At 47.0% G+C, this 106,727-nt stretch overlaps 4 protein-coding genes across 11 annotated transcripts; 1 reads left to right on the top strand and 3 right to left on the bottom strand.

The window, feature by feature from the left end:
• Positions 1–16,812: 16,812 nt before the first annotated feature.
• Positions 16,813–30,317, bottom strand: LOC128122881 (fatty acid hydroxylase domain-containing protein 2-like). Its single transcript, XM_052758692.1, has 8 exons — positions 30,274–30,317; positions 27,294–27,385; positions 27,096–27,199; positions 25,037–25,158; positions 20,807–21,012; positions 20,294–20,399; positions 19,847–20,013; positions 16,813–18,664 (listed from the first exon to the last, which is right to left on the bottom strand). The coding sequence occupies exons 1-8, from the start codon at positions 30,307–30,309 to the stop codon at positions 18,466–18,468; spliced, it is 1,032 nt and encodes a 343-aa protein (XP_052614652.1). The 5' UTR covers positions 30,310–30,317; the 3' UTR covers positions 16,813–18,465.
• A 6,616-nt stretch (positions 30,318–36,933) lies between these two features.
• On the bottom strand, positions 36,934–49,697 carry LOC128122718 (fatty acid hydroxylase domain-containing protein 2-like). The gene is made up of 8 exons (XM_052758403.1): positions 49,628–49,697; positions 46,636–46,727; positions 46,438–46,541; positions 44,379–44,500; positions 40,051–40,256; positions 39,538–39,643; positions 39,091–39,257; positions 36,934–38,081 (listed from the first exon to the last, which is right to left on the bottom strand). Exons 1-8 carry the CDS (start codon positions 49,673–49,675, stop codon positions 37,883–37,885), a joined length of 1,044 nt encoding a protein of 347 aa, XP_052614363.1. The 5' UTR covers positions 49,676–49,697; the 3' UTR covers positions 36,934–37,882.
• A 6,209-nt stretch (positions 49,698–55,906) lies between these two features.
• Positions 55,907–90,885, bottom strand: LOC128122197 (fatty acid hydroxylase domain-containing protein 2-like). 7 transcript variants are annotated; one of them, XM_052757552.1, is made up of 10 exons: positions 90,198–90,879; positions 89,876–89,958; positions 68,952–68,999; positions 66,084–66,213; positions 65,885–65,988; positions 63,369–63,490; positions 59,025–59,230; positions 58,512–58,617; positions 58,065–58,231; positions 55,907–57,055 (listed from the first exon to the last, which is right to left on the bottom strand). In XM_052757552.1, the coding sequence occupies exons 4-10, from the start codon at positions 66,152–66,154 to the stop codon at positions 56,857–56,859; spliced, it is 975 nt and encodes a 324-aa protein (XP_052613512.1). In that variant the 5' UTR covers positions 66,155–66,213; positions 68,952–68,999; positions 89,876–89,958; positions 90,198–90,879; the 3' UTR covers positions 55,907–56,856. The 7 variants fall into 7 exon arrangements, with proteins under 7 accessions (XP_052613512.1, XP_052613511.1, XP_052613509.1 ...); XM_052757551.1 differs by having other exon boundaries at positions 66,084–66,210; XM_052757549.1 differs by having other exon boundaries at positions 66,084–66,175; positions 90,198–90,878.
• A 207-nt stretch (positions 90,886–91,092) lies between these two features.
• Cnot8 (CCR4-NOT transcription complex subunit 8) lies at positions 91,093–105,916 on the top strand. 2 transcript variants are annotated; one of them, XM_052757558.1, is made up of 8 exons: positions 91,093–91,246; positions 92,924–93,005; positions 97,101–97,303; positions 98,927–99,120; positions 101,103–101,264; positions 101,969–102,113; positions 102,926–103,036; positions 104,742–105,916. In XM_052757558.1, exons 3-8 carry the CDS (start codon positions 97,187–97,189, stop codon positions 104,889–104,891), a joined length of 879 nt encoding a protein of 292 aa, XP_052613518.1. In that variant the 5' UTR covers positions 91,093–91,246; positions 92,924–93,005; positions 97,101–97,186; the 3' UTR covers positions 104,892–105,916. The 2 variants fall into 2 exon arrangements, with proteins under 2 accessions (XP_052613518.1, XP_052613517.1); XM_052757557.1 differs by lacking the exon at positions 92,924–93,005.
• Positions 105,917–106,727: the final 811 nt, after the last annotated feature.

Below are 106,727 nucleotides of genomic sequence, written 5' to 3'. Positions count from 1 at the left end.
CACTCCACGTTCAATGAGAGATCCTGCTTCAAAAATTAAGGTGAAGCCGGGTGGTGGTGGCACCAGCCTTTAATCCCAACACTCTGGAGGCAGAGACAGGTGGATCTTTGTGAGTTCTAGGCCAGCCTGGGCTACAGAGTGAGTTCCCGGGAAGGCACAAAGCTTCACAAAGAAACCCTGTCTGTAGGGGTTGGGGATTTAGCTCAGTGGTAGAGTGATTGCCTAGCAAGTGAAAAGCCCTGGGTTCGGTCCCCAGCTCCAACAACAACAACAACAAAACAACCTGTCTCGAAAAACCAAAAAAAAAAAAAAAAAAAAAAAAGAAAAGAAAATTAATGTGGATAGTCTGGCATGGTGGTGTATGCCTTTAATTTTTAGTTACAGTGTTGGGAGGCAGCCAGGCTACATAGTATTAATGAGGTGAAGAGCGATTGAGGAAGATACCCAACTTCAACTGTGGACTACATACACACACACACACACACACACACACACACACACAACTTCAACTGTGGACTACATACACACACACACACACACACACACAACATCAACTGTGGACTACACACATACACACACACACACACACACACACACACACACACACGCACACACACACACACACACACACACACACACACACACACACACACACACTTGCAGACACACAGAAACTGTCACTGAAAACTAAACTAGGTAGCAATTTCTCTTTGTCTCTGGTAGGCTCTCCCAGCATGGTCTGATTCACAAGGCCAGCAGACCAGCCCAGAGGAATAGGTCACCATCATCCCAGGGCCCACCCTGTTGTTGCCTGGGGCCATACCCAGCTTCAGGGATTTAGGTCTCCTAGCCCAAGGTGGGACAAGGGGGTTGGATTTAAATGCTTGGATTTAAAGGCTCCCTCAGGGGAGGGGGTGAGAAGGCACAGTGTCAACAGCACAGACACGGGGAGTCCATTGAAAGGAAATAATAAACTCAGATTTTTAATAACAAAGTAGGCCTTATGTACCCTCCTCCCAGCGCCCAGTCTGTGTTGTCATTCCTCATTGGCTGGGCATGATCAGGAACTCTGACAGCTCCTGTTGCTAGGCCCTCAGGCAGACTCCAAGTTGGCTCTTAAGGAGTACATTGTGTGCATGCCTTGGCTACTGGTCTGAGCCAATTTCCTGACCCTATGGGCCTGTCCTACTACAGGGAAGGATCCTAGACCTATGGAAATGAGGATGCTTGGTGTTGTGTAGGCTCCTGGGCTTGTTTATCCCCTGCCCCTTGGGGAGCTCTTTCCTGGAGGTGCCAGGCAGGGATGAGGGAGATGGTACTAGGACCCGACAGGGTCATATCTATACCACAGGGAAGCCTTGGGGACCCTTTTCAGTGAACACTCCAGGACTGAAGCCTTGGTCCAAACCTGAGGTAGATGCATCTGGCCATTACATCAGTAGCTGGCTTAGAAAGGGATTGTGAAGCATAATCTTTTGAGGCAAGGCTTTAGTAGCCCAAGCCAGCATTAAACTCGACTTGGAACTTCCTCCTGCCTTCATCACCCATGTGCTGGGATTACAGGCAGAAGCCTCCACCCCTAGTTGTACAGTGCTGCGGTCAAACCCAAGGAAAATCCCACTTTTAGCCTCTTGTTTCCTCTGAATCTTGGAATTAAATTAAATACTCTATTGCACTTCTTTTCATTATTTTAGATTTATTTTATATGCACAGGTGTTTTCCTACATCTGTAGTCTCTGCATCAAATGCCTCCAATGCACTTCTTTTTATAACATTTTGTTTCATGTGTCTGTGCACCATGCACTGCCTCTGTTGCTCCTCCTGAGATCTTTTTCTCTAACATAATCTCCTGTATGAAAAGTGACTTAGGAGCCAGGCATGGTGGCTCCCGAAACTCAGAAGGGAGGCTCACTGTAAGATCAAGGGGCTGCAGAGACAGATGGCTGTGACGGCCAGATCAGCCTCCTGGACCCTCGTGGTGGGAGGAGAGAATGGACTTCCAGAAGTTGACTTTTGCACTCCACATGTGCGCGATGACACACATAGCATATGCTGCTTGCACAGAGGCCTAGTGTGTTTCCCAGCACCCAATCGGGTGGATCAGAACTGCTTGTAGCTCCAGAGCTAAAGGACCTGACACCTTCTTTACCGCCACAGGCACACACACACACACACACACACACACACACACACACACACACACATTTCCAAATACACATAAATAAAGTCTTTTAAAACGACAGCAAAATACGCCTCCACCACAAAGAGAGAAATACGTTGGGTAAGTTGTAGGTGGTTATGACCACACTTGAAACAATAAATTACAGCATTTCACTTCATGTTATAAGAATGGCTATGGCTTTTTTTTTTTTCTTGATTTTTTTCCCCCGAGACAGGGTTTCTCTGTGTAGCCCTGGCTGTCCTAGAATTAGAACTGTAGACCAGGCTGGCCTTGAACTCACAGAAATCCACCTGCCTCTGCCTCCCCAGTGCTGGGATTAAAAGCCCGTGCTACCACTCTGCCCCCTGCCCCCAGCTTCCACGCTTATTTTTCCTTTTTTTCTTTTGCTGTATGGTCTCGTGTGTCAGCGGCCTGACTGTGGTGACTGAGGATGGCCTTGAAGTTCTGAGTCTCCTGCCTCCAACCTCCCCTGGGCTTGGATAAGTGCGTGTACCAAGCCTAGCAAGCATCTCTTATCTGAAGATAACAAGTGTTGGCAAAGACCAGGAAGAAGGGACCCTTAGTACAATCTCAGTGGGACTGGAGCCATTGTTGAAATGAGTACAGAGATTTCTCGGACATTAAAAATGGAACTAGCGTGGTGGCACATGCCTTTAATCCCAGCACTCGGGAGGCAGAGCCAGGCGGATCTCAGTGAGTTCGAGGCCAGCCTGGGCTACCAAGTGAGTCCCAGGAAAGGCGCAAAGCTACGCAGGGAGACCCTGTCTCGAAAAAAAAAAAAAAAAAAAAAAACAACAACAAAAAAAGAGTGGAACTAGCCAGACATACGGCTCTTGGGCATACTGTGGAGAGGCCCCAAAACAGCTTGACCACACAGCTGCCATGACAGGCTTAGAGGCCTACACACAGCTTCTGTGACAGGCTTATTGGTAGGCAACACCAGAATCCAGGAGAAGATATGAGCTGACCCCACCCAGGGATCCACCCAGGGATGAGGAAGTACCTAACATCCCAAACATTCCAACGATTAGATAAGGTGGCCAGATTTCCCTGGGTCTAGCTAACACCTATTTTTGTTTTACAGATACCCCTAGACAAATGTCAGCCAATCAGGGTCCTGAACCCTGGTAATCCCCTCACCCTAACTTCTGCTATGACAAAAACTCTACCCCGCCTGAGCTCGGGGCTCTCTGCTCTTACCTCTGCTTCAGACACACAGAGAGACCAAGCTCAGAGCTTGAAGGTAATAAAGGCTCTTTGGTGTTACATGTGGGAATCAGTCTCCATGGTGGTCTTTAAGGGATCTTCAGGATCTGGATATAACACATACACCCAAAGGACTCTATACCCTATGTCTTCCTTGTTCTGTTGTTGTGAGGAGACACCATGACCAAGGTGACTTTTAGAGTAAAATACTTGCTTACAGTTCCAGAGGGTTAGGTCAGAAGGAGGGAGCCTGGCCAAAGGCAGGCAAGCATGGTGCTGGACAAGTAGCTGAGAGTTCACATCAGATCTTCAAGTTTCCCACCCCCAGTGACACATCTCCTTCAACAAGGCCATACCTCATAATCCTTCCCAAACTGTTCCACTAACTGGGGACCAAGCATTCAAACATATGGGCCTACAGGGGCCATTCTCATTCAAACCACCAAGGCCTACCATAGAGATGCTTGCACACCCATGTTCATTGCTACTCTAGTCACAACACCTAGGACACGGAGTCAGCTTAGTTGTCCATCAGCAGATGAATGGATAATGAAAATGTGGTACCTGTACATGATGGAATTTTGTTGAGCCAAAAAGAAAAATGAAATTATGAAGTTTGCAGGAAAATGGATGAATTTGGAAAGGATTATACTGTGAGATAATCCAGTCTCAGACAAAAACTGCATGTTCTCTACCAGATGCTGCTCATAACTTTTAATGTTGGTATGTGTGTGTGTGTGTGTGAGAGAGAGAGAGGGGGGGGATAGGCTATAGAACTAGATAGAACACCATAGCTAAAATTGGGGACACAAAAACACAGACCATTAGAAGGAGAAAGGTAGCTATGAGGGTACAAGAGAGCAAAAGCAGTGGGAAGAGCGGGAGAAAAGAAGGAAAAACAGCAAGGTTTAGTTTTAATGAAACTAACACTCTGTATGCTAAGAAAAAATAAAAAGGGCAGGGCAGTGGTGGCAGATGTCTTTAATCCCAACACTCAGGAGTCACAGACAGGAAGATCTCTGTGAGTTCAAGGCCAACCTGGTCTACAGAGTGAGATCCAGGACATGCTCCAAAGTTACACAGAGAAACCCTCTCTTGAAAAACCAAATAAAAAGGAACTATCCAAAAAAGAAGGAGCCATGAGCTACCAGCCAAGTGTGGAGGGCATGTCCTTCATCCTAGGTCTTTGGAACTCATAGGTGTTGGTTAAACGGCGGCCATGCTGACGGAGGAGAGTGCTGGGTGTATCGGTGACAGAAGAGTCACGAGCCATGGTTACCTTTCTAGAGCTTTATTGGGAGAGAAAGGGAGAGAGAGGGAGAGGGGGAGGGGGAGGGGGAGGGAGAGAGGGAGAGAGAGAGAGAGAGAGAGAGAGAGAGAGAGACCGCGCGGAGGGTGGCAGAGTACGGAAGGAGAGAGTGTGGAAAAGAGAGAGCACAGAGAAAGCACCCCTGCGTTTTAGTCTGGGACGCCGTCGCAGGCTGGTGACATAATTAAGCACATAATCCTTACAACCCAGACTTTCGCTTATTATAAAAAAAAAAGCAGGTAGATGGGAATAGGGGCGTCGTTCCTCTCAAAAACTGCTTCCAGCTGACTATTGGACATCGGTTGGCTCTTGGAGGAATGGGGAAGGGGAGTCTTCCGAGGTAGACAGGCGTTGTGGGATGCTGTCTGTCATCCCTTGTTCTGGAGACATGTATCCCTCTTGGCTGTGACTGGGAACCTTCTGTCTGACAAGATCCTGGTGACACAGAAAAAAGCTTAGAGAGAAAAGAATCATCATTATTTTATGTTGGCATTTATCTGAGGTAGATCCGGCCTGTCCAGATGGATTTTGAAACATGTTAAGCTTTAACAGAGACAGATTATTTTAAAGCACCTGTTTCCTTTACTAGTTTGGCATCCAGGAGACAGGTGATCAATTGTTAAAAGCATCTCACAGTAATAGATGTTTACATTAAAGTCTTTTTTGTAGTGCCCAGACACTTTTGAGTCTGGGGTGTAAATACCTTTTAGCTGTTACAGTTTCTTATTTGATGATCTTTGGACTCTAGTTCTGTGGTGGTCCTGTACCATTAGCTGAACAGTGAGATAGAACAGGGAACTGGGAAGAGAAAAGCTTGTGGTGCACGAGAACTTACTTTTTTTTAAAATTAGGGACAAGGCAAAGATCAGGACCCTGTCTGTATGCACGTGAGAAACACAGGCAGTGGATCTGGAGTGAGACAATGAACTCTTATCTTAGCTGGAAATCTTTTTTCATTAAGTAACTCTGAAAGTGCAATTAAATCTGGTGAGGTGGGAAAGGCTGTCCTCTGTACCCGACAATAGAGAAAGGAGAGGTGACATCCCAAAACTCCCAGGACTGAGTCAGTGGCTCTGGTGTCCAGAAGGAAAGAAACAGATCGCTTCCCTACTTCGTTCTGGGTTCCCTGCCATGTCTGTAGCCAAGCCTAGGTCTGCTGGAGGTCTTAGCTTGATGTACCCAAGCGTCTTGGTGCCTGGGGGCAGTCAGCTGACTCTGTCTTTCTAGGCGGCACTTTTAACAAGGCTGTCGATGGCCTGCCAGGGCATTCGCTATCCCGTGGCCTTTTTCCTCACCTAAAACAGGGACCCAACAGCTTTTGGGAGTGAGCAAGTGCCAGCACTTGGCAATTTTGTTTTTGGGCTTTTATCTCTTCCCTGGCACACCTTAAATGCCACAGATGACTCTTTTGCCTGTGGGGTCAGGAGCCTTGCTCTCCAGATGCTTAAGTTTTAGTCGGGGAGGTCTGGGGAACAAGAGACAGATTTTACTCCGTGTACTGAATTTTTTTTTCTCCTGATGATTGATGGCTTAAGGACAGCTTTTGGAAGATCTGCCAGGAGGCAGACTATAAACCGATCCTTTTGGAAGACTTGTCTGAGGCTATAAGTTGATTTTTGGTTTAAGAGCCATCCTGACTACTGTAAATTGTTTGTATGGCTCTTAGCTGCTACCAGACCCATCTGTGCTTCTCAAGGCAGTTTGAGAATGAGTAGGTAGAGTTAAGGTGAGTTAGGCTAAGAGTCATAGAAGCCGCCCAAGCCCGCCCATTTGAGCCCACCCACTGCTGGCGGAAGTCAGACAGAAAAGGTTGCACGTGGCAGACGCAGAAGTGGGGAGGGAGAAGGGTTTAGAGCTTTAGCAGAAAGCTTGGGGATAAAGTAACTCTTTTATTTGCCCGTTCGCTGGCAGAAGTTCCCGTGACGGTGTTATGTGGCCAGATTTATGGGTACCATGAAGCTGTTATATGGCCAGATTTAATTGGTACATGCCCCTATCCGCCAATGTAAGTGGTAAATGTATCTGCCCCTTTGTCCCATGGCTGTAGCCAAGAGAAAAATAAAAAATTAAAATAACAAACCAGGATTAAACTCCAATCTCGGGCGACCCCGAGAGTGAAGAGAGATCTAAGAATCAGCTCAAGTTCGCCATCCTCTTCGTCAAGGGATGGGAAGGGCTGCGGCTGTGCTGCAGTTAGTCCACGGTGGTCCCAAGACAGCATTTACCCCCTTGTCAGGAGTGAAAATGTGCCTGCTGTTGTCAGCACAGCCGGAGGACAACCCCCGGGGGGTCCGTCGCAAAGAATATAGCTCAGACTACAGCTGTGAGAACGACGGACTCACTGTGGTGAAGAATCATGGCGGTAGCAGTAGTGGTATCTGTGTGTGGGTCCAGCGGAGGCAAGGGACACGCGTGGACTCACTGTCTCTCGGTCTTGCTGGATGGGGGAGGAGGTGGCAAGCGGCAGCAGTCACAGCAGGTCCTCAGTGGTCTATCTGAGTCATGGCACCAGATGTTGGTTAAGTGGTGGTGCTTGTGGCTGGTTGCCGCCTGCGGCAGCCATGCCAACAGAGGAGAGTGCTGATGTATCGGTGATGGAAGAGTTGAGCCATGGTTACCTTTTTAGAGCTTTATTGGGAGAGAAAGGGAGAGAGGGAAAGGGAGAGGGAGAGAGGAAAAGAGAGAGAGGGAGAGAGGAAAAGAGAGAGAGGGAGAGAGGGAGAGAGAGAGAGAGAGAGCGCAGAGGGGGGAGAGTATGGAAGGAGAGAGTGCAGAAAAGAGAGAGCACGCCCACTTTTTAGGCTGGGACGCTGTCGCAGGCTGGTGATGTAATTAAGGACATAATCCTTACAACAGGTAGGTACCAGGTTAACCAATGAGTATATCTAATGATTTTAGGGCCCTGAGATGTCTACACTCTCATGTCCACTGAATCACCGCTTGCAATTGCTGAGATATGGAGTAACTGCCAATATAGTGGTGCACATCTGGAATCCCAGCGACCTGAACCATCCTCCTTGGGTAATTTAGCAACACCTTGCCTCATAACAAATAAATAATTAATTAAAGAGGGTGGCTAGAGAGATGGCTCAGTGGTTAAAGTACTTGTGGCACAATCATGAGTGTAGATGTAATTCTGAACGGTCTTATTAAATAAGAAACACAGAGCCAAATGCAGAGTTAAAATCCCAGAGATCAGAGAGCAGTAGCCAAGAGCTAAAACCCAAGTTCTTACCACCTGGGTGCCACTGCCGTCCTTCCCCTGAGAAAGAGACCTACTTCCTGTGTGTCTGTATTTTTTATTGTCTTTCTGTTTTGCCTTCTCATTGGTTCTAAACACAACCACATGACCTCCCCATCACTGCCTGTCTATACAGACCTCCAGGTCTCTATGGTTGGTATTGAGATTAAAGACATGTGTCACCAAGCTGGCTATGTCCTTGAACACACAGACTCTGCCTGCCATGTGATTGGGATTAAGGGCGTGTGCTACTACTGCCAGACTTCTGCTATGGCTTGCTATTAGCTCTGACCCCCAGGCAACTTTATTTATTAACATACAAATAAAGTCACATTTCAGCACAGATAAAATATCACCATATTTCCCCTTTCTATTCTAATAAAAAGAAAAAAAGGAAGTTATAACTAATATAAGAAAAACTATATACAAAAAGTACAATAACTATATATAGTATATACAAACAATAAATACCTAAACAATGTCTAGTCCTTTTGCATTTGACAAATTCAGAGAAAATAATTCCATCATCTATCCTATTTTGGTAAGTCAAAAATGTACCTGATTCACTTTCTATCCTAACTTATATTACTTACAGAACTATCTTATAATGTCTTTCAAATTCATATACTTACACCTCTGTAGTGAGTCTTTTTTTCTAAAATTCTTAACAAGAAAAATTATAACTATCTAATCTTCAACTCCCTCAGAGACCTAAGAAGGAAATAATATTACCTAAAAAAATAAAAACAGGAAGTGCATGCAAGCAGCTTCCATAAAAGTTGTGAGTTGACAGAAACAGCCAGCTGCCTGGACAGTCACCCGAGGTTTCTCCACAATATTGGGGCATCATCTTTAGCCTATAGGCTCAGCGTATCTGACAGACTCATTTGTGAAGTAGAATGTACACAAGGCCAACAGTTCAACCTCACATTTGGTGAGAGTAGTCCATGTACCAGAAACACCTGAAATCCACTAGTGTCCTGTCACAATTCAGGATTTTAAATTCTGGAAATTGTTGATTTTTTTTTTTATTCAGCTGTCCATTTTTCTTGGCTCATGTGTGTGGCTTCATCTCGGCATCCCGTTCTTCTCCACATCCCATTCTTCTCAGCTTGTGGGTGGCTTCAACTCTTTTATCAAATGCCAGTCTACCATTGAGAGGTTAGACTCTGTCAGCTTAGTTACTCTTCAAGAATAACTGTTTCAGCTGCTGTTCCACTGCACATCAGAAGCCATCAGCCCACTGCCAGTTCAGCTACTTTCAAAGAAAAGGGCATTGTACGTTTTCCAGATTGCAAAGGCCACTTCAGGGTGGTGCCATATTGTCCTGGCCTCAGAAGATGCCTTTTGTTAAAACCGCAACCACACTTGTCTTGGCAAGAATTGGTAGTCCTTTGTTTCGTGTCCTGTCTGTCCCTTTTGTCCTGTTTGTCAGCAGTCGATTCGAGGATACTTTGTTGTCCAGTGGCTAACTTTTGCCACAATGAAAGTTAACTCCATATGCAGTTTCTTCAATGCCCATATTTTCTCTGAAGTAGATTGGCATTGCCAGGAGCCGACATGTCTCATAGTCATAAAAAAAGAAAAATTTTCTAAGTTATTAAAACATTTTAAATGCCATATTCTGTAGATCTCTGAAGGGTTTGAAGATGACCTGTCTATCTAAAATATATCTGCTCGATCTTGAAAACATACTTAATATGACTACAAGTTCAATGGTAATGTCTAAATACTAACTTCCATTTCTTTATATCCTAATATTTGGTAATAATAACATTCAAGGACTAGCAAATTGCATTACATTGTTAAATGAACAGTATAAGTACAATATCTTGAACAAGATTAGAAATATATGTATAGCATTTTCTAACAATATTAATCTTAATATATATAATTTGTATACAATATACAAAAACCCAATCCAATGTAAAGTATTTAAAACTAATAATTGTCTTTTAAAAGTAGATTCAATAATCTATCTTTTTATCTATATTGTATCTATATTTTCTCTTTATTTTTTTGAGTAGATTCAATAATCCACCCTTTATTCTATCATTTCCATATATCCTTTTTTTTTTTTTTAACAAGAACCTTACATCTAATCTCCTTTGCTTAGCCCTTTTCCTAACCCTTAACAACAACTTGTAACCAACTCTGCTAAACAATGAAAATTATCCCAGACCCAAAACCCATTTAAAAAAACACCAAAAAACCACCCGCCCCACACCACCTCTTTGGGAATGTGGGCATCTTATTCTTAAAATTGCTGCCTGCTGGAGATGGGTGAAGGTATCTTTATTCTGAAAAGAAAAATTTTGGGTTAATTTTCAAATTCTAGGAAAGCTAATCTACCTTTGTTGTCCAGTCTGTGCTTAATGCCAAAGTTCAGGGCTTATCTCAAGTCCTTATTCAAGTAGTCTTTGAAAGTGGATTATCTCAGCTAGCCATCTCAAAATTGCTCTGAGCAGTTTGTAGTCCAAAGCTGATCTGTAGATGATGTTTGTCAGCTTAGTGATATTATTATTGTCCTCGTGGAATTATTGTTGTTGTGGGGACCCATCTTCTTCCTGGAAACTTCAAATTTGATGTTAGGCCTGGCCATGATTTCCTGCAGAAAACTGATAAAGACTCAAACACAACGACATGTATAGGCAGCTAATTGAAGCCTTTTTTCTAGAATTAGTTAGTAGTCTATATGATCATTAATATCTTTTTTTTCTTTCTTTTTTTTTTTTTTTGGTTTTTCGAGACAGGGTTTCTCTGTGTAGCTTTGCGCCTTTTCTGGAACTCACTTGATAGCCCAGGCTGGCCTTGAACTCACAGAAATCCGCCTGGCTCTGCCTCCCGAGTGCTGGGATTAAAGGCGTGCGCCACCACTGCCCGGCCAACCATTAATATCTTAACAAAGTTTAAAATATATATATATATATATATATATATATATATATATATATATATAAATCTTGTAAATTTTGATATAAAATTCATACTTTAAGGAAAGTTTAAAGAATAAGAATTGAATCAAAGAATGAGATTATTAGTAATAGAATAGTCCCTAAGTTATTGGTTTTGGTTTTTGTTTCTGTTTTTTCTCCTGTCCCATATCAGAAGATGGCTCTTTCTTCTGGCATGATACAGGAGTTTGCATTTTCCTTTTAACAACATGCTTGAGTTTAAAGAAGGAGAGAGCCAGGCCGGGCGGTGGTGGCGCACGCCTTTAATCCCAGCACTCGGGAGGCAGAGCCAGGCGGATCTCTGTGAGTTCGAGGCCAGCCTGGACTACCAAGTGAGTTCCAGGAAAGGCGCAAAGCTACACAGAGAAACCCTGTCTCGAAAAACCAAAAAAAAAAAAAAAGAAGGAGAGAGCCATTCTCCAACTCCAAAGCCAGCTTTAAATTTTAATTGAACTGGGACTACAAGAAGACCAATAGTGTTAAATGTCTTTAGAGAAGAGCAGAAACAAACATTTAGGAAGACTTATGAAGTTTTACAGATGATATACCAATAGGCCATTTTACTCTTTTTCTTGGGACATTTTTTTCTAGATGATTTGTCCTTTTTCTTCAGATGTCTCATTTGTCCAATGTTCTTCAGATTCCTTAGCCTTCATTCTCCTAAAAGACAAAAACAAAAACCTTTCCCCAAGACTAACTTTGGGGAGGTTCCCTTTTGGCAAGTTATATCTGATTAAATGAAAAGGCATGTGTTAATGGTATGTTAGTTTAAATTGGATAGTCATGCTGGTTGATGAACTATCACCTCCTCTAATTAAGAGGTCTTTCTTGTTCAAATTGAACCTTTATCAATTTTGATGGTATCCACAGCTTATCTTTTCCTGTAGAAACAAAAGCAAAATCTCGTCCCCAACAAAGCACATATCCTGGTTTCCATTCTGAGGTCAGCACATCCTTAAAGTATATAAGCTGATTTAACTCTGTAGTTTTTTCTATTATCCAATGTCTCTCTACAGCTGTTGTTCCTTTCTCATTAGCATTGAGAAAATTCAAAGTTTTTCAAAATTCATTATGCAGTCTATTTCTGGGGGGTTTTGTTACCCCTTTCTATTTATTTAGCATATCCTTTAGAGTTCTGTTTGATCTTTCTATAACTGCTTGGCCTGTAGGATTATGTGGTATGCCTGTAATATGCTTTATATTGTAATAAGCAAAAAACTGTTTCATTTTAACAGAGACATATGCTGGAGCATTGTCAGTTTTAATTTGTGCAGGTATACCCATGATGGCCATAACTGCTAGCAAATGAGTGATTATAGAATCAGCTTTTTCAGAACTCAAAGCAGTTGCCCAATGAAATCCTGAATAAGTATCGATGGTATGGTGTACATATTTCAGTTTTCCAAATTCTGCAAAGTGAAACACACCCATCTGCCAGATTTCATTCCTCTGAGTACCCTTTGGGTTACATCCTGCTGGTAATGGCATCTGATTGTAAAAGGAACAAGTAGGACATTTCCTTACAATTTCCTTGGCTTGTTGCCAGGTTATGGAAAAATCCTTTTTTAAAACTCTACTATTGACATGATGTTTTTTTATGAAATTCTGAGGCCTCCAGCACATTTCCTATCAATAATTTATCAATCTCATCATTACCTTGTGCTAGAGTGCCTGGCAGACCCATATGGGATCAGATGTGAGGTATATATAAAGGATGACTCTTATTCCTGATTATGTCTTGTAACTGAATAAATAGTGAAGTTAATTCTGACTCATCAGGGATAAATTTTGCAGTCTCAATATGTAATACCACTCTTTCAGCATACTGAGAGTCAGTAACTATGTTGAGAGGTTCTGAAAAATCCATTAATACTAACAGAATAGCATACAATTCTGATTTTTGAACTGAATTATAAGGACTTTGAACCACTTTACTTAAATTTTCTGATTTGTAACCTGCCTTTCCTTGATGGTTTGCATCTGTATAAAATGTATGAACTCCAGATATGAGTTTTTCCCATACAATTTGAGGCAAAATCCAATCAGCTCTCTTTATAAGATCAATTCTATCACTTTTGGGATATTTGCTGTTAATTTCTCCCAAAAAATTACTGCAAGCTCTTTGCCAAGGTTCACTTTCTGCCCATAATTTTTCAAAGTCCTCCTTAGTTAAAGGAATGACAATTTCTGTTGGGTCTATTCCTGCTAATTGACGAAGTCTCAATTTTCCTTTCAAAATCAAGTCAGAGATGTTTTCAACGTAAGTTTTTAATTTTTTAAAAAGATTTATTTATTCATTATGTATGGTGTTCTGCTTGCAGAGTATGCCTGCAGGCCAGAAGAGAGCACCAGATCTCATTATAGATGGTTGTGAGTCACCATGTGGGTGCTGGGAATTGAACTCAGGACCTCTGTAAGAGCAGCCAGTGCTCTTAACCTCTGAGCCATCTCTTCAGTCCCCCAAGTTTTTAATTTTTTATTCAATTTATTTGGTAAAAATATCCATTCCAATATAATATCTTCGCTCTGCATTAAAATTCCTGTAGGAGAATGCCTAAAGTGTAAAATAACAAAAATGTAATCCAGCTTTGGATCAATACGATCCACGTGTCCTTCATGTACTTTCTTTTCTACCAAGGCCAATTCTTTCTCAGCTTCAGGTGATAATTCTCTTGGACTATTTAAGTCCTTGTCACCTTCTAAGGTTTTGAACAAGTTATTCAGTTCATCGTTTTTTTACCCCAACAATAGTTCGTAGATGAGAAATGTCTCCAAATAATCTTTAAAAGTCATTAAGAGTCTGTAATCAATCTCTCCTAATTTGTACCTTTTGGGGTCCAATTTTTTATAGACCTATTTTATATCCTAAATAATTAAGAGAATCTCCTCTTTGTATCTTTTCAGGAGCAATTTGTAATCCCCAACAAGGCAAAATTTTCTGTATTTCTTCAAACATTCTTTCTAAAGTATCTGCATTTGAGTCAGCTAGTAGAATATCATCCATATAATGATAAATTATAGATTTAGGAATTTTTTTACATATCACTTCCAATGGCTGTTGTATAAAATATTGGCACAGGGTTGGACTATTCAACATTCCCTGTGGGAGGACCCTCCATTGATATCTCTTAACCGGTTGAGAATTATTCTAAGTAGGCACCATGAAGGCAAATCTTTCTCTGTCTTTTTTTTTGTAAGGGTATTGAAAAGAAACAGTCTTTTAAATCAATGACTTTAAGAGGCCATCCTTTAGGTAATAGAGTAAGCAAAGGAATTCTGGACTATAGAGAGCCAATTGGCTGAATTACTTTGTTAATTGCTCTAAGGTCTGTTACCATTCTCCATTTACCAGATTTCTTCTTAATAACAAATACAGGAGAATTCCAAGGGCTGGTTGATTCTTCAATATGCTGAGCATTTAACTGCTCTTCTACCAGCTCTTCTAAAGCCTGGAGTTTCTCTGTTGTTAAAGACCATTGCTAAACCCATACAGGCTTGTCTGTTAACCATTTTAAAGGTAGAGCTGTTGGTGTCTTTGGAAGATCATCAGTTGTTGTGCCCTATCCTTGTACAATCTGGATGGCTGGTGACCACTCATTAGAATAATACCTTCTAATATTTCTCTCAGAAACATGTGCTAGTTTATGATTTGTTTCTGAGGATGGAGGGATGTTAATCTGAGTGTTCCATTGTTGCAACAGGTGTTGACCCCACAGGTTCATAGCTATGTTAGCCACATATGGTTTTAATTTTCTTCTCTGTCCTTCTGGACCTATACATTCGAGCCATCTTGCACTCTGTTTCACTTGAGATAATGTTCCAATTCCTAACAGCTGAACATTTACCTCCTGAAGAGGCCAAGTTAGATGCCAAAATTCTGGTGCAAGTATGGTCACATCAGCACCTGTGTCTACCAGACCAGACAACAAAACACCATTTATTTTTATTGTTAGTTTTGGTCTTTGTTCATTTATAGAAGTTTGCCAAAAAAATTTCTTTATGGTTTCTCCTGAATTTTCTGTTCTCTCTGTCTCAGCTGTTTCATCATCCCGAGCAGCCTGATTTATTCCAATAGGCATTTGGTTATTTAATTGTTCTGAGTAGGGGTTTCTTCTATGACTGCAGGAAAGGTCTGAACTGGATTTGCTGTGGGGGCCTGCCTGAGGCCCATCTCAGAGTTTCCCAACAGAGACAAAGGATTACTTTGTCTGTCCCTTGTTGATCTACATTCATTGGTCCAATGTTTACCCTTACCACAACTTTTGCATACTCCAGAAGGAAGAGGAATTCTGTTGCCATTGTTCCTTGAAGAAACATTGTTTCTAGGAATGCCCTGTTTACAGTCCCTTTTCAAATGTCCTTGCTTTCCACATCCAAAATATCTGACAATCCTCAAACCTCTTGAAATTGCTTCTCTTATCCACATGTCATCATGGCCATGAGACTCAACATTAAACGTGTCTCTAATCCAATCTTCCAAGGAAGAAGATCTTGTCTTTAATGGCCTGATTATTCTCTTGCATGCTGCATTCAAGTTCTCAAAAGCCAAAGATTTGATTATTATCTGGCTAGCTTCTGAGTTTGGGACCATTCTAATTACTGCTGAAGTCAGTCTTTGTAAGAAATCAGTGAAGGATTATTTTGGGCCCTGTATAACTTTTATGAATGACTCAGTTTTCTTTCTTCCTTCCTCAATTCTGTCCCATGCATTCAAGGCTGCCATTCGACATAGAATTAGGATTTGGTTATCATATAAACATTGTCTTTGTATTTCAGCATATTGGTCTTCTCCAACAAGGTGATCCTCAGAGATTTGCACACCTCTAGCCCTCCACTGATTTTTCTGTTTTTAGCTTCATCTCTGAACCACATACGCCACTGCAGCTGTGCCCCGGGTTCCAGGACAGCATTTACCGGCTCTCTCCAGTCCTGAGGTCTAATCTTATTACAAGTTGACCCGGACTTTAACATTTGCTTTACAAGTGGGGAATGTATGTAATAAGATACTATTGCCTCCTTAAATCTTCTTAAATCTAACATTTCAATTGGAGTCCAATTATTTTATGCATTCATTTGACCAGGTAGCTGCTGTACAGTTACCGGATAAATGAAGGGTGATTGTTTGAAAACAGGCTTTCTTTCTGTAACCTTATAGTCCAATCCTGTAATAATTTCACCGTTAAATTCTTCTGTCTGAATCTGAATTTCTCTATAATTAATTTTAACAGGTTTTTCTAAAGCTTTTATCTTGGCACTTAATTTGACTATCTTTTTAAATAGTAAAATAAGGATAAGGAAAGTAATAATGTGCATAATTGGTGTAATGTACATCCCATCATCATTAATCTTCTCATATAGTTGTTCCATTTTCAGATTGCCTAAAATTTCATCAAAGTCCAATTTTTATTCTAATGTACACATAATACCCATTTTTTAATTTTTTCTCTTTTAAGTAGTTTTTCCCTTTAAAATATCTGATATCTTAATTGATATCAACTCTGAGTAGAACAGTAGAAATCTGAGGGAATTTCAAAACAGCTACCTAGAGTCTGAGATGGGAATCCAGAGAGAGAGAGAGAGAGCGAGAGAGGAGAGGAGAGGAGAGAGAGAGAGAGAGAGAGAGAGAGAGAGAGAGAGAGAGAGCATAGCAACGTATTCTGGCTAAAAGCTTAAATCCAGCCACAAGCTCCTGCTTGAGCTGAGTCGAGCCTGGGCTCAGGCTTCCTTAAACTCCCACCTCGAGAGTTGCCGGCCGGGCCTGGGGCCTGTGAACTCTGGCCGAGTCAGTCAGACCAGGCGCCAGGCAGAGCCAGGCAGAGCCGGCCGAGTCTGTGGTTTTTAATGAATTCTTGCCATGTGGGCGCCAAATGTAGATGTAATTCTGAACAGTCTTATTAAATAAGAAACCAGGAGTCAAATGCAGAGTTAAAAGCCCAGAGATCAGAGAGCAGTAGCCAAGAACTGAGACCACCTTCTTACCACCTTCTGCCACTACCATTCTTCCCTGAGAAAGAGACCTACTTCCTGTGTGTCTGTATTTTTTATTGACTTTCTGTTCTGCTTTCTCATTGGTTCTAAACTCAACCACATGATCTCCTTATAACTGTCTGTCTATATAGACTTCCAGGTCTCTATGGTTGGTATTGAGATTAAAGGCCTGTATCTCCATGCTGGCTATGTCCTTGAACACACAGACTCTGCCTGCCATGTGATTGGGATTAAGGGCATGTGCTACCAGTGCCAGACTTCTGCTAATTGGCTTGCTATTAGCTCTGACCACCAGGCAACTTTACTTATTAACATACAAATAAAATTACATTTTAGCACGAATAAAATATCACCATACATGAGAACTGGAGTTTTAATCCCAGAACCATATAGTGAGCCAGGTGTCCTACAAACATCTGTAACTCCAACTACAAGGATACTGGTGTCTTCTGATCTCTGCAGGAGTGCACAGATACACACACATGCATTTTGTCTGAGTGTGTGCCCTAGAGGGTGGACACACACACACACACACACACACACACACACACACACACACAGGCACACCTTTTTGACAGTTTAGAATATCTAGATGATGAGCAGCTGAAACACTCAGGATGACACATAGAGACCAAATCCTCTCATCCCAGGTAGCTCCTCTGACAGCCTGCCCAGATGGCGACCACTGCAGCCAGTGTGGCTGTGGGCTCATGATGAGGTGACAGGCACACCCACACCAGGGGGCTTCAGTGGGGGTGGTAATGCTGAGCCCACAAAGCCTGACATCCCTTACCAGGGAGCCTGGCTGGCAGAGCAGCAATCTGCAAGGTCTTGTGTTTTTGAAATCAGTGTCTGGAGTGTGCAAAGCTGGGGTCACCCTATGGTGTTTCAAATGCTTAATTTTTGTTTTATTTTGTTATTGTTTTTCGAGACAAAGTTTCTCTGTGTAGCTTTGTGCCTTTCCTGGAACTCACTTTGTAGACCAGGCTGGCCTCGAACTCACAGAGATCCACATGCCTCTGCCTCCCGAGGGCTGGGATTAAAATCATGCACGTCATACCGAGAAAATCTTGTGGCCTGTCATTGTTTCTTCTGAAGGGTTTGTATCTTTGGAGGGCAAAAGTCACCCAGGCTTTCTTGGTAGGAAGCAGGGACCACATCTAGCATGTCAACACATGTGGCCTGTGACTACCACAGGGTGCCCTGGCTATGGGTGTGAAAGAAGTGTGTGGAGCCAGGAAGCCTCCAGTCCCACTATCACCCCATTCTCCGTATCCAACCTAGGCCTCAGGGGAGCTAGCTCTTTGGGGTATTGGAGCCGAGGACCAAGGCTTCCCCCAGGCTCTCAGTGACTTTTCTCCATTGGATGGCCTCCAGCCCAAATAGCTAGTTCTTCTTTCCTAAGTCAACTCCTGGTCCTAACGAACATGAGAAGTAGTTTGAGAGAAGCCCAGATCATACCATGGCCTTGTCCCGACAGGAAGCATGCATTCCCTTTACCCTAATGGTACAGTCCTCAGAGTATGGTGGCCAAAGGAGGCAAGTTGTTAAGGGCGGCATGGCCCCCAGGCAGTCTCCACACCTCCTACTTGTGAGGAAACACTCTGGATGGTCCAAGCAGACTACTACTCTCCATCTTCTTTGGAGGATCAGGGATGCTCTCTGAAAGTGGGGTGAAGCCCAGCAGGAGGACATGTCTCTCGTAGGCCTTGGTCTGCTTAAACATGATGTCAGTCCCATGCAGGTGATCCAGCACCCCCAGCACCCCATAGCACTGGTTGAACCTGAAGGATGGAAGAGAATGTCTCAGCTGAACCTGGTGGGAAGCTGTGGTTCTCCCTGGGTCCCAGCCCTCCTTCCCATGCTTAGCATCACCGTGCTGCCCGGCTATAACAGCATCCTGGAGCATTGGAAGTATTCCCTTTGAGGGTGGTCTAAGGTTTTTGTTAAAGTTGAGAGCCACTGTGTGATTATGAACTGGAGTATTGAACCCTGGGCCTTTCATATCGTGGGCAAGTGCCTGCCTGCCCTCTTCTGGGTACTGCGCATGACTACATGCACAGAGACCAGAGTGTGGGGCATTGATGTTCTCCACTGACCTTACCTCTCTTTACCTTGTTCTTCCTGAACCTGGAGTTCACCTCTTCACCAAATCCACTGACCTGGGTTCACCAAATCCCCAGCTATCCTGACTCCTCAGTGCTAGGGCTGTAGGTATGCACAGGACCAAAGCAGACATGTGGTGGGTGCTGAGATACCTCACTATAGAGACCCACGGTTGAGTCCTGGGATTAAAGGCCTGCCACCACGCCCTTCACACCTCTTTTTTTTTTTTTTTTTTTTTGGTTTTTCGAGACAGGGTTTCTCTGTGTAGCTTTGCGCCTTTCCTGGATCTCGCTTTGGAGACCAGGATGGCCTCGAACTCACAGAGATCCGCCTGGCTCTGCCTCCCGAGTGCTGGGATTAAAGGCGTGCGCCACCACCGCCCAGCCACACCTCTTTTCTTTGAGGGTGGAGTGGTTCAAGACAAGGGATGAGGCCTATTTTTGGTGTGGAAACTTTAATCCCACCACTTGGGAGACAGAGGCAGGAGGATCTCTGAGTTTGAGGCCAGCCTGGTCTACATGAGAAGTAGGATAGCAAGGACTACATGGAAAACCCTGTCTCAAAACCAAGGAAAGAGCCCACATTGCATAAAAGTGCCAAATTTTTATGCACACAGGTTCCAGGAGATGATTCAAGGCTCATGAGAGATTCAGCAGGCACAGAACCCAAATAATGTTTCCAAATAATTCCAAACTGCAGGAAGGACCTGGTGTCAAAGGGAAAGGAAAAAAGATGGAGGTGGCCCTACCTAGTTATCATCTTCCCTGTACCCAGGTGTCCCCCTGACTGGCTGACATTCAGATGGAGACTCCACTGTCTGCAGACACTTGGGTCTTGCAACAAGGGTGCTGTTGGCTTACTTGAGGTGGTGGTAGTCGTGGAACTCAGGTGAGGGCAGGAAAGGCAGGTGGTAGCCACAGTGGGAGATAGTGGTGATGATGAGGGCCAAGGACAACCACACAGTGATGGAGGACAGGTGAGAGCCCATTGCTAGAGGACCCACCATAACTGGCAACATGTTGGAAACCTGTAAGAGAGAGGATGATTCCAGGAGATGGAGGGACCCAGCTGGGTGTTCACTCTGCCCTGAGTGGTGCGGCAGGGAGACCTTGGCTTGTAACTTAGGACACTCAACTCAGCTTCACCTTCCTCTGGAGCAGAGTCAGTGTATAGAAGGTTGGGGAGAATAATGTAACACACACTGGGCACCTGGAATAGCTAAGAGATGGCAGCTTTTCAGTGGGAAGAAAGATTACAAGGGCAGAGAACCACCAGCCTCCATTCTGAGCTCCAGGGGCTGTATTTACCACGTGTTCAATAGGGTGGGCATAGAGTGAGATCACACCAATGGGTGCTGTCCATTCATGATGTTTCTTGTGAATTTTCTTGTACAACGTTGGGTGGTGAAGGAGCCTGGAAAGATAATTGATAGTTGGTAATTGCCAACCTGCCCTTTGCCTCCATCCTGAGCAGATCATCAGAAAGCAAAGGTGGGAATGAGGTCCACATCTGAGGAGCTGGCATCTACTCCTTGCCCTCCTCTAGTCTGACTGTGGACGATAAGGCAGGCTTATGTTGCCTGGTAACCCCAGTGGTGAAGGAAACTGATGCCATAAAGGACTCTCCGGAAGTGGATGGGAACTGACCCGGTCTCCCAAGCAGGGCAACTCTTCCTTCACTTAGCATCATGTCAGTTGGAGATTAAGTTGTGTCTCAGGCAATTATGGGTGTGGGGCCTGAGGACAGAGACATTCAGTGGCCTCTGCTGACCAGGGAGCTGTCCCAGGGTGAATCCAGCTGTGTGTATGTAGAGAACTCACCGATGTGAGTAGTAGAACAAGATTTCCCCCATGAGGGTGAAAAGGGCCAGCTCCACGAGGAACCAGTGGAAGGTGGGCAGGTCTCGGCAGCAGGGGTCTCCCCTCCACTTGAAGAAAGGGTAGAAGATGACCAGCATGGGAAGAGAGATCATAGTCTGGTTGAAAACAGCTGTGCGGATAGACTGACGCAGCTTCACGGGGTCCACCTGCCGGGAGACAGAAGGAATGGAGAAAGGGGACATGTGAAGTAGGTCTCTACCTGACCTGCTCAGGGTGGGCTTTTGGGAGTGATTGGGATAGTCCACAGTGTGGCGTTGGCCATGGTGAGCTGTATAGTCCTTGCCTGTCCTGGAGAATTCCTCACCAGAGCATAAGTCCTGTGGGTCAGGGTCTGCCACTACTGAGTTCTGGCCTACAGAACACCCAGTGCTCTACAAGGACAATGAAGCAAATACCAGTTAAACACATAGGAACAGATAAGCAGTGATGATTGGCTTAGCCATCTTGATGAAGGATTTCAGAAGAGGTCTCTGACCTCAGAGCAGGCTAGACTGTCCTAGCCACATAAAGGGAACAAGGCATCTGGATGGGTGTGAGGCCAGCATGGGCAGGTCCTCCATCTTAGCTCTACTTGTGGCCAATCCAGAGATGCTGAAAAACTGGTCCCATAAATAAAGGCTAAGTGGTCACTTTGCATTACCTAAGAACTGTCAGCCTCCACCCAGTGCCCTGGTGGCTACAGGATGCCCCCTGGGTATCTGAGAATTAGGACTAGAGAAACAGGATGGAGGAGTCAGCAGAAAGAGACTAGAAACAATAGGAGTCACCCAGTGTCTCAAACTTGTAACAGTTTAGGAAAAAGTTACAGAGTAAATGGTTGAATCTGAAATGGTGTGTGGATGAGTCTCCTATATTTTTCCTACATTTCTCGATGTTTACAACTTCCTTACTATTAAATGCTGGAAAAAAGACAGCCAAGAGGAGGGTCAGACACTGCATAGCCCGTTCTGAGAGGACATGGACAGTTCTGAGAAGTGCATAGACAGCTCTGAGAAGACAGTGTAGACCGCTCTGAGAAGTGCATAGAGGATTCTGAGACAGTGTAGACAGCTCTGAGAAGGTGCACAGAGGACTCTGAGACAGTGTAGACAGCTCTGAGAAGTGCATAGAGGATTCTGAGACAGTGTAGACCGCTCTGAGAAAGTGCATAGAGGATTCTGAGACAGTGTAGACCGCTCTGAGAAGGTGCATAGAGGACTCTGAGAAAGTGTAGACATCTCTGAGAAGGTGCATAGAGGACTCTGAGACAGTGTAGATGCTCTGAGAAGATGCACAGAGGACTCTGAGACAGTGTAGACAGCTTGAGTGCATAGTTGACTCTGTAGAGAGTTGTGCTTCATGGGAAGCATAACAGGAGGCGGTGTGGACTTGGGTTAAGTGGGGCAGGGGCTGGTTTTGGATTTGGAAATAGTCTTGGCTGCTGGAGAGATGACTGAGTACCAGCACTGGCTGTTTTTACAGAGCACCCAGTGAGATTCCCAGCATGCATATGGTGGCTCCTTACTGTCACTCTGGTATCTTCTTGTGGACTCTGGGTGCCCCATATGTGTGGTACACAGACATACATGCAGACAAAGCACCCACACACATTTTTTAATGTATTGAAACAGTCTCATGTAGGGAAAGCTGCTCTTGAACTCCTGATCTCTCCTCCTACCTCCCTCTCGATGCCACCATTCCAGCTCTGTGCCATCACACCCAGCCAAGGTTTGTGTTTTACTTTTTAGAGATGGGAAAAGTAAAGCATTTACGTGACAATTCAAAGAGAAATTAGCTGGGTTTTGAAAGAGACAGAATAGTAAGAAAGAGGGAAGCATGCAGAGTCATTTCCTGGATCAAAAAGGACAGGAGCCAGGAGACTGGCAGGCACAAGCCAGAACACAGCATGAGACCCAGTGCTGTTGGAGCTGGTTATGGGGCTTTCATTCCCTTGGTGCAGCAGGAGCCAGGTTAGGAAGGAGAGAATGGGAGAGTGTCTGTGTGGGCAGGCTAGGATGCTAGGAATGCCTGCCGCCATCAGCTCCCACTGCAGCCTGTTCCTAGGATCCTTCAAAAGTCAGCACCTCCCACAGCTAGCCAGGGACTAGATGGTCCCAAGCTCCTTCCTGATGTGTCCTCAGAAAGTCTGAAGCACAGGTGTGCTGCCCTGGAGTTTCATGGGTTGAGCTCTGCCTCTGCGGCCTGGAAAGCTGAAACTTGAACAGGTCCCTCACCTCTAGACCTTGGCCTCTGGGAGAAGCCCCCACACTGCCTACTGCTCTCTAGTCACTGCATACAGAAAGGTTTCCAGGTGGCACATGATATCTAGAGCTGTAGACTGCTGAGGATCTGTAGGAGCCCTGGAGCTGGAAAGGCCCAGGGTAGGGCTGGGACATGGCTTAGTGGGTAGAGGGCCTTCTTGGTGTCCTTGAGCCCTGGGATTGATCCTCAGTATCATAACATACTGAGGTGGAGGAAGGAAGATAGGAGTTCAAGGTCATCCTCAACTATATAGGAAGGTGGAGGCCGGCTGGGCCCAATGAGACCCTGTTTGGGTTGGGAGAAGGGAAGAAAGAGGATGTTCTAGTCTATGTCATGTGATACCCAGGGTCCATGACAAAGCTTCATCTGAAACATGACAGCCCCCACAGTGCTCAGCCTGAAGATGAAGGCATTTAGTCATGGTGGCTGCTCAGAGACAGAAGGTCTGCAGATGAAAGGGTCTTACAGGCCAAATACTGACACAAGGGCTTCCAGGCTGTTCTGCCAGGGGGAGCTGGAGGGGCCTCCCAGCTCTCTGGCGGCTGTCCTCTCAGGAGGGGACCATTTCACAGGGCTCCACCAGGACTCCTTTCCACCCTACTGCCTTCAGGGTCAGGCTGGGCAGACTCCTTGAGAGCAGAGGTGACTCATTGGGCACCTGGGCAGGTTAACAGCCAATTGCCAGGAGAGTTGGGTGGGGCTGAGGGAACAGCTTGTTTTCCTAATCAACCTCTGCAGGGTTGTGTAAGGGAAGATTGTCTGCAGGTTGTCAGAGCAGCAGGCAGGCAGGGCCAGACTGCAGTGTGGTGATTCAGCCCCTACAGTGAGCAAGTGCAGCTGCTAAGAAGCTGGAGCTGTTCCTGCCTTCCTGTGGTTATCTTGACAGCTCACTCTGCTGGCTGCCTTGGATGATGGTGGTGCATGCCTTTGATATCAGCACCTGGGAGGCAGAGGCAGGCTGATCTCTGTGAGTTCAAGGCCACACTGGTCTACATAGTGAGTTCCAGGACAGGCAGAACTACATAGAGAGATCCTGTCTTAACAAAAAAATAAATAAGGATTTGCTAACATGACTACCTCATTCATCCACGGTCTGCACCACCATCTGCCACAGTGAAGTTTCCTCCCTTGGGGCAGTGGATGTCTGGTTTCAGATCCATGGTCCCTGTGCCATGGGTAAAGTGCTGCTGGTGTCTCTGAGACAGCCCAGGCCAGGCTGAGGCAGTCATTTCTTTCCCTAATACGCTAAGCACAGTGTCATGAGGCATCCTGTGCTGGGAACAACAAGACCAGGACATTGGTGTAGACTGGTGACTGGCTGAGTGGCCTTTTCATTTTGTTTTTTTTACTGGTGTGTGTGTGTGTGTGTGTGTGTGTGTGTGTGTGTGTGTGTGTGTGTGTGTGTGTGTATAGGTGTCTCTGTGCCCTGATGAGCACCTGAAGGTCAGAATAAATGAAGTTTTTCTTCTTCCTCTGTGTGGGTTCCAGGGATCAAACTCAGGTCTTCGGGCTTGGCAGCAGATGACCTTACTTGCTGAACCATCTCACTGGCCTTTTCTTTTAGACAGGGTCTCATGTAGCCCTAGGTACATTCAGACTTCTCATGTAGTCAAGGATGACCTTAAACTTCTAATCTTCCTGCCTCCACTTCCCTGAATACTTGGATTATAGCTGCACACCCTTACATGGCATATGTGCTTTGGGGGTGGAACCCAGGGCTTCTTTCAGGTTAGACAAGCACTCTACCAACCAAGCACACACACACACACACACACACACACACACACACACACACACACACACACACACACACTCACACACACGCTCCCTTCTCTCTTAGCTGGATTCAGGTCACCTGGAAGGTAAGTCATCTTCTTGCCCTGACTCTGGTCCCTGCATCCCCAGACTAACAGCCGCAGTGACACTCACCGGCTCATTCTTGCCCAGTTGGATGCGGTAACAGGAGATGAAGGTGGGTTTTCCTGTGGTGTCCACCACCAGCAGGAGGCCATTGAAGCCCCAGAAGCAGAGCCCAGGCACCAGGGCAGCACCTGAGGCAGAGAGCAGAGGGTCCTAGAGCAGCCCTGGGTACAACAGTAGCTCACTAGGAAGTGACTGAACACCTGCATGGATCTGTCCCTGCCTGGTGGCACACTGCTTGTGTCCTAGCCATGGAATCTGGAAAAGTCACTAAATGTCCGTGTTTGTTCTGTCTTGTCTGTCTGTCAGTCTGACTATGTGTGTTCACCCCTCCCCTGTGTGTGTGTTTGTGACAGGGTCTCTCTGTGTAGTCCAGGCTGGCCTTGAACTCATTTCACCCCTGGCTTGGCCTCTCAAATGCTGGCATTAAAGGTGTGTCTCACCACACCTGGGGTTTTGGGTTTTGTTTTGTTTTGTTTGACTTGTTTAGAGGCAGGGTCTCACTCTGTCCTAGGCTGCTCTGAAACTCACTGTATAGTCCAGACAGACCCCAAACTCATGGCAATCCTCCGGCCTCATCTGCCTGCTGGGATAAGTGTTGCTGCTGTACCCTCTAAGCACAGTTACTGATGACATTTCATTTTGCTCTGAGCAGTGTTCCTTATGGATGGTGAAACAGTTTGCCTGCCTGGTCTATTATTCCCAGTGCTGACACTCCATAAATATTTTAGAAGTGGGACCTTGGTGGTGCAGGCCTTTAATCCCAGGACTTGGGAGGCAGAAGCAGGCAGATATGTGTGAGTTTGAGGCCAGACTCGTCTACATAGTTAGGTTCAGTACAGCCAGGGCTACACAGAGAAACCTTGTCTGGAAAAATCAAAATAAAATAAAAATCACAAGAATACCTGGGGGATAGAGAGACATGGCTCAACAATTAAGATCACTGGCTGCTTTTCCAGAGGACCCAGGTACAATTCACAGCACCCACATCGTGGCTCCCAACCATTTGCAACTCCAAGGAAAACCAATACCCTCCTCTGACCTCCCAGCTCATATATGAGCATGGTGCATAGACTCAAGCATACACACAAACACATACAGGAAATAAATTGTAATTTTAATCACAGGAAACATTTAGAGTAGCCTAATGCTCTGTGAGTAGGAGATGACCTAAGAGTCCTTCACATGACAGAACAGAGCTGCCACTTTGAAATATTAAGCCCTTGCTCACGGGGCAGTTGGCTACAAGTTTTCAGCAAAAACCTTGGTTAAAAACAGCAGGTTGGGCAGGTAGTGGAGCATGCTGTAATCCTAACAGTCAAGAAGCAGAGGCAGGAGGATATCTGTGAGTGAAAGTACAGCCTGGTCTATAATCTGAATTCCAGGACAGCCATGACTACATAATGAGACCCTGTCTCAAAAAACACAACAAGCAGGGCAGTGGTGGGGCACGCCTTTAATCCCAGCACTCGGGAGGCAGAGCCAGGAAGATCTCTGTGAGTTCGAGGCCAGCCTGGTCTCCAAAGTGAGTTCCAGGAAAGGCACAAATCTACACAGAGAAACCCTGTCTCGAAAAACCAAAAAAAAAAAAAAAAAAAAAAAAACAAAACACAACAAGGTCAAGTAGTGGTGGCTACAAGTCTAATCCAGCACTAAGGAGGCAGAACCACTAGGATCTCTGTGAGTTCAAACCAGCCTGGTCTCCAGAGAGAGAGCCAGGACAGGTGCCAAAACTACACAGTGAAACCCTGTCTTGAAAAAAACCAACACCAAAAACAAATAACCCAACAAGAAGCAGCAGATTGAAGCCACAAACAGGTAAAGGCATTTGCAGCAAGCTTGACACCTGAGTTCAGTTCCCAGTACCACATGGTAGAAGGCAAGAACCAACTTCTGCAATTGTCCTCTGACCTCCACATGCGTGCTCTGGCATGCTCATGCCTCCTTCATAGGCACATGAAATAAATATAATAATGATAATAAAACGACAACAACAAATGATAATGAACTAGTATGGGGAAAGAACAAGTGTGGAGTCCAACACACAGCCCTCAACTTGCATCCTCACCTATAAGGAACAGCATCCACTCGTTGCCTTCAAATGTAGACAGCAGTTTCTCCCACTGGGTCTGCCAAAAGTAGCCAGAAGCACCCCAAAACCTCTGAAGATGCCTTGGAGAGAAAAGCATTTACATGGTTGCGAGCAGATGGGGAAGCCAGTTCTTTCATGCCCTGCCTCCACCCCAAAGATGTGGGGCATGCTTACCATGTGACTGAGTTCCAGAAGGCTACAGACAAGAGCAGCCCAGAGCCCAGGATGAGAGCTGTCCTCCTCATGGAGCCCCAGATGTGTCCTTCCTGCAGGAGGTGAGGGTGTCAGGCCGATCAGGCTCCTGCTGGGAGCAGGTGGATGACCTTTCCCTGTCTGTGGAAGGTCCTTCCCTACCAAGGGCTCTTGGCTGTGTCTGGGTGTGTTTGTGAAAACCAGGACTCTAGACTGGGGGAGGGAAGAGGATTGCTCCAACTTCAAGATACTGTTGAGCAATGTTGCCGCCCAGATCTGGATGGAAAAGGCATTGAACAGCTGTGCCATGTGTATGTCATCAGACCTCATGGCAAAGGTAAGGAGCCACTCAGTGTGTCCTGGAGTCTCCTTTTCAATGGTCACAATTACAGGCAGGTATGGTGGCACACAACTGTAATCCCAGCTCTTGGGAGGTGGGCACAGGGAGATGAAGAATTCAGTGTCGGCCTGGCCTGCTTGAAACCCTGTCTCCAATTGTTCACTGACAACCACTGGATTATGGCCCTTACACAATGTCCAAAACATTCTAAACTAGAGGTCATAGAAGGCATGAAGACCAAGTAGCAGGGTCCCAGGCCTCTCCCAGTGTCACACCCACATCCCTTGTACTGTAGACATGGATGACAAATGTCACAGCACACTCTTCCTCAGCCTGCTGTGCTCTGCTTATAGTCCTTCAGAGGACATAATTAGCAGGGCAGTGGTGGAGCACGCCTTTACATCCAGCACTTGGGAGGCAGAGGCAGGTGGATCTCTGAGTTGGAGGCCAGCCTGGTCTACAAAGTGAGTTCCAGGACATCCAGGGCTACACAGAGACACCCTGTCTCAAAAAACAACAAACACATAGGACATACTGGATGTAGGGTCTCTATGATGTGGACACCAGGTCTCACTCCAGCTAATGACTAGGACAGACACGGAACTTTCACGGAGCTGACCTGAGAGGACACTACTTTCTTCCAGACTCAAGACCCGAGGGCCATATGGTTTCATGGGTCCATTCCCAGAAACCTGAATCTTCAAGTCAGCTCTCAGCCCTGTCTATTCTACTCTCCATCCAAAGATAAAAAGTCCTTTTCACAGCCAGTGAAGGTACACGTTAGGGCACAGCCTCAGGAATGCACTCTCTCGTCTCTCCTTTCCTACTCTGAAGTCTCTTTCTCTACCTGCCCTCTGTCTAGATTGGATTGCCCCAGACCAATCACAACTTGTACTGTGTGTGTGTGTGTGTGTGTGTGTGTGTGTGTGTGTGTGTGTGTGTGTGCGTGCGCACATGCCAGATGCCATCCCTGGGTGTTGATCCTCAGGCCTGCCCACCTTGTCTTTTGCAACAGAATCTCTAACTGGGACCTGAAGTTCACTGATGAGGCTTGGTTGGCTGGCCAGCAAGCCCAAGGTCTCAGGCTGTGTTTTCCTCCCCAGGGCTGGGATTACAAGTACATACTGTGGTACCCTGCCTTTACATCCCTTCTGGGGATTGAACTCGGTTCCTCATGCTTACATGCAAGTACCTTAATGACCAAATCATCTCCCCAGCCCAAGAACTTCTTCTCTGACACAAATCACTCTAACTTTGACAAGCTTTTTGGGCTGTCCCAGTGAATCCCTTTTAGTGTTCTGAGGACAATTCAGCGACTTTCTGGACTGTTACAGGATTTTTTATTTGTTTGTTTGTTTGTATGGGTTTTTGTGTTTTTTTGTTACTGTTTTTGTTTTTGAGACTTGGTCTCACTGTGTTGTCGTAGAACTCCTTATGTGAACCAGGCTGGCCTTGAACTTACAGAGATCTGCCTGCTTGCCTGCTTCTGCTTCACAAGTGCTGAGATTAAAGGTATGGTCACAGTTGGGGATTTTTTTTGTTTCTTTTTTTGTTTGTTTTAGTTTTTAATTTTTGAAACATTTTCTCTGTGTAGCTCTGGCTGTCCTGGAACTTGCTCTGCAGATCAGGCTGATCTCAAACTCACAGAGATCTGCCTGCCTCTGCTTTCTTAGTGCTACAATTAAAGGCATTCACCAGCACTGCCCAGTCAGTTTGGGGATTCTAAAGCTCTTGGATTCAATAAACTGCATTAGTCAATGAAAAGTTGAATTTCAGAGCTGGGTCTGGTGGTACACGCTCAGACACATAGAATAAAATAAATCCTGTTTTAAAATTACAAAAAAAATAAAAAGAAAGGGTGAATTTCATCTACAGGATTGCTCAGGAGGGTTTCCTGAGCTCTGCAGCAGGCCAGATAAAGAACAATGGTCCCCTTGGAGTGCAGGGACATGCAGTGTAGAGCTGAGCTGGGTCAAAGGATGTCCCTCCACCTCTCAGTGCATGGCAGCTTTATTGTCTCTACAGCAGTTGAAGAAATGACCAGTTCCAAAGCTCAGGGCTGAGACAGAGAGAAGAGGGTCAGTGTAAAAGGTTATGAACTTTCCAGCTCTCTCTCTCTCTCTCTCTCTCTCTCTCTCTCTCTCTCTCTCTCTCTCTCACACACACACACACACACACACACACACACACACACAGAGATAGAGAGAGATGAGATGAGAGAGAGAGAGAGAGAGAGAGAAAGAGAGAGAGAGAGAGAGAGAGAGAGAGAGAGAGAGAGAGAGAGAGAGAGAGAGAAGCAAGTACATTGTGTAGTCATAAAGGGGTTTGGATCCTGGTGCTCTGTGCCTGGTCACTAAAATGAAAATATCACCTTGGAGCAGCCACCCCTGAAGCCTTGGACTGTATAGAAAACATAAAAGAGCCAGGGACTGGTGGCACACATCTTTCATCCTCACACTCAGGAGCCAGAGGCTGGTGCATTTCTGATTTTGAGGCCAACCTGGTCTACATAGAAATTCCAGGACAGCCAGGACTATGTAGAGAGCAAAAGGGAACAGGAGACTATGGAGCCCCCAGGGAGGAGCTACCCTTAACCAGCACAGTGGGAGAGCAGGTGCTTACCTGGTTGGACTTCCCATGATGTCTTGGGCTTTCCATGTCTCCTCTCATCTGGAAGACAAAGCACAGGTTTTGGAGTCCCTGCCACATGCCGCTGGGGAGGGGACAGTGAAGGAGGACAAGGCTGGCACCAGACAAACTGATCCTAAAACTTATACTGGGGAAATGAACAGTAAAGAGCTAAGAAAATGCCAGAAAGAAAGAGCGTTGGGAGGGGCAAAGACAAGGACTGTGACTCTTCCAACACTGAAGGCAGAGCTTCATACAAAACTGACTGGGGGCTGGAGAGATGGCTCAGCAGTTGAGAGCCCTGGTTGCTCTTGTGAGGACCCAGGTTCTGTTCCTAACACCCACAGGATGGTTCAAAACCATCTGTAACTCCAGTTCCAGGAGATCTGATGCCCTCTTTGGCCTCCTTAGGCATCAGGCATGTATGTGGTACATATACTTACATGCAGGCAAAGCAATCATACACTTACATCCTTAAAAAAGATTATGTGCAGGTGTTTTTGTGTGTTGTGGGTATTGCACATGAGGGCAGGTCCCTGTGAAGCCTGAAGAGGGCATCTCACAGAGTGACTGGAGGTGGGGCTACAGGTCATTGTGAGACAATGAATGTGACTTCTGGGGCCTGAACTGGGTCCTCTGAAGGTGAGGAACACTCTTATTGACTGAGCCATTTCTCCAGCGCTGCCCTTTCCCTTTTCTGTACTTCTTGGTTGTTTTATTCTATTTAATTAGGAGTGTACATGAGTTCTTCTCAATTGTTGACTTTTGTGTCAACAGTTCTCTGGGAGGAGTTGGCCTGGGGACAGCTGGCACATGCTGAGAGCCCTCGGGGTCTAGTGCCTGCCTTGATTTGCCCCTGGCCTAGCTAGTGAATAGCCTGTTTGTTTTATGACAGAGCTTTAATAAGTTCATGGTAAGATACTCAGTTTCACTACCTTTAAGAGACAATGAGCTGTCACCTCACACTGGTTAGGGACAGCTGCTGTAAAAAATGCAACACAGGGCTGTGGGGGTGGCTTAGTGATGAAGCTGGTGTGCAGCATTCAGGAATTTCAGGGTTCCAACCCCAACAGCAGACAGAATGATGCAAGAGTTCCTGTATTCCCAGCACTCAGCAGTCAGGAGGATAGGAGTTCAGAGTAAGGAAGTTTAATGGGATCCAGGTGTAGTGGGACACAGTTGTCATCTCAATGCTGGGGTGTCAAGGACAAAGGGACCCCTGGGCTCATTGGCTAGCCAGTCAGGCTAGCTGAATCAGAACACTCCATGTTCAGTGAGAGATCCTGCTTCAAAAGTTAAGGTGGATAGTCTGGCATGGTGGTGTATGCTTTTAATTTTTAGTTACAGTGTTGGGAGGCAGCCAGGCTACATAGTATTAATGAGGTGAAGAGTGATTGAGGAAGATACCCAACTTCAACTGTGGACTACACACACACACACACACACACACACACACACACACACACACACACACAACTTCAACTGTGGACTACATACACACACACACACACACACACACACACACAACATCAACTGTGGACTACACACACACACACACACACACACAAAACTTCAACTGTGGACTACACACACACACACACACACACACACACACAACTTCAACTGTGGACTACACACACACACACACATACACACACACACACACAACTTCAACTGTGGACTACATACACACACACACAACATCAACTGTGGACTACACACACACACACACACACACACACACAACTTCAACTGTGGACTACATACACACACACACACACACACACACACACAACATCAACTGTGGACTACACACACACACACACACACACACACACACAACTTCAACTGTGGACTACACACACACACACACACACACACACAACTTCAACTGTGGACTACACACACACACACACACACACACACACACACACACACACTTGCAGACACACAGAAACTGTCACTGAAAACTAGGTAGCAATTTCTCTTTGTCTCTGGTAGGCACTCCCAGCATGGTCTGATTCACAAGGCCAGCAGACCAGCCCAGAGGAATAGGTCACCATCATCCCAGGGCCCACCCTGTTGTTGCCTGGGGCCATACCCAGCTTCAGGGATTTAGGTCTCCTAGCCCAAGGTGGGACAAGGGGAAGGATCCTAGACCTATGGAAATGAGGATGCTTGGTGTTGTGTAGTCTCCTGGGCCTGTTTATCCCCTGCCCCTTGGGGAGCTCTTTCCTGGAGGTGCCAGGCAGGGATGAGGGAGATGGTACTAGGACCCGACAGGGTCATATCTATACCACAGGGAAGCCTTGGGGACCCTTTTCAGTGAACACTCCAGGACTGAAGCCTTGGTCCAAACCTGAGGTAGATGCATCTGGCCATTACATCAGTAGCTGGCTTAGAAAGGGATTGTGAAGCATAATCTTTTGAGGCAAGGCTTTAGTAGCTCAAGCCAGCATTAAACTCGACTTGGAACTTCCTCCTGCCTTCATCACCCATGTGCTGGGATTACAGGCAGAAGCCTCCACCCCTAGTTGTACAGTCTGGGGTCAAACCCAGGGTATCATGCATGCTAGGTGAGCACTCTCCATCTGAACCATAACCCAGGCCCAGGCACTCTCTTTTAAATCACTGCTTGCTCTTTTTGCCTTGTTGACCAGAGAAGGCTCTGTGATTCCACCCTGGTCTGTTCCATGTCCCCAAGTGAACAGGGAGATCAGAGAAACTCCCTTCACACCCACCAGGACTCTGAGTAAGGTAAGTCCTTCCCAGATCCATAGTTTGCTTGCTGTCTGGGGATCTGAAAAAGTATGGTGCATGAATCCCAGGGAGGCAGGAGTGTGGGGACTTTAGTCTGAGCCTGTTGACCATCTTGTTGGTGACAAGGAGCCAAACGTCCAAACAAGCACTTCAGGTTGGTGGATGGGGGTATCCAGAAGTCTGTAGAATGGCTGCTGTCAGCATAGCCCTAGCTCATGGTTTTCTCTCTGGTGCTGTCAGGCAGTACCAGGTGACCATCATGGTCAGGCTGGCCCTCTCACTTGGGAGCAGGCAGGAGGTATTTCTGGAGTGTTTGTTCCTAAGCGTCCAGAACTCTTGCTGCAGCACCACACAGGGAACCTCCCTTACAAGTCAGAGTCTTCTCCCTGCAGCCTTCCCATCTCATCAGCACCACTGTCTTCACCAAGAGCCTGTGAGATGTGGCCTTTGACCTTCCAGAGTTCGTCCACACCTTCTAGAAGCTTTTGTGAAGCACTCACTGTGGACAGCACTGTGGCAAATTCTGGAGGTATGAACCTGAAGGTTCAGATGTATAAGTCCATACTTTCCAAAATCACCTTCAGAAGAACCAAGCTAGAAGTCTGGTGATGCACACCTGTCATCCCAGCCCTTGAGAGTCTGAAGGTCAGTGTCAAGGACAGTCTGGTCTCCATGGTGAATTCCATGCCAGCCTGGATACATAGTAAAATGCTGTCTCAAAAAATTAAACACTGGGGCTGGAGAAATGGCTGAGCTGTTCTGAGAGTTTGTTGGCACAGGGAACTTAACTCCAGCTCCAGAGGGTCCAGTGCCCTCTTCTGATTGTTCCTACACCTGCGTACATCCATACCCACATACAAACAAGTAATTAAAAGTAAAAACAAATCTTTTGTTGTTGTTGTTGTTTTTGAGACAGGGTTTCTCTGTGTAGCTTTGGAACCTGTCCTGGAACTTGCTCTGTAGACCAGGTTGGCCAAGAACTCACAGAGATCTGCCTACCTGTGCATCCCGAGTGCTGAGATTAAAGGTGTGTACCAACACCGCCCAGCAAAAACAAGTCTTTTAAAAACAATGATGATTTAATAAAGGACTTAAAGAATAGGTACCTGTGCTAAGAAAGTGCTGAGGAGAACAGAAGTCTTCAAATGCCCAGGGTTCTTTCTGCCCTTAGGTATAAGTCTCCAAGTTTTATTTTTTAATGAAACTAACACTGTGTATGCTAAGAAAAGTAAAAAGGGGCAGTGGTGACAGACATCTTTAATCCCAGCACTCAGGAGACACAGGCAGGCAGATCTCTGTGAGTTTGACGTTAGCCTGGTGTACTGAGGGAGTTCAGGACAGGCTCCAAAGTAACACAGAGAAACCCTGTCTCGAAAAAACAAATAAAAAGGAACTATCCAAAAAAGAAGAAGGAGCTATGAGGTACCAACCAGGTGTGGAGGGCATGTCCTTAATCCCAGGTCTTTGGAACTCACAGGTATATACCAGGGTTAACCGATGAGTATAGCTAATGATCTTAGGGCCCTGATATATCTATACTCTCATGTCTACTGAATCACTGCTTATAATTACTGAGAAATGGAGTAACTGCCAATATAGTGGTGCACATCTGGAATCCCAGCGACCTGAATCATCCTCCTTGGATAATTTAGCAACACCTTGCCTCATAACAAATAAATAATTAATTAAAGAGGGTGGCTGGAGAGATTGCTCAGTGGTTCAGAGTACTTGTGGCACAATCATGAGGACTGGAGTTTTTTTTGTTGTTGTTGTTGTTTTGTTTAGTTTGGTTTGGTTTTTCAAGACAGGGTTTCTTTGTAGCTTTGGAGCCTGTCCTGGATTAGCTCTATAGACCAGGCTAGCCTCGAACTCACAGAGATCCACCTGGCTCTGCCTCCTGAGTGCTGGGATTAAAGGCATGCGCCACCACCGCCCAGTGAGGACTGGAGTTTTAATCCCAGAACCCATATAGTGAGCCAGGTGTCCCACAAACATCTGTAACTCCAGCTCCAAGGACTCTGATGCCTTCTGGTCTCTGCAGGAGTGCACAGTTGCACACAACTGCACTTTTGTCTAAGTGCATGCCCTAGAGGGCTGACGGGGACACACACACACACACACACACACAGGCACACCTTTTTGACAGTTTAGAATATCTAGATGATGAGCAGCTGAAACACTCAGGATGACACATAGAGACCAAATCCTCTCATCCCAGGTAGCTCCTCTGACAGCCTGCCCAGATGGCGACCACTGCAGCCAGTGTGGCTGTGGGCTCATGATGAGGTGACAGGCACACCCACACCAGGGGGCTTCAGTGGGGGTGGTAATGCTGAACCCACAAAGCCTGACATCCCTTACCAGGGAGCCTGGCTGGCAGAGCAGCAATCTGCAAGGTCTTGTGTTTTTGAAATCAGTGTCTGGAGTGTGCCCAGAGCTGGGGTCACCCTATGGTGTTTCAAGGGGGTGCTGAGGCAGTGTAGACTTTCAAATGCTTGCTTAACCTGACCAGGAACTGAAACATTCTTTCACACTGAAGAACTGGAAAGTAAGCTCTGATGAGCAGGTTACTTTATGGTAAGAACCTGACTGGTAGTGGAAGTGTGAAGAAAACTAACCCTCATTATTAACAAGTCTTTGCATCAGTGGCCATGGAAGGCAGTGCCCACTGTGGGGCAGGGGTCACTGAGATTTGTAGAGCTGGGCTGTCCAAGTGTCTGGCTTCCTGAGCCAGCTGTGTGGTGTTTTATATGTGAGTTAATTAAAATAAAGTGCTTTTATTCTAGAAAAAACAATGCTTTTTTAAATAAGGGAGGTGTGGGGTATAGCTTAATAATAGCACATTTCCCCTGCATATGAGGGCCTGAGTTTACTCTCTACTCTAACACTCACAAGGAAGGGAGGGAGGAAGGAAAACTTAAGTGTTCATCAACAGTGAATGGACAAGTCAAAATTGAGGTCAGCCATACAAAGAATGACAAGGAGAATCCTATCATTTTTTTTTTTAAGAATTATTTATTATACATACAGTGTTCTGCCTGCATGTGTCCCTGCAGGCCAGAAGAGGGCACCAGATCTCATTACAGATGGTTGTGAGCCACCATGTGGTTGCTGGGAATTGAACTCAGCACCTCTGGAAGAGCAGTCAGTGCTCTTAACCACTGAGCCATCTCTCTAGCCTGAAAATCCTATCATTTTTAGTAAGATGGATGGAATGAACTGGAGACCATTATGTTTAGTTAAAAAAAAAATAAGCCAAACAGAAAGATGAGCACCTGGGTCTCTCAGCGATGGAATCTATCATAGTTGATACCATCATTTGAGAGGATGGTGGCTCTGAGACTGTGGGAAAATGTCCAGGGTAGAGGTCCTCACAGATTCTATGTTACAGAGAGGTAGAAGCAGACTCTCTGGGGGTGCTGTTGGTTCATTGAGACCCCAAACCTGGACCTGTGACAGCCATAGTCATTTAAAGGGCAGAACTAAGTTCTGGGAGCAGGTCCTGCAGGAAGTGTGGGATGAGGAAGTGCAGAGATTGGACTCTGCTCTGGACACACTCACAGGACAAAGTGTAAGACTGTCCTTGCCAATCCCAGCACTAGGGAGGCAGAGCCAGGCAATTTTTTGTGAGTTTGAGGCCAGCCTGGTCTACAGACACCAAACTGCACAGAGAAACCTGGTCTCCAAAATAACTATATTAAAAAAAAAAAAAAAAAAAAGACTATCCTCTGGTGTGGGAAGGCCTTGGGGCTGTGAATGGTGGAGTTTATCCACTTCCCTGTTATTTCCTGAGAACCTCTGCTGTGTTTGTCTAGGCTGCCTCTGAACTGGGCCTAAATCCCACCGCCCAAGCCCCCAGCAGCTGGGACTATAGTGCAAACCGCTGTACCAAGCTGTGTTAAGAAAAGGATTTTATTTAAGCCACAATAGGGAGTCTTGACTAACCCTTCAACTGAAAATGTAAGCTCAGCACAGTTGTGCTGAGATTTAGCAAATGGTAGTGGAGACAGCCTTCCAGATCCAACCTAGTTGCCAAGTTCTTGGGATCCCAGGCTTCCTAAGCATGCGCTGCCAGGGTGGGGTTCTAGAACACTGGACTAGAAAAGCTCACTGCTACCTAACCTACTCCCTGACATGTTTACTGCTGATTAGCCGTTTAAAGGAAGATGGGACTGCCTTTGGGCCCTGTTTTCTGAGGCTCATTGTTGGGGGAGGAGATTATTTTGGGTTTAGAGAGCACTGACCTGGGTCTTCCCCCACACCAGTTCAGCCCCAATAACAACAGGCGAAGGCACAGGGGCTGGGGTGCGCGTCATACTGAGCAACTCTTGTGGCCTGTCATTGTTTCTTCTGAAGGATTTGTATCTTTGGAGGGCAAAAGTCACCCAGGCTTTCTTGGTAGGAAGCAGGGACCACATCTAGCATGTCAACACATGTGGCCTGTGACTACCACAGGGTGCCCTGGCTATGGGTGTGAAAGAAGTTTGTGGAGCCAGGAAGCCTCCAGTCCCACTATCACCCCATTCTCCGTATCCAACCTAGGCCTCAGGGGAGCTAGCTCTTTGGGGTATTGGAGCCGAGGACCAAGGATTTCCCCAGGCTCTCAGTGACTTTTCTCCATTGGATGGCCTCCAGCCCAAATAGCTAGTTCTTCTTTCCTAAGTCAACTCCTGGTCCTAACGAACATGAGAAGTAGTTTGAGAGAAGCCCAGATCATACCATGGCCTTGTCCCGGCAGGAAGCTTGCATTCCTTTTACCCTAATGGTACAGTCCTCAGAGTATGGTGGCCAAAGGAGGCAAGTTGTTAAGGGCGGCATGGCCCCCAGGCAGTCTCCACACCTCCTACTTGTGAGGAAACACTCTGGATGGTCCAAGCAGACTACTACTCTCCATCTTCTTTGGAGGATCAGGGATGCTCTCTGAAAGTGGGGTGAAGCCCAGCAGGAGGACATGTCTCTCGTAGGCCTTGGTCTGCTTAAACATGATGTCAGTCCCATGCAGGTGATCCAGCACCCCCAGCACCCCATAGCACTGGTTGAACCTGAAGGATGGAAGAGAATGTCTCAGCTGAACCTGGTGGGAAGCTGTGGTTCTCCCTGGGTCCCAGCCCTCCTTCCCATGCTTAGCATCACCGTGCTGCCCGGCTATAACAGCATCCTGGAGCATTGGAAGTATTCCCTTTGAGGGTGGTCTAGGGTTTTTGTTAAAGTTGAGAGCCACTGTGTGATTATGAACTGGAGGGTTGAACCCTGGGCCTTTCATATCGTAGGCAAGTGCCTGCCTGCCCTCTTCTGGGTACTGTGCATGTCTACATGCACAGACACCAGAGTGTGGGGCATTGATGTCCTCCACTGACCTTACCTCTCTTTACCTTGTTCTTCCTGAACCTGAGTTCACCTCTTCACCAAATCTACTGACCTGGGTTCACCAAATCCCCAGCTATCCTCCTGTCTCCTCAATGCTAGGGCTGTAGGTATGCACAGGACCAAAGCAGACATGTGGTGGATGTTGAGATACCTCACTATAGAGACCCACTGGCTGAGTCCTGGTATTAAAGGCCTGCCACCACGCCCTTCATACCTCTTTTCTTTGAGGGTGGAGTGGTTCAAGACAAGGGATGAGGCCTATTTTTGGTGTGGAAACTTTAATCCCACCACTTGGGAGACAGAGGCAGGAGGATCTCTGAGTTTGAGGCCAGCCTGGTCTACATGAGAAGTAGGATAGCAAGGACTACATGGAAAACCCTGTCTCAAAACCAAGGAAAGAGCCCACATTGCATAAAAGTGCCAAATTTTTATGCACACAGGTTCCAGGAGATGATTCAAGGCTCATGAGAGATTCAGCAGGCACAGAACCCAAATAATGTTTCCAAATAATTCCAAACTGCAGGAAGGACCTGGTGTCAAAGGGAAAGGAAAAAAGATGGAGGTGGCCCTACCTAGTTATCATCTTCCCTGTACCCAGGTGTCCCCCTGACTGGCTGACATTCAGATGGAGACTCCACTGTCTGCAGACACTTGGGTCTTGCAACAAGGGTGCTGTTGGCTTACTTGAGGTGGTGGTAGTCGTGGAACTCAGGTGAGGGCAGGAAAGGCAGGTGGTAGCCACAGTGGGAGATAGTGGTGATGATGAGGGCCAAGGACAACCACACAGTGATGGAGGACAGGTGAGAGCCCATTGCTAGAGGACCCACCATAACTGGCAACATGTTGGAAACCTGTAAGAGAGAGGATGATTCCAGGAGATGGAGGGAACCAGCTGGGTGTTCACTCTGCCCTGAGTGGTGCTGCACGGAGACCTTGGCTTGTAACTTAGGACACTCAACTCAGCTTCACCTTCCTCTGGAGCAGAGTCAGTGTGTAGAAGGTTGGGGAGAATAATGTAACACACACTGGGCACCTGGAATAGCTAAGAGATGGCAGCTTTTCAGTGGGAAGAAAAATGACAAGGGCAGAGAACCACCAGCCTCCATTCTGAGCTCCAGGGGCTGTATTTACCACGTGTTCAATAGGGTGGGCATAGACTGAAATCACACCAATGGGTGCTGTCCATTCATGATGTTTCTTGTGAATTTTCTTGTACAACGTTGGGTGGTGAAGGAGCCTGGAAAGATAATTGATAGTTGGTAATTGCCAACCTGCCCTTTGCCTCCATCCTGAGCAGATCATCAGAAAGCAAAGGTGGGAATGAGGTCCACATCTGAGGAGCTGGCATCTACTCCTTGCCCTCTTCTAGTCTGACTGTGGACGATAAGGCGGGCTTATGTTGCCTGGTAACCCCAGTGGTGAAGGAAACTGATGCCATAAAGGACTCTCCGGAAGTGGATGGGAACTGACCCGGTCTCCCAAGCAGGGCAACTCTTCCTTCACTTAGCATCATGTCAGTTGGAGATTAAGTTGTGTCTCAGGCAATTATGGGTGTGGGGCCTGAGGACAGAGACATTCAGTGGCCTCTGCTGACCAGGGAGCTGTCCCAGGGTGAATCCAGCTGTGTGCGTGTAGAGAACTCACCGGTGTGAGTAGTAGAACAGGATTTCCTCCACGAGGGTGAAAAGGGCCAGCTCCACGAGGAACCAGTGGAAGGTGGGCAGGTCTCGGCAGAAGGGGTCTCCCCTCCACTTGAAGAAAGGGTAGAAGATGACCAGCATGGGAAGAGAGATCATAGTCTGGTTGAAAACAGCTGTGCGGATAGACTGACGCAGCTTCACGGGGTCCACCTGCCAGGAGACAGAAGGAATGGAGAAAGGGGACATGTGAAGTAGGTCTCTACCTGACCTGCTCAGGGTGGGCTTCTGGGAGTGACTGGGGTAGTCCACAGCCTGGGGCTGGCCATGGTGAGCTGTACAGTCCTTGTCTGTCCTCGAGAGTGTCCTACAGAGCATAGGTTCTGTGTGCCAGGGTCTGCCACTACTGAGTTCTGGCCTACAGAACACCCAGTGCTCTACAAGGACTGTGAAACACCAGTTAAACACATAGGAACAGATAAGCAGTGATGATTGGCTTAGCCATCTTGATGAAGGATTTCAGAAGAGGTCTCTGACCTCAAGGCACACTAGACTGTTCTAGCCACATACAGGGAACAAGGCATCTGGATGGGTGTGAGGCCAGCATGGGCAGGTCCCCAATCTCAGCTCCCTCTGTGGCCAATCCAGAGATGCTGAACAGATGACACACTGGTCTCAGGAGAAAAGGCTAAGTGGTCACTTTGCATTGCCTAAGAACTGTCAGCCTCCACCCAGTGCCCTGGTGGCTGCAGGATACCCCTGGGTATCTGAGAATTAGGACTAGAGAAACAGGATGGAGGAGTCTGCAGAAAGAGACTAGAAACAATAGGAGTCACCCAGTGTCTCAAACTTGTAACAGTTTAGGAAAAAGTTATAGAGTAAATGGTTGAATCTGAAATTAGTGTGTGGATGAGTCTCCTATATTTTTCCTACATTTCTCGCTGTTTACAACTTCCTTACTATTAAATGCTGGGAAAAAGACAGCCAAGAGGAAGGTCAGAGACTGCATAGCCCGTTCTGAGAGGACATGGACAGTTCTGAGAATGGCATAGACACCTCTGAGAACACAGTGTAGACCGCTCTGAGAAGTGCATAGAGGATTCTGAGACAGTGAAAACCGCTCTGAGAAGGTGCATAGAGGATTCTGAGACAGTGTAGACAGCTCTGAGAAGGTTCATAGAGGACTCTGAGACAGTGTAGACAGCTCTGAGAAGGTGCATAGAGGACTCTGAGACAGTGTAGACATCTCTGAGAAGGTGCACACAGGACTCTGAGACACTGTAGACAGCTTGAGTGCATAGTTGTCTCTGTAGAGAGCTGTGCCTCATGGAAAGCATAACAGGAGGCGGTGTGGACTTGGGTTAAGTGGGGCCAGGGGCTGGTTTTGGATTTGGAAATAGTCTTGGCTGCTGGAGAGATGACTCAGTGGTTATGAGCACAGGCTGTTTTTACAGAGCACCCAGTGAGATTCCCAGCATGCATATGGTGGCTCCTTACTGTCACTCTGGTATCTTCTTGTGGACTCTGGGTGCCCCATATGTGTGGTACACAGACATACATGCAGACAAAGCACCCACACACATTTTTTAATGTATTGAAACAGTCTCATGTAGGGAAAGCTGCTCTTGAACTCCTGATCTCTCCTCCTACCTCCCTCTCAGATGCCACCATTCCAGCTGTGTGCCATCACACCCAGCCAAGGTTTGTGTTTTACTTTTTTTTTTTTTAAAGATTTATTTGTTTATTATGTATACAGTATTCTGCCTACATGTAGGCTTGCAGGCCAGAAGAGGGCACCAGATCTCATTACGGATGGTTATGAGCCACCATGTGGTTGCTGGGAATTGAACTCAGGACCTCTGGAAGAACAGTCAGAGCTCCTAACCTCTGAGCCATCTCTCCAGCCCCCTGTGTTTTACTTTTTAGAGATGGCAAAAGTAAAGCATTTACGTGACAATTCAAAGAGAAATTAGCTGGGTTTTGAAAGAGACAGAATAGTAAGAAAGAGGGAAGCATGCAGAGTCATTTCCTGGATCAAAAAGGACAGGAGCCAGGAGACTGGCAGGCACAAGCCAGAACACAGCATGAGACCCAGTGCTGTTGGAGCTGGTTATGGGGCTTTCATTCCCTTGGTGCAGCAGGAGCCAGGTTAGGAAGGAGGAGATGGGAGAGTGTCTGTGTGGGCAGGCTAGGATGCTAGGAATGCCTGCTGCCATCAGCTCCCACTGCAGCCTGTTCCTAGGATCCTTCAAAAGTCAGCACCTCCCACAGTTAGCCAGGGACTAGATGGTCCCAAGCTCCTTCCTGATGTGTCCTCAGAAAGTCTGAAGCACAGGTGTGCTGGCCTTGGAGTTTCATGGGTTGAGCTCTGCCTCTGCGGCCTGGAAAGCTGAAACTTGAACAGGTCCCTCACCTCTAGACCTTGGCCTCTGGGAGAAGCCCCCACACTGCCTACTGCTCTCTAGTCACTGCATACAGAAAGGTTTCCAGGTGGCACATGATATCTAGAGCTGTAGACTGCTGAGGATCTGTAGGAGCCCTGGAGCTGGAAAGGCCCAGGGTAGGGCTGGGACATGGCTCAGTGGGTAGAGGCCCTGGGATTGATCCTGAGCATCATAACATAATGAGGTGGAGGAAGGAAGATAGGAGTTCAAGGTCATCCTCACCTATATAGGAAGGTGGAGGCCGGCTGGGCCCAATGAAACCCTGTTTGGGTTGGGAGAAGGGAAGAAAGAGGATGTTCTAGTCTATGTCATGTGATACCCAGGGTCCATGACAAAGCTTCATCTGAAACATGACAGCCCCCACAGTGCTCAGCCTGAAGATGAAGGCATTTAGTCATGGTGGCTGCTCAGAGACAGAAGGTCTGCAGATGAAAGGGTCTTACAGGCCAAATACTGACACAAGGGCTTCCAGGCTGTTCTGCCAGGGGGAGCTGGAGGGAGGCTCCCAGCTCTCTGGCGGCTGTCCTCTCAGGAGGGGACCATTTCACAGGGCTCCACCAGGACTCCTTTCCACCCTACTGCCTTCAGGGTCAGGCTGGGCAGACTCCTTGAGAGCAGAGGTGACTCATTGGGCACCTGGGCAGGTTAACAGCCAATTGCCAGGAGAGTTGGGTGGGGCTGAGGGAACAGCTTGTTTTCCTAATCAACCTCTGCAGGGTTGTGTAAGGGAAGATTGTCTGCAGGTTGTCAGAGCAGCAGGCAGGCAGGGCCAGACTGCAGTGTGGTGATTCAGCCCCTACAGTGAGCAAGTGCAGCTGCTAAGAAGCTGGAGCTGTTCCTGCCTTCCTGTGGTTATCTTGACAGCTCACTCTGCTGGCTGCCTTGGATGATGGTGGTGCATGCCTTTGATATCAGCACCTGGGAGGCAGAGGCAGGCTGATCTCTGTGAGTTCAAGGCCACACTGGTCTACATAGTGAGTTCCAGGACAGGCAGAACTACATAGAGAGATCCTGTCTTAACAAAAAAATAAATAAGGATTTGCTAACATGACTACCTCATTCATCCACGGTCTGCACCACCATCTGCCACAGTGAAGTTTCCTCCCTTGGGGCAGTGGATGTCTGGTTTCAGATCCATGGTCCCTGTGCCATGGGTAAAGTGCTGCTGGTGTCTCTGAGACAGCCCAGGCCAGGCTGAGGCAGTCATTTCTTTCCCTAATACGCTAAGCACAGTGTCATGAGGCATCCTGTGCTGGGAACAACAAGACCAGGACATTGGTGTAGACTGGTGACTGGCTGAGTGGCCTTTTCATTTTGTTTTTTTTACTGGTGTGTGTGTGTGTGTGTGTGTGTGTGTGTGTGTGTGTGTGTGTGTGTATAGGTGTCTCTGTGCCCTGATGAGCACCTGAAGGTCAGAATAAATGAAGTTTTTCTTCTTCCTCTGTGTGGGTTCCAGGGATCAAACTCAGGTCTTTGGGCTTGGCAGCAGATGACCTTACTTGCTGAACCATCTCACTGGCCTTTTCTTTTAGACAGGGTCTCATGTAGCCCTAGGTACATTCAGACTTCTCATGTAGTCAAGGATGACCTTAAACTTCTAATCTTCCTGCCTCCACTTCCCTGAATACTTGGATTATAGCTGCACACCCTTACATGGCATATGTGCTTTGGGGGTGGAACCCAGGGCTTCTTTCAGGTTAGACAAGCACTCTACCAACCAAGCACACACACACACACACACACACACACACACACACACACACACACACACACACTCACACACACGCTCCCTTCTCTCTAAGCTGGATTCAGGTCACCTGGAAGGTAAGTCATCTTCTTGCCCTGACTCTGGTCCCTGCATCCCCAGACTAACAGCCGCAGTGACACTCACCGGCTCATTCTTGCCCAGTTGGATGCGGTAACGGGAGATGAAGGTGGGTTTTCCTGTGGTGTCCACCACCAGCAGGAGGCCATTGAAGCCCCAGAAGCAGAGCCCAGGCACCAGGGCAGCACCTGAGGCAGAGAGCAGAGGGTCCTAGAGCAGCCCTGGGTACAACAGTAGCTCACTAGGAAGTGACTGAACACCTGCATGGATCTGTCCCTGCCTGGTGGCACACTGCTTGTGTCCTAGCCATGGAATCTGGAAAAGTCACTAAATGTCCGTGTTTGTTCTGTCTTGTCTGTCTGTCAGTCTGACTATGTGTGTTCACCCCTCCCCTGTGTGTGTGTTTGTGACAGGGTCTCTCTGTGTAGTCCAGGCTGGCCTTGAACTCATTTCACCCCTGGCTTGGCCTCTCAAATGCTGGCATTAAAGGTGTGTCTCACCACACCTGGGGTTTTGGGTTTTGTTTTGTTTTGTTTGACTTGTTTAGAGGCAGGGTCTCACTCTGTCCTAGGCTGCTCTGAAACTCACTGTATAGTCCAGACAGACCCCAAACTCATGGCAATCCTCCGGCCTCATCTGCCTGCTGGGATAAGTGTTGCTGCTGTACCCTCTAAGCACAGTTACTGATGACATTTCATTTTGCTCTGAGCAGTGTTCCTTATGGATGGTGAAACAGTTTGGCCGCCTGGTCTATTATTCCCAGTGCTGACACTCCATAAATATTTTAGAAGTGGGACCTTGGTGGTGCAGGCCTTTAATCCCAGGACTTGGGAGGCAGAAGCAGGCAGATATGTGTGAGTTTGAGGCCAGACTCGTCTACATAGTTAGGTTCAGTACAGCCAGGGCTACACAGAGAAACCTTGTCTGGATCAAAATCAAAATAAAATAAAAATCACAAGAATACCTGGGGGATAGAGAGACATGGCTCAACAATTAATATCACTGGCTGCTTTTCCAGAGGACCCAGGTACAATGCACAGCACCCACATCGTGGCTCCCAACCATTTGCAACTCCAAGGAAAACCAATACCCTCCTCTGACCTCCCAGCTCATATATGAGCATGGTGCATAGACTCAAGCATACACACAAACACATACAGGAAATAAATTGTAATTTTAATCACAGGAAACATTTAGAGTAGCCTAATGCTCTGTGAGTAGGAGATGACCTAAGAGTCCTTCACATGACAGAACAGAGCTGCCACTTTGAAATATTAAGCCCTTGCTCACGGGGCAGTTGGCTACAAGTTTTCAGCAAAAACCTTGGTTAAAAACAGCAGGTTGGGCAGGTAGTGGAGCATGCTGTAATCCTAACAGTCAAGAAGCAGAGGCAGGAGGATATCTGTGAGTGAAAGTACAGCCTGGTCTATAATCTGAATTCCAGGACAGCCATGACTACATAATGAGACCCTGTCTCAAAAAACACAACAAGCAGGGCAGTGGTGGCGCACGCCTTTAATCCCAGCACTCGGGAGGCAGAGCCAGGAAGATCTCTGTGAGTTCGAGGCCAGCCTGGTCTCCAAAGTGAGTTCCAGGAAAGGCACAAATCTACACAGAGAAACCCTGTCTCGAAAAACCAAAAAAAAAAAAAAAAAAAAAAACAAAACACAACAAGGTCAAGTAGTGGTGGCTACAAGTCTAATCCAGCACTAAGGAGGCAGAACCACTAGGATCTCTGTGAGTTCAAACCAGCCTGGTCTCCAGAGAGAGAGCCAGGACAGGTGCCAAAACTACACAGTGAAACCCTGTCTTGAAAAAAAACAACACCAAAAACAAATAACCCAACAAGAAGCAGCAGATTGAAGCCACAAACAGGTAAAGGCATTTGCAGCAAGCTTGACACCTGAGTTCAGTTCCCAGTACCACATGGTAGAAGGCAAGAACCAACTTCTGCAATTGTCCTCTGACCTCCACATGCGTGCTCTGGCATGCTCATGCCTCCTTCATAGGCACATGAAATAAATATAATAATGATAATAAAACGACAACAACAAATGATAATGAACTAGTATGGGGAAAGAACAAGTGTGGAGTCCAACACACAGCCCTCAACTTGCATCCTCACCTATAAGGAACAGCATCCACTCGTTGCCTTCAAATGTAGACAGCAGTTTCTCCCACTGGGTCTGCCAAAAGTAGCCAGAAGCACCCCAAAACCTCTGAAGATGCCTTGGAGAGAAAAGCATTTACATGGTTGCGAGCAGATGGGGAAGCCAGTTCTTTCATGCCCTGCCTCCACCCCAAAGATGTGGGGCATGCTTACCATGTGACTGAGTTCCAGAAGGCTACAGACAAGAGCAGCCCAGAGCCCAGGATGAGAGCTGTCCTCCTCATGGAGCCCCAGATGTGTCCTTCCTGCAGGAGGTGAGGGTGTCAGGCCGATCAGGCTCCTGCTGGGAGCAGGTGGATGACCTTTCCCTGTCTGTGGAAGGTCCTTCCCTACCAAGGGCTCTTGGCTGTGTCTGGGTGTGTTTGTGAACACCAGGACTCTAGACTGGGGGAGGGAAGAGGATTGCTCCAACTTCAAGATACTGTTGAGCAATGTTGCCGCCCAGATCTGGATGGAAAAGGCATTGAACAGCTGTGCCATGTGTATGTCATCAGACCTCATGGCAAAGGTAAGGAGCCACTCAGTGTGTCCTGGAGTCTCCTTTTCAATGGTCACAATTACAGGCAGGTATGGTGGCACACAACTGTAATCCCAGCTCTTGGGAGGTGGGCACAGGGAGATGAAGAATTCAGTGTCGGCCTGGCCTGCTTGAAACCCTGTCTCCAATTGTTCACTGACAACCACTGGATTATGGCCCTTACACAATGTCCAAAACATTCTAAACTAGAGGTCATAGAAGGCATGAAGACCAAGTAGCAGGGTCCCAGGCCTCTCCCAGTGTCACACCCACATCCCTTGTACTGTAGACATGGATGACAAATGTCACAGCACACTCTTCCTCAGCCTGCTGTGCTCTGCTTATAGTCCTTCAGAGGACATAATTAGCAGGGCAGTGGTGGAGCACGCCTTTACATCCAGCACTTGGGAGGCAGAGGCAGGTGGATCTCTGAGTTGGAGGCCAGCCTGGTCTACAAAGTGAGTTCCAGGACATCCAGGGCTACACAGAGACACCCTGTCTCAAAAAACAACAAACACATAGGACATACTGGATGTAGGGTCTCTATGATGTGGACACCAGGTCTCACTCCAGCTAATGACTAGGACAGACACGGAACTTTCACGGAGCTGACCTGAGAGGACACTACTTTCTTCCAGACTCAAGACCCGAGGGCCATATGGTTTCATGGGTCCATTCCCAGAAACCTGAATCTTCAAGTCAGCTCTCAGCCCTGTCTATTCTACTCTCCATCCAAAGATAAAAAGTCCTTTTCACAGCCAGTGAAGGTACACGTTAGGGCACAGCCTCAGGAATGCACTCTCTCGTCTCTCCTTTCCTACTCTGAAGTCTCTTTCTCTACCTGCCCTCTGTCTAGATTGGATTGCCCCAGACCAATCACAACTTGTACTGTGTGTGTGTGTGTGTGTGTGTGTGTGTGTGTGTGTGTGTGTGTGTGCGTGCGCACATGCCAGATGCCATCCCTGGGTGTTGATCCTCAGGCCTGCCCACCTTGTCTTTTGCAACAGAATCTCTAACTGGGACCTGAAGTTCACTGATGAGGCTTGGTTGGCTGGCCAGCAAGTCCAAGGTCTCAGGCTGTGTTTTCCTCCCCAGGGCTGGGATTACAAGTACATACTGTGGTACCCTGCCTTTACATCCCTTCTGGGGATTGAACTCGGTTCCTCATGCTTACATGCAAGTACCTTAATGACCAAATCATCTCCCCAGCCCAAGAACTTCTTCTCTGACACAAATCATTCTAACTTTGACAAGCTTTTTGGGCTGTCCCAGTGAATCCCTTTTAGTGTTCTGAGGACAATTCAGCGACTTTCTGGACTGTTACAGGATTTTTTATTTGTTTGTTTGTTTGTATGGGTTTTTGTGTTTTTTTGTTTCTGTTTTTGTTTTTGAGACTTGGTCTCACTGTGTTGTCGTAGAACTCCTTATGTGAACCAGGCTGGCCATGAACTTACAGAGATCTGCCTGCTTGCCTGCTTCTGCTTCACAAGTGCTGAGATTAAAGGTATGGCCACAGTTGGGGATTTTTTTTGTTTCTTTTTTTGTTTGTTTTAGTTTTTAATTTTTGAAACATTTTCTCTGTGTAGCTCTGGCTGTCCTGGAACTTGCTCTGCAGATCAGGCTGATCTCAAACTCACAGAGATCTGCCTGCCTCTGCTTTCTTAGTGCTACAATTAAAGGCATTCACCAGCACTGCCCAGTCAGTTTGGGGATTCTAAAGCTCTTGGATTCAATAAACTGCATTAGTCAATGAAAAGTTGAATTTCAGAGCTGGGTCTGGTGGTACACGCTCAGACACATAGAATAAAATAAATCCTGTTTTAAAATTACAAAAAAAATAAAAAGAAAGGGTGAATTTCATGTACAGGATTGCTCAGGAGGGTTTCCTGAGCTCTGCAGCAGGCCAGATAAAGAACAATGGTCCCCTTGGAGTGCAGGGACATGCAGTGTAGAGCTGAGCTGGGTCAAAGGATGTCCCTCCACCTCTCAGTGCATGGCAGCTTTATTGTCTCTACAGCAGTTGAAGAAATGACCAGTTCCAAAGCTCAGGGCTGAGACAGAGAGAAGAGGGTCAGTGTAAAAGGTTATGAACTTTCCAGCTCTCTCTCTCTCTCTCTCTCTCTCTCTCTCTCTCTCTCTCTCTCTCTCTCTCTCACACTCTCTCTCTCTCTCTCTCTCTCTCTCTCTCACACACACACACACACACACACACACACACAGAGATAGAGAGAGATGAGATGAGAGAGAGAGAGAGAGAGAGAGAGAGAGAGAGAGAGAGAGAGAGAGAGAGAGAGAGAGAGAAGCAAGTACATTGTGTAGTCATAAAGGGGTTTGGATCCTGGTGCTCTGTGCCTGGTCACTAAAATGAAAATATCACCTTGGAGCAGCCACCCCTGAAGCCTTGGACTGTATAGAAAACATAAAAGAGCCAGGGACTGGTGGCACACATCTTTCATCCTCACACTCAGGAGCCAGAGGCTGGTGCATTTCTGAGTTTGAGGCCAACCTGGTCTACATAGAAATTCCAGGACAGCCAGGACTATGTAGAGAGCAAAAGGGAACAGGAGACTATGGAGCCTCCAGGGAGGAGCTACCCTTAACCAGCACAGTGGGAGAGCAGGTGCTTACCTGGTTGGACTTCCCATGATGTCTTGGGCTTTCCATGTCTCCTCTCATCTGGAAGACAAAGTACAGGTTTTGGAGTCCCTGCCACATGCCACTGGGGAGGGGACAGTGAAGGAGGACAAGGCTGGCACCAGACAAACTGATCCTAAAACTTATACTGGGGAAATGAACAGTAAAGAGCTAAGAAAATGCCAGAAAGAAAGAGTGTTGGGAGGGGCAAAGACAAGGACTGTGACTCTTCCAACACTGAAGGCAGAGCTTCATACAAAACTGACTGGGGGCTGGAGAGATGGCTCAGCAGTTGAGAGCACTGGTTGCTCTTGTGAGGACCCAGGTTCCGTTCCTAACACCCACAGGATGGTTCAAAACCATCTGTAACTCCAGTTCCAGGAGATCTGATGCCCTCTTTGGCCTCCTTAGGCATCAGGCATGTATGTGGTACATATACTTACATGTAGGCAAAGCAATCATACACTTACATCCTTAAAAAATATTATGTGCTGGTGTTTTTGTGTGTTGTGGGTATTGCACATGAGGGCAGGTCCCTGTGAAGCCTGAAGAGGGCATCTCACAGAGTGACTGGAGGTGGGGCTACAGGTCATTGTGAGACAATGAATGTGACTTCTGGGGCCTGAACTGGGTCCTCTGAAGGTGAGGAACACTCTTATTGACTGAGCCATTTCTCCAGCGCTGCCCTTTCCCTTTTCTGTACTTCTTGGTTGTTTTATTCTATTTAATTAGGAGTGTACGTGAGTTATTCTCAATTGTTGACTTTTGAGTCAACAGTTCTCTAGGAGGAGTTGGCCTGGGGACAGCTGGCACATGCTGAGAGCCCTCGGGGTTCTAGTGCCTGCCTTGATTTGCCCCTGGCCTGGCTAGTGAATAGCCTGTTTGTTTTATGACAGAGCTTTAATAAGTTCATGGTAAGATACTCAGTTTCACTACCTTTAAGGGACAATGAGCTGTCACCTCACACTGGTTAGGGACAGCTGCTGTAAAAAATGCAACACAGGGCTGTGGGGGTGGCTTAGTGATGAAGCTGGTGTGCAGCATTCAGGAATTTCAGGGTTCCAACCCCAACAGCAGACAGAATGATGCAAGAGTTCCTGTATTCCCAGCACTCAGCAGTCAGGAGGATAGGAGTTCAGAGTAAGGAAGTTTAATGGGATCCAGGTGTAGTGGGACACAGTTGTCATCTCAATGCTGGGGTGTCAAGGACCAAGGGACCCCTGGGCTCATCGGCTAGCCAGTCAGGCTAGCTGAATCAGAACACTCCATGTTCAGTGAGAGATCCTGCTTCAAAAGTTAAGGTGGATAGTCTGGCATGGTGGTGTATGCCTTTAATTTTTAGTTACAGTGTTGGGAGGCAGCCAGGCTACATAGTATTAATGAGGTGAAGAGTGATTGAGGAAGATACCCAACTTCAACTGTGGACTACACACACACAAACACACACACACAACGACTGAGGAAGACACCCAACATCAACTGTGGACTACACACACACACACACACACACACACACACACACACACACACACACACACAACTTGCAGACACACAGAAACTGTCACTGAAAACTAGGTAGCAATTTCTCTTTGTCCCTGGTAGGCACTCCCAGCATGGTCTGATTCACAAGGCCAGCAGACCAGCCCAGAGGAATAGGTCACCATCATCCCAGGGCCCACCCTGTTATTGCCTGGGGCCATACCCAGCTTCAGGGATTTAGGTCTCCTAGCCCAAGGTGGGACAAGGGGAAGGATCCTAGACCTATGGAAATGAGGATGCTTGGTGTTGTGTAGGCTCCTAGGCCTGTTTATCCCCTGCCCCTTGGGGAGCTCTTTCCTGGAGGTGCCAGGCAGGGATGAGGGAGATGGTACTAGGACCCGACAGGGTCATATCTATACCACAGGGAAGCCTTGGGGACCCTTTTCAGTGAACACTCCAGGACTGAAGCCTTGGTCCAAACCTGAGGTAGATGCATCTGGCCATTACATCAGTAGCTGGCTTAGAAAGGGATTGTGAAGCATAATCTTTTGAGGCAAGGCTTTAGTAGCCCAAGCCAGCATTAAACTCGACTTGGAACTTCCTCCTGCCTTCATCACCCATGTGCTGGGATTACAGGCAGAAGCCTCCACCCCTAGTTGTACAGTCTGGGGTCAAACCCAGGGTATCATGCATGCTAGGTGAGCACTCTCCATCTGAACCATAACCCAGGCCCAGGCACTCTCTTTTAAATCACTGCTTGCTCTTTTTGCCTTGTTGACCAGAGAAGTCTCTGTGATTCCACCCTGGTCTGTTCCATGTCCCCAAGTGAACAGGGAGATCAGAGAAACTCCCTTCACACTCACCAGGACTCTGAGTAAGGTAAGTCCTTCCCAGATCCATAGTTTGCTTGCTGTCTGGGGATCTGAAAAAGTATGGTGCATGAATCCCAGGGAGGCAGGAGTGTGGGGACTTTAGTCTGAGCCTGTTGACCATCTTGTTGGTGACAAGGAGCCAAACGTCCAAACAAGCACTTCAGGTTGGTGGATGGGGGTATCCAGAAGTCTGTAGAATGGCTGCTGTCAGCATAGCCCTAGCTCATGGTTTTCTCTCTGGTGCTGTCAGGCAGTACCAGGTGACCATCATGGTCAGGCTGGCCCTCTCACTTGGGAGCAGGCAGGAGGTATTTCTGGAGTGTTTGTTCCTAAGCGTCCAGAACTCTTGCTGCAGCACCACACAGGGAACCTCCCTTACAAGTCAGAGTCTTCTCCCTGCAGCCTTCCCATCTCATCAGCACCACTGTCTTCACCAAGAGCCTGTGAGATGTGGCCTTTGACCTTCCAGAGTTCGTCCACACCTTCTAGAAGCTTTTGTGAAGCACTCACTGTGGACAGCACTGTGGCAAATTCTGGAGGTATGAACCTGAAGGTTCAGATGTATAAGTCCATACTTTCCAAAATCACCTTCAGAAGAACCAAGCTAGAAGTCTGGTGATGCACACCTGTCATCCCAGCCCTTGAGAGTCTGAAGGTCAGTGTCAAGGACAGTCTGGTCTCCATGGTGAATTCCATGCCAGCCTGGATACATAGTAAAATGCTGTCTCAAAAAATTAAACACTGGGGCTGGAGAAATGGCTGAGCTGTTCTGAGAGTTTGTTGGCACAGGGAACTTAACTCCAGCTCCAGAGGGTCCAGTGCCCTCTTCTGATTGTTCCTACACCTGCATACATCCATACCCACATACAAACAAGTAATTAAAAGTAAAAACAAATCTTTTGTTGTTGTTGTTTTTTTTGAGACAGGGTTTCTCTGTGTAGCTTTGGAACCTGTCCTGGAACTTGCTCTGTAGACCAGGTTGGCCAAGAACTCACAGAGATCTGCCTACCTGTGCATCCCGAGTGCTGAGATTAAAGGTGTGTACCAACACCGCCCAGCAAAAACAAGTCTTTTAAAAACAATGATGATTTAATAAAGGACTTAAAGAATAGGTACCTGTGCTAAGAAAGTGCTGAGGAGAACAGAAGTCTTCAAATGCCCAGGGTTCTTTCTGCCCTTAGGTATAAGTCTCCAAGTTTTATTTTTTAATGAAACTAACACTAAGAAAAGTAAAAAGGGGCAGTGGTGACAGACATCTTTAATCCCAGCACTCAGGAGACACAGGCAGGCAGATCTCTGTGAGTTTGACGTTAGCCTGGTGTACTGAGGGAGTTCAGGACAGGCTCCAAAGTAACACAGAGAAACCCTGTCTCGAAAAAATAAATAAAAAGGAACTATCCAAAAAAGAAGAAGGAGCTACGAGGTACCAACCAGGTGTGGAGGGCATGTCCTTAATCCCAGGTCTTTGGAACTCACAGGTATATACCAGGGTTAACCGATGAGTATAGCTAATGATCTTAGGGCCCTGATATATCTATACTCTCATGTCTACTGAATCACTGCTTATAATTACTGAGAAATGGAGTAACTGCCAATATAGTGGTGCACAGCTGGAATCCCAGCGACCTGAATCATCCTCCTTGGATAATTTAGCAACACCTTGCCTCATAACAAATAAATAATTAATTAAAGAGGGTGGCTGGAGAGATTGCTCAGTGGTTCAGAGTACTTGTGGCACAATCATGAGGACTGGAGTTTTTTTTTTTTTGTTGTTGTTGTTTTGTTTGGTTTGGTTTGGTTTTTCAAGACAGGGTTTCTTTGTAGCTTTGGAGCCTGTCCTGGATTAGCTCTATAGACCAGGCTAGCCTCGAACTCACAGAGATCCACCTGGCTCTGCCTCCTGAGTGCTGGGATTAAAGGCGTGCGCCACCACCGCCCAGTGAGGACTGGAGTTTTAATCCCAGAACCCATATAGTGAGCCAGGTGTCCCACAAACATCTGTAACTCCAGCTCCAAGGACTCTGATGCCTTCTGGTCTCTGCAGGAGTGCACAGATACACACACATGCATTTTGTCTGAGTGTGTGCCCTAGAGGGTGGACACACACACACACACACACACACACACACACACACACACACACACACACACAGGCACACCTTTTTGACAGTTTAGAATATCTAGATGATGAGCAGCTGAAACACTCAGGATGACACATAGAGACCAAATCCTCTCATCCCAGGTAGCTCCTCTGACAGCCTGCCCAGATGGCGACCACTGCAGCCAGTGTGGCTGTGGGCTCATGATGAGGTGACAGGCACACCCACACCAGGGGGCTTCAGTGGGGGTGGTAATGCTGAACCCACAAAGCCTGACATCCCTTACCAGGGAGCCTGGCTGGCAGAGCAGCAATCTGCAAGGTCTTGTGTTTTTGAAATCAGTGTCTGGAGTGTGCCCAGAGCTGGGGTCACCCTATGGTGTTTCAAGGGGGTGCTGAGGCAGTGTAGACTTTCAAATGCTTGCTTAACCTGACCAGGAACTGAAACATTCTTTCACACTGAAGAACTGGAAAGTAAGCTCTGATGAGCAGGTTACTTTATGGTAAGAACCTGACTGGTAGTGGAAGTGTGGAGCCAAACTAACCCTCATTATTAACAAGTCTTTGCATCAGTGGCCATGGAAGGCAGTGCCCACTGTGGGGCAGGGGTCACTGAGATTTGTAGAGCTGGGCTGTCCAAGTGTCTGGCTTCCTGAGCCAGCTGTGTGGTGTTTTATATGTGAGTTAATTAAAATAAAGTGCTTTTATTCTAGAAAAAACAATGCTTTTTTAAATAAGGGAGGTGTGGGGTATAGCTTAATAATAGTACATTTCCCCTGCATATGAGGGCCTGAGTTTACTCTCTACTCTAACACTCACAAGGAAGGGAGGGAGGAAGGAAAACTTAAGTGTTCATCAACAGTGAATGGACAAGTCAAAATTGAGGTCAGCCATACAAAGAATGACAAGGAGAATCCTATCATTTTTTTTTTTAAGAATTATTTATTATACATACAGTGTTCTGCCTGCATGTGTCCCTGCAGGCCAGAAGAGGGCACCAGATCTCATTACAGATGGTTGTGAGCCACCATGTGGTTGCTGGGAATTGAACTCAGCACCTCTGGAAGAGCAGTCAGTGCTCTTAACCACTGAGCCATCTCTCTAGCCTGAAAATCCTATCATTTTTAGTAAGATGGATGGAATGAACTGGAGACCATTATGTTTAGTTAAAAAAAAATAAGCCAAACAGAAAGATGAGCACCTGGGTCTCTCAGCGATGGAATCTATCATAGTTGATACCATCATTTGAGAGGATGGTGGCTCTGAGACTGTGGGAAAATGTCCAGGGTAGAGGTCCTCACAGATTCTATGTTACAGAGAGGTAGAAGCAGACTCTCTGGGGGTGCTGTTGGTTCATTGAGACCCCAAACCTGGACCTGTGACAGCCATAGTCATTTAAAGGGCAGAACTAAGTTCTGGGAGCAGGTCCTGCAGGAAGTGTAGGATGAGGAAGTGCAGAGATTGGACTCTGCTCTGGACACACTCACAGGACAAAGTGTAAGACTGTCCTTGCCAATCCCAGCACTAGGGAGGCAGAGCCAGGCAATTTTTTGTGAGTTTGAGGCCAGCCTGGTCTACAGACACCAAACTGCACAGAGAAACCTGGTCTCCAAAATAACTATATTAAAAAAAAAAAAAAAAAAAAAAGACTATCCTCTGGTGTGGGAAGACCTTGGGGCTATGTGAATGGTGGAGTTTATCCACGTGCCTGTTATTTCCTGAGAACCTCTGCTGTGTTTGTCTAGGCTGCCTCTGAACTGGGCCTAAATCCCACCGCCCAAGCCCCCAGCAGCTGGGACTATAGTGCAAACCACTGTACCAAGCTGTGTTAAGAAAAGGATTTTATTTAAGCCACAATAGGGAGTCTTGACTAACCCTTCAACTGAAAATGTAAGCTCAGCACAGTTGTGCTGAGATTTAGCAAATGGTAGTGGAGACAGCCTTCCAGATCCAACCTAGTTGCCAAGTTCTTGGGATCCCAGGCTTCCTAAGCATGCGCTGCCAGGGTGGGGTTCTAGAACACTGGACTAGAAAAGCTCACTGCTACCTAACCTACTCCCTGGGCATGTTTACTGCTGATTAGCCCTTTAAAGGAAGATGGGACTGCCTTTGGGCCCTGTTTTCTGAGGCTCATTGTTGGGGGAGGAGATTATTTTGGGTTTAGAGCGCACTGACCTGGTCTTCCCCCACACCAGTTCAGCCCCAATAACAACAGGCGAAGGCACAGGGGCTGGGGTGCACGTCATACTGAGCAGCTCTTGTGGCCTGTCATTGTTTCTTCTGAAGGATTTGTATCTTTGGAGGGCAAAAGTCACCCAGGCTTTCTTGGTAGGAAGCAGGGACCACATCTAGCATGTCAACACATGTGGCCTGTGACTATCACAGGGTGCCCTGGCTATGGGTGTGAAAGAAGTGTGTGGAGCCGGGAAGCCTCCAGTCCCACTATCACCCCATTCTCCGTATCCAACCTAGGCCTCAGGGGAGCTAGCTCTTTGGGGTATTGGAGCCGAGGACCAAGGATTTCCCCCAGGCTCTCAGTGACTTTTCTCCATTGGATGGCCTCCAGCCCAAATAGCTAGTTCTTCTTTCCTAAGTCAACTCCTGGTCCTAACGAACATGAGAAGTAGTTTGAGAGAAGCCCAGATCATACCATGGCCTTGTCCCGGCAGGAAGCTTGCATTCCTTTTACCCTAATGGTACAGTCCTCAGAGTATGGTGGCCAAAGGAGGCAAGTTGTTAAGGGCGGCATGGCCCCCAGGCAGTCTCCACACCTCCTACTTGTGAGGAAACACTCTGGATGGTCCAAGCAGACTACTACTCTCCATCTTCTTTGGAGGATCAGGGATGCTCTCTGAAAGTGGGGTGAAGCCCAGCAGGAGGACATGTCTCTCGTAGGCCTTGGTCTGCTTAAACATGATGTCAGTCCCATGCAGGTGATCCAGCACCCCCAGCACCCCGTAGCACTGGTTGAACCTGAAGGATGGAAGAGAATGTCTCAGCTGAACCTGGTGGGAAGCTGTGGTTCTCCCTGGGTCCCAGCCCTCCTTCCCATGCTTAGCATCACCGTGCTGCCCGGCTATAACAGCATCCTGGAGCATTGGAAGTATTCCCTTTGAGGGTGGTCTAGGGTTTTTGTTAAAGTTGAGAGCCACTGTGTGATTATGAACTGGAGGGTTGAACCCTGGGCCTTTCATATCGTAGGCAAGTGCCTGCCTGCCCTCTTCTGGGTACTGTGCATGACTACATGCACAGACACCAGAGTGTGGGGCATTGATGTCCTCCACCGACCTTACCTCTCTTTACCTTGTTCTTCCTGAACCTGAGTTCACCTCTTCACCAAATCCACTGACCTGGGTTCACCAAATCCCCAGCTATCCTCCTGTCTCCTCAATGCTAGGGCTGTAGGTATGCACAGGACCAAAGCAGACATGTGGTGGATGCTGAGATACCTCACTCTAGAGACCCACTGGCTGAGTCCTGGTATTAAAGGCCTGCCACCACGCCCTTCATACCTCTTTTCTTTGAGGGTGGAGTGGTTCAAGACAAGGGATGAGGCCTATTTTTGGTGTGGAAACTTTAATCCCACCACTTGGGAGACAGAGGCAGGAGGATCTCTGAGTTTGAGGCCAGCCTGGTCTACATGAGAAGTAGGATAGCAAGGACTACATGGAAAACCCTGTCTCAAAACCAAGGAAAGAGCCCACATTGCATAAAAGTGCCAAATTTTTATGCACACAGGTTCCAGGAGATGATTCAAGGCTCATGAGAGATTCAGCAGGCACAGAACCCAAATAATGGTTCCAAATAATTCCAAACTGCAGGAAGGACCTGGTGTCAAAGGGAAAGGAAAAAAGATGGAGGTGGCCCTACCTAGTTATCATCTTCCCTGTACCCAGGTGTCCCCCTGACTGGCTGACATTCAGATGGAGACTCCACTGTCTGCAGACACTTGGGTCTTGCAACAAGGGTGCTGTTGGCTTACTTGAGGTGGTGGTAGTCGTGGAACTCAGGTGAGGGCAGGAAAGGCAGGTGGTAGCCACAGTGGGAGATAGTGGTGATGATGAGGGCCAAGGACAACCACACAGTGATGGAGGACAGGTGAGAGCCCATTGCTAGAGGACCCACCATAACTGGCAACATGTTGGAAACCTGTAAGAGAGAGGATGATTCCAGGAGATGGAGGGACCCAGCTGGGTGTTCACTCTGGCCTGAGTGGTGCTGCAGGGAGACCTTGGCTTGTAACTTAGGACACTCAACTCAGCTTCACCTTCCTCTGGAGCAGAGTCAGTGTGTAGAAGGTTGGGGAGAATAATGTAACACACACTGGGCACCTGGAATAGCTAAGAGATGGCAGCTTTTCAGTGGGAAGAAAGATTACAAGGGCAGAGAACCACCAGCCCCCATTCTGAGCTCCAGGGGCTGTATTTACCACGTGTTCAATAGGGTGGGCATAGACTGAGATCACACCAATGGGTGCTGTCCATTCATGATGTTTCTTGTGAATTTTCTTGTACAACGTTGGGTGGTGAAGGAGCCTGGAAAGATAATTGATAGTTGGTAATTGCCAACCTGCCCTTTGCCTCCATCCTGAGCAGATCATCAGAAAGCAAAGGTGGGAATGAGGTCCACATCTGAGGAGCTGGCATCTACTCCTTGCCCTCTTCTAGTCTGACTGTGGACGATAAGGCTGGCATATGTTGCCTGCCAACCCCAGTGGTGAAGGAAACTGATGCCATAAAGGACTCTCCGGAAGTGGATGGGAACTGACCCGGTCTCCCAAGCAGGGCAACTCTTCCTTCACTTAGCATCAAGTCAGTTGGAGATTAAGTTGTGTCTCAGGCAATTATGGGTGTGGAGCCTGAGGACAGAGACATTCAGTGGCCTCTGCTGACCAGGGAGCTGTCCCAGGGTGAATCCAGCTGTGTGCGTGTAGAGAACTCACCGGTGTGAGTAGTAGAACAGGATTTCCTCCACGAGGGTGAAAAGGGCCAGCTCCACGAGGAACCAGTGGAAGGTGGGCAGGTCTCGGCAGAAGGGGTCTCCCCTCCACTTGAAGAAAGGGTAGAAGATGACCAGCATGGGAAGAGAGATCATAGTCTGGTTGAAGACAACTGTGCGGATAGACTGACGCAGCTTCACGGGGTCCACCTGCCAGGAGACAGAAGGAATGGAGAAAGGGGACATGTGAAGTAGGTCTCTACCTGACCTGCTCAGGGTGGGCTTCTGGGAGTGACTGGGGTAGTCCACAGCCTGGGGCTGGCCATGGTGAGCTGTACAGTCCTTGTCTGTCCTCGAGAGTGTCCTACAGAGCATAGGTTCTGTGTGCCAGGGTCTGCCACTACTGAGTTCTGGCCTACAGAACACCCAGTGCTCTACAAGGACTGTGAAACACCAGTTAAACACATAGGAAGAGATAAGCAGTGATGATTGGCTTAGCCATCTTGATGAAGGATTTCAGAAGAGGTCTCTGACCTCAAGGCACACTAGACTGTTCTAGCCACATACAGGGAACAAGGCATCTGAATGGGTGTGAGGCCAGCATGGGCAGGTCCCCAATCTCAGCTCCCTCTGTGGCCAATCCAGAGATGCTGAACAGATGACACACTGGTCTCAGGAGAAAAGGCTAAGTGGTCACTTTGCATTGCCTAAGAACTGTCAGCCTTCACCCAGTGCCCTGGTGGCTGCAGGATACCCCTGGGTATCTGAGAATTAGGACTAGAGAAACAGGATGGAGGAGTCAGCAGAAAGAGACTAGAAACAATAGGAGTCACCCAGTGTCTCAAACTTGTAACAGTTTAGGAAAAAGTTATAGAGTAAATGGTTGAATCTGAAATTAGTGTGTGGATGAGTCTCCTATATTTTTCCTACATTTCTCGCTGTTTACAACTTCCTTACTATTAAATGCTGGGAAAAAGACAGCCAAGAGGAAGGTCAGAGACTGCATAGCCCGTTCTGAGAGGACATGGACAGTTCTGAGAATGGCATAGACACCTCTGAGAAGACAGTGTAGACCGCTCTGAGAAGTGCATAGAGGATTCTGAGACAGTGAAAACCGCTCTGAGAAGGTGCATAGAGGATTCTGAGACAGTGTAGACAGCTCTGAGAAGGTTCATAGAGGACTCTGAGACAGTGTAGACATCTCTGAGAAGGTGCATAGAGGACTCTGAGACAGTGTAGACATCTCTGAGAAGGTGCACACAGGACTCTGAGACACTGTAGACAGCTTGAGTGCATAGTTGTCTCTGTAGAGAGCTGTGCCTCATGGGAAGCATAACAGGAGGCGGTGTGGACTTGGGTTAAGTGGGGCCAGGGGCTGGTTTTGGATTTGGAAATAATCTTGGCTGCTGGAGAGATGACTCAGTGGTTATGAGCACAGGCTGTTTTTACAGAGCACCCAGTGAGATTCCCAGCATGCATATGGTGGCTCCTTACTGTCACTCTGGTATCTTCTTGTGGACTCTGGGTGCCCCATATGTGTGGTACACAGACATACATGCAGACAAAGCACCCACACACATTTTTTAATGTATTGAAACAGTCTCATGTAGGGAAAGCTGCTCTTGAACTCCTGATCTCTCCTCCTACCTCCCTCTCAGATGCCACCATTCCAGCTGTGTGCCATCACACCCAGCCAAGGTTTGTGTTTTACTTTTTTTTTTTTAAAGATTTATTTGTTTATTATGTATACAGTATTCTGCCTACATGTAGGCTTGCAGGCCAGAAGAGGGCACCAGATCTCATTACGGATGGTTATGAGCCACCATGTGGTTGCTGGGAATTGAACTCAGGACCTCTGGAAGAACAGTCAGAGCTCCTAACCTCTGAGCCATCTCTCCAGCCCCCTGTGTTTTACTTTTTAGAGATGGCAAAAGTAAAGCATTTACGTGACAATTCAAAGAGAAATTAGCTGGGTTTTGAAAGAGACAGAATAGTAAGAAAGAGGGAAGCATGCAGAGTCATTTCCTGGATCAAAAAGGACAGGAGCCAGGAGACTGGCAGGCACAACCCAGAACACAGCAGGAGACCCAGTGCTGTTGGAGCTGGTTATGGGGCTTTCATTCCCTTGGTGCAGCAGAAGCCAGGTTAGGAAGGAGGAGATGGGAGAGTGTCTGTGTGGGCAGGCTAGGATGCTAGGAATGCCTGCCGCCATCAGCTCCCACTGCAGCCTGTTCCTAGGATCCTTCAAAAGTCAGCACCTCCCACAGCTAGCCAGGGACTAGGTGGTCCCAAGCTCCTTCCTGATGTGTCCTCAGAAAGTCTGAAGCACAGGTGTGCTGGCCTTGGAGTTTCATGGGTTGAGCTCTGCCTCTGCGGCCTGGAAAGCTGAAACTTGAACAGGTCCCTCACCTCTAGACCTTGGCCTCTGGGAGAAGCCCCCACACTGCCTACTGCTCTCTAGTCACTGCATACAGAAAGGTTTCCAGGTGGCACATGATATCTAGAGCTGTAGACTGCTGAGGATCTGTAGGAGCCCTGGAGCTGGAAAGGCCCAGGGTAGGGCTGGGACATGGCTCAGTGGGTAGAGGCCCTGGGATTGATCCTGAGCATCATAACATAATGAGGTGGAGGAAGGAAGATAGGAGTTCAAGGTCATCCTCACCTATATAGGAAGGTGGAGGCCGGCTGGGCCAATGAGACCCTGTTTGGGTTGGGAGAAGGGAAGAAAGAGGATGTTCTAGTCTATGTCATGTGATACCCAGGGTCCATGACAAAGCTTCATCTGAAACATGACAGCCCCCACAGTGCTCAGCCTGAAGATGAAGGCATTTAGTCATGGTGGCTGCTCAGAGACAGAAGGTCTGCAGATGAAAGGGTCTTACAGGCCAAATACTGACACAAGGGCTTCCAGGCTGTTCTGCCAGGGGGAGTTGGAGGGGGCCTCCCAGCTCTCTGGCGGCTGTCCTCTCAGGAGGGGACCATTTCACAGGGCTCCACCAGGACTCCTTTCCACCCTACTGCCTTCAGTGTCAGGCTGGGCAGACTCCTTGAGAGCAGAGGTGACTCATTGGGCACCTGGGCAGGTTAACAGCCAATTGCCAGGAGAGTTGGGTGGGGCTGAGGGAACAGCTTGTTTTCCTAATCAACCTCTGCAGGGTTGTGTAAGGGAAGATTGTCTGCAGGTTGTCAAAGCAGCAGGCAGGCAGGGCCAGACTGCAGTGTGGTGATTCAGCCCCTATAGTGAGCAAGTGCAGCTGCTAAGAAGCTGGAGCTGTTCCTGCCTTCCTGTGGTTGTCTTGACAGTTCACACTGCTGGCTGCCTTGGATGATGGTGGTGCATGCCTTTGATATCAGCACCTGGGAGGCAGAGGCAGGCTGATCTCTGTGAGTTCAAGGCCAGGCTGGTCTACATAGTGAGTTCCAGGACAAGCAGAAGTACATAGAGAGATCCTGTCTTAACAAAAAAAAATAAGGATTTGCTAACATGACTACCTCATTCATCCACGGTCTGCACCACCATCTGCCACAGTGAAGTTTCCTCCCTTGGGGCAGTGGATGTCTGGTTTCAGATCCATGGTCCCTGTGCCATGGGTAAAGTGCTGCTGGTGTCTCTGAGACAGCCCAGGCCAGGCTGAGGCAGTCATTTCTTTCCCTAATACGCTAAGCACAGTGTCATGGGGCATCCTGTGCTGGGAACAACAAGACCAGGACATTGGTGTAGACTGGTCACTGGCTGAGTGGCCTTTTCATTTTGTTTTTTTTTTTCCACTGGTGTGTGTGTGTGTGTGTGTGTGTGTGTGTGTGTGTGTGTGTGTGTGTATGTGTGTATGTGTATGTGTGTACAGCTGTCTCTGTGCCCTGATGAGCACCTGAAGGTCAGAATAAATGAAGTTTTTCTTCTTCCTCTGTGTGGGTTCCAGGGATCAAACTCAGGTCTTCGGGCTTGGCGCAGATGACCTTACTTGCTGAACCATCTCACTGACCTTTTCTTTTAGACAGGGTCTCATGTAGCCCTAGGTACATTCAGACTTCTCATGTAGTCAAGGATGACCTTAAACTTCTAATCTTCCTGCCTCCACTTCCCTGAATACTTGGATTATAGCTGCACACCCTCACGTGGCATATGTGCTTGGGGGTGGAACCCAGGGCTTCTTTCAGGTTAGATAAGCACTCTACCAACCAAGCACACACACACACACACACACACACACACACACACACACACACACACACACACACACATGCTCCCTTCTCTCTAAGCTGGATCAGGTCACCTGGAAGGTAAGTCATCTTCTTGCCCTGACTCTGGTCCCTGCATCCCCAGACTAACAGCTGCAGTGACACTCACCGGCTCGTTCTTGCCCAGTTGGATGCGGTAACGGGAGATGAAGGTGGGTTTCCCTGTGGTGTCCACCACCAGCAGGAGGCCATTGAAGCCCCAGAAGCAGAGCCCAGGCACCAGTGCAGCACCTGAGGCAGAAAGCAGAGGGACTTAGAGCAGTCCTGGGTACCACAGTAGCTCACTAGGAAGTGACTGAACACCTGAATGGATCTGTCCCTGCCTGGTGACACACTGCTTGTGTCCTAGCCATGGATCCTGGAAAAGTCACTAAATGTCTGTATTTGTTCTGTCTTGTCTGTCTGTCTTTCTGACTATGTGTGTTCACCCCTCCCCTGTGTGTGTGTTTGTGATAGGGTCTCTCTGTGTAGTCCAGGCTGGCCTTGAACACATTTAACCCCTGGCTTGGCTTCTCAAATGCTGGCATTAAATGTGTGTCCCACCACACTTGGGGTATTGTGTTTTGTTTTGTTTTGTTTGACTTGTTTAGAGGCAGGGTCTCACTCTGTCCTAGGCTGCTTTGAAACTCACTGTATAGTCCAGACAGACCCCAAACTCATGGCAATCCTCCGGCCTCATCTGCCTGCTGGGATAAGTGTTGCTGCTGTACCCTCTAAGCACGGTTACTGATGACATTTCAATTTGCTCTGAGCAGTGTTCCTTATGGGTGGTGAAACAGTTTGGCCGCCTGGTCTATTATTCCCAGTGCTGACACTCCATAAATATTTTAGAAGGGGGCATGGTGGTGGTGAAGGCCTTTAATCCCTGCACTTGGGAGGCAGAGGCAAGCAGATCTCTGAGTTTGATGCCAGCCTGGTCTACAGAGTGAGTTTCAGGACAGCCAAGGCTGTTAACGCAGAGAAACCTTCCCCCACACCCAAAAAAGAAATTTTTAGAAAAAACTGATTGAAGGCAAGAGGCTCAGAAGTTCAATGGTCATCCTCAGCCACATAGCCCATTCTTAGACAGCCTGGGATGTCCTATGCCAAGAATTCATATGCTCTTGAAACCCTATGCCAAGAAGAAGAAAAATAGAGCCTGCAGGATGGTTAGTGGTAAAGCTCTTGTTAGACAAGCCTGATGACTTGAACTCCACACCACAAACCACATAAAAGTGCAAAGAGAGCAGTAACTTCGGACCTGTCCTCTGACCTCCACACACCTAATGTGGAATATGCATGTCTCTGCCCATATCACACACACAATAATAAATAATAAGAAAATGCTGACCAATACACATTCATGTCTTTAATCTCCTACCTATGGCAGTATTCCAAGGGACATGACAGTGTTATCTCACTACTGTGACCTCTTACTGGATTGAGAATCCTGAGGGACAAGGACACTGTTTCACTGTCTCTATCTCCTTCCTTTAACCCTTCCCTTCCCCATCAAACACGGTGTCTGGGGTCGGAGGGCTGTAGGAAGGACATGGCCAGTGTGGGAAGAGCACTGGTAGACCCATTCTGCAGGATAGTTGGAAAGACTCTGAAGTGAAAAAGAAAGAGACAGAAAGGAAATACACATACGTTTGTGCGTAGAGATGCTGATACAGCATCTTTAAACCGAACAAGAAAAGCTGCTCAGTGGGGCCGAACGCCTATAATCCCAGCACTTGGGAGGCAGAGGCATGTGGAGCTCTGAGTTTGAGGCCAGCCTGGTCTACAGAGTGAGTTCCAGGACAGTCAGGGCTACACAGAGAAACCTTGTCTGGATCAAAATCAAAATAAAATAAAAATTACAGGTATACCTGGGAGATAGAGAGACATGGCTCAACAGTTAAGAGCACTGGCTGCTCTTCCAGAGGACCCAGGTTCAATTCACAGCACCCACATGGTGGCTCCCAACCATTTGAAACTCCAAGGGAAACCAATAGCCTCTTCTGACCTCCGAGCTCTTGTATGAGCATGGTGCATGGAAACAGACTCAGGCATACACACAGACACATACAGGAAATTAATTTTTTTTTTAAATCACAGGAAACATTTAGAGCAGCCTAACTCTCTGTGAATAGGAGATGACCTAAAAGTCCTTCACATGACAGAACAGAGCTGCCACTTTGAAATATTAAGCCCTTGCTCACATGGCAAGATGGTACAAGTATTCAGCAAAAACCTTCATTAAAAACAGCTGGTTGGACAGGTAGTGGAGTGGTAAACCTAAAACACAGGAAGCAGAGGCAGGAGGATCTCTGTGAGTTCCAGGATAGCCAGGACTACATAATGAGACCCTGTCTCAAAACCCAGAACAAACAGCAGGTTGAAGCCACAAACAGGTAAAGGCATTTGCAGCAAGCTTGAAACCTGAGTTCAGTTCCCAGTACCACATGGTAGAAGGCAAGAACCAACTTCTGCAATTGTCCTCTGACCTCCACATGCATGCTCTGGCATGCTCATGCCTCCTTCACAGGCACATGAAATAAATATAATAATGATAATAAAACGACAACAATAAATGATAATGAACTATTATGGGGAAAGAATAAGTGTGGAGCCCAACACACAGCCCTCAGCCTGGATCCTCACCTGTAAGGAACAGCATCCACTCGTTGCCTTCAAATGTAGACAGCAGTTTCTCCCACTGGGTCTGCCAAAAGTAACCAGAAGCACCCCAAAACCTCTGAAGATGCCTTGGAGGGAAAAGTATTTACGTGTTTGCGAGCAGACTGGGAAGCCAGTTCTTTCATGCCGTGCCTCTCACCCCAAAGGTCTGAGGCACACTTACCATGTGACTGAGTTCCAGAAGGCTAGAGACAAGAGCAGTCCAGAGCCCAGGATGAGAGCCGTCCTCCTCATGGAGCCCCAGATGTGTCCTTCCTGCAGCAGGTGAGGGTGTCAGGCCGATCAGGCTCCTGCTGGAAGCAGGTGGATGACCTTTCCCTGTCTGTGGAAGGTCCTTCCCTACCAAGGGCTCTTGGCTGTGTCTGGGTGTGTTTGTGAAAACCAGGACTCTAGACTGGGGGAGGGAAGAGGATTGCTCCAACTCCAAGATACTGTTGAGCAATGTTGCCGCCCAGATCTGGATGGAAAAGGCATTGAACAGCTGTGCCATGTGTATGTCATCAGACCTCATGGCAAAGGTAAAGAGTCACTCAATGTGTCCTGGAGTCTCCTTTTCAATGGTCACAATTACAGGCAGGTATGGTGGCACACAACTGTAATCCCAGCTCTTGGGAGGTGGGCACAGGGAGATGAAGAATTCAATGTCGGCCTGGGCTGCTTGAAACCCTGTCTCCAATTGTTCACTGACAACCACTGGATGATGGCCCTTACACAATCTCCAAAACATTCTAAACTAGAGGTCATAGAAGGTATGAAGACCAAGTAGCAGGGTCCCAGGCCTCTCTCAGTGTCACACCCACATCCCTTGTACTGTAGACATGGATGACAAATGTCACAGCACACTCTTCCTCAGCCTGCTGTGCTCTGCTTATAGTCCTTCAGAGGACATAATTAGCAGGGCAGTGGTGGAGCATGCCTTTACATCCAGCACTTGGGAGGCAGAGGCAGGTGGATCTCTGAGTTGGAGGCCAGCCTGGTCTACAAAGTGAGTTCCAGGATATCCAGGGCTACACAGAGACACCCTGTCTCAAAAAACAACAAACACATAGGACATACTGGATGTAGGGTCTCTATGATGTGGACACCAGGTCTCACTCCAGCTAATGACTAGGACAGACACGGAACTTTCACGGAGCTGACCTGAGAGGACACTACTTTCTTCCAGACTCAAGACCCGAGGGCCATATGGTTTCATGGGTCCATTCCCAGAAACCTGAATCTTCAAGTCAGCTCTCAGCCCTGTCTATTCTACTCTCCATCCAAAGATAAAAAGTCCTTTTCACAGCCAGTGAAGGTACACGTTAGGGCACAGCCTCAGGAATGCACTCTCTCGTCTCTCCTTTCCTACTCTGAAGTCTCTTTCTCTACCTGCCCTCTGTCTAGATTGGATTGCCCCAGACCAATCACAACTTGTACTGTGTGTGCGTGTGTGTGTGTGCGTGTGTGTGTGTGTGTGTGTGTGTGTGTGTGTGTGTGTGTGTGTGTGCACATGCCAGATGCCATCCCTGGGTGTTGATCCTCAGGCCTGCCCACCTTGTCTTTTGCAACAGAATCTCTAACTGGGACCTGAAGTTCACTGATGAGGCTTGGTTGGCCGGCCAGCAAGCCCAAGGTCTCAGGTTGTGTTTTCCTCCCCAGGGCTGGGATTACAAGTACATATTGTGGTACCCTGCCTTTACATCCCTTCTGGGGATTGAACTCAGGTCCTCATGCTTACATGTAAGTACCTTACTGACCAAGTCATCTCCCCAGCCCAAGAACTTCTTCTCTGACACAAATCACTCTAACTTTAACAAGCTTTTTGGGCTGTCCCAGTGATCCCTTTTAGTGTTCTGAGGACAATTCAGCGACTTTCTGGACTGTTAGAGGATTTTGTGTTTGTTTGTGTGTTTGGCTGTTTTGTTTTTTTTGTTTGTTTGTTTTAAGACAGGGTCTCATTATTCTGTCCTAGAACTCCATATGTGAACCAGGCTGGCCTTGAACTTACAGAGATCTGCCTGCTTTCCTGCTTCTGCTTCCCAAGTGCTGGGATTAAACGTATGACCACAGTTGGGGAATCTTTTTTTGTTTGTTTGTTTGTTTTTGCTTTTTGTTTTTTGCGACAGTTTCTCTGTGTAGCTCTGGCTGTCCTGAAACTTGCTCTGCAGATCAGGCTGATCTCAAACTCACAGAGATCTGCCTGCCTCTGCTTTCTTAGTGCTACAATTAAAGGCATTCGCCAACACTGCCCAGTCAGTTTGGGGATTCTAAAGCTCTTGGATTCAATAAACTGCATTAGTCAATGAAAAGTTGAATTTCAGAGCTGGGTCTGGTGATACACGCTCAGACACATAGAATAAAATAAATCTGTTTTAAAATTACAAAAATATAAAAAGAAAGGGTGAATTTCATCTACAGGATTGCTCAGGAGGGTTTTCTGAGCAGGCCAGATAAAGGACAATGGTCCCCTTGGAGTGCAGGGACATGCAGTGTAGAGCTGAGCTGGGTCAAAGGATGTCCCTCCACCTCTCAGTGCATGGCAGCTTTATTGTCTCTACAGCAGTTGAAGAAATGACCAGTTCCAAAGCTCAGGGCTGAGGCAGAGAGCAGAAGGTCAATTAGGAGGCTGTGGGCTTTCCAGCTTCCTCTCTCTCTCTCTCTCTCTCTCTCTCTCTCTCTCACACACACACACACACACACACACACACACACACACACACACACAACCGAGTACCATGTATTGTCTTAAAGGGGTTTGGAGCCTGGTGCTCTCTGCCTGGTCACTAAAATGAGAATATCACCTTGGAGCAGCCACCCCTGAAACCTTGGACTGTATAGAAAACATAACAGAGCCAGGGACTGGTGGCACACATCTTTCATCCCCACACTCAGGAGCCAGAGGCTGGTGCATTTCTGAGTTTGAGGCCAACCTGGTCTACATAGAAATTCCAGGACAGCCAGGACTATGTAGAGAGCAAAAGGGAACAGGAGACTATGGAGCCCCCAGGGAGGAGCTACCCTTAACCAGCACAGTGGGAGAGCAGGTGCTTACCTGGTTGGACTTCCCATGATGTCTTGGGCTTTCCATGTCTCCTCTCATCTGGAAGACAAAGTACAGGTTTTGGAGTCCCTGCCACATGCCGCTGGGGAGGGGACAGTGAAGGAGGACAAGGCTGGCACCAGACAAACTGATCCTAAAACTTATACTGGGGAAATGAACAGTAAAGAGCTAAGAAAATGCCAGAAAGAAAGAGTGTTGGGAGGGGCAAAGACAAGGACTGTGACTCTTCCAACACTGAAGGCAGAGCTTCATACAAAACTGACTGGGGCTGGAGAGATGGCTCAGCAGTTGAGAGCACTGGTTGCTCTTGTGAGGACCCAGGTTCCGTTCCTAACACCCACAGGATAGTTCAAAACCATCTGTAACTCCAGTTCCAGGAGATCTGATGCCCTCTTTGGCCTCCTTAGGCATCAGGCATGTATGTGGTACATATACTTACATGCAGGCAAAGCAATCATACACTTACATCCTTAAAAAAGATTATGTGCAGGTGTTTTTTGTGTGTTGTGGGTATTGCACATGAGGGCAGGTCCCTGTGCAGCCTGAAGAGGCATCTCACAGAGTGACTGGAGGTGGGGCTACAGGTCATTGTGAGACAATGAATGTGACTTCTGGGGCCTGAACTGGGTCCTCTGAAGGTGAGGAGCACTCTTAATGACTGAGCCATTTCTCCAGCGCTGCCCTTTCCCTTTTCTGTACTTCTTGGTTGTTTTATTCTATTTAATTAGGAGTGTACGTGAGTTCTTCTCAATTGTTGACTTTTGTGTCAACAGTTCTCTAGGAGGAGTTGGCCTGGGGACAGCTGGCACATGCTGAGAGCCCTCGGGGTCTAGTGCCTGCCTTGATTTGCCCCTGGCCTGGCTAGTGAATAGCCTGTTTGTTTTATGACAGAGCTTTAATAAGTTCATGGTAAGATACTCAGTTTCACTACCTTTAAGGGACAATGAGCTGTCACCTCACACTGGTTAGGGACAGCTCCTGTAAAAATGCAACACAGGGCTGGGGGTGTGGCTTAGTGACTGGAGCTGGTGTGTAGCAATCAGGAAGCTCCTGGTTCCAACCCCAAGAGTTCCTGTATTCCCAGCACTCAGCAGTCAGGAGGATAGGAGTTCAGAGTAAGGAAGTTTAATGGGATCCAGGTGTAGTGGGACACAGTTGTCATCTCAATGCTGGGGTGTCAAGGACAAAGGGACCCCTGGGCTCATCGGCTAGCCAGTCAGGCTAGCTGAATCAGAACACTCCATGTTCAGTGAGAGATCCTGCTTCAAAAGTTAAGGTGGATAGTCTGGCATGGTGGTGTATGCTTTTAATTTTTAGTTACAGTGTTGGGAGGCAGCCAGGCTACATAGTATTAATGAGGTGAAGAGTGATTGAGGAAGATACCCAACTTCAACTGTGGACTACACACACACACACACACACACACACACACACACACACACACACAACTTCAACTGTGGACTACATACACACACACACACACACACACACACAACTTCAACTGTGGACTACACACACACACACACACACACACACACACACACTTGCAGACACACACAAACTGTCACTGAAAACTAGGTAGCAATTTCTCTTTGTCTCTGGTAGGCTCTCCCAGCATGGTCTGATTCACAAGGCCAGCAGACCAGCCCAGAGGAATAGGTCACCATCATCCCAGGGCCCACCCTGTTGTTGCCTGGGGCCATACCCAGCTTCAGGGATTTAGGTCTCCTAGCCCAAGGTGGGACAAGGGGAAGGATCCTAGACCTATGGAAATGAGGATGCTTGGTGTTGTGTAGGCTCCTGGGCTTGTTTAACCCCTGCCCCTTGGGGAGCTCTTTCCTGGAGGTGCAGGGATGAGGGAGATGGTACTAGGACCCGACAGGGTCATATCTATACCACAGGGAAGCCTTGGGGACCCTTTTCAGTGAACACTCCAGGACTGAAGCCTTGGTCCAAACCTGAGGTAGATGCATCTGGCCATTACATCAGTAGCTGGCTTAGAAAGGGATTGTGAAGCATAATCTTTTGAGGCAAGGCTTTAGTAGCTCAAGCCAGCATTAAACTCGACTTGGAACTTCCTCCTGCCTTCATCACCCATGTGCTGGGATTACAGGCAGAAGCCTCCACCCCTAGTTGTACAGTCTGGGGTCAAACCCAGGGTATCATGCATGCTAGGTGAGCACTCTCCATCTGAACCATAACCCAGGCCCAGGCACTCTCTTTTAAATCACTGCTTGCTCTTTTTGCCTTGTTGACCAGAGAAGGCTCTGTGATTCCACCCTGGTCTGTTCCATGTCCCCAAGTGAACAGGGAGATCAGAGAAACTCCCTTCACACCCACCAGGACTCTGAGTAAGGTAAGTCCTTCCCAGATCCATAGTTTGCTTGCTGTCTGGGGATCTGAAAAAGTATGGTGCATGAATCCCAGGGAGGCAGGAGTGTGGGGACTTTAGTCTGAGCCTGTTGACCATCTTGTTGGTGACAAGGAGCCAAACGTCCAAACAAGCACTTCAGGTTGGTGGATGGGGGTATCCAGAAGTCTGTAGAATGGCTGCTGTCAGCATAGCCCTAGCTCATGGTTTTCTCTCTGGTGCTGTCAGGCAGTACCAGGTGACCATCATGGTCAGGCTGGCCCTCTCACTTGGGAGCAGGCAGGAGGTATTTCTGGAGTGTTTGTTCCTAAGCGTCCAGAACTCTTGCTGCAGCACCACACAGGGAACCTCCCTTACAAGTCAGAGTCTTCTCCCTGCAGCCTTCCCATCTCATCAGCACCACTGTCTTCACCAAGAGCCTGTGAGATGTGGCCTTTGACCTTCCAGAGTTCGTCCACACCTTCTAGAAGCTTTTGTGAAGCACTCACTGTGGACAGCACTGTGGCAAATTCTGGAGGTATGAACCTGAAGGTTCAGATGTATAAGTCCATACTTTCCAAAATCACCTTCAGAAGAACCAAGCTAGAAGTCTGGTGATGCACACCTGTCATCCCAGCCCTTGAGAGTCTGAAGGTCAGTGTCAAGGACAGTCTGGTCTCCATGGTGAATTCCATGCCAGCCTGGATACATAGTAAAATGCTGTCTCAAAAAATTAAACACTGGGGCTGGAGAAATGGCTGAGCTGTTCTGAGAGTTTGTTGGCACAGGGGACTTAACTCCAGCTCCAGAGGGTCCAGTGCCCTCTTCTGATTGTTCCTACACCTGCGTACATCCATACCCACATACAAACAAGTAATTAAAAGTAAAAACAAATCTTTTGTTGTTGTTGTTGTTTTGTTTTGTTTTTGTTTTCGAGACAGGGTTTCTCTGTGTAGCTTTGGAACCTGTCCTGGAACTTGCTCTGTAGACCAGATTGGCCTCGAACTCACAGAGATCTGCCTACCTGTGCATCCTGAGTGCTGAGATTAGAGGTGTGTACCAACACCGCCCAACAAAAACAAATATTTTAAAAACAATGATGATTTAATAAAGGACTTAAAGAACAGGTAGACCTGTTTTAAGAAAGTGCTGAGGAGAACAGAAGTCTTCAAATGTCCAGGGTTCTTTCTGCCCTTAGGTATAAGTCTCCAAGTTTTATATATATATATATATATATTTATTTATTATTTAGACTTATTTATTTATTATGTATACAGAAGAAGGTGCCAGATCTCTTTACAGATGTTTGTGAGCCACCATGTGGGTGCTGGGAATTGAACTCAGGACCTCTGGAAGAGCAGTTGGTGCTCCTAACCTCTGAGCCATCTCTCCAGCCCTCTAAGTTTTATTTTTAATGAAACTAACACTGTGTATGCTAAGAAAAGTAAAAAGGGGCAGTGGTGGCAGACATCTTTAATCCCAGCACTCAGGAGACACAGGCAGGCAGATCTCTGTGAGTTCGACGCTAGCCTGGTCTACATAGGGAGTTCAGGTCAGGCTCCAAAGTAACACAGAGAAACCCTGTCTCGAAAAAAACAAATAAAAAGGAACTATCCAAAAAGAAAAAGGAGCTACGAGCTGCCAGCCAGGTGTGGAGGGCATGTCCTTAATCCCAGGTCTTTGGAACTCACAGGTATATACCAGGGTTAACCGATGAGTATAGCTAATGATCTTAGGGCCCTGATATGTCTATACTTTCATGTCTACTGAATCACTGCTTATAATTACTGAGAAATGGAGTAACTGCCAATATAGTGGTGCACATCTGGAATCCCAGCGACCTGAATCATCCTCCTTGGATAATTTAGCAACACCTTGCCTCATAACAAATAAATAATTAATTAAAGAGGGTGGCTGGAGAGATTGCTCAGTGGTTCAGAGTACTTGTGGCACAATCATGAGGACTGGAGTTTTAATCCCAGAACTCATACAGTGAGCCAGGTGTCCCACAAACATCTGTAACTCCAGCTCCAAGGAGACTGATGCCTTCTGGTCTCTGCAGGAGTGCACAGATGCATACCCTTGCACTTTGTCTGAGTGCATGCCCTAGAGGGTGGACACATACACACACACACACACACACACACACACACACACTTCCAAACACAGATGCACACACATACACATAAATAAAGTCTTTAAAATGACAACAAAGTGGCTTGAGAGATGGCTCAGGGGTTAAAAGCATTGACTGCCCTTCTAGAGGACCCGGGTTCAATTCCCAGCACCCACATGGCAGCTCAAAACTGTCTGTAATTCCAGTTCTAGGGAACCCAACACCCATGGGAAAATACCAATGTGCCTAAAATAAAAATAAATAAATTAAAATAAAATGACAACAAAAAATCCCTCTAACACAAAGAGATGTGTTGGGGAAAGTTGTGGATGGGTATGACCAAGACACATTGTAAATATATATGAAATTATAAAACAATAAATAAATACACTTTGCCTTTACTGGTTCAAACTGGAAACAATAATTTACAGCATTTCACTTCATGTTATAAGGAGGGCTTTTATTTGCTTGGTTTTTTTTTTTTTTTTTTTTTTTTTTTTAAGAGATTTATTTATTTATTATGTATACAGAGAAGGGTGCCAGATCTCATTACAGATGGTTGTGAGCCACCATGTGGTTGCTGGGAGTTGAACTCAGGACCTCTGGAAGAGCAGTTGGTGCTCTTAACCTCTGAGCCATCTCTGCAGCCCCCATTGTTTTTGTTTTTTGAGACAGGGTTTCTCTGTGTAGCCCTGGCTGTCCTAGAATTAGAACTGTTGACCAGGCTGGCCTTGAACTCACAGAAATCCACCTGCCTCTGCCTCCCGAGTGCTGGGATTAAAAGCCCGTGCTACCACTCTGCCCCCTGCCCCCAGCTTTCACGTTTATTTTTCCTTTTTTTCTTTTGCTGTATGGTCTAGTGTGTCAGTCGCCTGACTGTGGTGACTGAGGATGGCCTTGAAGTTCCGAGTCTCCTGCCTCCAACCTCCCCTGGGCTTGGATTAAGTGTGTGTACCAAGCCTAGCAAGCATGTCTCTTATCTGAAGATAACAAGTGTTGGCAAAGACCAGGAAGAAGTACAATCTTAGTACAATCTCAGTGGGCCTGGAAAGGAGCATGGCCATTGTTGAAATGAGTATAGAGATTTCTCTGACATTACGAATGGAACTGGCATATGAGCCAGACATATGGCTCTTGGGCATACACCAAGGGACTCTATACCCTATGTCTTCCTTGTTCTATTGTTGTGAGGAGACACCATGACCAATCAACTTATAAAGTAAAATATTTAGTTGAGGGCTTGCTTACAGTTCCAGAGGGTTAGGTCAGAAGGAGGGAGCCTGGCCAAAGGCAGGCAAGCATGGTGCTGGACAAGTAGCTGAGAGTTCACATCAGATCTTCAAGTTTCCCACCCCCAGTGACACATCTCCTTCAACAAGGCCACACCTCATAATCCTTCCCAAACTGTTCCACTAACTGGGGACCAAGCATTCAAACATATGGGCCTACAGGGGCCATTCTCATTCAAACCACCAAGGCCTACCATAGAGATGTTTGCACATCCATGTTCATTGCTACTCTAGTCACAAAACATAGGACACAGAGTCAGCTTAGTTGTCCATCAGCAGATGAATGGATAATGAAAATGTGGTACCTGTACATGATGGAATTTTGTTGAGTCAAAAAGAAAAATGAAATTATGAAGTTTGCAGGAAAATGGATGAATTTGGAAAGGATTATACTGTGAGATAATCCAGTCTCAGACAAAAACTGCATGTTCTCTCCCAGATGCCACTCATAACTCTGTTTGTCTTTTTGTTTTGTTTTGATTTTTTGAGACAGGGTTTCTCTGTGTAGTTTTGGTGCCTGTCCTGGAGCTCTCTCTGTAGACCAGGCTGGCCTGGAATTCAGAGAGATCTGCCTGGCTCTGCCTCCTGAATGCTGTGATTAAAGGCATGCACCTCCACCACCCAGGGCAAGTTTTATTTTCAATGAAACTAACATTTTGCATGCTAATAGAAAATTTAAAAAAACTACTCAAAAAAGAAGAAGGAGCTATGAGCAACCACCAGGTGCAGAGGGCATGTCCTTAATCCCAGCTCTTTGGAACTCACAACTAGGTGATTCAAGGTTAACTGATGAGTATATCTAATGATCTTAGGGCCCTGATATGTCTACACTCTCATGTTCACTGAGTCACTGCTTTACAATTACTGAGAAATGCAGTAACTGCCAATATAATGGTGCACATCTAGAATCCCAGTTTCCTGAACCACCCCCCACTGGAGAATTTAGCAACACTCTGCCTCAAAATAAAAAATAAATAATTAAATGGGGGTGGGGGAGGCACTGGAGAGATGGCTTAGTGGTTAAGAGTACTTGTGGCACAATCATGAAGACTGGAGTTTTAATCCCAGAACCCATATAGTGAGCCAGGTGTCCCACAAACATCTGTAACTCCAGCTCCAAGGACTCTGATGCCTTCTGGTCTCTGCAAGAGCGCACAGATGCACACAACTGCACTTTTGTCTGAGTGTGTGCCCTAGAGGGTGGACACACACACACACACACACACACACACACACACACACACACAGGCACACCTTTTTGACAGTTTAGAATATCTAGATGATGAGCAGCTGAAACACTCAGGACGACACATAGAGACCAAATCCTCTCATCCCAGGTAGCTCCTTTGACAGCCTGCCCAGATGGCGACCACTGCAGCCAGTGTGGCTGTGGGCTCATGATGAGGTGACAGGCACACCCACACCAGGGGGCTTCAGTGGGGGTGGTAATGCTGAACCCACAAAGCCTGACATCCCTTACCAGGGAGCCTGGCTGGCAGAGCAGCAATCTGCAAGGTCTTGTGTTTTTGAAATCAGTGTCTGGAGTGTGCCCAGAGCTGGGGTCACCCTATGGTGTTTCAAGGGGGTGCTGAGGCAGTGTAGACTTTCAAATGCTTGCTTAACCTGACCAGGAACTGAAACATTCTTTCACACTGAAGAACTGGAAAGTAAGCTCTGATGAGCAGGTTACTTTATGGTAAGAACCTGACTGGTAGTGGAAGTGTGAAGAAAACTAACCCTCATTATTAACAAGTCATTGCATCAGTGGCCATGGAAGGCAGTGCCCACTGTGGGGCAGGGGTCACTGAGATTTGTAGAGCTGGGCTGTCCAAGTGTCTGGCTTCCTGAGCCAGCTGTGTGGTGTTTTATATGTGAGTTAATTAAAATAAAGTGCTTTTATTCTAGAAAAAACAATGCTTTTTTAAATAAGGGAGGTGTGGGGTATAGCTCAATAATAGCACATTTCCCCTGCATATGAGGGCCTGAGTTTACTCTCTACTCTAACACTCACAAGGAAGGGAGGGAGGAAGGAAAACTTAAGTGTTTATCAACAGTGAATGGACAAGTCAAAATTGAGGTCAGCCATACAAAGAATGACAAGGAGAATCCTATCATTTTAGTAAGATGGATGGAATGAACTGGAGACCATTATGTTTAGTTAAAAAAAAAAAAAAAAAAAGGTCAAACAGAAAGATGAGCACCAGGGTCTCTCACCGATGGTATCTATCATAGTTGATACCATCGTTTGAGAGGATGGTGGTTCTGAGACTGTGGGGAAAGGGCCCTGGGGAGGATCATCACAGGTTCTGTGTTACAGTGAGGTAGGAGCAGACTCTCTGGGATGCTGTTGGTTCATTGAGACCCCAACCTTGGACCTGTGACAGCCATAGTCATTTAAAGGGCAGAGCTGATTTCTGGGAGCAGGTCCTGCAGGAAGTGTGGGATGAGGAAGTGCAGAGATTGGACTCTGCTCTGGACACACTCACAGGACAAAGTGTAAGACTGTCCTCTTGTGTGGGTAGGCCCTGGGGCTATGTGAGTGGTGTTTATCTACTGACCTATGATTTCCTGAGAACCACAGGGTTTCCTAACCACAGGTTTGTTGTTGAGGTATGCCAACACGCCCATGAACTATCTCTGGAGGTGGTGATCAGGTACCAGAGTCCCTGAGGATGAGGCATAGTTCATGGTATTTATATCAAGCACTTTGCCTCCTGAGCCCTTCTCTGCCTGGTATAGACAATTTTTTAATTTTATGAGGGCAGAGAAAGTTTCTAGGGACAGGCTTCCATGGGAAGGAAAAAGCAGGGGGGCCTCAAACACAGAAATGACTTCACATTGTTAGCTAACAATTTGGTTCAAATTAGTAATATTGACAAGCAAAATTAATAACATTTATATTTAAAATTATATTTCTATATTTTTTTTCTTTTTTTGAGACAAGCTTTAACTGTGTAGATCCAGCTACCTCTGCCTCCTGAGTGCTAGGATCAAAGACATGCGCCACCACCTCCCGGTTTAAGCTTTTTTTTTTAAATTGGGTTGAGTGTGGTGATGCACACCTTTAATTGCAGCACTCAGGAGGCAAAGGCTTGTGAATCTGAGTTCCAGCCAGGACTATGTAGGGAAACACTGTCTCAAAACGAATTGTGTCAGTGTGTGTCTGTGTATCTGTGTGTGTGTGTGTGTCCGTGTTTTGTGTGTGCATGCACACACTCACATTCCCGTGGAGGCTGGAAGAGGACATCATATCCTTGAAACTGGAGTTAGTTATAGGAGCTTGTGAGCCATCTGATGGGGGTAGTGGAAAATGAATCTGTGTCCTCAGGAAGAGCAGCAAGTGGCCTTAGCTGCTGAGACATCTCTCCAGCCTCCTTCTCTCTACCCTTGGAGGTCTCTCTGATCTAAGAGCTGCAAATTACCTTAGGCTGGTCTTGTTCTGATGTGCCTGTGTGGTTGCTAGAGAACAGTAGCACAGAAGTCTGCAGGATGGATCCCACCCTCATAATCTGCAACTTGTGAAAGTAGGAGCTGAAACAGCAGGATTCTGATGTGGAGATGAGGCTTTTGAAACTGACCCAAAGCTTCTAACACTAGACCCCGAGACAGCTCAGTGGGTAAAAGCATTTGCTAGGCAGGGTTTGATCCTGGAACCTATATGAAAACAAAAAGCTAGTGCATTGGCTCTTTAATCTCAGCACTTGTAGGTAAGAGGGGAGGCAGAGATAGGAGACTCAGTGGGAAATTTAATGACAGGAAGAAAAGAGAGACTCTGCCTCAAAGCAAGCAGGAAGAGAGAACCAATTCTCCCCCCACTCTAAATAGATGCATAGCTAAAAGAGATATATCCTAATTTTTTCATCTAGCTATTGGCTTCTTGTGAAAGAACAAATAATCTTGTCCCCTCCCTTAAGAGTTAATCCTAGTGGGCCTGTCAATCACCTGGTCAGGAAAGAGCCCCTATCCAAGGACTTTATGAAATAGAACAAAGCCCCCCTAAAAATGTGCATCAGCACAGTGGTCTCTCTGGCGTCGTCCATTCTCCCTCTCTAGAGTCCTCAAGTCTGCCCTTTCTCCTGGAGAATGCCTCGACTTACTCTGCTATGAACTCTGTCCTCTGTAGGCCACCATACTCCTTGGAATTCTCATGGCAATCACATGGATCAGGGACCCAATAGGAGGCCCCAGGAAGATGCAAGTTCGACTCAAATTTGACAGAGATTTAGTGGCAGAACTTGAATTGGGTGCTTATCGTGCTATCTGACAAAGTATAGACCTTCTTGAAGCAAGGGTGAGTGTGGCAGGCTGAAAGGTCTGAGGGAGATGAGCCTGCTGGCCATGAACAATGCACTAGTGCGTGTTGCACTAGCAAAGAGCATGTTTCTCTAGCATTTCCATCATTTCGTTCAAGCAATGTTGTGTGTCAGAGCTGGAGACACAGCTCAGGGGTTGAGTGCCTGAAGTTCTGGATTCCAACCCTGGTATTTCTTAAATTGGATGTAGTGGCAAATGTCTCTAATCCCAGTATTCAGGAGGCAGAGGCAGAGGCAGCAGGATCTGGAGTTTAGGTTCAGTGGGTAAAGTGCTTGCTGCTCAAACGTAATTACCTGAATTCAGATCTCGAGGACCCAGGGAAAAGCCAGACACAATAGTGCACATCTGTAACCCCAGGGACAGGGACTGTGAAATCCCCAGAAGCTAGCCTGGAGTACACAGAGTAGTGAATGACAAGAGAGACCCTGTGTCCGATAAGGTAGAAGATGAGATGGACAGTCAAGATTGTCCTCATGCACACACCCACACATATGCCCAAACACACATTAAAAACAAGCAAACAAGCCAGGCCGTGGTGGCCCTGACCTTTACTCCCAGCACTCAGGAGGTAGAGGCAGGCAGATCTCTAAGAACGAGGCCAGCCTGGTCTACAGGACAAGTTCCAGGACAGGCAGAGGTACACAGAGAAACCCTGTCTCAAAAAGCCAGACCAAACTAAACCAAAAAAAAAAAAAATAATAAACAAACAAAAAGACTTTCAAGGTCAGCATTAGTCACATACCATGTTAGGTTTGAGGCCAGTCTGGGATATTCAAGACCTTCCAAATTTAAAGAAAAGAAAGAAAGACATTCCTTGTTCCTAACTTACAAAATAGTATTATCTAACTTTCCCAGATGACACAGTGTTCAGAAGAGTGAGTACCATTTAGGATAAGGGACACGTTCTGGAAGGAGAGAGCAAGACACAATAATATATACTAAAAACTGAGGTTTCTGCTATTACAATGAGTTGATTCTCTCTTAGCGAGAACTTGGCTTGCTATGATTTTTCCAAATTTAATACTTTTCAGCACTGGTCTTTTTATTTTTAATTATGTATGCGTATGGGTATGTGGTTTTCGCCCGTGGAAACAATGCCTGTGGAGGCCAGAAGAGGGCGCTAGATTCCTCTGAGGCTGGAATTAAAGGCAGTTGTGAGCTGTCCAATGTGGGTGCCACAGAGCTCAGGTCCTTTGTAAGAGCAGCAAGTGCTCTTAACACAAACATCTGTAATTCCAGTTCCAGGGGATTCAACCCCCTCGCCTAGCCTCCAAAGGCACCGGGCATATGTGTGGTACACAAACATATAAGCAGGTGAAACACCCATACATATAAAACAAAAGCGAATAAATATTAAAACAAACCAAACAGAAAACTAGTTGGACAACCAAGGACTGCTTCTGGGCTAGCCCCAGTGGCTCCTCCTGTTTCTTTTGTCCCTTCCTCTGGAGAGGTGTAATAGCCCCCGTCTTGACCTGACTCCTCTGCTTCCCCTTATGAGTGCTGGGATCATGGATGCCCAGCACCACATCCAGTTTGCTTTGTCTTTGCAACAGGCTCTTTCTTTGTAGCCCAGGCAACTTCATCCTGAACGCTGGGTCACAGGTGTGTGCCGTCACACCTGGCCTAATAACTCACTCTTACAGGACAGAAAAAAACAAAAAACAACCAGAACAGCCTCAACAAACTTGCTGGTGTTGCCTCACGCTGGCAATCCCAGCACGAGGGAGATGGAGGTGGGAGGACTGGAAGGGTTTCAGGCTAGCCTGGGCTATCCAGTAAGTTCCAGGCCAGGCGGGACTGGCATCTTGTCTTATAAAACAAAAACAAGCTGGGTGTGGTAGGTCAAGGCTAGCATCCCAACTCTTGACAGGAGTCAGGAGTTCAAAGCTAGCCTTATGTAATGAGTTTGAGGTATGTGGGCTACACATGACCCTGCCTCAGAAAACAAAACAAAAACAAACAACATCAAAGAAACAAAGCAAAACCCCCAAATCCAAAACTAGACCCAGAGCTCATGGTCTGCCTCTGTTTTGTAGCTGAGGAGACAGAGACAAATAGCAGACTGTGACTTGCTCCAGGCTAGGAAGGTGGCACAGTGGGTAAGAGTACTTATTGTGTAAGTGTGAGGACCTGAGTTCAAATCCCTAGAACCTACATAAAAATCCAGGCATGACCAATAACCCTTTTGCTGTGGCAGATGGAAACGTGAGTATTAATGGGGCTTGCTAGTGGCCAGCCTGGCTTTCAGTTCAGGAGGCTACCCTGACCCTGTTTTTTTTGTTGTTGTTGTTTTGATTTTGATTTTTTTGAGACAGTGTCTCTCTCTGTAGCCCTGGCTGTCCTGGAACTCACTCTGTAGACCAGGCTGGCTTCAAATTCACAGAGATGGGCCTACCTCTCTAATGCTGGGATTAAAGGCATATACTACCAATGCCTGGCCAGAAATACTTTTTTAAGTGACTCACTCCAAGGACTCCAGTGGAAGCCAAGCTTCTTAACATTTTGTCTCAGGCTCCATGTTCGTTAAGATTTCTAATGAGAGAGCCAGCAACTGATATGACACTCCGCCCACCCTCAGCCTCTGCACAGGCTGTTTGCACTCTAGGGACGAGCTAGCCAGTCCAGAGGGCCTCCTGGCCAGTCACCAGCCTCAGAAGCAGCAGCCTAGATGAGCACTTCCACGGGAGAAGGCTCTCAAGAGCAACAGTGGCCTTTTGTCTGAGAAGAGACAGAGGGAAAGGCAGCTGATACAGAACCAAGGAGATGAAGGTTCCCCAGAAGGTGAGACTCCCCTTGGGCAGTCTCACCTTTAAGAGTCCTTTAAGAGTTTCCGGCTAGCTGGTGTGGTTGTGCACATCTGGAATCCCATCTACTTTGGATGCCAAAGCAGGAAGATCCCACGTTCACAGTCATCCTGGACAACTTGGCAAAACCTTATCTCAAAATACAATTAAACAAAGGAAGAAAAACGTGTGGCTTGATTACAGAGCACAAGTCTAGCATCTGTAAGGCCCTGGGTTCTATCCCCTGTAGTGCACGCCAGTTGTCAAAGCACCAAACCCAAGCTTGGCATCCAGCCCGCCTTCAGGAAGCACTTGCTGAATAAACAGAGCCCCAAACAAGAAAAGTTGTTTTGTTTTTCTCTCCCAGAGCTTGTGGCTGAGCACGTGGATGCCTTTCCTTCCTGCTGGTGACTTGTGTGGTAAAGGCAAAAGCAGACCCTTTATGCATTTCTTTTATCAAGTTGACTTAATCTCTCTGTCTCAGCCAGTGACATCTGTTTGGAATTACAAGAAAACCTGACAGCAACTCCCCTACAGCAGCATCCTGTCTTGCCTGGCTTAAGCACCTAGAACTCCCCTGCAAAGCACTTCTCCACTGCTCTATCTCTACCCAGTAGCATTGGTGGGAGTCCTTCCTTGAGACCATTGGACGTACTGATGGTCCGAAGCCTGGAGCCACTGCTGTACTGAAGGCACTTGGACCTGGCTCACAGCCCATACACACATCCTCCCAGAGTGTGGCAGCTCGCTGCAGTCCTTCTAGGACGAGGGTTGCCTCCCAACAGTCTTTTCCAGTTTCACTTCCCTCTTGGGAACTGTTCCCTACCAGCTTTAGAAGTAGACCCGGTTCATTAGAACTCCGTCAGTTTTGAGAAAAGCGACATTATTAGGAGACAGAAGGGGCAGACACAGGCAGGTGGTGCTGACTTCATGAGAAACAGGTAGGGGACAGCCCAGGCACACTTCATCTGTGGAGGAGGGGAGAGGGCAGGCTGATGGCAGAGGGGGACTTGGATGTATCCTGGCCTTCCCAAAGAGTCCCCTCCCAACAGTCCCCTGCTCACCTCTGCAGAGGGCTGTTCCCTGTCTCCAAGCCACAGGTCCAGCCTGTAGTGCTTCTGGTTTTTTTTGTGTGTGGCTGCTGCGTAGCTCTGCAGGCTAACCTTATTGTCACCCGGCTCAGCTTGGGTGGGTCGGGAGGCTGGCCCTGGAGATCACATTACATGGCTGCCGACTGGCTCTGGCCAGGCACGTGATGAGAAAAAGTTTAGGTCTGCGTGGGCTGGAAACAGAATGCCTTTCTTTTGGAAGGACACATCTTTTATGACAGAGGACAGCTCAAGGGAACAGGGCACGAGCCCAAACTCTGCTCCCTTCGAACTTTCTTTTTCCCTTTGTCTTCTCCAATTTTAGAAAATGTTAAGGCACGGGAAGACAGGCTGAGAAAAACATGTGGGGAGTAGGCAATTCCACACAGTTAGTCCGAAGGTTCCAGAGCAGAGGACTGACTGGTTCACTTTACCTTCCCCTTCCCTCCCTCCCCACTTCCTCTCCCTTTTAAAAATATATAGAAATATATAGTGCAAGTATTTAATTTGTTTGCTTGTTTCTCTGTGTAACAGTCCTGGCTGTCCTGGATCTCGCTTTGTAGACCAGGGTGGCCTAGAACTCACAGAGATCTGCCTGTCTCTGCCTCCTGAGTGCTGGGATTAAAGGTGAGTGCCACCCACCTTTAATTTCTTCGGAAAACTTACCTATATACCTGTATGTCTACTTGTCTGTATGTGCAGTACTTGACTGCAGGTACCCCAGGAGGCCACAAGAGGGTATCTGATCCCCCCAGAACTGAATTCACAGGCTGTTGTGAGCTGCCCCACGTGGATGCTGGAACTGAATTTGGGTCTTCTACAAGAGAAGCAAGTGCTTATAACCTCTGAGGGTTTTCTCCAGCCTTCTGTAACCCTGGCTGGCCTCAAACTTACAAAGAAGTCAAAACTAGCCTTGAACTCCTGATCCTCTTACCTCAGCTGGCTGAGGATGTTTGAATCACAGGCATGCACTAGAATGTCTGGCTACAAATTGCTTAAAAAGAGACAACTGTTAGAACACACAGCTGCTACTTTATGATAGGGGTCACTCTTTTGTTGTTGTTGACAGAGTTTCTCTGTGTAACTCCCATTGCAGACCAGGCTGGCCTCGAACTCACAGATATCTGCCTGCCTCTGCTGGGATTGAAGGATGTGCCACCACACTTGGCAGGGGTTACTCTTTAAAAGGCCAGGTCCCTCAGCCTGAAGGGATCAAGCCTCCTGTTAGCTCTTTCTGGGAGAGACAGTCTGTGACTTTATAGCTCTCAATATATGATACCTGGTTCTTCCATACTCTGTGTCACATACTCCATGTTGAAGTAATTTCTATGTTCTGAAACTTCTCATCAGTTCCCCAAAACTCATAAAAGTCCGATATTTGCTGGTGTGGAATGTACTATGTAGATCAGGCTGGCCAAAAGCTCACAGAGATGCACCTGCCTCTGCCTCCAAGGTCTAGGATTTAAGGTGTGCACTACAATGCCAGGTTATTTTATTTTTAAAACTCTATGTATGTTTATGCCACAGGACTGCAGTGCCCTGGAGCCCAGAAGTGGGTATCAGATTCCCTGGAGTTGGAGTTAAAAGCAGTTGTGAGCCCCTCCATGTGGGTGCTACGAACCAAATTCTGGTCCTCTGGAAGAGCAGCAAGTGTTCTTAATCACTGAGCCATCTCTCCAGCCCCATTTCCTCAATTTTCTAAGAGTCAGGTCCTCATGTAGCTGGGCTGGGCTTTGACTCATGTATCAATGATGACCTCAAGTTCCTGATTCTCCTAGCCTCCCCCAATAGTGGTGGGATTATAGAAACGTGCCAGAGTTGGTTTCTGCAGAGTTGGGGTGGAACATGGCCTCATGTGTGCTAGGCCTGGACTCTGCAAAGTTCTTCAGAAGCAGAGCACACTCCCCTGCCCTTCATTATACTTTAATAGTGCTTTTAAAAATATTTTGGACTATGTGTATATATGTGCATGTCTGTGGGCATGTACACATGTGGGTACAGGGCCTTCAAAGAGCTGGAGTTACAGGTGGTTGTGAGCTGCCTGACTGGTGTGTTTGGAACTGAACTCAGCAAAAGCAGTAGAAGTTGAGCCATCTCTTCAGCCCTGCTTATTGACTCTTTTGAGACAGGGTCTCAGGGAACACGGAGCGGCCTGGAACTCTATCTGTAGAGGATGATGTTGACCCTGGTCCTCGTGCCTCTTCCTTCCCCAGGGCTGGGATTACACCCTGATTTCTTAACATTTGATTGTGGAGTTTTCCAAATAGTACAGCTGTGTTTGCTGGGTCTCTATGTGACCCCAGCATTCAGGAGAGGGAAGGAGGACTGAGCACTGGAGAGCAGCCAGGGTTACCCAATGAGACTGTCTTACGAAGCTAATGTGTGGATGTGTCGCATTCTATTTGGCCAACGAAAGAGCATGTCTTGATCATATTTTTCTTGGACCAGTTTGTTGTATTAAGTCAGGGCTTAGTAAAACATTCAACACTTGCTTAAAAATGAACTCCATGGTTGGATATAACTTGTTCAGGGTTTTCCTCATCTCTGAGAGACACCAATATACCTTCCTCCATCCTTTAGATGTTTACATAATGAGCCTACTGTGTGCACTGATCAGATATGGCTTCCAGATATGGGTCCTGGCACTGATAGTGTGGTTCAATGGGAAAGGAACCCGCCCACCATGACAGAGGCCCTGAATTCTAGTACCACCTAAACTTAACTCTGGGTCCTTTCCTGATTTCATTATCCACTTCTCCAAGTGTTACCGCCATGGGCAAACTTCCACCATTCACCTACAAAGATTCATAGGGACTTTCTGTTCTCTCTCATCTCTGCTTGTACAGCACCCACCCCTCCCCCAGGATTTTTCTCCATTCTCACCCACTCTTATGCCTCGGATTCTGCGAAATTCGGAAGCCTTTGGGGGTCCCACTGCTACTAGAACACTATAGAATATCACAGTTCAAAGAAAGGTTCTCAGTGCTGCTCATTTGACAGTAAATCAGGAGCTAGAGACACAGCTCAGGGCTGAGAGTCCATACTGTTCTTCCACAGGCCCCAGCACCCATGGCTAGCAGCTCACAACCCTCTGTAACTCTTGCTCCAGGGGATTCAATCTCTGTAGGAACCTGCATTCATAAGGAGACACACACACACACACACACACACACACACACACACACACACACACACACAAATACACGTAATTTTAAAAATCCAAGGTTTTTTCTGTTTTGTTTTGCTTTGAAGATTTGGCTACAGTATCCGAGACTGGGTTTGCTGTGTGCCTTCCTGAGGGCAAGGAAAGTTTCAGAGGTGATGAGAGGCAAGTTCCCCTCTCACAGCCTCTTTCCACTGCCTGTATTTCCATCTGCCCAGCTCTATGTAGGCCAAGGCCAACTTTCTTCTCTGTGCTGTACTCATTTAGCAGTGGGAATGTTTTCACAATGGCTGAAATTCTCAGTCAGTCGCCTGCAAATCCTATCTCAGCTATCACCTTAGGGGAAAAACTAGCTACCCTTTTAGACCAAATTTAGTAGAATTCAAATTATTTCTGTCTTTACATCTGTAGAGATCAAAGTCCTGTCTAAAAAACAAACCAAGCTGGGTGTGGTGGTACACATCTGTAATCCCAGCATGGGGACAGGAGGATCAGGAGTTCACATTTGAAGCTAGCCTGTGCTACGAGAGACCATCTCACAACCTTGTCCCTCACCCCCGAATCTAAATCAGCTCATTCTGCTGAATGGGAACTCCAGGATTTCCCAATGCACTGGAATCCAGTCTCCCAGGTCTGCCTCTTCTTGCTCTGTACCTCTACAGCCTCTCTGTGGCTATCTGGCCTTTTAGTACCTTGCACAAAAAACTCATCTCTTAGCCTCTGCTTGAAATGTGCTTGCCCAGCTTCTCCTTTTTCTTGCCTTTCTGTTTAAATTGTTTAAATGTCACCTTTTCAGGGAGGCCTTCCTACTAGCCTGTGAGACTCCCTGCTTATGCGCCACCCCCCCCCCCATATGTTCTTCTGGGCCATCTCATTGGGCTCTTTCATGCTAGCTATTACAATTTCTCAGAAAAAAAAATATATTTTGAGACAAAGTCTTACATAGCACTGGATGGGGTATATATCAATATGTAGCCAAAGGTGGCCTTGATCCTCCTGCCTCAACCTTCTGGGTGTTAGGGTACAGATGCACCACCACATTAGCTGACATTTATTTTTTTCCCCTTTCTCTCTCTCTCTCTCTCTCTCTCTCTCTCTCTCTCTCTCTCTCTCTCTCTCTCTCTTTCTTTCTTTCTGAGACAGGGTCTCACTTACCATGTAGCTCTGGCTGGCCTAGGACTTGCAATGTTCACCAGGCTGGCTGCAGACTCAGAGATCCTCCTGCCTCTGCCTCCCAAGCGTTGACATTAGAGGTGTGTGCCATACACCGCCATTTCTTACTTGAATGCTTGTTTACTTGTTCATCAGTCTCTGTTTTATTCACCAGTACCAACATGGCTCACAGCAAAGGTTCCATAAGCAAAGGCTCCTGGATGAGCCCTTCATCCTGAGTGCGGAGTCAGAAGCCTCTGGGAGGCAAATCCCTCAATCTGGCTATGCATTCCTGTCTATGAAATCAGATGATGCATAGGTTGGAACACTTTTGAAATTCATTTGGTTATTTTGAGGTAGAGTCTTACTATGTAGCTCAGGCTGGCCATTAACATGTGGCAATTCTTTTGCCTCTGCCTCCTGAGTGCTGAAATTACAGGCCTGCATTACATCTAGGCCAGTTTATTTGAAGTTCAAAGGTCTCTTAAACTTTAAAGGTCTAGTATAAGGAGACTTGAAATGTTACTTTAGTAGATTCTAAGGGAAAGGGGACATCTCATACAGACAAAACAGATTTAATACAGGTTTTCAAGAGTGAACTGGAGGCTGTGGTCATGGCTCAGGGACAGAGTGCTTGTTGGTAAGGCCCTGGGTTCAACCTATCACTACACAGAAACCTGGAGTCATTACACAGAGGGGTTTCTTTTTGTTTGTTTGTTGTTGTTGGATGCTCAAAAACTTAGAATGCAACATGACACATACATAGAGGCAAAAAGGGAGTTTAGTTAAAAAAGCCATTTGGGGAATATGGGAGGTAAAAATTTCTCCCATCTTTGAGGGCACTGACATGAGCTTCAGGTTTAAACAGAGGACTGGGCCTGGGTGAGAGGTCTATGATGAAGCAGACTTGCTGAAGTGTGGCCTGGTTGGTCCTTATCTAGGGGAGCAGTCTTTGTGAAGCAGGTTTGATGGGGTATGGTCTGGTTGGTCTCTGTCTAGGGCAGACACTCCTTCAATTATAAACATGCCTATGTGCAGTTATATAGGAATCTGACCCAAATTAAAACAAAGGAGACAGATGTTAAGTGAAGGCAGGATGCCAGAATTTTAAACTGCTTTTAATTTTTCCAATAAAATTTATTTCTTTGTGTGTGTACACATCATGGATCACGTGTGAAGGTCAGAATATGGGTCCTGGGAATTTGACGCACGTCTCCAGGCCTGGCAGGGTTTTCTCCATTGAGCCATCTGATCTTTAACCTGTTTTTATATTAACTTAAAACAATTACTTATTTTTTGAAATATTTATTTTTTTAAGATTTATTTATTTAGTGTACATTGGGGTTTTTCTTGCATGTGTGTCTGTGTGAGGGTGTCAGATCCCCTGAAACTGGAGTTACAGGCAGTTATGAGTTACCATGTAGGTGCTGGGAATTGAACACAGGTCCTTTGGAAGAGCAGTCAGTGCTCTTAACCACTGAGCCATCTCTTTACCCCCTATTTATTTATTTTTGAGACAATATCTCCTGTATAGCCCTGGCTGGCCTGGAACTCACTAGGTAGACCAGGCTGGCCTAGAACTTTTGGCAATCTTTTGGCCTCTGCTTTCCATGTTCTGGGATTATAGGTGTAAACTACCACTTCTTTTGTTTGTTTGTTTTTTTGAGACAGGGTTTCTCTGCATAGTTCTGGCTGTCCTGGAACTCACTCTGTAGACCAGGCTGGCCTAGAGATCCACCTGCCTTTGCCTCCCGAGTGCTGGGTTTAAAAGCATTCACCACCACCACTCGGCCAACTACTGCTTCCACAACCCACTTTTTAGCTACTTTGTGGCCAAAACCAGTTTCTAAGTACTGGCTCTAATGAAGGGCAAATTAATATAAAGTGACAGACCTTGAGTGACAACTCCAGGGGGCAGAGAGCAAGCCGTAGGCTTATAGCAGGTCGGGTTTTGTAAATGTGGGCACACAAACTGACTTAGTACTAACCTGGAGGTATTTGTCCATACTCAAAATACTTCTAACTCAAATGTATTTTAGATCTTATTTTCTTACACATAGTGTACATTTTTTTTTTAGAAGTGCATACCTTTGTTTAGAACTGGGGATAAGAGGAAGCCAGGTTGGCCATGGAGAGCTATCATTTGCTCTTAAGAAGATCATGTTAGAACCATTGTTTCTCTGTATTTTCAAAACTATGCTTTTCCAGTTGAAGAAATGTGTTTAAACCTCACTTTCTCTGGTTTGCAGTTTGACAATCATTGTTTAGAGTGCAGACACTCTACTCCAACGCCTCCTGAAATACAATCAGTGTTCTGTGAGAAGGTCTAGGTGAAGGGTGTGGGGGGAACCGGATGTTTCCTGTTCAGCTCTTCCAGTGCACACCAGGCCTATTGGTGGCAAGAAAAAACAAAATTCCAAGAATGTCAAAGGCGGCTTCTCACATGACTACCACATGCTAGGTCCACCCTTTCCTGAATCTAATTACAAGTAGGTGAACAGAGCACAGACTCGCACTGAACACGAACTGACTGAGGGAAGGCAGTGTCTAGCTAGCCTAGACAACCCGGCACCTCCGAAGAGGCGGGCTGTGCAGCAATGTCGTCAACATTGTTGCAAAGAGAATCCACGGCGGATACAGTTACTAACCGCTCTCACCTCTTTGTGGTGCCACGGTGGTTGCTCTATCGAGGGTTTCATCCTCATCACAACTTTGAGATCCGTGTCACTATTTTACAGATCTGGAAAGATGAAGCAGAGGCTGGGGTTCAGAAACTGCCCTTGACATTTCCACCCCACAGGCTGGCTGTGGGATTCCACTTCTCTGGAGACTAGCTTTCAGCAACCCCGTTTGAAAGGCCAGCTCTTATTTAGCCAGGAAGTCATTTTGGAATCTCTTCAGGAACAAAAGTTTAAAATGAAAAGGGCAGAGTGACTAGGAGATGGGATGTCCGAAGGGGGACACCTGCTGTACGCTTACCTACAGCCCCTTGGAGAGGGATGGAGGCTGGAGCCGTACTAGGCTCCCCACTTCCTCCCGGGGAAGGGGCGGGGCTCCTGCGAGGCCTTAGTCTTCTTGCCTCTCAGGAGAGCTCGAGGCGACGGTGCATCCCAGCTTGGCCTGGCGGCCAACAGAGCCCTGTCCCCAGCAGGACAGAGGGTGGAAGGCTCCGGTCGTCTTCCCGACTCGTGGCTGCCGGGCGCTCTGCACTCGCTCGCAGCAGCGCTAGGAGCCCACTGCCCAGGCCCGAATGCTGCACTGCATAGGCCATCCGGTTGCCATGGCAATGCTCGGGCCAGGTCCTGGGAGGCCGTGCTCCGCAGCTGACCTCATTCATGACTCGGTTTGGTGGCGCTCCCCAACCCCCAGCTAATGATCACCCAGAAGGGGTTCGGTGGGCGGATGTTCCGTGAATGAGAAATCACACCCCATGTGCCCTGCGCCATCACCTCCAACCAACAGTCGTAATGCGCCCTGACATTAGGGAGGGCGTCTTGATTGGAGACTTTGGTCGGAGGGGCCACGCCCTCGGGGCCAGCTTTACATTCCGTCTTTCCCCGCGGCGCGACTCGGGACACCCCAGAACCCAGCTGGGGTCGTAAAGGATTAGGCACGGACCGGTCTGTGCTGTCTCGCGCCGTCTGAGGTGGCATGTCTGTCACACCTCAGTCTGCGCACGCGTCCTCCAATACCGCCCAGCCCCTCCCCCCTCCTCCTTCTGCGCCGGCGCAGAGAGGCGGGGCGCAGTCACCTGAGCGCGCACTTGGGGCGGAGCGGGGACGGGCGGGCGCGTGCCCGCCTAGAGTGACGCGGGAGAGTAGGCGAGTCGGGAGGGCCGAAGGGTAGAGCGGCGCCGCCCGCTGGTTTGGTGCGCATCGTCGGCCTCTCTGGGCACCGGGGCTCGCGTCTCACTGGCTCGCTGGGTTCCTGGAGCGGATCCGGGGCAAGAGGGAAGAGAGCTCCGGGTCAAGGGCCGCTGCTGCCCGGACTCGGCTGCCAGCCCGCGCTCGGCGGGGCCGCCAGCCAGGGTAAGCGGGCAGGGTTGTTTAGGGTAGGAGCTTGGGGCGGAAGTGCCTCCCTGGCGACCCATCCTACACACGGGAACACTGAGGCGCAGAGGCCACAGTGCTCCGGGTCCCCGGAGTCCGGCTTGGAGGCCTTAATGAGTGGTGGGGGAGGCCGGAGGCCGCCCTGCTCGGATCTTGGGGTGCTGCAGCTTTGCGTGGTAGGGCCACCCTGGGAGAGCCAGCAAGCTGGTTGGGGCGCCGGCAGAGTCCAGGGCTGTGACCTGGAACGCTCCGGAGGGGACCTGTTGCCATTTCTTCTAACGGGCCGCTGCTTCCTCCTGCGCCAGTCTTGCACGGCAAAGTCTTTGTTTAGTCTTCTGAAACAGGGAAGTGAAGCTTATTGTTTCCCAGACGCTCTGGCGAAAACAGAACCAGACGAGCAGGAGACACTCAGCTGAACGTCTGCACTGTTGGCAGGAAGAGCATTTTTCTGGCTTTTTCACTACTTGCTCTTCATAGCTCACCTAGATGCACAGGGACCTCTGCTCCAAAGTTTGGATAATCAAGAGCGGTCTTTGCTCTGCAGCCTGCACTGGGCAGAGAGTGTGTGCGTGTGCGTGTGCCTGTATGTCTGTCTTTCTGTCTTTATGTGAACACCTTTCCCTTTTGCAGTTTCAAATGTAGCTGCTGTGGGGATCAAGTTTTAGTGAGGCAAATATTGCATGGTGTGATCAAAATTTTGATTTAAGGGGTTGGAGAGATCGCTCATCTGTTAAAAGTGCATTCTACTTATGCAGAGGACAGGCTCGGTACCCAGCACCCACATCAAGTGGGTCACAGCTACTTATAACTCTAGCTTCACAGGATCCAGTACTCTCTTCTGGGCCCTGCCAGCGCTGCACTCACATGCACATAACACCTCTTCCACATACCCATAAGGAAAAGGAAAAATAAAATAAAATTTTAAAGAAGAATGTAGACTGGGCTGAAGCGATGGTTCAGCGGTTAAGAGCACTGGCTGCTCCTCTGAAGGATCCAGGTTCGATTCCCAGCACCCACATGGCAGCTCACAGCTGTCTGTAACTCCAGTTTAGGGGATCCATTGCACCAGGCATGCATATGGTGTACATATCTGTGCATGCAGGCAAAATACACATAAATTTTTTTTTTATAAAGAATTCAGACTCAATCTCCAAACCTCCCTAAGGAATTTTGAAGGATACTTTTTTTTTAGAGATTAATTTTTATTAATTTTATTTAAGTATGTCACATGTGTGTTGGTGTCAAAAGTCGGCAGAAAAGGTGTCAACATTCTCTGGAGCTGGAGGTACAAACAGTTGTGAGCCAACCCACATGAGTGCTGGAAAGCAAACTCTGGTTTTCTGGGAGAGCAGCAAGTGTTCTTAACTGCTAAGTCATCACTCCAACTCCCATTCTTCTCCTTTAAGCTATTATATTATTATTATATCTTTTCTGTAAGCTAGATAATAGTATTGTTATATTATTGTATGTTTATATAATAATAATTATTATTATTGTGTGTACACATGTGCCAAGTTGGCCATGTGGAAATCATTATAACTTGGGGGTCAGTTTCTTCCATCAATTGAGTCTGGGGCTCAAACTTGAGTTAGGCGTGGCAGCAAGTGCCTTTACTGCCAAACTGGTTTGTTTTGTTTGTGTTTCTTTTAAAAACAGAGTCTCAGCTGGTTGGTTGTGGTGGCGCACGCCTTTGATCCCAGCACTTGGAGGCAGAGGCAGGTGGATCTCTGAGTTCAAGGTCAGTTTGATCTACAGAGTGAGTTCTAGCACAGCGAGAGCTACATAGAGAGACTTGTCTTGAAAAAAACAAAACAATAAAATGAAATAAAATAAAAACAGGGTCTCCCTCTGTAGCCCTGGCTGACCTCAAATTCCTGGTGACCCTCCCTCAGCCTCCCGAGTGCAGATTGCCATCTTACGTCAGTTTTTCTTTGAGTTATGAAATTCATTATTGTCCTTTTGGTTGTAACTTCAATAACGAGGTTACTTTAGAGGCTGTGTTACACCAATAACTGTACTTGAAAGCGTAGGCTTATTCTGCTCTGAGATATGGGGGAGAGGCTGAAAAAGGGAAGTCTGTGCTGCTTCTTGGGGCCTGAGCTCCCCGGCTGCAAAGTGGAGGCCCTAGGCCTGTGTTGGGTTGCTGTTTTCTCTCTCCCCTGCAGCCATTATGCCCAGGAAGTTCACTTGCTCAGTTAAATGTCTGCTAGATTCCACGCGGATCTGCCTGGTCCCAAGCCAAGACTGGTTTGGAACTCTCTATGCCGTAGCACACAGGTTGGCCTCTGGAGGCACGGGCCGCCACTCTCCTCTTGGTTCTTCTTCAGTTGGAAAGCACTGCCTTTCGGGACGGAGTCTGCTGTTCATATTCCCGCAGATTTGCTAGGGAAAGGTTTGCTGCAGGAATGTCTTGTGGGTCTTTGCCGGTGTCTCTGCTCCTGTGTGCAGGTCCTCCTTTACCAGATAATGTAGAAAGCAGTAGCTTTGAAAGTGGTTGACATCCTGAAACAAATTCCCTCTTAAACAACTTTAGACGGTTTGTTTGTTTGTCTCTTTGTGCCTGTATCCTTTCTGCTTGAATGGGAACATCTCTGAGAAGTTCAGGAGTGACACCCACTTACTTACCTTCTGTAGTTCCTGGTTGTGCCCAGGAAAACAAAGTCCTGGCACCTGTTTCATAGGCATGGAAAGTGACTTCAGGAGCCAAATGAAGTGGCTCATGCCTGTACTGTAGCACTTGGGGGGCAGAGACAGGAGGGTTGTTACAAGTTTAGAGGCCAGTCTGGGGAACTCTGAGCAAACATTTTCTCAGTTGTCAGGAAGTTGAATTTGCTGTACATTCATTGTGAATGTACATCATTCCTGCCCTCTATTAGTTCACTTGCAAGCTTTCATTAATAGAACAAAAACAGGAGAAGAAATGGACTGTGCCTTTAAGAAGTAGCTGCCAAAATGTGTGTGTATGCTGGGAGCTACCACACAGTCACTTAAGTTTTTAATTTCAAGGAAGCATCTGTGAAGTGTAGACTGCCTGGAATGAAAGGTCTTATAAGGAGAAGTAGACAGCATTAAGACCGATCTTCAGCCAGGCGGTGGTGGTGGTGGTGCTCGCCTTTAGTCCCAGCACTCAGGAGGCAAAGACAGGCCTCCTGAGTTCCAGGCCAGCCTGATCTACAGAGCGAGATCCAGGATAGCTAGGGCTGTTACACAGAGAAACCTTGTCTCAAAAACAAAAAACTGAACCCAAACAAAAACAATGATCCTTGCTCTCTTCTGGAGTCTCTGGCACCTATCAGTTCTGAGGTAGAAAACAAGGGTTTCCCTTGTTCTGGTCTTTAGAAACTCTTCAAATTCATTTACTGTTACTGTTATTTTTATTTGCTCTCAAATTCATTTACTGGCTTTTTTTTTTTTGCCCATGTGCACTGGAGCCCACCATTACATATTGTGTTGAGACTCTATACAGTGGGTTTGCATTGAAAGGAAGCTTTTATGGGCTGGAGAGTTGGCTTAGTGGTTAAGGGCACTTCTTATGAAAGTGAAAGACCTGGGTTTGATTCCCAGCAATCACATGGAGACTCACCACCTCCTCGGACACCAAACACACATATGGTGCACAGATGCAGACAAATAAAATAATAAAAATAAATATTAAAAAGTTTTTTTTTTTTTTGGTTTTTTTTTTTTTGGTTTTTTTTTTTTTTTTTTTTTGGTTTTTCGAGACAGGGTTTCTCTGTGTAGCTTTGCGCCTTTCCTGGAACTCACTTGGTAGTCCAGGCTGGCCTCGAACTCACAGAGATCCGCCTGGCTCTGCCTCCCGAGTGCTGGGATTAAAGGCGTGCGCCACCACCGCCCGGCTTAAAAAGTATTTTTAAAAAAGGAAGGTTTTATGCCCTTTTGTACACCCCCACCCCAGGGCTTCCCTATATTACTACACTGGCCTCTAACTTGTGTTTAACTTCCCAAGTTAATGCCAAAGCACCTTCTCATGGGATGTGTGTGTTTTGGTGTCAAGGATCAGTCCTGGAGTTGTTTTGCTAAACATGAGCTCTGTGTTGATTTTCTGTAGTGACTATTTTTCTGAGCTCAGATTATGTTGAATTTGACCCATCTGAGTACTTTCTCCTGTGGTATAGATCATCGACAAGCTCCTGCTTGAATCATTCTTCTTCTTCTTCTTCTTCTTCTTCTTCTTCTTCTTCTTCTTCTTCTTCTTCTTCTTCTTTTTCTTCTTCCTACTATTTTGGTTTTTCGAGACAGGGTTTCTCTGCTTAGTCCTGGCTGTCTTGTTTTTTGTAAGATTTATTATGTATACAGTGTTCTGCCTGCATGTACGCCTGCATGAAGAGGGCACCAGATCTCATTACAGGTGGTTGTAAGCTGCTATGTGGTTGCTGGGAATTGAACTCAAGACCTCTGGAAGAGCAGCCAGTGCTCTTAACCAACTGAGTCATCTCTCCAGTCCTTGAATTATTTTTACTTGCTACACTGATCTCTAACTTGTGTTTAACTTCCCAAGTTAATGCCATTTTTTTTTTAAATTACTTTATGTGTATGATTGTTTTGCCTGCAGATTGTCTGTTTACCATGTGGAGGTTTCTGGTGCCTGTGGAGGCCAGAAGAGGGCATTAGACCATCTGGAACTGTAATTATGGATGGAAGTGAACTACCCTGAGGGTACTAGGAACTGAACCTGGGTCCTTTGCAAGAGCAGTAACTAGTGCTCAACTGCTGAGCCATTTCTCTAGTCCTGCCACCCGGTTCTTATTGTGGAGTTAGTGCTTAGCTTCTTCATTAGCTCTTAAAAGTCGACCTCACAGGGCTGCAGAAAATCTAGGTGTGGTTCCCAGTACGTCACCAACACAATGGTTCACAGCCATCTCTAAATACATTCCCAATGGATTTGATGCCCTCTTCTGGCCTTTGTGCACTGCATGAACATGGTATAAAGACATGCATGTACACACAAAAATAAAACATAGACACTAGTAACTGCCCTCCTTTTTTCCTGAGACAGTGTTTCTGTGTAGCCCTGGCTGTGCTGGAACTCACTATGTAGACCAAGATGGCCTCAAACTCACAGAGAACACCTGCCTCTGCCTCCTGAGTGCTGGATTAAAGTTGTGTGCCACCATACCCCAAATAACTTCCCTTTTAAAATGTCATTGTTACGGGTTCAGGTTAGGCTGGTGGTGGTGCACGCCTTTAATCCCAGCACTCAGGAGGCAGAGCCAGGTGGATCTCTTGTGAGTTCGAGGCCAGCCTGGTCTACATCCTGGTCCAGGACAGGCACCAAAACTACACAGAGAAACCCTGTCTTGAAAAAAGGGAGTTGATATTAGCAAGTAGGGCTTTTCTTTGTATTGAAAGAGAACAACTTGACAAAGGTAATTGTGAACACTCCATAGGTAGTAGAGGCTGCATGTACTGATTGTGTTAATGAAGTTATGGTAAAACTCAGGTTGGTTTGTTTTTTTGAATGTTTCGAGACAGGTTTCTTTGTGTAACAGCCTTGGCTATGCTGGAACTCTTCCGGAGAGCGGGCTGCCTTGAACTCTGCCTCTGCCTCTCAAATGCTGAAATTAAAGGCGAGGGCCACCATTGCCCGTTTCTTGAGACAGGGTCTTGCTATATAGCCCTGGCTGACCTTGAATGGATGCGGTAGGTTGTCCAGGCTGGTCTTAAACTTTCCATCCTTCTGCCTTGGCCTCCTGAATGTTAGGATCGTATATATGGGTCACTGTGTCTGGCTAAAATACAATTTTGATGTTTGTTTAGTTGGCATCGTACACCATAATGTAAACTTACGTGATTTCAAAATCTTTAAATCTAGATTGGATCCAGTGTGGACGATCAAATCGAACAGGAGGCTTGTCCGCTAACATAGTTAACTCACGGTGGCTCCTCAGGTGCTTCAGGATGCCAGCGGCACTTGTGGAAAACAGTCAGGTCATCTGTGAGGTGTGGGCCAGCAACCTTGAAGAAGAGATGAGGAAGATCCGGGAGATTGTCCTCAGCTATAGCTACATCGCCATGGTGAGTAGGTCCTTATCACCAAAGGTTAGACTGACAGAAATCTGCAGTTCTTCTGTGAGTCAAGGGAGCCAGTATCTCTGAGGAGGGCACAGCCTCTATTATGAGTTTTTGTAATGTTCCTCTGTTTGAAAGTCTTTTATGTTTTTATTTTTGTTTATTTTAGGATCTGGATAGGTAGCTCTGGCTAGCCCAGTACTCCCTAGGTAGCCGGCAGGCCTGGAAAGGAACTTATGTTGATCTTCCTGCTGCTGCCTTCTTAGCTGAGATTATCAGTGTGCACCATTGTGCCCATTGCATGTATGGTGCTGGACAAGTGCTCTAGCATCGACCTGCCGCAGCCCCATAGGTGTATCTCTTCACACATGTGCATTTGACCATGTGGTAGTTCATTCGTTCGTTCTTTTTTTGTTTTTTTTGAGACAGGGTTTCTCTGTGTATTTTTAGTGCCTGTCCTGGATCTCGCCCTGTAGATCATGCTGGCCTCAAACTCACAGAGATCCGCCTGTCTCTGCCTCTTGAGTGCTGGAATTAAAGACGTGCGTCATCACCACCCGGCTGGTATTTATTTCCTAATGAAATTTGGAGATATGGTTTCATGTAGCACAGGCTCCTCTTGAACTTGCTGTGTATAAGGAGGATGACTTGACCTCCTGACCTCCTGCCTGCATTTCCCATGTGCTAGGATTACAGGCATCTGCCAGCATGCCTGCCTGTCTTCTGTTTTCAAAATATTCAAACATTTTGTTGCTAGCACTGAAAAGTTAGGAGATGTCAAATTCCAGATCTGGCATTTCCGGTCAAATGGGAAGATCTGGTACTCTGTGGCTCACTCTCCTGCCTGACCTCAGGTAAAGTGAGGCTTGTCTTGGACCAGCCCCTGAGCAAGCAGGTGCTCTGTTCCACTCCAGGCTTGCTACTTGCCACTGTCTTCAAACCCTGCTTTCCCTACTCTGTCCATGAGAAGTGCTAGTCTCACAAGCTCTCCCAACAGACTAAGAGCCTGTAATCCTGACACTTGGGGGGGGATCAGGGGTTTAAGACCAATGATTCAGTCTGGGCTTCATAAGGGGGAAAAGGTTTTATATATACACGGCAATGAGATAGTCACTCAAGAAAAAGAAAGGCTGCGTTTGTCCTTAGTAAAAAGACTGGACCAAGATGAGAGCTCTGAATGGCAGGCCAGCAGCCATGCTGCTCTCAAGTGTAAGTCACACAAAGAAACTAATGTGAAGGAGCAAAGATCCTGTGAGCCACCACATCCAACCTGGCTGTATTTGTATTTACCTCATATTAGAAGCTCCTACCTGGGGTCTGGAGAGATGGCTCAGCAGTTGAAAGCACTTGTTACTCTTCCAGAGGACCCGGGTTCAATTCTCAGCACCTACATGACAGCTCACCACTGTCTCTAACTCCAGTTCCAGGGAGTCCAACACCCTCCCACAGACATATGCAGGCAAGACACCAATGCACATAACCTAGTCCCTGTCCTGTGTCCTGTTGTGTTGTAGACTTTGGGAGCTTATCTTGGGACTTCTATAAACTGAAGAGCAATTTTGCTCATGAGTTGCTAGCTCAGCCCCCACTGTTTGGTGAGACTTAATGGTGAGAGGCTTTTGTTCCTAGGACACAGAGTTTCCGGGTGTTGTGGTACGACCAATTGGTGAATTTCGAAGCTCCATAGATTACCAGTATCAGCTTTTGCGGTGCAATGTTGACCTTCTGAAAATCATCCAGCTGGGCCTCACATTCACAAATGAGAAAGGGGAGTACCCTTCTGGAATCAACACATGGCAGTTCAACTTCAAGTTCAACCTGACGTAAGTGTCTGAGAGACTCTCGGTGTTATTCTTAGATGGCTACGGTTGAGTGGACTGAACTGATTGCTGGAGGTTTTACTAACCAAAGCTTTTTTTTTTTTTTTTTTGAGACAGGGTCTTTATTATGTATCTCTGGCTGTCCTGGAACTTGCTATGTAGACCAGGCTGCCCTTGAACTCATAGAAATCCATAGAAATCTGCCTCCAGAATTCTGGGATTAAAGGTGTGTGCTACTACACACTAATTATATTTTTGCTTCATGAACATACACAGGTGTTAAAACAGAGAGGAGTTTTCCTTTTTTTTTTAAGATAGGATCTTTATGTAGCCCTGGCTGTCTTGGAACTTGCTATGTAGATCAGGCTGGCCTCAGACTCAGAGATCTGTTTGCCTCTGCCTTCATAGTACTGGGACTGTAGGCATACACACCATGTCTGGCAAGCTTAGTTTTCCTTAAAGAACTCTTGCAATTTAGCCTAAAAAGAAAATGTAGGCTGGTGTGTAGCTCCGTGGAATAGCATATTTGAGGCCATGGATTTATTCCCCAGTACCACAGAAGGGAGACAACCCAGTTAAAAATTGGCAAAAGCTAGGCTGTAGTGGTGCACACCTTTAATCCCAGCAGTCAGGAGGCAGATCTCTGTAGGTTCAAGGCCAGCCTGGTCTGTATAATAAGTTCCAGGACAGCCAGGACTATATAATGGAACTTGTCTCAAATTCCCTACCTTAAAATAAAAACAAAACAAAAAACTAGCAAAAGATCTGAGTAGATTGTAGCCGGTCTTTGTTGTCAGACTTTCTTTGGACCGCCAGCCCCCAAATATAATGACACAGAGACTTCTATGAAGGCTTGGTCTTAGTTTAGGCTTGTCCCACTAGCTCTTAAGCCTGACGAGTTTCTGTTACTCTCCATTCTGCAACGTGGCTCTTTACCTTTTCTCCAGTCTGTACATCCGACTCCCTCTGTGTCTTGATGGCTAATCCCTCATGCACCTGAGTTCCTTTCTCTCCCCGGAAATCCTTCCTCTCCTCTCCTGCCTAGTTATTGGCCATTCAGCTCTTTATTAAAAAAATCAGAATAAAACAGTGACACATTTTTACACAGTGTGATCAAATATTCTGCAACAGGAGGTATTTTCTTTTTTAAAAGATTTTTAAATTTTATGTGTGTGAATATTTTGCCTGCATGTATGTCAGTGTATCATGTATACACGCCTGGCGTCCACAGAAGTTAGAAGAGTGCATCAGATCCCCCCGGGACTGGTGTTATAGATAGTTGTGAGCCACCATGTGGGTGCTGAGAACCGAACCTGGGTCCTCTGCATGGGCAGCAAGAATTCTTATATTCTGAGCCTCCTCTCCTGCCCCTCCTTTTTGATTATTTATTTTTAGAATAAACTTGTTTTAGTTCTGTTTCATTTGTTTTGTACAATTCTATTGTAAATAGTACAAGGAAGTAAAAATATGAATGATTAAAAATTAAAAAAACAAGGGCTCGATAGATGGCTTAGTGGTTAAGAGCACCTAGGGCTACTCTTCCAGAGGTCCTGAGTTCAATTCTCAGCCACCACATGGCAGCTGTCTATAATGGGGTCTGAGTGCCCTCTTTTGGTGTGCAGATGTACGTGCAGACAAAACACACATATACATAAAATAAATCTTTTTATTAAAGAGATTAAAAACAAAACCAAAAAAATGGGCCGGAAGGGTGGCTCAGTGGTTAAGGCACTGGCTGCCCTTCCAGAAGACCTGGGCTTGATTCCTAGCACTCAAATGGTGGCTTACAACTCTAACTCATTCAGTTACTTACAAACAGTAAAGTGAGAGGATGTTGATCTTCTGTAATTAGGAAATATGTATCTGTCAGTTTGTGGGGTGTTTCAGGGATGCTGTGTTTCTAAATTATAAGCTGATGGTGATACTTTTTCCTTCTGCTTCTGTCTCATTACGCCCCCAGCTCACACTGACCTCTTGTTTTTCAGAGAGGATATGTACTCCCAGGATTCCATAGACCTCCTTGCAAACTCAGGGCTGCAGTTCCAGAAGCATGAGGAGGAAGGGATCGACACACTGCACTTCGCAGAGCTGCTTATGACATCGGGAGTGGTTCTCTGTGACAATGTCAAGTGGCTTTCATTTCACAGGTCAGTTCCTGGGCACCGTGGCCTCTGTCTCTTCCTTCACAGCTTCCTCCTTTGGACTTTGGGCTGCATTGGAGAGGAGCTGCACTCTTGTTGATTGGAGTCCTGCCGGCTCTTTGGCGGCAGCAGTGTGAAGTTGGAGGTGGTGCTGGTGCTCATGTGTCCAGTGTTTAGGGAGCACTGGAGCACATACACAGGCTTTGCTTCACATATCCTCAGTGCTGTATTCCAGGTGGATGGTGGGTGCTGTGTGCTTGGTTGTTTTCAGCCTGGCGTGGCTTGTCCTTTCTAAAGACTTCCGATGGCAGATATTCTTTCAATACTCTTGGAGGGTTTTTGTCTTTAAAGGTGTGTGTATATGCACGTGTGTGCCTGTGCTGGTGCCCAGGGAGTCCAGAAGAGGATGTTGGACCCTTTGGAGCTTGAGTTACAGGAATTTGTGAGCTCTCTGACTTGGGTGCTGGGATTTGAATCTGATCCTCATGATTGCTCTTTTAGCTGATCCTTCTCTGTGGCCCCTACAGTTGAGTTTTGATGAATCAAATGAACACAAACTCTCCGGTTCTTGTTTGCTTCCCGTGGTAGCTTCCTGAATGTGAAGTTCAGATTAGTCAGGGCCCAGCCTGCCTCAGGAGGCATTTTTAAACCCTGCGGGGTTTCCGGCGGGGCTGAGCTGCTCTCGGACACCTGCTTCGTTCTCCCTGCAGTGGTTACGATTTTGGCTACATGGTAAAGCTGCTGACAGATTCTCGATTGCCAGAAGAAGAACATGAGTTTTTCCACATCCTGAATCTTTTCTTCCCATCCATTTACGATGTGAAATACCTGATGAAGAGCTGCAAAAATCTTAAGGTAACAGACAACATTCTCCTTAGTATTTGTAATAAACAAGCAAACCCCAAGCCCAAGACTTGTCTTGCTTTACTGATCTATTCAGCATGTTTTTTTGAGGTCTGCCAGTCTTCTCTAGAGAGGGTGTTGATTGAGCTGAGTGGGCAGGCCTTCCTCTGTAGCTGTCTTCGTTGGTAGCTTGGGCACCAAAAGGGCCTGATTTCTTGCCTCTTGAGGCTGGCTGCCTTCCTCTTAGGCTGAGAACCTCCGGAAGAAGTTGGTGACATGAAGCTATGTGCAGTATGTCATGACAGTCCCGCACTGGCCTACAGTCTGAGGGTTTTTTTAACTTTTTAAAAGTTCAAGAAGGCTGGATGGTGGTGGCGCACACCTTTAATCCCAGCACTCAGGAGCAGAGACAGGCAGATCTCTGAGTTCGAGGCCAGCCTGGTCTACACAGTGAGTTCTAGGACAGGCTCCAAAGCTACACAGAGAAACCCTTTCCCCCAAAAACATAACAAACCAGAAGTTCAAGGAGTTGGGCCTGTGAGATGGCTGAGTGGGTGAAGGTGCCTGCTGCCAAACCTGATGGACCCGAGTCCGATCTCTGCAACCCGTGTGGTAGGAGAGCACTGACTTGGGAAAGTTGTCTTCTCATCTCTGCGTGCACATAGTGTATTGTTTGGGAAGAACAGAGGGAAAACCTGAGAGATGGCTACTGAGGCCTGTTAGGTGAGAGGCCTGGCCCACTGCTAAATGAACTCTCGAGTAGACTTTCCTCGAGTCCAGGAGAATAGCATTGGTATGTGACATTTCTGTTTTCTGTCCTCTAGGGAGGTCTTCAGGAGGTGGCTGATCAGTTGGATTTGCAGAGGATTGGAAGGCAGCATCAAGCAGGCTCAGACTCCCTGCTGACAGGGATGGCTTTCTTCAGGATGAAAGAGGTAATGCTCCAGTGTGAGGCCTCTGGGTTTTGAGGCAGCTTCTTTCTTTTCTTCTGCTTTCTACAGTAGGAGTGTTGTTTGTTAGTTTACCCCCTTGGGCTAAGGATTGTTTTTCTAATGAAGGTGAATTTCTCTTTCAGTTTACTTACCTACTCTGTCAGTTTTAAAATATGTTTGAAGAGGAAGAATATGATTGAAAATTACAGTGAAAGCTGGGTGGTGGTGGTGCATGCCTTTGATCCCAGCCAGGGCTTGGGAGGCAGAGGCTGGTGGATCTCTTGAGTTGAAGGCCAGCCTGGGCTACAGAGTTGAGTTCCAGGACAGCCAGGGCTACACAGAGAAACCCTACCTCAAGGAAGAAGAGAAAAAGAAAAGAAAAGTTACAATTTTGTTGACATTTTTCTTTCTTTCTTTTTTTTTTATGGTTTCTTTCTTTTAAAGATTTATTTATTTATTTATTTTATGTATACAGCATATGTGACTGCAGGCCAGAAGAGGGCACCAGATCTCATTACAGATGGTTGTGAGCCACCATGTAGTTGCTGGGAATTGAACTCGGGACCTCTGGAAGAGGAGTCAGTACTCTTAACCTCTGAGCCATCTCTCCAGCCTGACATTTTTCTTTTAATTTATTGTTTTTTGTTTTTCTGTGTCTCACTGTGTATCCCTGACTGGCTTTAAATTCTTATATAGAGATCTGCCTCTTGATTGCAGGGGTTAAAGGCTTATGCCTGTCCTTGAACCCTTGCCTCGGGCTCTAAAGTCTGGGATGACAGCTGTGAGCTGTCATAACTAGTTATATTTCTTTTTGCTGCTTTTAAGCACTATTACAAGTTCAGGTGTTGATTTAACTAGTTTTCTGTGGCTTTGACAAAATAGCTGAGGCCATCAACTTCAAAGGACTAGTTTGGTTTACAACTTTTAAGAGATTTTAGCCAATGATTGGCTGGCTCTGTCTGCTCTGGCAAGCCAGAGCATCAGAATGCTAGGGTCTGGCAGGAGGTCTGTTCATCTCTGGTGGCTTGGGAAGAGAGGAAGAGGCTGAGTATAGGGGCTGGCCCTGACAACTTCACTCCCTCCAACTAAGTTTCACCTCCTCAAGGTTTTACCATTTCCTGGTAACCCTTCAAGTTGGTACTGAGCCTTCAACACAAGGACTTCTAGGAATATTTTTGATCAAAATAGTAACAAGTGTATTAGATCAATGGTTGCCAACTGGCGCATTTGGTAATGCCTTGGAGATGTTTCTTGTTATACTTAGCAGAGGTGGTGCTTCTGGCCAGGGCTGTGCTCAACATCTTGTGATTGGACTGGACAGCTCTTGCCCAGTAGTAGTAAGGTTGAGCTGCTGGTGAGTGCTCATTGTCCCTGGTCTCCTCAGTCACTTTCTGCCTCACCTCGGGTGCTAGGATTCCATGTGTGCACCACCTCACCTGGTTTTCGTGACATTTATGAATAAGGAACCATGATGGAATGGAGTTGAAGTGACTTGGGAAACCTGAGTTCTTAGTCACTTCCTTGCCTGGCAGCAGCCCAGGCCTCCCAGCAGTGACAGATCATAGGAATACCAAGTCTGTTTAGGAAGCAGAGCCCGGTGCCTGTGTGGGAGGTGTTTGGTGTCGCTGAGTTAGTGTCAGGGCATGAGAAGCTGGGAGGTGGCATGACTCCTGGCCCCTTTCTCAGCTGCTTCTGTCCTGTTCTGCAGCTATTCTTTGAGGACAGTATTGATGATGCCAAGTACTGTGGGCGCCTCTATGGCCTGGGCACGGGAGTGGCTCAGAAGCAGAATGAGGATGTGGACTCTGCCCAGGAGAAGATGAGCATCCTGGCCATGATCAACAACATGCAGCAGTGACAGCACGTGCATCCTGCCGCCTGGGCCATCGCCCAGCCACTGACCTGCGGCGTCTGCTCCGAGCAGAGACTGGGTTTCTGTTTAAAGATGCCTTTATTTTAGATCCAGAAGAAGGGGTTTGCTCTGAATCTGTAAACAAGTCTTCCTTGTCCTCGTGCCCACGCCCCTCTGCTGCCTCCTGCCACCAGCATCCATGGCTCCGTGGACACCTTTTTAAACCTCCGGGATGTCTGAAACAAACCAGTAAAATGTATCTGACTCTTATGTGTTGTCCTTCTTTTTCTTTTGGCTTTGCTGCTCTGATGAGATTCAGATGAGCCGAGGCTGCCAGGGAACATGGTGTATGTTCTTGGGAAGTAGGTCTGCAGCAGCAGCAGGCTCTGCCGGCCGTCAGTGCTTCTCCAGACGGCAGTCCTGACTTAAATTGATTCCATGACTGCCGTGCTGAAATCTGGAGAGTTCTGCCGCTCTTGTGGTTAGCGAGCACCTGAGCCTCACCTCAAGTCACCTTTTCAGATGAACTGCCTGAGACTAGGTCATGCTCCAGGTCCATTTTGTCCTCAGGGTGATCTCAATCAGCTGTGTTCTTAGCTTCCATTTTCCCTGCTTGTATTTAGAAACGTGAGATGGCCAGGTGTTAGAGCTGAGCTCTGGAGTGTTGAGTCTTAGAAAAGTCACAGGAGTACTTGTGAGCAGGGCAGCAAGGGAGTTCACCTCAGACCTCCTGGAATCATCCCCACAGCTGTGCTCAGAAGCCTATTGTTTTTTAAGGTTAGGCATTTAGGAAGCACACTGGTTTTTTTTTTAATGACTACAGAAAGTACAATTTTGAGAAAGCAGAAACTTCTTGGGAAGTCGGAGACAGATGGCAGCAGCTTGGAGTGGTCTTACATTTTAAAAGCTTGTGGGGAACTGAATTTGAAATGATTACAAAATGTCAAGTATTAAAGCTGGTATTTAAGATGCTTGTAAATATTATTTATGTTTTTAATTTTGTAAAATAAAGATTGCTTTTTAACCACTGGCATGAGGTGTGGTCTTTGTTAGCTAGGAACTGGTATCTGTGACAGGATTGGCTTACCTCAGAACCAATCAGCCTTGGAAGGAAGGTCTCATTGAGGAGCACAAGCTCACACCCTGCTGGCAGTTGGGTCTGATTAGGACAGCAGAGTAGCTTTAATTGTATTCTCCCTGGCTACTCATATGTAGTGGGTTAGGCTCAGTGGAATTCTGACACATTGAACTTCAGACTTCCTAATTTAGTTTTTTTCCAGTCTTTTCTGTTGGCACAAAAAAGTAAGGCTGTCAGTCAAGTATTGGGATCCTTCTAGAAAGCACTGCTAGAGGGTCCTTCTAGTCAGGGTCTTAAGAGTGTTACATAGGCTGGCCCAGACCTCCAAGCCATCCCCCTGAGAGGCAAGGAGTGTAGATTTGCACCACTGTACCCACCAGATCTACAACTCTGGCTGGCAGGTGCACTCAAGATCTGTGGTGAAGGGAGCAAAGTGACTCTCAGGAAGGTGCCCTGGAACATTTAAAGAATTGAGCTTTTCTCAGAGGACAGGCCCAAAGTGCCGAGATGAGAAGTGGGACTGTCCACGCATTACATAGAGGAAGGGCACAGTCACGTGAGCACACAGGGCTGTGCAAAGGGTGGGTGTCCTCTGACGGAAATGGTGCCAGGGAGGGATGAAGAGAACAGCTTTTGGTGACCAGAGTTCAGCCCTATGTGCTGCTGACCTTGGATTCCACTGTTCCGTTTGCAAGGTTGAGCAACCTTAAGCCTCTTGTCAGCCAATGCTGGCATGTGAGTCCTGTGTTTCCAAATTACCAATG

The sequence above is a fragment of the Peromyscus californicus genome, unplaced genomic scaffold (assembly GCF_007827085.1).
Source record: "Peromyscus californicus insignis strain IS unplaced genomic scaffold, ASM782708v3 Scaffold_3__1_contigs__length_106647218, whole genome shotgun sequence".
NCBI lineage: Eukaryota > Metazoa > Chordata > Mammalia > Rodentia > Cricetidae > Peromyscus > Peromyscus californicus.
This window is presented reverse-complemented; position numbering and strand designations above follow the sequence as displayed.

What these genes read in the sequence shown, in the direction of transcription:
- Cnot8 (XM_052757557.1), top strand. Translation starts at nt 97,187, where the DNA reads ATGCCAGCGGCACTTGTGGAAAACAGTCAGGTCATCTGTGAGGTGTGG. An exon ending in GCTATAGCTACATCGCCATG is followed by an intron (nt 97,304 to 98,926) that starts GTGAGTAGGTCC and finishes TTTTGTTCCTAG; the next exon opens with GACACAGAGTTTCCGGGTGT. An exon ending in AGAGCTGCAAAAATCTTAAG is followed by an intron (nt 102,114 to 102,925) that starts GTAACAGACAAC and finishes TCTGTCCTCTAG; the next exon opens with GGAGGTCTTCAGGAGGTGGC.
- LOC128122197 (XM_052757549.1), bottom strand. Translation starts at nt 89,923, where the DNA reads ATGAGGATGAAACCCTCGATAGAGCAACCACCGTGGCACCACAAAGAG. An exon ending in ATCATGGGAAGTCCAACCAG is followed by an intron (nt 66,176 to 68,951) that starts GTAAGCACCTGC and finishes CACCTGCTGCAG; the next exon opens with GAAGGACACATCTGGGGCTC. An exon ending in CCCACCCTATTGAACACGTG is followed by an intron (nt 58,232 to 58,511) that starts GTAAATACAGCC and finishes TCTCTCTTACAG; the next exon opens with GTTTCCAACATGTTGCCAGT.
- LOC128122718 (XM_052758403.1), bottom strand. Translation starts at nt 49,675, where the DNA reads ATGAGAGGAGACATGGAAAGCCCAAGACATCATGGGAAGTCCAACCAG. An exon ending in ATCATGGGAAGTCCAACCAG is followed by an intron (nt 46,728 to 49,627) that starts GTAAGCACCTGC and finishes CACCTCCTGCAG; the next exon opens with GAAGGACACATCTGGGGCTC. An exon ending in CACGACTACCACCACCTCAA is followed by an intron (nt 38,082 to 39,090) that starts GTAAGCCAACAG and finishes TCCATCCTTCAG; the next exon opens with GTTCAACCAGTGCTATGGGG.
- LOC128122881 (XM_052758692.1), bottom strand. Translation starts at nt 30,309, where the DNA reads ATGGAAAGCCCAAGACATCATGGGAAGTCCAACCAG. An exon ending in GTGGATGCTGTTCCTTATAG is followed by an intron (nt 25,159 to 27,095) that starts GTGAGGATGCAA and finishes TCTCTGCCTCAG; the next exon opens with GTGCTGCCCTGGTGCCTGGG. An exon ending in AACTGGGCAAGAATGAGCCG is followed by an intron (nt 21,013 to 25,036) that starts GTGAGTGTCACT and finishes GTCTCCCGGCAG; the next exon opens with GTGGACCCCGTGAAGCTGCG.